We start from the raw sequence: 115,978 nt of genomic DNA, 5'->3' as shown, positions 1-115,978 counted from the left end.
ACAGAATTCCTGTAAGTTAGTTGATGTTAGTAACCCCATTTCAGGACATTGTCAATGTTAAAGCAAAATGCTGCCACTTACACCCCTTTGTTGCTAAAGAAGAGATACAACATTTGGCAGATATCTTTGGATTTTGGAAGCAACATAGTCCTCATTTAAGTGTATTGTTCTTACTCAATTGCCAAGTAGCCCATAAGGTGATTCGTTTTGAACCAGGCCCAGGGCAAGAGAAGGATCTGCAAGCTCAGATTGCTGCAAAAACTGCTCAACCACTGAAACAAGGGATACAGCAGATCTTGCGTTGTCCATGGTCAGATATTTGTGATCTCAAGTGACTACAGCCAATATTGGTGCTGTGTGGGTCCTCCAAGGAGCCAGGATGAGAGAATTAGGATATGGATCCTAGGGTTTTAGGGAAAGCTATACTCTTTTTTTTGAGAAAAAGCTTCCAATTCACCTCTGGGTCTTGGACATTTTATGCTCCATCATGGCACAAGCAGAGATGAGGCAGTCTGAGCTGCTGGTCATGAGCAAGTCTCCTGTGACCACAAGGCTGAGTGTGCACAGCAGTGTCCCTCCTCACTGGCTCACGCTGACATACGGGAAGTGTAGGAGCATGGAGCTTGACTTCTGCTGCCTGTCTTCTCCTGCAGTCCTCACCTATGGCCTCACGTAGATCTCCTTACAACCAGTTCACTAGAGATGAGGAACCAGGACTGGCTTCACAGGTGTTCTTGTACAATATGCTGGAAGGGGTCTGCTGTCACATGGCATCCCCAACCAGGATCATTCCTTAAAGCAGATGATGAAGGAAAACTTCTGGGGGCAGGACTTCAAGCGTTGCATGTGGTCATCTACTCCATCAGTGTGACTTGAAACAAATGAATTCTGATCAATCCATGGATACCGTCGAGGTTCACTGCATGTTCCTCCCTGGTTCTGGAAGTCCAGCCTTCCATGGGGAGCGAGAAACAGCCCAGGTATGCCAGAAAGTGATGTTTTCAGAGCAGAAATGTTCAGAGCATCAGTGAGAGCTAGCCTGAGTTCTCACCACCAGCATGGAGCACACAGTGGAGCAGCCCGTCCCTCTCCACAGAGGCTGTGAAGGAAGGCTGATGTCATACAACTGGACAGTTAAACAAAAAAGATGATTTTAGATGCTGGGACATTCTGTCAGAGAAACAAAATAGAAACTGATGTGTAGGCAGATAGAAGCAAAAGCAGACAGCAACAGAAACTGTTAGCATTTGAGTATTCCAGACATAGTTATAAGCCATTCACATGCATTAACTCATTTAATCCTCACAAGAGCTTACGAGCTGAACATTTGTTCTCATCTTAGGATAAGGAGATGGGGGCACAGAGAGGTTGAGTAGGACACCCATGGCAGGTGGAAGGGGCAGGTTCCTGCTAGCTTCTTATGGCATGCTGCCTTCTGATCCCAGTTTGTTCTTGACCTTCCTGATCAGTGTTCTAAAAGCCATTACCAATGGGAATAAATTCCCATTTCTACTTAAGGCCATATAACTAGGACCATGTTTCTGATTCCAAAAGAAACTTGTTGATATTTTATGAATAAAAGAGCAAGTCCTGCTTTCAGTATATTTAAGCTTGTGTGGAGAGCAAATGTCTTCTCTTTTCCAAACTAGTGCGGCAACCTTTCTAGTTCTACCAGGTACAGAGGGACAGAAGGAGTTTGTGCCAAGAAATACTCCAGACACCTAGTTAACCTGAAGCCGAAGCAAAGTGGCTGGGCTGGGTATTGAAAACAGAAACTGGTCACAGTGAGATCGCTTGATTTTGGCAGGAAGAAGGCACTTTTCAGTAAGACTCCCTTGGTGCATGTTTGTTTTCAGATCCATCTGACTGGATGGATCACTGTCAGCCGCTGAACTATGAGCAGATTTGTAGCTCAGACATTGTCTCATCGGTAGCCACCTGTAAAAGCTGCCCTTCTCTTTGGAGATCATATTTAATCCCTCATCGCCATTCCTCAGAAAACAGGATTCCCTGTAGGACAGGCCATGCTCACACAGAATGGCAGACAGGCAGGTGTGACTACACTTGTGGCCTTGGATGATGGGAGACCACACTCTTGTCATTGTTAAAAGGGGCTTAGGTAGACACATAGGAGCCTCTGGGCACTGACCAGGGAGCCAGACTTGCCTGGAGATCTTGAAGAGAGAACAGAAGAAGGGATAGATTTTTTTTTTCCATCTGCCTGGAATTGCCAAAAAGAAGAAACTAGAGACTTGCACAGAATTATTCATCTTCTCATCTTTGTGATTTATAGTCTTCTGAAAAGTCTCTCAGTAGACCACTAACCACTACTTCTTCCTTTTGTGTCTACTTCCCTCTGTTCCATTTTTACCCCACCCACCACATGTAAAGCAGCACTGACATTGCTCAGGGGTAGAAGAAATGCCAGTTGTGGAAAGAGAATCACATTGATCATCCACTGATAAGGAAGAGGGGAGAGATTGATTTCAGAGTGGCATGCATAGATAGATCCATTCACCTTCCTCCAATCCAAGGAAGGGAAAGAAGATTTACAGTTGTGAGGAGGAGACAGTTTATTAATATGATTTCATGTATAGAAAGGTTAGTCTCAAGAGGAAACAGATATCAAAGTGGTCTTTGAGAGGATACTGTGTTGAGTTATTACTCTTGACATACATGTCTCTTTATTCATCAATGAACACTGTTTTGGTTTGCATATTCAGAATAACACCATCAAGACATTTTGCTTTGGAGAACACAATTGGAGAAGTGGCTTCTCTCCCACATTCACACAAATATTTCCTCTCTTGAGGCTAAGTCTGGATTTCGTGTTTAGAGAAACTTAGAGAGGTCTCAGGAGATGTCCTATGACCCACAACCAACAGCTAGAAGAGACCATCTTAGTGAGAAATATGTCTTCATAATCTATGAGAGGACTTGGGCATATTAAAATACCATAAACAAAACTATAAGGCAAATAGCATATCATGAATCTGCATCACACATTATAAATAAAGAATTAGTATCCCTAGTTCATAAAGTACTCCTACAACTCATTAGAAAAAGTCTGTTCCATGTCTTCTGCCCATTTCTTGGCTGGATTTTTTGGTATTTTGGGGTTTGAGTTTGATAAGCTCTTTATAGATTTTGGATACCAGCCCTTTGTTTGATAAGTTATTTGCAAATATCTTCTCCCATTTCATAGGTTATCTTTTAGTTTTGTTAACTGTTTCCTTTGCTGTGCAAAAGCTTTTTATCTTGATGAAATCCCAATAGTTCATTTTTGCCTTTGTTTTCCTTGTCTTTGGAGACCTGCGTAGCAAAAAGTTGCTGCAGCTAAGGTTGAAGAAGTTGCTGTCTGTGTTGTCCTCTAGGGTTTTGATGTATTCCTGTCTCACATTTAGGTCTTTCATCCATTTTGAGTCTATTTTTGTGTGTGGTGTAAGAAAGTGGTTCAGTTTTATTCTTCAGACATTTCTCCATAGAAGACATACAAGAGGCTAACAGACACATGAAAAAATGCTCACATCACTCAGCATCAGGGAAATACAGATCAAAACTAAAATGAGATACCACCTCACACCAGTGAGAATGACTAAAATTAATAATTCAGGAAACCACAGATGTTGGTGAGGATGTGGAGAAGGAGGGACCCTCTTGCACTGTTGGTGAGAATAAAAACTGTTGCAGCCACTGTGGAAAAAAGTATGATGGTTCCTCAAAAAGTTGAAGATAGAGCTACCCTATGACCCAGCAATTGCACTACTAGGTACTTATCCAAAGGATGCAAACAGTGATTTGAAGGGGCACATGCACCCAAATGTTTATAGCAGCAATGTACTGTAGCCAGACTATGGGAAGAGCTCAAATGTCCCTTAACAGATGAATGGATAAAGAAGAAGTGGTGTTTACGTACACACACACACACACACACACACACCAGAGCCATCAAAAAGAATTAACTCTTGCCATTTTCAGTGATGTGGATGGAGCTGGAGGATATTATGCTAAAGGAAATAAGACAGTAAGAGAAAGACAAATACCATATGATTTCACTCATATGTAGAAATTAGGAAACAAAACAGATGGACACAGGGAAGAAAACATAAAATGAGATAAAAATAAAGAGGGAGGCAAGCCATAAGAGAGGCTGAACTCGAGGAAACCACCGGAAGATTCTGGGATGGGGAAGGAATAATTGGGGGATGGGCATTAAGGAGGACACTTCATGTCACGGGCACTGGTGGAATAGGCAGCTAATGAATCCCTGAATTCTACACCCGAATCGAATCATACAGTATATGCCAACTAAACTGAATGTCAATAAAGAGTTTTAAAAATTTAAAAAAAGAAAAAAAGGGAAAGGCACTATTCCTATTTCTAGAAAATGAGTAAAATTCCAATTCTAAAGTATTGATTAAAAGAAAAAACATTGCCCCAAACACACAAAATTACATTCAAATCCACTAATAACCAAATACATGAAACTTTAAGCAATAAAATATATTTTTTATCATTTTTGTAAAGAAAAAAAGTGAACTACCTGATGTTGAAACTCATGAACAATGTTTCTAGGATCACAAACTGTGGTCCTGTGAACTGATTCACAAACTGTGAATCTTTTCTGTATTAAGAGCTGGAAAGTTCTTTCTATCCCTTTTCCCAATAAGAATTGATTGTGAGAAAAAAAATCAGAGATGCATACAAAAATTTCATCTCAAAGTTTTTATAAAAATAGAAAAAAGGAATCGTCAAAACTGACGGAATGGCAAGGGAGAATACATCTATAAAGTGTAATATTATCAAGCTATTAAATTGAAATTTTAGAAGAACACTTAAGTATGAAAATGTACTAATAAAAAATCAGTACCAGTAAAATACTTGGGAAAATCCCAAATACCTGGAAATCAACAACATTCTTTTAAATAATTATTGAATCATGGAAAAATCATAATGGCTATTAGAGACTATTTAGGACTGAATAAAATATTTAAAAAATATACCAATAATCCATAAGAAGGTAGGAGGAGTGAGCAGAGAAACACAAATCAGAGGAAAACAAAAACCAAAAAGCAGACGGCTTAAATCTAACCATATCAATAGTAACCAAACTTTGGGATTCAGCTCCACAAGTTTTAGAATCAAACCCCATAACTTTTAATGCTGCTGTTAGACAAGAAGAAGGGTTGAAATCGAATGACTCAATGTACCATTTTAAGAAGCAAGAAACTGGGGGAGCACCTGGTGACTCAGTCAGTTCACGGACTCTTGATTTTGGCTCAGGTCATGATGTCATGGTCGTGAGATTGAGCCCCAGCTCGGGCTCTGTACTGGGTGTGGAGCCTGCGTTGGACTCTCTGTCCTTCTTCAGTCCTTCCCCCTCATTCCCAATCTCTCTTTAAAAAAAAAAAAAAAAGGCAGCAAGAAACAGAGGAGCAGAGCAGAAAACATATTCATTGTCTATTGTTGTGTTTCTATTACAACAAATAAAGCACCTTAAACCAGCAAACATATATTTCTTGCAGTCTGAGTGGGGGAGGGGCCTGGAACTTCCACTGGGTATTTCGCTCAAAGGGGTCACAAGTCTGAAATCCAATGTCAGTTGACTGCATTCTCATCAGGAGGCCTAACAAGAGCAAGATACTCTCTTGAGTTCCCTTCATTTCCTTTCCGCTGTGTGGGTGAGGTCCTCTTGTTCTTGCTCCAGTGGCCTGGGGACCAGCCTCAGCTCCTGCACATGGTCCCTTTCTTCATGCACCTTTTCCAGCATGTGGCTTGCTTCTTTGAGGCCTGTAAGAGAATCTCTCTGATGCTTTATTTCTTTTTCAAGACATACCTGATTAGATAGCTTGGGAAAATCTCCCTTTTGATTAACCAGAGATCAATGATTAGAAGCCTATATATTGAGTGTTAGCTCATCATATTGACAAGTCTTCATCACATTCAAGAAGAGAAGATAAGAAAAGGATGAGGGTTTTGGGGGACAGGAAACTTAGGATCCATCTAAGAGTTCTGCTTACTATATACAAAATAAGTCAGAGGAATAAAACCATAAAGATAACAGAAGAAATCAACATACTGAAAAACAAAAAACCAGAATCAATTTACAAAGACCAAAGTCAATTCTTTGATAAACTGAGAAACTTAGCTAAATGGATCAAAAAGTAAAGGAGGAAAACCATCAGCAATACTAGGAATGAAAGAAAGTCAGCACTAAATTAGAAATTATTATGTAAAATTTTATGTTAAAAAAACCGACAACTAAATGAAATGAGCAAATTTCTTGGAAAATACAACTTGCCAAAATTGATACAAAAAGAAAAAAAAAGTGAATAGTCCTCCATCAATTAAGAGCTTAAGTTCTTTATTGAAAAACTTTCCCATGAAGAGAAATCCAGGTCCAAACAGCCTGGCTGGTGTATTCTATCAAATATCCAAGGAGGAAACATTTCAATTCTATACCAACTCTTTCAGAAAATTGAGGAGTATTACCAAGGCATACTAGTAATAACTTTAAAAGGAAATGAAAGCTCCACTTGTATTGGCATACAGTATAAAACAATTAGGAATAAATTTAATTAAAAATGTGCAAAATAGAACTATAAAAATGGAAAGCTGTATGAAGTTCATGGATAGGAAGACAGAGTTTTTAAGATGGTGGCTTTCTTCAAATTCATCTATAGATTCAATGCAATCCTAATTGAAATTCTAAGAGGCTTCCTTGAATACATTGAAAAAATCCATGTAAAAGTTCATATGGAAAGGCAAAAAACCTGGGTTAGTTAAAACAATTTAGGAAAAAAAACCCAACATAGTTATGAGCTTATACCAACTGATCTCAAGACTTAACACAAGGCAACAGTAATCAGCAAAGTGCGGTTTTGGGCATAAGGACAGATGTGTAAGATCATCTATTGGTAACCCAGAGGTAGGCTAACATTGATATGGCCCATTGATTGCTGACAAGGTTATAAAGTAATTCTATGGGAAAGAGGTAGGGTTTTTGTTTTTGTTTTGTTTCTTAAGGAAATGGTGGCAAAATACCTGGATGTCTGTATGGGGAAAAATCAACATCAACTCTTACCTCATGCTGTATACAAAAATTAACTTTCTATGTACCACATATCTAAATATAAGATAAGTTAAACACTGTTACATTTCTAGAGGAAAATGTGAAAAAGATATTTATAATATTAAGTTAGGCAAATAGTTTTGAAACAGGCTATACAAAACATGAACTATAAGAGAAAAAATGGTAAATAATTTCTATTAAATTAAAAATCTTTTCTGTTTGAAAGACACAGTTAAAAGAATATAAACACAGGTCACAAATCAGGTGGAAATATTTGCCAAACATATATCTGACACAGGGATATATATCCTAAATACATAAATAACTCCAATAATTGGGTAAGAGATGAACAACTCAAATTAAAAAAGAAGCAAAAGGATGCTTATTCAGCAAATGGTGCTGGAACAAGTGGATATTCACAGGGAAAAAAAGAATACTTTCCCTATGCATATATCAAAAAAAGTCACTTTGAATGGTGCATAGACCTGAATGTACATGTGAAAACTGTAAAAATTCTAGCAAAAAGTAGAAGAGAATATTTTTGACCTCACTGTATACTTTCTTAGATAGGAAACACAAGTAGGCTCATAAAATTAAAAAGTTGATAAATTGTACTTTTTCAAAACTAAAATCTTGTGCTCTTCAAAAAATATCATTAAGAAAATGAACATCAAGCTACAGACATAGAGAAGATATTTACAATTTGTAAATCAGACCAGAATAAAAAACTAAAGATGCCAAACTCTTGCAGAAGTGGAAAGTGTGAACAGACCCTTCACAGAAGATATGCAGAGAGCCAATAAGGACATGAGAAGAGAATCAGCATCATGGATCAGCAGAGAAATTAAAGCCATAGTGAGATCACACTACACTACAATACATACTCTTTGCAGTGGCTAAAGTTCAAGACTGCCAATGCTAAGTGTTGACAAGGGTGTGGAACTACTGTAGCTATCAGTCAGTGCTCGTGGGCATGTGACATGGTGCAGATGTTTTGGAAAAGAGTATCAAGCCTCTTCAAACCTTAAACATAAATCTACATGTGAGTCAGCAATTCTACTCCCAGGTATTTACAAAGGAGCCATGGAAACATGTCCACACAAACACTTGTATGTGAATTTTCATAGTAATTTTATTTCAATTAATGATAAATGAAACAATGTAAATATCCATTTACAGATAGATGGATAATAAAAATATAGCACATCCAATGGAATATTATTTAGCAATAGAAAGGACTATGTTGTGGCTATTTGAAACAATGTGAATGAGTCTCAAATTCTTCTGCTTAGTGAGTGGCGCCAGGCACAAAAGAGTATATGCTGTATGGTGCTATTTACATAAAACTTTAGAAAATACACCCTAATCTATAGTGACAGAAAACATCTGGTGATGGCAGGAGATGGTGTGGAGGGAAAAATGTGTTCCTCAGGACAGGAGAACACTGGGGAATGAAGGAGATGTTTGGGATCTTGATTGTGGTGGTTTCTTATTTTCTTGGTTTCTTATCTGCCAAAACATGAAATGGTATACTTCAGATATATGTGATTTATTGTGTTTAAATTGTCCTTCCAGACATTTGTAAATATATAAATAAATATAATGTAAAGAAAGAAATTATAGTCATGTCTTAAATCTTGAGGTCTTAAATGTTACCTTCCTGACTAGCTGGAAACATGACGTCCTCTTGGATATTTTCCCAATTCTTCCTTAGCCTCTCCTTTGCTGCTGACGGGTGCTGTTTGCCCTGTTTGAGGACGTGGATACAGAGTTTTGGGAAGAGGGTCTGCACCCCATCAGAACTGTTCTGAGCACCAGAGAGCCCCTTTCTGTCCCCATCTTTCACTGGCATCATGGACCTTGCCCACGTGAGAGGCTGCCATCCTGGTGTCTGACATGCCCTCCTGCAGAATGACTCTTACTGGCCCTGGGATGCTGCCTTGATGCTGCTTCTCTCTCTTGGGGACTTTGCCTTTTGTCACCACTCTTTTAGATGGGTTTCCCACAGCTGGGACCTTGTGGCATGTCCCTCTCCCCCCTATAAGGCTCTATTCTTCCTGGAACCCAAAGTTGGGAGGCATTTGGGGCCAAATTTAAGCATAAACACAGATTACACCTGGATTTTTTGCTGTCTCTAAAGGCCAGGTGTACATTCTGGAGAACATTTTGTACCTGTTAATATGGAAACAAGACATAGAAGTCACTCTTTCATAACAAAAATAAATATTCCCTCTTTAGGAAGGACAACACTCCCCCACCCCCTCAGCCAATTAGCTTGCCAGCCAAGCTCATGAGGCTAAGATTAACACCTCAAATTGGATTAAGCTTTGCTGTATGTTGCACTTCCCCTTACCCAGGATTCTGACATCCACAGGGAAAGGAATAATCTTTGAAACACACTTTGTTCTTTTTATCTTGCTATTCCAAAGGTTTGCAAAGCCTTGCTGTGTTATTTACTTGAAGTCCTAAACAGGGCAGGTAGGTGTAAAATCAACGTTGTCCATCGCGTGTATCAGCCAAAGCACACCAGTCCTCAGTGAACGTACCAGCTGGCGACGGCCTATCGTTTTTACAGCGATCGAAAGTTCAGTCTCACACCAGGTGACAAATCCCTTATTCACGTAAATAAAAGCCACTCCAAGCAACTCTGCCGCTTTTCTGGAGACCTAGGAACAGATGGCCTGCTTTTTAAATGCTTTCTCCCGTGGTGGAAGCTTAGTTCTTGAATTATTTGGGAATCGGTGGGCAATGGGAGGGGTCTGTCCCGTAGGCCCACTGACTGCCTGCGTTGCTCCCTCCTCTGCTGGCTCAGGCCACGTGGGCTCCCAGAGACACGAGGCTTTGCCATCTGAGTCCTGAGAGTCACCGGCTCTCCTGGGCCTCCAGGGTTGGTGCTGATCCCTGGAGCCTCCAAATAGTGGGTGCTGAACAACCAAACCATGGAGCTTGACTGCACCAGGTATGGGAGAGTTTGATCTGGGGGAGAGGAAGACTGGTGATGGCCCCCAATTCTGAGCAGATTGGTGTGTGTCCTGTATCTGTAGTCATCCTCTTCATTAGTATCATCATCACCAGTCACTTACCACCTGTCCATCTAGAAGAGGAAACAAAGTGTTTCAATTGTTCATGCAGAAATGATGCGGTCAAAGCTTTCGGCACTCGGAGCACATGGTAGTGATAGCACTCTTGTGATCCTGGCTAGACCACTCGCCCTTCCTCCTTGTTCCATGGACATGAGAGGGGAAGGCCCACCTGCCCGCTTTCATGTGTCTCTACTGTGTAGAAATGCGGTGTTTACCAAAATGCTGCCCATTCTGTTCCCAGAGAACATGCAGACTCAGGTGCGGGGGGTGGGGGAGGGGGGGACAGGGACCTTCACCCAGTCTGCTGGATGGAAGGAGAAGCATGCTTGTGGAGAACAGGGGGAAGGTATCAGATGCTCCCAGGGTCTTCGAGGGCCCCTCTGGGTAGGGGGCTAGTGGTCCAGAGCTGATGGTGCACATGGGAGATTCTCATAGTTTTCTGCAGGATCTTCATGGGCCTGCCCTGCAGTGTCTTCTGGTTGTGACTTCTTCAGCTCCGAATAGATGACTGCAGGTTCCTGGTGGAAATCCCACAAACAGTGAGCACCTAAGCACAGGTGAGGGAGGAGAGCTCTGCGAGAGGGAGGCGGAAAGCGTGACCCACCTCATTCCTCCGATGTGTCCTTGGTGAACGTGCTGTTGGATGGGAAGAGGGAAGACAGCATCAGTCTGTGGGTGACATATTCCAACTTACAACCCACTCACAACGCATTTCGAAATCTCCCTTCCGCAACTGGGCTCTTGATGGTTTGCTCCGTGGGGTTCTTCCACCCCCACACACTGATAAAGCCTTTCCCCTGCCCACCAAATGCCCAGAGTGACTCTCCTGATGATTTCCTTGTCTTTCCCCTGCTCATTGCCCCAGCCAAGCGGTCCCCCTGCTTCCATCCCGCCCCCGTTCAGGACCTCTGTGTGTGCACTGATTGGGAGAAAGTGGAACACAGGCTTTGCTTCACACGGGGAAAGTGGTGGAGGCTGGAGAGGGGGTTGGCATTCTAAGACTACAGAACAAATTCCCAACGAAGATCTGCGGTGAAGCAGTGTGTGTGTTTCTTCTCTTTCCAAGGGTCCTCTGGATCTCTTTCATTCATTTATTAGTAAGTATTCAGTAAACAATGACCTTCTATTAAGCTACAAGGACAGAGGAACAACAAACAAACTCAGCCCGTGTACCCAAGGAGCCTATAATTTTTAAGAGGAACAATGGATGTGTAGATGTATGCAACAAGTAGGATGGGCGCCAGATGGAAATACGTAATGAGCTGTTGTTGCCAGAAGCTAACCCATCCTCCCAGGCTTGGACACAGGGACGGCTGGGGGGACGTTTCATGGAGGCACCTGAACTGTGTCTTAACATGTGAGCAGGGGTCACTGGGTAAACTAGGTGGGGGAAGGGCATTTCAGGCCGATGAGACACATGATCGCCAGAGCATGCAACAGCCCAGTGTGAGCAGGAAGATGGGGAGGGTCAGCTTGGCTGGAGTAAGGCCAGAGCTCTGGGAGGGCCTGAAGAGCAGGGGGAAGCGAGGGTCCAGCTTTGGAAGGAAGGGTCACCAAGGCCGTGAATCCAAGCCTGGGTGTGATAGGCAGGGCCTCTCAGAGGGATCGTGCTGGAAACCGTGTCTGGGGGCAGAGGGAGGATGAGATTAGAAATTAGACCATCTGGGAGAATTATGATCGTCTACACATTAGGTTATGCGAGGCTGACACTAGCAATTAGCAGTCATGCATTCTTTTAAAACGATATTTGAAGAGACCCATAGTTTCCTAAGTACCACACTGGGTGCTACTGGTAAGTTCGTGGAAACACTAGTGTCTGTCCTCAGAGAGTCTGTGGGGTCCAGTGGCAGTGCACAAGGGTCCAAGGGAAGGGACACAGACATAGGGTGGCAGTGTGGGAGCAGATGATGCCTTCCTTCCGTGGCCCACTCATACTTGAGAGGCCTGGTCAGAGGCCCCTCGTGGATCCCCTCACACATGGCTGCCTCATCTCCCCTGCCCTCATCTCCCCAATACATGCATCTATACATACATCTGGAAGGCCTCTCACCTGGATTCCCCTTTGTTTGCTGGCTGCTCCAGATCTGGGAATACACCAGGTTGTCATCTCCAGGATTCACTGTGGGAGAGGAGATGATAGCTCGCTCCAGCCAAGAGCCCACGTTCTAGACTCTTCTAAGCTACTAAGTTCATCTTCTGTCTCAGACATGGTGCCAGGAGTGTCATTTTCAAGTTGAGTGTGACTCAGTCTTGGGCAGTGCTCAATCTCCCCTCCCACCTTGGTTCATCCCTGGGGCCCTGGGCTACTTAGGAAGTCTCACCATTGCTGTACACTGGCTGCGGCTCCATCACGGCTGGTGGCTCAGAGTGGGGGGGCGTGTGGGGGTCTGTGGAGCAGGGTCCAGACCAGGAAGGCTCCTGATGCTCCTTGGGACTGTAACTGGGACATACAGGGGGAGACACAGGGCGAGAAGGATTTGTGGATCACACCGAGTCTCAGGAAGACCAGTGTCCATGAGGAGCCCAGAGTGGTCCCTGTAAACAGGCTGGTTCTGTTGGTTAAGAGTCAGACTCTTGATTTTGGTATCAGTCATAATCTTAGGGTCTTGAAATTGAGCCTTGTTTCAGGCTCCATGCTCAGTGTGGAACCTGCTTGGGATTCTCTCTCTGATCATTCCCTCCTTCTCCCTCTGCCCTCTCCCTGCTTGTGCTCACTCACGCTCTCTCTCAAATAATAAGTAAATAAAATATTCTTTAAAATATTATGACTGCCTACCCTGAGTCTGCATGACTCTCTCAAGAGAACTCAGAAGGTGTGTGCAACGCGACGTGCGGCCCAAGACAGCGTGACAGTGAGGGACGACTGACACAAAGTCAGTGGGTCAAAGTGCAGAGTCTCAAGGTCTTTTTGGTAAACAGTTAGATCTGCCCTACTTCTTATTGTTCTCAAACACTTAAATGTTTAAACACACTGATACACAAAGACTTTCGCACCCCCCCTGGAACATGACCTTCATCTTTTTTAAAAGGTCCCTTTCAATATTCCAGCTTTTATCACAATCATTTACCTTTCCTGTAAGATTCCTTGACAGATCTCTGGGAAAAGAGTGTTTTTTAACCCCCACTTCTGTTTCCTTCTGCAGTCAATACTGTGAATTGAACATTGCCAACATTTAATAATTATGTCCCGAATGAGTGTGTGGTGGAGGAATGAGGTCTGAGGTGGAGCCCTGTGACAGAGGACGCCACTAGGGTGGGCGTGGTCAGCTCTCCACCAGGCACATCTGAAGAAGTAGAGTGACAAGGAGAGCAAGTGACATGAGTCCTGGGTATGCCGAGGTCTGAGTGAGTATTATTCAAAGATATGGCTGGAAGTGGCTTTCTGAATCATATGTTTGGATTTTGTAAGAATTTAAAATGTTAATAGGAAATCCAGTCAAGTATTTTTTAATGTACATATAACCCTGTGGCCCTGTCTTGTGGGTATGAATAGATCATGACAATATTCTCAGCATACGAAATGAGACCTCACCTGGGTGTTCCAGTGGCAGGAAGTCTTCCTGAAAAACAGAAGATCAGTGATCATGAGTGAGCTGTGTAGGTAGTGGGCTCCACATCAGAATGCCCTTTCTGGGAAATCAGATTCATTTTAGGTCTCAGCCATGGCAGATCTTAGAGAACATCAGGCTCTACCCCGCCAATGGCATATTACTGATGAGGAGGGTGGGGTCTGGAAAGATGGTTGCCCAGAATCATACTTATTCAGTCAGTAAAAGCAGCATGCACTCTAAGGAGGTGTGGCTGAGTAGCACAAGAGGGACAACTTAGTACTTCACTCTGGGCCCAGTGCTTCCCCTCTTCCTCTTCTCTGCCCTGGCCACAGTCCCAGGAGATGGAGACCAGAGACAGAGTTCCTACACCATGTGAATAAATATGGCTCCCATAACCAGCTCGGATGTATCTGTACCTGTGGTCCTTGCGAACCCAATCAGCTGGGTACATACTGTTTTCTCGACACCCCTTCTCCTCTTCTCTTTCATCTGTCTGATTCCAACTGATCTTTCCTCCTCCAGGGCTTTCCCTGGGGCCAGCGAGCTCTAAAGTGACCTATCTACACATACATGGAAATCTGCAGTATTACAATCACCATACTGGATGGCAATTACCTATTTGTAGGTTTCCCTCCAACTCTCTCCATCATGAAAAAGGGTGTTACTTGAGGCTGCAACCTCGTCTCAATTATTTTTATTTGCCCAGTGGCTAGAATGTTGACAATATTCAGTAAAGTTTGGTTCAGCAACTGAACGGATTAAAGTATATACTTTGAGGACCAAAAAAAGGGGGGGGGCACGTTAACAATTGTATAATAGGTGATTACAGGTAAACCTAATCTGGAAGGCTCCTTCACCAGCCTTGAAAATATGGCAGTTTTCCATCATCAGTGAGACACTGAAATCCTTTTGGCCTGCCCCAATGCAGGACTCCTCCTAGATCCCACTACTGACCACTGCCTGTTTAACTGTGGCTCTGCATCTGTCTCACTGGGCTTAGACACCATGAAGTATTACCCCAAGTAAACATTCTCATCAAAAATTATTGATGTCTGCAAACCATGAATTAAACTAGAGTTGTGTGACAGCTCCTTAGAGAAATTGCGATTCGTATCAGTCAACAGCCACTGTCCTCCCTTGTGGGTGGGTGAGCTAAGTCCCAGGATGTGTCTGCAAGTCCGTTTATCTCTTCATTTGCAAAAGACAGAATAGACCCAGAAGGTGGCTATTTACAGGACATAGGTTAATATCACTGAAGAGGTATGGGTTGGTCTGGCACTGAGCAGTTTACATGGATACCACCAAATTGGTAAGTAGTATTGTTATGACCACAAAGAAACTTAGTACTTCACTCTGGGCTCAGTGCTTGGAGAGTTTAATTTGCCTGCCAGATATCAAGTATCTGGCAAATTACATTACTGGAATTTTCATCTTGGCAGTTCAGTCACAGAGTTAATACTGTGGTAATGGGTTGGATACACTCAGCCTTAAGGAGCAGACAGAATTCTCTTTTCAAAAAAAATGGAGTAAATACTTAGCAGTACAATTGATGGGTCACAGGGTAGCAACAAAACAGGGTTTTAGAGGGGAAGGTGGTGGGGTTGTTAGTCCCATGATGGGTATAAAGGAGGGCACGTGTTGCTTGCAGTATTGCGTGTTCTACAGAAACAGTGAATCATGGAACATTACATCAAAAACTAATGATGTACTATATGGTCACTAACATAACATAATTAAAAAAAAAAAAAAGAAGAAAGACAGAAATAGTGGAAAGGGCTGAGCTCCTCCCTGAGCAGGCTGATGGACAATGAGAAGGAAGTTGGGAAGATTGTGAGATGAGGAAGTCGATACCCTCTGACTGGTAGACTGTCGGAGTTTCTTACTGAGTTTGCTGTTTAAAACAAGACTTCCTCTAGATTGAGAGGTCAGAACCGCCTGGGTTTCTGTTCTCATGGATCACATAAAATGACTGTTGCTTATCTTGACTTCCCTGTGCCAGTTGCTGTATGGCTGAACAATCTATTTTTTGACCATTATTAACTTCATTGGCAAGGTCTTAATGTCTGCACTTCCAGTATGTTTTTAATTAGTAAGTGACTCAAATACAGGTGATAAAACAGAAAAGTAGTTTTGAAAGTAGGGGATGTGACCAGTCTTCCTTAAGTCACAAAGGTACAGTGGAGAGAGTATGGAGTCAAAGGTACAGTGGAGAGAGTATGGGCTGGAGAAAGAACAAGAAAGAAACCCTAAACCCAGCAGGAGAAGAGAAATCATAAAGATCAGAGCAGAAATCAATGATATAGAAACCAAAAAAAAAAAAAAAAAAAAAAAAAAAAAAAAAAAACCAATAGAGCAAATCAATGAAACTAGGAGCTGGTTCTTTGAAAGAATAAATAAGATTGATAAACCCCTGGCCAGACTTATCAAAAAGAAAAGACAAAGGACCAGGACCCAAATAAATAAAATCTTGAATGAAATAGGAGATATCACAACTAACACCAAAGAAATACAAACAATTATAAGAACATACTATGAGCAACTCTATGCAAACAAATTTGACAATCTGGAAGAAATGGATGCATTCCTATAAACTACCACAACTGAGCCAGGAAGAAATAGAAAACCTGAACAGACCTATAACCAGTAAGGAGATTGAAACAGTCATCGAAAATCTCCAAACAAACAAAAGCCCAGGGCCAGACGGCTTCCCAGGGGAACTCTACCAAACATTTAAAGAAGAACTAATTCCTATTATCCTGAAACTGTTCCAAAAAATAGAAATGGAAGGAAAACTTCCAAACTCATTTTATGAGGCCAGCATCACCTTGATCCCCAAACCAGACAAGGATCCCATCAAAAAAGAGAACTACAGACCAATATCCTTGATGAACACAGATGTGAAAATTCTCACCAAAATACTAGCCAATAGGATTCAACAGTATATTAAAAGGATTATTCACCACGAGCAAGTGGGATTTATTCCAGGGCTGCAAGGTTGGTTCAACATCTGCAAATCAATCAATGTGATTCAATACACTAATAAAAGAAAGAACAAGAACCATATGATACTCTCATTAGATGCTGAAAAAGCATTTGACAAAGTACAGCATCCCTTCCTGATCAAACTCTTCAAAGTGTAGGGATAAAGGGCGCATACCTCAATATTATCAAAGCCATCTATGAAAAACCCACCACAAATATCATCCTCAATGGAGAAAAACTGAAAGCTTTTCCACTAAGGTCAGGAACATGGCAGGGATGTCCATTATCACCACTGCTATTCAACATAGTACTAGAAGCCCTAGCCTCAGCAATCAGACAACAAAAGGAAATTAAAGGCATCCAAATCGGCAAAGAAGAAGCCAAACTATCATTCTTCACAGATATGATACTATATGTGGAAAACCCAAAAGACTCCACTCCAAAACTGCTAGGACTTGTACAGGAATTCAGTAAAGTGTCAGGATATAATATCAATGCACAGAAATCAGTTGCATTTCTCTACACCAAAAACAAGACAGAAGAAAGAGAAATTAAGGAGTCAATCTCATTTATAATTGAACCCAAAACTATAAGATACCTAGGAATAAACCTAACCAAAGAGGCTAAGAATCTATACTCAGAAAACTATAAAGTACTCATGAAAGAAATTGAGGAAGACACAAAGAAATGGAAAAATGTTCCATGCTCCTGGATTGGAAGAACAAATATTTTGAAAATGTCTATGCTACCTAAAGCAATCTACACATTTAATGCAATTCCTATCAAAATACCATCCACTTTTTTCAAAGAAATGGAACAAATAATCCTAAAATTTATATGGAACCACAAAAGAACTCAAATAGCCAAAGGAATGTTGGAAAAGAAAGTCAAAGTTGGTGGCATCACAATCCCGGACTTCAAGCTCTATTACAAAGCTGTCATCATCAAGACAGCATGGTACTGGCACAAAAACAGACACAGAGATCAATGGAACAGAATAGAGAGCACAGAAATAGACCCTCAACTCTATGGTCAACTAATCTTTGACAAAGCAGGAAAGAATGTCCAATGGAAAAAAGACAGCCTCTTCAATAAATGGTGTTGGGAAAATTGGACAGCCACATGCAGAAATATGAAACTGGATCATTTCCTTACACCACACATGAAAATAGACTCAAAATGGATGAAGGACCTCAACGTGAGAAAGGAATCCATCAAAATCCTTGAGGAGAACACAGGCAGCAACATCTTCAACCTCAGTCGCAGCAACATCTTTCTAGGAACATTGCCAAAGGTAAGGGAAGCAAGGGCCAAAATGAACTATTGGGATTTCATCAAGATCAAAATCTTTTGCACAGCAAAGGAAACAGTTAACAAAACCAAAAAACAACCAACAGAATGGGAGAAGATATTTGCAAACGACCTATCAGATAAAGGGCTAGTGTCCAAAATCTATAAAGAAGTTATCAAACTCAACACCCAAAGAACAAATAATCCAATCAAGAAATGGGCAGAGGACATGAACAGACATTTCTGCAAAGAAGACATCCAGGTAGGCAACAGACACATGAAAAAGTGCTCCATATCACTCGGCATCAGGGAAATACAAATCAAAACCACAATGAGGTATCACCTCACACCAGTCAGAATAGCTAAAATTAACAAGTCAGGAAATGACAGATGCTGGCGAGGATGCAGAGAAAGGGGAAATCTCCTACACTGTTGGTGGGAATGCAAGCTGGTGCGACCACTCTGGAAAACAGCATGGAAGTTCCTCAAGATGTTGAAGATAGAACTGCCCTATGATCCAGCAATTGCACTACTGCGTATTTACCATAAAGATAGAAACCATAGTGATCCGAAGGTACATGTGCACCCGAATGTTTATAGCAGCAATGTCTACAATAGCCAAACTATGGAAAGAACCTAGATGTACATCAACAGATGAATGGATAAAGAAGATGTGGTATATATACACAATGGAATACTATGCAGCCATCAAAAGAAATGAAATTTTGCCATTTGTGATGATGTGGATGGAACTAGAGGGTATCATGCTTAGTGAAATAAGTCAATCAGAGAAAGACAGCTATCATATGATCTCCCTGATATGAGGAAGTGGAGATGCAACATGGGGAGTTAAGGGGGTAGGAGAAGAATAAATGAAAACAAGATGGGATTGGGAGGGAGACAAACCATAAGTGAATCTTAATCTCACAAAACAAACTGAGGGTTGCTGGGGGGGAGGGGGTTTGGGAGAGGAGGTAGGGTTTTGGGCATTGGGGAGGGTATGTGCTATGGTGAGTGCTGTGAAGAGTGTGAACCTGGCGATTCACAGACCTGTACCCCTGGGGATAAAAATATATTATACGTTTATAAAAAATAAAAAAATTAAAAAAAAATTAATAAAACAATGAACTAATAAAAATAAATCAGTTATAAAACGTTGGTGCCATTTTTCATGCAAAGAAATAGGACAGAGGCTCATTGATTGACCTGAAGACAAAAGAGTAAGGAGAAAATGCTTGATCAGCATCACTAAGAAAAATATATGTAAGTTTTTTCATTACATTGAGATGCAAATATTCTTTTTATTTCTTTGTTTGCTTGCTTGATTTTCAGTATAAGCCCTAAGAAAGGGAGAACAAAAGCATTTGGCCTGACAGAAAAGGAAGTGTCATGTTATGCCAAGTGAGAGATAGACAGAAAGAAAAGCTTTAGTAATTCCAAAATATAAAGTAGTGAAACCTTACAGGCACCCAAGACACTGAATTAAAAAGTCCATTAGTTCAAGAATCCCTGATCCATGAAAAACATTTAGAGAGGAAAAAAAACGCAGTCACAGAAGAACAAAGGATGATAGTGTATTTCTTGTCAGAAACAATGCACACAAGAAGATAGTAAAGCAGTATCTTTAAAATATGTAAAGAAGAAAAAATTTCTACCTATAATCCTATAACAGCAAAGGCATCTTTCACAATGAATGCAAAACAGAGACTTTTACAGACTATATAAAACCTGAAATAATTCATCAGCAGCAGACCCATCTATTAGAAATGTTAAAAGAAATCTTTGGGGCAGAAAGAAGGTAATACCAGATGGAATTTGAAGATACAAAAAGAAATAAAGGAAATCAGAAGTGGTAACTACTTAAGTAAGTATGCAAAATTCTTAAATTATACGTAAGTCTCTTAAATTATACTTAATAACTAACAGGTAAGTGACTGTATACAAAAGTAATAGCACTGTAGCTAGGAGGGAAGAAATGGAGTGCAGAGTGGAATATCCTTTTTTTAAAAATTTCACTTATTTCTTTATTTATTTACTCATTTAGAGAGAAAGCGAGTGGGAGGAGAGTCAGAGGGAGAGGGAGAAAGAATCTAATGAAGACTCTGCAGCTCAGTGTGGAGCCCAATGGGAGGCTTGATCCCATGACACTGAGATCATGGCTTGAGCCAAAATCAAGAGCTGGATGCTTAACTGACCAAGCCACCCAGACGCCCTATAATAGTAATATTCTTTTTTTTAAAAAAGATTTTATTTATTTATTTGATATATATAGAGAGAGATATCACAAGTAGGCAGAGAGGCAGGCAGAGAGAGAGGGGGAAGCAGGCTCCCCGCTGAGCAAAGAGCCCAATGCAGGGCTCAATCCCAGGACCCTGAGACCATGACCTGAGCCGAAGGCAGAGTCTTTAATCCACTGAGCCACCCAGGTGCCCCAGTAGTATTCTTATACTATATATGAAGTAACTGAATGCACCTGAAGATAGACTGTGGTAATTTAACTATCTATATTAGAAATGTTAAAACAACCAGTGAAATAAACAAAACAAAGAATTATATACCTAGTATGCCAACAGAGAGAAAAATGGAATCATAAAAAATACTCAGTTGGTCTAAAAGAAGGTAGGAAAAAAGGAAAAGGTAAACAAAGAACAGATGGAACAAATAGAAAATAAATAGCAAAATAATAGACTTTAAATCTAATCTTATCATCACATTAATATAAACGATCTAAATACCTTAGTTAAAAGATAGAGACTGTCATATTGGATAAAAAGCAACAATTAATTATATGCTATGCATTTATAAAAAAAATGCCTTAAATATAAGGGCCTATATAGGTTACAAGTGAAAAGATGGATAAAGAAATACCATGTTAGGGGAACCTGGGTTGCTCCATCGGTTAAGTATCTGCCTTCAGCTCTGATCACAATCCTGGAGTCCCAGAATCGAGTCCTCATCAGTCTCCTCATCCAGTGGGGAGTCTGCTTCTCCCTCTGACCCTCCCGCCTCTCATGCTATCTCTCTCACCCTCTTTCTCAAATAAATAAATAAAATATTTTTTTAAAAAGAATACATGTTAACAGTACTTTATTAATACATTAATATCAAAGAATACTTCAGAGTAAATGACACTAACAGGGATAAAAATATCATTTCACGAGGATAAGCTGATCATTTTACCAAAAACACAAACCATTACAAACATTTATGCACCTAATAAAAGAGCTTCAAAATACCAAAGGCAAAACTTGATGGAATTGTAAGAAGAGATGGCTAAATCCATAGTTAGCATTGGCAATTTCGATACCCCTCTTTCAATAGTTGATAGATCAAGTAGAAAATCATTACAGATATAATAGACTTTAGCAACACGACCAGTCAAGCTCACCAGCAGACCCATATTCTGAGAAATGTGAAATGTACTTCAGGCAGAAAGAAAATGATACCATATGGAAATATGGAGACACAAGAAGGAATGACAAATACTAAAAGTGGTAATTAAATGGGTGTTACCTTGACATCAAGTCTGATAAAGATATAATAAGAAAATAAGTCTACCAAGCAGTATACCTCATGAATGTAGTTGTAAACATTCTTAACAAAATTTTACCACATCAAATTCAACAGTCATGACCAAGTGACGTTGACCTCAAAAATGCAAGGTTGTTTTGACATTCAATATTCAATATCCGTATCAATCGACTAGAAAAGAGAATCATATGATCATCTCAATCAATGTAGAAAAAACATTTGACAAAGATTTTCCTTATAAGAATCCTCAGCAAATTACAAATAGTAGGGACTTCCTTGGCCTAATAGAGAGCATCTACCAAAAAATCCAAAGCTAACATTACCATATTAAATGACGAGAGACAAATACTTTCCCTTAATATGAGCAACAAGACCTGCTATGCTGATATGCTATATGTGCTCTCACCACTTGTATTCAACATTGTACAGGAGGTTCTAGCCAGGGCAATAAGGCAAGAAAAAGAAATAAAAGTAACTCAGATGGGAAAGGAAGGAGCGGGGCTATCTTTTTTTTCAGATGACAGAATCACCTACGTAAAAAATCTGATGGAATGTATAAAAGGGAGACTGGAACTAATAAATATGTATATAGCAAGGTTGCAAGATATAAGATCAGCATAAAAAATAAATTGTATTTCTATGTACTTGAAATAATAAAAAACTGAAATTTTAATTTCTTTTTTTAAAATTTCTTTTCAGCGTAACAGAATTCATTGTTTATGCGCCACACCCAGTGCTCCATGTAATACGTGCCCTCCATAATGCCCACCACTTGGCTCCCCCAACCTCTCACCCCTCCCCTTCAAAATCCTCAGATTGCTTTTCAGAGTCCATTTCATTTCATTCTCAGCATCCATATTAATTTTCCAAATTTCACAATAATTGACTGGCACCCAAATATATTTCAGAATGTATGGTTTGCACCATGGCTATTACCCATCTTTTGTTGTTACAAATGAAAGACTTTTTAATATTATTCCTTTTGTTCTCAGTAAGCTTTGAACTGGGGGTGGATTGGCAAAGAAACACCTTTCTAATTTTTAATTAGAAGCAAAACTCTGCTACCTAGTTTAAATCTCAAATTAAACACATGGAGTGACAACTTCATTGAGAAATGTATTCTGCCTTTTTGTCACTGTTGCCTACAGGTGCCAGTGAGTAGAACTGAGGGTTTACTATTTGGAAGAGAATAATCATCTTAAGAGAATGCACTACACAAGTCCAAATTATGATAGCAATGGCAAAAGTCACAACATCAGAGGGTAACACATAGACACCCACCTGATTTCCTTTGGGTCCTGAAGTAACTCACCAAATAAGCAGTAGCAGCAAGGCCGGACACACTTAGCAGGCACCCAATGAAGCCCACAGTGATATGGATTACTTTGCTTGTGGAAAGCCCTAAATGGGAAGACCTGTATTTGAGTTCTGGTGGCAAGTCTTTTTGACCTAGACAACATGTAGGTGGGGAATAGAGATCTATCAGGACAGTTTTCTTCCAGGTTCTAATTCCTCCATTTGAATTATCTCCACTATAATTGGTAATTTTCAAAATAATGGCCCATGGTTGTTAGCATCTAAGATTGAAATCTATTCCCTTTCTTTCCCCCATGAAATCAACACAATCTCTGGAAGCCCCAAGCCTTTGTGTGCATGTTCAAAAACTCTTTGATGGTAGAATTTGCACAGTCTGTAGGAAAAATATTTTATTGATCTTAACTGTAATCTGAAACTCAGGTACCTCCAACATACCTGTGAAGTTGAGTGTCACCATGTAACTTCTCTGGACCCCCAGGCCATTGTCAGCCCCACAGGAGTAGTTTCCAGAATGTTCTGTGGTCAGAGAGAGATTAAAAGATGCTCCTCCTCCAGAGGGAGCCGATATGTTCCCCAGGATGACATCTTCATGATAAAACCAGTATAAGATTGGGGGAGAGCCTCTCTGGACCTCACAGCGAAGTTCTAACAAATCTCCCACCACAGCCTGGGGCCCGGCAGGGTTGAAGGTGAGGACAGGGCGAGACACTGGAACTGAAGGAGGAAACATAGTTCATTGGCAGTTTTAATTGAGAATGTATACCAGATAATAAAGGAAACATCCAGCATAATTTAGTAGTAGGAATATAGACCTGGGATCAAGACAAGCCCTACCTGTGACACTGAGCGTCACTGCCTCGCTGCGCTGGGCCCTCAGGCTGTTGTCAGCTTCACAGGCATAGTTTCCAGAATGTTCTGCTGTCAGAGAGAGGTTGAAGGAGGCTCCTCCTCCAGAGGGGGCCGAATTGGTCCCCAGGATGACGTCCTCATGGTAATACCGGTACAGGATCGGGGGAGAGCCCCTCTGGGCCTCACAGCGAAGCTCCACCACGTCCCCCACCACGGCCAGGGCTCTGGGTGTCTTGACAGTGAGGATGGGGTGGGACGCTGGAACTGAGTGAGACAGGAGCTGTCAGAGAGGGTCTCACCTTACCTTCCATCTTTGCCATTCCTTGGTTGGCATTTAAATCTTCACACCTCTTTTCCTTGCCTTCTTCAGAAGATCCTTCTGGCTGACAAAGAAACTAAACCTTGGCTTGGGAACAAGGTTGAGTGAAAAAGCAAGGAACTTACTTTTTGGTGTGACTCTGATCCGTTTACTGAGGATGGGGCCTTGAATATTGTCGGCTGAGCAGTAGTACCTCCCAGCGTCCTGCTCCCTCACTGCAGCTATCCGCAACTCTGCTGACAGGGCACGCACCATCTTCCTGCCCAAACTTCTCTTTGTGCCCTCCCGGTGCCAGGAAAATGCGATAGTCCCTGTACCCTTGGCTACTGAGCAGATAAGGACCATATCTCCTCCTTCAATCAGCTGGTCCCCAGGGGGCTGGATCTCTAGATTCACATCAGACACAGGGATCCCTAGGAGGACAGAGGAGAATTTGAGAAGGTCTCAAAGGCAGGTGCTACAGGGCCAAGGAGAAGGCTGGTGTTGCCATGTATAAGCCAATAGCAACAGGTACAGTAGGCAGGGGTCCAAAGTGGGAGATAGGGAATTGTACATTATTATGAAGGGAACATTACCTGTCCCCACACACAACAATTTCTGTCCTCGGGTAATGTCTATCTTCTTTTAAACCTAACGTTGACCACAGTCAAATTTTACGGACCTTTATCTCTAAGGCACCTCTGTTGCATCAATGGACCATAAAGAAAGAGAACAGGGAAGGTTCTTTGTATCCTGAAGTGATTTGATTCAGAACCCAAACCCCTCTCCATCCTCCAAGCCTCCTCCAGTCTCAGCACCACCTCCCCACCTTCTTCTTTATTTCAGTTTGTGTTTACCTTTCTCTTTTCTGATTATTTTGGAACAACTTTTGATTGACACATGGACACCCCAAAGGGCCTCTACAGACAGACTGCATGTGGTCTTTGGTGCTTCTTGTTAACTGTTCACCCACTATAGAATGTACCCTGTATGTCTTTGTGGCCCTCACAGGTTAGACACCCAGCAAGTGATCAATAATGATTATTACCTAACTTAGATGGAAGAGAATGTTATAGGGAAGTTAGGCCAATGTTGAACCTAAGAGAAAGGGATAGTGGGATGGCTGGTAGCTCCTCTCTGCCATGTTCACTATCTCAGGGAGCAAGAGAGGTAATTCTCTGCTCTCTGCCCCCTCCCCTCTGCCCCACAGACACTCACGCTGTACATGTATCTGGGATCGCAGGCTTTGTTTAATGATATGGGGAGTCGCTGTCTTTGCCTGGCACCAGTAGGACTCTGAGTCTTCACTCCACATGGTGGGGATCTGGAGCTCTGAGGAGTTGCTCCAACCAGGTTCCAGGACCTTATCTTCTCTGAAGAAACAGAATCGAAGCCAAATGTATGACCTTGGTGGAGGGAGCCAGGTCTCACATTTCAGGTTCACTGGGTTTCCCTCAGTGGGCTGGGAAGGTCTGGCTCTCAACACAGGTTGTGGAAACAGCTCTATAGAGAAGCACAAAAACAGTTCCCAGGGCAATGAGACTCCGAGCTCCTGGAGAGGGACACCTGTGTTCTCAGCACAATGTCAGAAGGTGGGGACCCATGGAGATGGAACCACCTCTCACCTCCTTCCCATAGATGCTCAGAAGAGGCCTCTCATGAAGGCCCCTCTTTGATCCCCACACAGTTTCTCTGTCAAGACCTATTACCCACAGGAGTATAGCCATTACCTTGAACTTGGATCTTTAAAGCTTTTGAAGTTTCTGTCCATGAGCCCAAAACAGATTCCCCAGAAGCAGTACAATGATATTCGTTATTGTCCATGGAGACTGAATGTATTGTGACCTCTGACTGAGAATGATGTCTCATTTCTTCTTTATTTTTGTAGAAAGTCTTTTCATAAGTTTTTTTTTCTTTCTTCCCCAGGCATCTCAGAGTTACATCATCTCCTTCAAAGACAGGGTGTGAGGCCTGGAGGATCAGCCAGTCTGCAAAGAGTGAACAAACATACTCCATCTGTTTCTTTCTTCAAACTCTCTCTTCTGCCCTTGAGGGAAGAGCTATGGCCCTGCACACATTGGTGAATGTTCTCCACCACCATTTCCATGTGGCCCCACTACTAAGGCTCTCTTGCCCTAGAGAGTGAACTGCTTTTCAGAAAATGTACCTAAGAGATCCTCATATGTATCATTAAAAGAGCAATTTTCTACCATATCTTCCTTTAGACCCGAGTCCCTTCTTGCCTGGTGGCTTCTGGGTTCCTGACATGTCTCTGGGTGGAGGAGATGGACAGTGTGCTGTCCTCCACAGCCCTATCTCCTCATTCTCCCAACTAGGATCAATTCATCAAATAGCCTCATGTCTGCTTACAACAGTCTGTGTTCCCTGGGTTCACCCAGCCTTCAGACATGTGCCCAGCAGCTTGATTTCGGAGAGACTCGCCCCTTTCTTTCCTCACCAGATAAAAATTCCACATGCACAGGGTCACTTAAGGAAGATCTTGGGGTCTTGCATGTGTAATATCCAGACTTGTCTATTTGGATTGTTCCAGGTCTACTTCCCAAGGAAATCCCATTGTTATACCAAGATACATATCCCTGGACCCAAGAATGGTCATCCTTGCAGGTGAGTTTCACTTTTTCTCCCTTGAAGGTTCTGGACCATGGAGGTTCAAGGAGAAGAAAAGCTTTTGGAAGTGTTCCTAAACAGAAAAGAGAAAGGTGCAGGCAGGTGAAGGTGAATGGGAGGTAGGCTGAACCCAGGGGAGGTCCCAAACTGCTGGTGGCCGATTCCCATGGGGGAAGGAGCAGATACAACTGGGGGACATGCCTGGGGCAGAACCTGCTCTTCCTCACCCTTTTCATAGGCCAGAAGTGGGCCGGTGGGTGCCATAAGGGAGAGGTCTCAGGTCCCTGAGGTGGGTTCTGAAAAGCTTGGGAGATGGGATGTGTAGCTGGGCACGCACTATGAGGGCCTCTGAAGGTGGCTGATTCTAAAATGTTCTTGTCCTGTGCATTCCTGTCAAGGTACAGGTGGGCCTGGGATGTAGTCTCTAGACTCTGAACAATCACTTCCTACTTGGTTGCTCATAGGCAATGGACAACATATTTTTTCCTGCTTTCATTATTTTTAAACTTTGTTTGACTTGAGATTCTATGGAAAAGGCAACTTTTGTCTACACTCTAAGTCAGACACAATAAAATATGAAGGGACATAAAGAATTTGAATGGAGAGGCATGGGCTGCTTGAGAAATCCCCTTTGTACACAAAATTGCAAATGACAAATGGGACCCGAAATGGAAGCAGGACAGCAGCATGAGCTCCCTTCGGAGTGTATGAAGATTCGGGTGCAGCACTTCCTCTGTGAATAGGAGCTGCTTTTCTGTCCTTTGATGGTGGCTCTAGCTTGAACATACAGGTGTGGAGGATGGTCCTCAGGGGAAAAAAGGAGACAGATGGAAGGTTCTGGACATTAGCCTCCTGCCTCTGCAAATGCTTCCTTGCCCTGCACTGATGGGGAAAGGACTGAAGGCTGCAGAGATCACAGGAGGCTCTGCTCACTGGCCATGGTGACAGGTGTGACCCCAGAGTGGCAGCACCACTCATTCTGGCACAACCTCAGCCCCCATTTACAGGGACAGGCATGCTGGCTGGAAGAACCAATGCCCAGAGAGCAGGAGGGAGAAGGAAAGGAAGACTGACCTGATTGCTCTCGTCCGGGAGCTGTGAGAGAGCCAAAGGTTAAAGGTTAGCATGGGGTGACACTGTTCCAACCCTTGGTTAGACTCTGAGAAACTCCCAGCAACCCAGCCACAGTCCCTTCTTGGGCTTTCCCTCCCATTTATTTCTGCACATTCCATACCTCCCATGGCCCCCAAACAAAAATGCAGCCTCTGATTTCTGTGATGAGCGTGAATGGCTCGTATCCACACCCCTGGCCTCCTTGCTCTGCACGCAGTAGCTCATGCTCTCTTCTCTGGCCTGAACTGGGCGGAGCAGAGGCTGCACGCAGTAGCTCATGCTCTCTTCTCTGGCCTGAACTGGGCGGAGCAGAGGCAGAGAAGGGCTTGGAGAAATGCTTTATCTCCCCCTTCCTCCTCACTTCTTGGGCACTGTTCCGCCTACTTTTCCTTTCTTTTATTTATTTATTTTTTTAAGATTTTATTTATTTGAGCATGAGAACAAGAGAGAGCACAAGCAGGGGGAAAGACAGAGGGGGAGAGAAGCAGATTCCCTGCTGAGCAGAAAGCCGGATGCGGGCTTGACCCCAGGACCTCCGGATCAAGACCTGAGCCAAAGGCAGAAGCTTAACGACTGAGCCACCTGGGCATCCCTCCCCCTACTTTTTCACTCTTTGGTTAAATATTGGCTTAAAATGTTAGGAAGGAGCCATGTTGCTCCGCAGACCTTCCTCCCCTCACCCGTGTGGGCAGTAACTGTTTCTCTGGGCGTTTAGAGGTGTGGTTTCGCAGAGAGAAAAATCCAAGCTTCCTATGAGGTGAGAAAGGAAACAGGGCAGGAAGCCAAGGTGCCACAAAGGATGGCCAGGTCTCCAGAGTCTTTCGGTTTCCTGGAAACCCAGCTCTGTTCATTTTCCACCTCTTGCTACGTGTCTGAAGCCCAAGGGGAAGCGGAGATAGAAGCCCCCTGGCTTTCCCTCCACCTGCTGACATTAAGAACTTGGGCCCCTGTCCCAGTCTGACCCCTACTCACCCAGGATCAGCAGCAGCAGCCACAGAAGCACAGGGACCTGGTCCGGCCGATGGCAGGGAAAGCCCATCTTATCAGAAGCCAGGCTTCTCTCCCGTCTGTGAAGGACGACCAGAGAGTAGTAATCAGATAAGGCTCACAGAATTAGCAAAAGGAAGTAAAATAATCAGGTCTTGCTGGTGTTCTCAAAACGTGAATGTGGCTACTTTCCTACATGGCCCTTGTCTTTCGGGCTGGTAGCTGTGCCATTTCCGATGTTGGTGGCCACCTTCTGGTGGTCCACGTCTGCCAGGAAGTGCCTGGGTCCTCAGAAAATGCCAAGCTGTGCATTTGCTAGTATGCAAATAACATTTTCTTCATTTCTCAAATGGAAACCGCTTCCTTACCTTAAATTCATACAAGCTTCGGTGTCACATGAGGTCCTAGGACAGACACACTTGGTTAGTCTGGTGTCAAAGTGTGTTTTATGATGGGAGCTCCACAAAGTCAAAGGGTTAAAGCAGATGTAAAACCTTTTGAGCTTTATATAAGCTGGGCTGAAGTTGCTGAAGAGGAAGGTAAGAGAAGTTTGCAGAATGACTCAGCTGGTAGAGCATGCGACTCTCAATCTCAGGGACATGAGTTGCAGCTCCACGTTTGGTGCTGAGGCTACTTAAAAAACAAAAACAAAAACAAAAACAAAAACACATCCCTCTGCAGTTTAGCAGAATAAGCTTCCCTAAGTGCCCCTGGGACCTGCACAGATTGGGGGTAAGTAAACAAGCAGACAAATGTGAACCTATGTTGTGAGGGTCTCAGCCTGTCAACAGCCACATTGTGCCTGGACCAGCCCCCGTGGTTCTCACCATTTCCCCCTGCAAAAACCATCAGGAAACACGGCAGCGGTGGGGCGGGGGAGATTGTTACTCACATGTCTTGGGAAGTACATGACACACCTGGGACCACACAGCGAGGCCACAAGACTGGGGTTCTTCTGCTTTTATTGGGATTAAGGTGGAGGGCACTTAGGGTTTCATGGGCTTACTCTTTATTGAAGAATTTAACACAAGAGCAGAAATTTAAGTTTGTGATGAAAAAACAACAACAAGAGATCCAAATGGTCAGTTAGTGAGATCAGCCAAGATCTCTGAAACAAAGGAGGGTAGGGTGGAGGAAGCTGGCTGGGTCCCAGAGGTGAGGAGCTGCCACCATGCAGTGGGTGCTCCGGGCACCACAAGCTTCAGGCAGGCCCTTGCCCTATAAAAGGAAACCCCCATCCTCTCACACAGAAACCCTGTGTCCAATGTGGACCGTCCCCAGAGGGGCCTTTTGCAGCCTCACAGTCCACGTGTCTTTCCTAATTATTTCCTGTTTCAGCCCCACAAACACTTCTCATAGTTTGTCAATTTCCCTCCCCAGTTCCGGAGGGTTCTTGGCCATTATCTCCTTATCTTTCTGGTCCTCCCTTCCTTCTTCTGAATCCTTAGAATGTGGATATTGATCTGCCTCATGGGCTTTTCTCCTTTTTGCTCCCCTAACTGAAGTATTTCTGGTGACCTGTTTTCAGCTCTCTGGTCCTTTCTTCTGTTAGGTCTCTATTGAGGAAAACAAAGGCAAGAGAAATCTAGTTTAAATTAAATCTCCTTACAGCCTGCATCCCACTGATAGATCCTTGAGACATGTAGAGAGTGACCTTCCTTGAGGAACTCATGGTGGCATTAATGTTGTTTTGCTAGAGAATAAGAGTAATCTTATCTTAATGGCAGCTAGACCCTCAACATCTCAAAAGGCTTGCTTCAAAATTCCTTTGAAACTTACTTTATCTCTACCCCACCTCTCTCCACAAACCTAAAAGTACAGAATGTCACCCCTCACAATGCCAGTGCAGCTCTTTCTGCCCACAGGTCTTGTCCCTGTGTTATAATAAAATCACTTTTTGCACCAGAAATATTTCAAGAATTCTTCCTTGGTCATTCACTCAGAAGCCCAAAACTTCAAATCATATCATTTACATCATTCGGTGTCCAATCTGGGGCTTTGAATCCACTCATCTGGACTCTGATCCTTAATGCAAATTTGGTATTTCCTCTCCTGTCCCTTTACTTTCACTCCAGGAGCTTTTCAAGGAGTAGGGTCTTATTGAATACTTTCCTGTCTATTGCTCAGGCTCTAATCCTATAGCCTGTGGCCACTCTAGGAAGAGGAGAAATCCTGTCTTTTGGCTAGAAGTTAGTACCCTGGCTAGAATGATAATAAGACCCAGAAACTTGAGGACCTCTCTTTATTTCTGTCCTTATACAAATTTGTCTGGTTTGGGCATAGGAAAGCTACCTAAGTGACTAGCAAAGCTGCTGATCGTAAGACTCCCATATGAGGTTTCCTCTTCTTTGGTCTAATGTGATCCCCTCCATACCCCTGGCCTAGCCCCTTCTAGCCAAGGAACCTCCACTAAGAACAGCCCCAAACCAGTTAGAATTAAAACCCAACCAAGGATGTTTCCTAGAGAAACTGGCTATAAAGTTTACATGTATTGGGATGTCACTTACATCATGATGGATTTTTATCTTTACTGTTTTTCATTAGTGTCCTCTACTGACAAAACTGGGTAATGTTCCCTAGTAAAGCTTTTCTGATGTTTTCCATGGTTTAGAAATGGCAGGTTTCTCATGGCACAGCACCACATTTCAGTCCCTTCTCTGGTACCCATTTGTAGTCTAGAATGCAATGGGGAATGAGGGGCTCTTGGCAGCCTTCCTGTGGGGCCCTTATGGGATCACCTTATGGTGATCAATACCAATTCCTCTGGAGGGTTCCTACAGTTGCTTTTGATACCTGGAACCTCTGACATCCTGGTGTGACACCATCCGGGAGTTGGTTGGGGGGATTTTTTGGTAATAGACTTTCTCTACTTTTCTAAGAACATGGGGTCTTCTTCTTCAGTCCCCAAGACTCCCCTTTGGAATAATTTTAACCCACTGGGATCAATTCAGATGGCAAGATCTAAAAAAGACAAAAGCTGGAGAGTTAAGATGGTGGAGGAGTAGGGGTACCCTAAGCTTGTCTCTCCCCAACATAGCTAGATAGTCATCAAATCATTCTGAATATCAGAGAAGTCAATCAGAGTTCTGAGAGAACAAACACTGCAAGTCTACAAGTAGAAAACTGACTTCCTTCTGGAAGGTAGGAGGTGTGGAGAGTTGACTTGGGGGGGATACAGCTGAGCTGTGGCAGCACGGAGTCATCCTGCTTTTGGAAGCTACTGCAAAGTGTTATAAGGAGCAGAGAGCACAATCTGAACTTGTAGACATCCGCTACTATGAGGGGCATGCCAGACTGACAGGTGCTCCGGGGGCAAAGTGGGGCAGAGTGTCAGGAGTCACAGTACAGTTGGGTGAAGATCTCCTGGGTTCCAAGAAGAATATGTGGTGTCAGCATGCACGCTGTTTCCAGGCATAGGTGTGGGGAAGCTCGCTCAGAGCAGCGAGTCTTGGTGTTGGATTTCTGATCCACCCTGCCGTAAACTGCAAACAACTGTGTTTGTACAACTGCTTTCCTCGGATGGCCAGCAAACAAAAGCACAGTAAGACCCTCCCCCAGAGGAACAATGTGGGTCTGCACCACAGGTATTCCTAAAATTTGGAGTTCTGAAACTTGATTGCATGCCTGAGATAAAGCAGCTCAGACACAGGCAGGGCGAAAGCAGGATTCACACGGAACCAGGGACACAAGAAGGGTGATTGATCGCACTTCTGTAAGGGTTCACTGAAGAGTGGGGGATGCAAACTTACAACTCCTGGACTAGAAAGCTGAGCACATCCCATCCATCAGCCCTGAAAAACATCAGGGAGCAAGGCAGGGCCACCTAGTGGAGTCCAGGGCCACTTACATTGAGTACTACCGCGTTGTGGTACACCTGTGCTCTAGAAATATATCTCCACTGAAAGAGGTCAGTATGAGAATCAACTCATCAGGAAAGGCCACTGACATCAAAATCCAAGAAGCACAGAGAACCCCCATTGAAGTCAACAAAAGCTGACCATTTTCAAGGCATGTCATAGTCAAATTTGCAAAATGCACAAAGAAAAAAGTCCTAAAAGCAGGAAGAAGAAAAAAGGCCCTTAACCTACAAGGAAAGACCAATGAGGTTCATAGCAGATCTGTCCACAGAAACTTAACAGGCCAGAATAGAAGGACAGGGTATATACAATTTGCTGAATGGGAAAAATATGCAGCCAAGAATATTTTGTCTAGTGAGGTTGTCATTCAGAATAGAAGGAGAGATTAAAAGATTCCCAGGAAGAAGAAAAACTAAAGGAGTTTGTGACCACTAAACGAGCCCTGCAAGAAATTTTAAGGGGAACTTTTTGAGTGGGGAAAAGAAAAATCAAAAGCAACAAAGATTAGAAAGGAACAGAGGATATCACCAGAAAACCAACTCTGCAGATAACACAATGACACTAAATTAATATCTTTCAATAATCACTGTGAATGTAAATGGACTAGATGTTCCAATCAAAAGACCTAGGGTGTCAGAATAGATGAAAAAACAAGATCCCTCTATCTGCAGCCTACAAGAGGCTCATTTGAGACATACAGACACCTACAGACTGAAAGTGAGGGGATGGAGAACCATCTATCATGCTAATGGATGTCAAAAGAAAGCTGGAGTAGCCATACTTATATCAGACTAACTAGATTATAAAACAAAGACTGTAATAAATGTGAAGGGCATTATGTCATAATTAAGGGGTCTATCCATCAAGAAGATCTAATAATTATAAATATTTATGCTCCCAACTTGGGAGCACCCAAATGTGTAAGTCAGTTAAAAATAAACAAACCCATTTATAATAATACAATAATAGGGGACTTTAATACCCCACTTACAGCAATGGACAGATCATCTAAGCAGAAAATCAACAAGGAACAATGGCTTTGAATGACACACCAGACCAAATGGACTTAACATATTATTCAGAACATTTCATTGTAAAGCAGCAAAATACATATTCTTTTTGAGTATTCATGGAGCATTTGCAAGGAACAAATAGGGGTCACAAATTAGCCCTCAACAAGTACAAAAAGATTGAGATCATGCCATGCATATTTTCAGACCACTCGTCTATGAAGATTTAGGTCAACCACAAAAAAGGGAAAAAAAATTGGAAAGACATCAAATACATGGAAATTAAAGAACATCCTATTAAAGAATGAATAGGGTAACCAGGAAATTAAAGAATAAATAATTTTAAAAAAGTCATGGAAGCAAATGCAAATGAAAACATGACAGTCCAAAACCTTTGCAATGCATCAAAGGCAGTCCTAAGAGGGAAATATGATGGAATACAGGCCTACCTCAAGAAGCAAGGAAAGTCTCAAATACACAAGTTAATCTTCCACCTAAAGGAGCTAGAAAAGGAACAGCAAATAAAGCCTAAAGCCAACAGAAGGGAAATAATAAAGATTAGAACAGAAATAAATGATATAGAAACAAAAAACCCCAGTAGAACAGATCAATGAAACTAAGAGTTGCTTCCTCAAAGGAATTCATAAAATTGATTACCTCCCTAGCCTGACTTATCAAAAAGAAAAAAGAAAGGACTCAAATAAATAGGTTGGGGTACCAGGTGGTGGGTATTATAGAGGGCACGGATTGCATGGAGCACTAGGTGTGGTGAAAAAATAATGAATACTGTTTTTCTGAAAATAAATTAATTAATTAAAAAAAAAAAAAGAAAGGATGAATACCCAACTTTTGTAGCAACATGGACGGGACTGGAAGAGATTATGCTGAGTGAAATAAGTCAAGCAGAGAGAGTCAATTATCATATGGTTTCACTTATTTGAGGAACATAACAAATAACTCGGAGGACATGGGTAGATGGAGAGCAGAAGGGAGTTGAGGGAAATTGGAAGGGGAGTTGAACCATGAGAGACTATGGACTCTGAAAAACAACCTGAGGGTTTTGAAGAGGCGGGGGATGGGAGGTTGGGGGAGCCAGGTGGTGGGTATTAGGGAGGGAACATATTGCATGGAGCACTGGGTGTGGTGCAAAAACAATGAATTCTGTTATGCTGAAAATAAATTTAAAAAAAAAAGAAAAAAAAAGAAAAAAGAGATATCACAACCAGCAATCATAAACAAAAGTCCTGGGCCAGATGGCTTCCCAGGGGAGTTCTGCCAAACATTTAAGGAAGAGTTAATACCCAGTCTTCTCAAACTCTTTCAAAAAATAGAAATGGGAATAAAATTTCCAAACTCATTCTACAAAATTATCTTGATTCCAAAAGCAGACAAAGACCCCACTAAAAAGGAGAATTATATGCCAATATCCATGATGAATATGGATGCAAAAATTCTCAATAAAATACTAGAAAATCAAATTGAACAGTACATGAAAAGAATTATTCACCACAATCAAATGGGGTTTGTTCTTGAACCCAAGGTGTAGTTCAATATTCATAAATCAACGTGATACACTACATGAAAGGATAAAAACCATAGATCATCTCAATAGATGCAGAAAAATCATTTAACAAAACACAGCATCAATTCTTCATAAAAACCCTCAACAAAGTAGGGCTATTTGGAACATACCTCAATGTCATAAAGGCCATATATGAAAGACTCACAGCTAATATCATCTTCAAAGATGAGAGCTTTTCCTCTGTGGTCAAGAATAAGACAGATGTCTTTTTTTTTGATGGCTGCATAGTATTCCATTGTGTATATATACCACATCTTCTTGATCCATTCATCTGTTGATGGACATCTAGGTTCTTTCCATAGTTTGGCTATTGTGGACATTGCTGCTATAAACATTCGAGTACACGTGCCCCTTTGGATCACTACGTTTGTATCTTTAGGGTAAATACCCAATAGTGCAATTGCTGGGTCATAGGGCAGTTCTATTTTCAACATTTTGAGGAACCTCCATGCTGTTTTCCAGAGAGGTTGCACCAGCTTGCATTCCCACCAACAGTGTAGGAGGGTTCCCCTTTCTCCGCATCCTCGCCAGCATCTGTCATTTCCTGACTTGTTGATTTTAGCCATTCTGACTGGTGTGAGGTGATATCGCATTGTGGTTTTGATTTGTATTTCCCTGATGCCGAGTGATATGGAACACTTTTTCATGTGTCTGTTGCCTACCTGGATGTCTTCTTTGCAGAAATGTCTGTTCATGTCCTCTTCCCATTTCTTGATTGGATTATTTGTTCTTTGGGTGTTGAGTTTGCTAAGTTCTTTATAGATTTTGGACACTAGTCCTTTATCTGATATGTCGTTTGCAAATATCTTCTCCTATTCTGTCAGTTGTCTTTTGATTTTGTTAACTGTTTCCTTTGCTGTGCAAAAGCTTTTGATCTTGATGAAATCCCAATAGTTCATTTTTGCCCTTGCTTCCCTTGCTTTTTGCGTTGTTCCTAGGAAGATGTTGCTGTGGCTGAGGTCGAAGAGGTTGCTGCCTGTGTTCTCCTCAAGGATTTTGATGGATTCCTTTCGCACATTGAGGTCCTTCATCCATTTTGAGTCTATTTTCGTGTGTGGTGTAAGGAAATGGTCCAATTTCATTTTTCTGCATGTGGCTGTCCAATTTTCCCAGCACCATTTATTGAAGAGGCTGTCTTTTTTCCATTGGACATTCTTTCCTGCTTTGTCGAAGATTAGTTGACCATAGAGTTGAGAGTCTATTTCTGGGCTCTCTATTCTGTTCCATTGATCTCTGTGTCTGTTTTTGTGCCAGTACCATGCTGTCTTGATGATGACAGCTTTGTAATAGAGCTTGAAGTCCGGGATTGTGATGCCACCAACGTTGGCTTTCTTTTTCAATATCCCTTTAGCTATTCGAGGTCTTTTCTGGTTCCATATAAATTTTAGAATTATTTGTTCCATTTCTTTGAAAAAGATGGATGGTACTTTGATAGGAATTGCATTAAATGTGTAGATTGCTTTAGGTAGCATAGACATTTTCACAATATTTATTCTTCCAATCCAGGAGCATGGAACATTTTTCCATTTCTTTGTGTCTTCCTCAATTTCTTTCATGAGTACTTTATAGTTTTCTGAGTATAGATTCTGTGTCTCTTTGGTTAGGTTTATTCCTAGGTATCTTATGGTTTTGAGTGCAATTGTAAATGGGATTGACTCCTTAATTTCCCTTTCTTCTGTCTTGCTGTTGGTGTAGAGAAATTCAACTGATTTCTGTGCATTGATTTTATATCCTGACACTTTACTGAATTCCTGTACAAGTCCTAGCAGTTTTGGAATGGAGTCTTTTGGGTTTTCCACATATAGTATCATATCATCTGCGAAGAGTGATAATTTGACTTCTTCTTTGCCGATTTGGATGCCTTTAATTTCCTTTTGTTGTCTGATTGCTGAGGCTAGGACCTCTAGTACTATGTTGAATAGCAGTGGTGATAATGGACATCCCTGCCGTGTTCCTGACCTTAGCGGAAAAGCTTTCAGTTTTTCTCCATTGAGAATGATATTTGTGGTGGGTTTTTCATAGATGGCTTTGATGATATTGAGGTATGTGCCCTCTATCCCTACACTTTGAAGAGTTTTGATCAGGAAGGGATGCTGTACTCAAAAGAAATGAAATCTTGCCATTTGCGACAACATGGATGGAACTAGAGTGTATCATGCTTAGCAAAATAAGTCAAGCAGAGAAAGACAACTATCATATGATCTCCCTGATATGAGGAAGTGGTGATGCAACATGGGGGCTTAAGTGGGTACGAGAAGAATAAATGAAAGAAGATGGGATTGGGAGGGAGACAAACCATAAGTGACTCTTAATCTCACAAAACAAACTGAGGGTTGCTGGGGGGAGGGGGTTTGGGAGAAGGGGGTGGTATTATGGACATTGGGGAGGGTATATGTTTTGGTGAGTGCTGTGAAGTGTGTAAACCTGGTGATTCACAGACCTGTACCCCTGGGGATAAAAATATATGTTTATAAAAAATAAAAAATTATATTAAAAAAAAGAATAAGACAGATGTTCACTCTCAACATTACTATTAAACATAGTACTGAAAGTATTAGCCTCAGCAATCACACAACAAAAATAAATAAAAGGCACTCAAATCAACAAGAAAGAAATCAAACCCACTATATGTAGATGGCATGGTACTCTATATAGAAAACCTAAAAGACTTCACCAAAAAATTACTAGAATATGTGAATTTAGCAAAGTTGCAGGATATAAAATCAATGTGCAGAAATATATTGCATTTCTATACACTAATAATGAAGCAGCAGCAAAAGAAATCAAGGACTCAATCCCATTTGCAGTTGCACCAGAAACAATAAGATACCTAGGAATTCTAATACCTAGGAATAAACCTAACTAAAGAGGTAAAATATCTGTAGTCTTCAAACTACAGAACATTTATGAAAGAAATTGAAGAGGACACAAAGAAATGGGAAAGCATTTCATGCTAATGAATTGGAGGAACAAACATTAGTAAAATTCTATATTACCCAAAGCAATCTACACATTTAATGTAATTCCTATCAAAATACCACCAGCATTTTTCACAGAGCTAGAACAAACAATCCTAAAATTTGTATGGAAACACAAATGACCCCAAATAGCCAAAGCAATCTTGACAAAGAAAAACAAGACTGGAGGCATCACAGTTCTGGATTTCAAGCTATATTACAAATCTGTAAGCATCATAGAGCTACCACAAGACCCTGCAATTGCACTACTGCATATTTATATCAAAGATACAGATGTAATGAAAAGAAGGGCACCTGTACCCCAATGTTCATAGCAGCAATGGCCACAGTTGCCAAACTGTGGAAAGAGCCAAGATGCCCTTCAAGAGACAAATGGATAAAGAAGATATGGTCCATATATACAATGGAATATTATGCCTCCATCAGAAAGGATGAATACCCAACTTAAGTATCAACATGGACAGGACTGGAGAAGATTATGCTGAGTGAAATAAGTCAAGCAGAAAGAGTCAATTATCATATGGTTTCACTTACTTGTGGAGCATAAGGAATAACATGGAGGAAATGGGGAGATGGAGAGGAGAAGGGAGTTGGGGGAAATCGGAGGAGGAGATGAACCACGAGAGACTGTGGGCTCTGAGAAATAAAGGGTTTTGGAGGGGAGTGGGGTGAGGGATTGAGTGATCCTGGTGGTGGTTATCATGGAGGGCACGGATTGCATGGAGCACTGGGTGTGGTGCATAACCATTGAGTCTTGGAACGGTGAAAAATAAAATAAAATTTAAACAATTTGAAAAGCTAAAAAAACAAAAGACAGTATGGTATTGGCACAAAAATAGACACATAGATCAATGTAACAGAGTCGAGAGCCCAGATATGGATTCTCAACTCTAGGTCAACTAATCTTTGACAAAGCAGGAAAGGCATTCCAATGGAAAAAAGGAAGTCTCTTCAACAAATGATGTTGGGAAAATTGGACAGCCACATGTAGGAGAATGAAACTCGATCATTTTCTTACATCATACACAAAAACAAATTCAAAATGGATGAAAGGCCTTAATGTGAGAAAGGAAACCATCAAAATCCTAGAGGAGAGCACAGGCAGAAATCTCTTTGACCTCATCCATAGACACATTGCCTGAGGCAAGGGAAACAAAAGCAAAAGTGAACTATTGGGACTTCATCAAGATAAAAGGCTTCTGAACAGCAAAGGTAACCATCGCAAAACTAAAAGGCAGTCTGTGGAATGAGAGAAGATATTGGCAAATGACATATCTGAAAAAGGGCTAGTATCCAAGATCTATAAAGAACTAATCCAACTCAACACCCAAAAGACATATTATCCATTTAAGACTTGGGCAGAAGACATGAATAGACACTTTTCCAAAGAAAATATCCAGATGGCCAAAAGACACATGAAAATATGCTCAATATCCCTTATCATCAAGGAAATACAAATCAAAACCATAATTAGATACCACCTCACACATGCCAGAATGGCTAAAATTAACGACACAGGGGATGGGAAGGATGTAGAGGAAGGGGAACTCCTATGCACTGTTGGTAGAAATGGGAACTGGTGCAACAACTCTAGAAAACAGTTTGGAGGTTCCTCAAAATGTTAAAAATAGAACTACCCCATGACCCAGCAATTGCGATGCTAGGTATTTACCCAAACAATAAAAAATACAGACTTGAAGGGGAACATGTACCCCAATGCTTACGGCAGCATTACCATCAATAGGCAAACTACGGAGAAAGCTCAAATGTCCATTGACTGATGAGGGGATAAAGAAGTTTGGCGTATATATAATGGAAAAGTACCCCGTCATCAAAAAGAATAAAGTTTTGTCATTTGCAACGATGTAGATGCAGCTAGAGTGTATTATGCTCTGTGAAATACATCAGTCAGAGAAAGGCAAATACCATATGATCTCATTCGTATGTGGAATTTAAGAACAAGACAGATGAGCTCAGGGGAAGGGAGAAGAAAAAGGAGAGAGTAAGAAACTATAAGAGACTCTTGATGATAGACAACAAACTGTTGTTTGATGGAAGGAGGTAGGTGGAGGGTGAGCTAAAGGGGTAATGGACATTAAGGAGGGCACTTATTGTGATGAGCACTGGGTGTTGCATGTAAGATGAATCGCTGGGTTCTACTTTAGAAACCAATATTGCACCGTATGTTCAACAAACTGATCTTCTTATGCAACACTGCCTGGCCTCAGTACTCCTTAGGAGATGAGAAAAATGGCCCATTAATGGGACATTATACTTTATATGATCTATAAATTAGATCACTTATGTAAGAAACAGGGCAAATGGGCTGAGGTACCCTGTGTCCAGGCCTTCGTGGCCCTAAATCAGGACCCAGAACCAAAAGCCTCGTGCAGAATGTTTCTAACCAGCAGCCGGGTTAACAACCCCCCCTCTGGACATATAGGATGATGATTGTATAAAGAGACCCATTTCTCCTAACAAACCTGGGCCATTGGAGGGATCACCAGCCAGTCCAGACAGAGAGGACACTGGCTCTGTTGCCATCCCTCCTTGTTATAAATCCCAAGATCTGTCTGTTCCCAGCCCAAATGGACATACCAGGAGAGGAACTCCCTATCTTCCAGGAGCCCCACCTAAATTTGGGATGCATCCTTTTAGGGAAGTTACTAGTGGAAAAGTGGGTAGAGTTAGAGACCACGCCCTATTCTCTATGAAAGAGCTGGTTCAGATAAAACAACAATTAGGATGATATTCCAAAAAAAAAAAAAAACCTCCTCTCAGTATATTGAGGACTTTCAACAGTTATCTATTATGTTTTGTTTGACCTGGGAAGATATAGACATCATATTAACTCGTACTTGCACCCCTGAGGAAAGGAACTATTTCTGGGCAGGAGCTCCTGGGCAGGAGTTTACTGATGAGCTATCAGGGATAGATAGGGAACATTATCTGGTAAGGAGACCTGCTGTCCTAAATACTGAGCCACATTGGAGTTACCAAGAGGATAGACAAGGCAGGGAAAGACAATCCTATTTCATCCCTTGTTCAATAGAAGAAATGAAAACAGGATTCTCCAAACCTGTACATTTTGATAAAAATCAAGAAGTTACTCAAGGAGCTGCTGAAAATCTAGCTCGACTTCAGGGTCATTTAGTAGGAACCATACAAACCTGGACCCAGCTTCACCTGAGAGAATGACAATACTAAACCTTTATACGTCAGTTGGCACCTGACACCCACCTGATACTGACTAAAATGGCTTCGGTTCTCCAACTCCCACCCAGCGCCTATTAGAGGTAGCTACTGGGGACTTTAATAACAGGGATGTGACTTGAGAGCAAGAAAGGCACCAGAGAGCTAACAGGCTCAAGTATTAGCCACCCCTATGTGGACTCCCCCAACACCAGACTAACCAGGGGTCCAAGATAGAGCCAGTATCCTACAAAGGATCGGGTAAGACACCATGCTATGGGTGTAGCCAGACCAGACATTGGAGCAAAGAGTGTCCAAACCAAGACTCTCCCCCAGGGCTATGTCCTATCTGTCAAAAAGAAAAAAAAATTAAAAAAAAGACGTCATTGGGAGAGAGACTGAACTCATCTCCAACAAGAACTGGAGGGTGAGCATTTGAGCATTATGAGGCTCTGAGGTTGGTCTCTCTCCCTGAGACAGCAAGATGATGGAGCCCTGGGTTACCCTGGATGTAGGACATAATTTTATTAATTTTCTTACTAATACAGGAGCCCCTTACTCTGTTTTTATTCAGCCCTACTTGTCTTTCGAGGCATAGAATGGTTGGCATAGGGAAACTAAAATGTGTCTCCAGACAATGCCTTTAACTGTAAATGTAGAAACCAGTTGGTTCCTCATTCCTTCCTAGTCTTTCCGTGTTGTCCCACTGCAGTAGTTGGATGAGATTTAATGTATAAACTAGGTAGCAGATTTGCTCATACTGAAGAAGAGAATGGCTTGTTCTCTTTAGCATCTAGGGAATTAAAACCTTACCCCAGTATCCCTTCTGACATCTGGAAGGAAGTAAACCCACAGGTCTGGGATTGCGATGTCCCAGGACGGTCTTTTAAGCCCAGCCAGTTAAAATAACCTTAAAGGACCAGCCACTATACCTCATAAAAGACAATACCCCTTAAAATTTGAGGCAAAACCTGGGTTACAGCCACTATTCATAAGTTTCTCAAACATGGTATTTTATTTTACTTTATTTTAAAGATTTTATTTATTTATTTGAGGGAGAGAGAGAGCACATATGGTGGGGAGGGGCAGAGTGAGAGGGAGAAGCGGACTCCCTTCAGACTCACCTGCAGGGAGCCCCATGCGGGGCTCGATCCCAGGACCCTGAGATCATGACCTGAGCCGAAGGCAGACTGAGCCACCCAGGCGCCCCAAACACAGTATTTTAAAGCCTTGTCCATCCCCTCATGGCAGTTTGACCAGTAAAGAAGCCAAATGGGGACTACCAGAGAGTGCAAGGTTAAAGAGCTCTAGACGAGGCGATGGTGCCTCTTCATCCCGTAGTGCCAAGTCCATAGACTATTCTGACCCAGGTCCCTGCGGGTGCCACCTGGTTTATAGCACTTGATTCAAAGGACGCCTTCTCTTGCATCCCTCTAAGTGCGGAAACACAGCTACTACTCGGTTTTGGATGAGCCTCGTCTTCAAGCCCATAGGCTGCTCGATGAACTTGGACAGTCTTGCTGCAGGGAGTGAGAGACGGTCCTCACTTGTTGGGGGCTGCACGTTGCAGAGATCTCTGTGATATCTCCTTGTCTCAAGGCGTTATAACTCAGTATATGATGGACTGCAATTTGTCAGTATACGACGACATTTTAATCTGTAGACCCACAGAGGAGACGTCAGATAGTAATTCTATAACTTCAATTTCTTGGCAGACAAACGGTATTGTGTCTCCCCTAAAAAGGCACAGATATCTGGATAAAAAGAACAATATCTGAACAAACACCATGCCCTCTCTACCAACAGAAAAATGGCTATATAAGATCTTGGACCCTCAGCTACAAAGAAACAACTCTGTGCTTTCCTAGGCATGGCCAGCTTTTGCCATGAGTGGACTCCTGGATTTGCGCTCTTAGCCAGACCCTTATATGATGCAATTAAAGGCCCTGATGAAGAAGAATCTTTGCTCTGGACTAAAGCCCAGGAGATGGCCTTTCAAACATTAAAAACTAAGCTTTCGTCAACCCGAGCTTTGGCTTTACTGTATTTAGAAAAACCTTTTACTTCATATGTAACAGAAAAACAGGGACAAGCTTTGGGAATTCTTACTTAAAAGTTAGGGAAAGAAACAAGTCTGGCGGGTTATTTTTCAAAGTCACCTGATTATGCAATGCGGGGTGGCCGGCTTGTCCTTGAGCTGGAGCTGCCACAACCCTTCAGGTAGAAGCAGCTTTAAAGCTCATCTTGGGACAGTCCTTACCAGTAATATCATGTTCAGAGGGTCTTAGAGACCAAAGGCCACCAAAGGAGGATAGGAGGCTGACCTTCTAGATGCTGGCTATACTTTCAGACACACCTGAAATAATACTTAAAGCCCAACCGACTTAAAACCCAGCTGTCTGTACGCCTGGACCTGACCACCGTCCCTCTGTTGTAGAACATGACTGCCCAGAAATTACAGACCTTGTTTATTCCAGCAAAAGGGATTTGAAAGACGCCCCTATTGAAAATGCAGGTGACGGTTGATTTCCTGATGGCAGCAGTTTCCCGGATAACAGAGTAAGAAAAGCTGGATACCCTGTAGTTAGTTTAATTAGGACCACTGAGGCACAAGCCCTTCCAGCAAATACGTCTGCTCAAAGGCTGAATTAATAGCACCTACCCTTGCTGTTCAGTTGGCAACAGGCCTAAGGGTTAATACTTACACTGACTCCAAACATGCTTTCCTGGTACTACATGCTCATGGAGCAATTTGGAAAGAAAGGGGATTATTATCAGGCCAGAACTGCCCAATCAAATACGGGCCTGAAATACTTCTCGAGACTGTAGACCTGCCCAGGGAGGCGAGAGAGGGCGGGAGGAGGGAGCTGTAATTCACCTAAGAGGACATCAAAAGGACGTAGCTTCACAATAGAAAGAAAATAATTTGGCAGACCGTGTAGCCCAGCAAACAGCAAAAAATAAATAAATATTCAATTTTATACCAGTCCTAACTCGAATAAAGACCATAACTCCAGTGTATTTAGACCAAAAAGTTCACATAGCTCAGGAATGGGGATTAAAAAAAAAAAAAAAGCAAAGGACTGGCTTGTTAATGATGAAGGAAAATCTTTATACCCAAAAATAACCAATGGAGGGTAATACAGGGTTTACACCAGACCACTCATGTGGGCAAAAATACTTTAGACTATTTAATTTAAAATATCTTTGGGTGCCTGAGTGGCTCAGTGGGTTAAGCCTCTGCCTTCAGCTCAGGTCACGATCTCAGGGTCCTGGGATCAAGCCCCGCATCGGGCTCTCTGCTCAGCAGGGAGCCTGCTTCCTCCTCTCTCTCTGCCTGTCTCTCTGCCTACTTGTGATCTCCCTCCATCAAATAAATAAATAAAATCTTTAAAATAATCTTTGATGGAGTAAATTTAACAACTACAATAAAACAAGTCTGTCAATGCTGTATCGTTTGCGCACGAGTAATTGAGAAGGCACAGTCCGCCCCTCCCCCACTTTTAAAACGAGTCCAAAGGCAGGGAACATATCCAGGAGAGGCCCGGCAGCTTGATTTCACAAAGATGTCTCCTTTCAAAGACTAAAAACTCCTACTGGTGTTTGTGGACAATTCCACTGGATGGATCAAGGTCTTTTCCTTGTAAAATCGAGAGAACCATGGAAGTAAGCCAAGCTGCCCTTTTAAAAAAAAAATATTTTTATTTGACAGAGAGTGAGAAAGAGAGCAAGAGAGCACAGAAAGGGGGATCTGCAGGCTCAATCCCAAGACCCTGGGATCATGACCTGAGCCGAAGGCAGACCTGTAACCCACTGAGGACACCCAGGTGTCCCTGTAGCAACAAAAGTTTTGTTGGGAGAAGTTGTTTCTCGATTTGGCCTTCCACAGTCCCTGCAAGTGATCATGGTTTTCTTTTTTCTCCACAAATAACAAATAGTGCAGCTTTAAAAATTAAACATTTCCTACAATCCTGTGGAAACGTAGAAAAAGCTAATAATGCTTTAATACGACCCTTTCCTAAGCTTAGCCTAGAGACCCAGAAAACTGGGTTACTGTCTTCCCAATAGGAATTCTCAGGAGGAGAACTACTCCAAAACAACCTGTAGGACTCAGCCGTTTTGAGTTCTTATATAGAAAGCCATTTCCTACAGTGGACCTGTTACTGGAAGGACATTATCCTACTCTATTAAACTACTCACTGAAGGCTTGTTTAACCCATACACCACGTAGTGATTACACTGATCATCTGCTTCCTGAAACCGACTCAGTATAACTGAAAGTCCACCCGAGGTCAGCCCGGGAGACAGGGTTTGTTTAAAAGACTGGAAATCAAGTTCAGTGGGGGACTTAAATCCAAAATGGAAAGGTCTATACTGGGTCATATTATGTACTCCCCCTGCAGTAAAGTTAGAGGGACATTCTTCCTGGAATAAAACATATATCTGGAATAAAACCTGTCCCTCCTTCATAGAAAACCCATGAGCAAGCTAGTGTGCCTTCTTACTCCTGTAAACCTGCAGAAGACCTCCAAGTCTTCTTCAGATGACAATGAAGGTTGCATAGTTTCTCTTTGTTCTCTGTTCACCCGTCTCAACAGAGAGTTCCTTTCCACAATGGATGCAACATTATGCTGAACTTCCAAGTCAGACAGTTTGTTGGATATGTGGAACTTTGTCCAAATGAAGGATCTCTGGGTTACTCTGGTGGGTTTCCCCTTTACAAGGCACTGATTGGCATTTGCTATATACTTACATTTCAAGGAATAACATATAATGATACCCTGTTTCATGATAAATCTATCACTAACCAGAATGTTTCTTCTTGGCCCATGATCAAGAGGACATGGAATTTACCAGGACATAACCAGACTCTTTTATACCCTCAAATTATTAATACATGAACTAGCTTTACAACTCCACAAATTGATGCCCATCAAGTGGCTAAGTTACAAAATCCTACTTATTATTATACTGAGAAGGGTATATATATCAAATTTGGGATACATGAGTATGGCCCACACCCATCATTGGGCAGCTCAGTCAAAATGCAATTTTATGTTGGGAACAAAGGAGTCATACTTATGATACACAGCCAAATAGCAACAACATCTAGGGTAACTATCATTAGAGACATGTCCCCAAACCATCCTGCTCCAGGCTGCTGACTGGCTTGCAGCTGATTAGACGAGGTGGCCTGGAATCAGACAGCTAGCTCCAAATTGAACCCTCTGGTTATGTGGAACTCATCAATAGCCCCCAGCTTCCTTCAGGGTGGATAGGTCACTACACCTTAGGTTTTGCCTGGATTCGTGGGTGCATTACTAAAACCATCACCACCCTGGCTAATCGTCCCAACTTCAAAGAAAGAAAGATGGACTTGATCTATCTTTCTTTGGTATGACCATCTGACACCCATCTTTGTTACATCTGTACGGTTAGAAAGCATAAATTGGCATGGGGAAGCCCTTAATAAATATACCATAAAGCACTCAATGATTCACAAACAAGCCTCTCCTTACTCAATATTGAAGTTGCACAGATGTGCAAAGTAGTTCTACAAAATGGAATGACTTTAGACGTTCTAACAGAAACACAGGAGGTGCTTGTGCCATTATTAAAAACAGAATGCAGTGTATACGTCCCAGGTTACCATAAAACTGTCACAGGACAGCTAAAAAATATAAATACTCAAGTTGAGGGTCTACGAGATCCTTCCCTTTGTTTTTAACAATTTGTTAGGTGCCTGGTTTGGGGGAGAATTATGGTCAAATATTAAAGGTTTCTTTGTTGGACTTCTCATTCTTATAGCCACATTAATTCTTGCCTGTACCCTCCAAGAATGTGACTGACAAATTTAGGAAATTAAAAGTGGGGAGAAGTTCAGTTTCTTGGGGTGCACCTGGGGGAAGAGTCGCGTCTTCCTGGACTGACTGCGTGAGGTGTAAGTTTCAGATTGGCACAGAGCCGTTCCATTTCCACAATCTGCTGAGATACCTCTTCTGCCGGCAGTAAGGGTGGGGACTTGGTGAATCTGGCAGGCTTGTCAGGCCAGAGCCGTTCTCAGGAAGCAGCAGCAGCCTGCCTGCTTGCTGTAGACGCCGTGTCACACAGGCCCCCGCTCCGCCGGGAACCACAGCGCCACGTGCCTCAAGCAAGGGGAAGTGAAAGCTGAGAGAAGGTACAAAATAGGTGGTTTCCACCCATCCCCAAGATAGCAAATGTTGGGTGCCAGCATTTACCGTTGCTGGAAGGGTGTCTCACAGCTGAGTGTATGTGAACTGACGCCAACTAACTTACACCCTACTGAGGCCAACAGAGGACTCACTTCCCGTCCTTTCCTCATATGTGATTGGGGCTCTGTTAGGGCCTTTGGAGACCTTACCCACGGGCTCCGGGGGGTAGGGGGCGTGAGTCTGCTCGGTGTATGTGCTCCAGGCTGGGGCTGGCCTCTTAAAATCCAGAGGGCGCAGGGCCGGGGGCTTGTGCTGGGGTCATCTCTGAATCCTGTTAATTCTTCAAAATCATTAAAACCAGGTGTGGCTCTCAAGAACCTTGGCACTGCGTTAATCCAATTTCTGCAGTCCTGGAAGGAAGTGCTTGGTTCTCCGGGAACAGCCCTGCTGCACTGGCCTCAGCTCCACCAGACCCTGAGAACCGCTTCTGAGCGGAGATCGAGTCAGAAGAGAAATCAGGGTAAAGGGTGATTTTCATTTCTTGAGAATTTTGACTCACAAAAGAGAATATAATGTCAGGGTTTGGTTTATTTTGATTTTTAACGTGTCTGGAATTTTTCTGACCTGGCAATTGAATCTTTGAACCTCACTTTCTTCCAGGGGACATTGACAAGAGAAGGAGTTTGGAGTGTAATTGATGGCACCTGGAGGTTGTAATTTTACTATTAGAGGATCTTAGGATACTCTTCAATCTCATCGTAGAATGTCTGAACAGCCTATTGGACTGGATGTCGGATGGAAATCGTAATTAGAAGCAAATTTTCACCCTGGGATGCCAAGTGACATTGGTGTTATTTAATTAGCACTTTTCCCCTGCATCTTGGGGGCAACTGCCCAGCACTGCCCAGAGTGCCTGGGACCTGCCCGGTAGTGCTAGGAGGATACACACGGGAGCAGGGCTGGTTCTGGTAAACCGTCTGTGAGCATGGCCGCCAACCTCCAGGGACATCGCAGAGCTGCTCTTGGAGACACAAAGAGAAATGAGACAGGATCCCTAAACCCTGCAAAGCATTACATGAGTTTTTACAACAAAAGGGCAACAAGTGTGATAAAAAACTGCGCTTGCTTCATAAAATCACTCACAAAATACATTACCTTTTTCAAATATTTGCGGGCGTTTGGGTCCATTGGCATCATGTCTTTCAGAATACTTGGTAGAATTGCCAGGAATGCTCTCTGGGCCTGGAGTTTTCTTTGTTGCAAGTTTTAAACCGTTGGTTCAATTTATTTCATCACTGCAGCGCTGGTCGGGTGTTGTTTCTCTCCTGGTGTCTCCTTCAGTGTATTTTTCACTATTTCTTCCTGGAAAAAAGTATGAATTTTCCTGGGAACTCTCTGTTTCATCGAATTTTCATTTTTCATAAAATGAAAGTTTCATAAAATGAAACTTTCATAAAATGAAGTGTTATCGTCTTGTTTTAATTTTTAATAAGTTCAGAATATATGGCCATGGCATGTTCTTCATTGCAGACATTGGTTATTGGTGCTTTCTCTCTTCTTTTGTCTTGATCAGCCAACTGCGGGTGTGACCTGTCTCTCTACTTCTTCTGATGGTGACTCATGGTGATTCGTTTCCTTGTGGGACTGTTTTTATGTGCTCATTGCATTTGGAAATTAACTTATACAATTAATTTGAAGCCCAAGTTGAATTATTTTTTTCCCAAGAATATATATTCCCAAGAATATTTAATTCATTTTGGAAAAGTCGGGGATCTGGAAGCACTAGCAGTACAAGATCATCTTTCTTTCTTTCTTTCTTTCTTTCTTTCTTTCTTTCTTTCTTTCTTTCTTTCTTTCTTTCTTTCTTTTCCTAGATCTTATGTTTTATTTTGAGAGAGAGAGAGAGAGTGAGCATGAGCAGGGAAAAGGAGGCAGGGGCAAAGGGAGCTGGGAGCCCAATTTGGGGGCTCAATCCCAGGATCCCAGGATCACCACCTGAGCCGAAGGCAGAGGCTTAACCCACTGAGCCACCCAGGTGTCCCAGGACAAGATCATCTTAACCCACATCCAAGCATGGTGGTCTTCCAGCCACCAAATGAGCTGAAGCCAGGCACCCATTTGTAGGAGGGCTAGCTTACTTCCAATTCACCATTACATGGGCAGTGGAGCCCTTTGAGGTCCCAACCCTAAAAGGAGGGTTGTTCCCAGAGCTTCACAGACATCAGATTTGGGTTTTTGTTGACAGCTTTACAAGGCTACCTCAGTCTCAGCTCAGTCCCTTCCCAACATTTTCACATGGGCTTTCCACCCCCTCCGCATATGGCCACAGAACATAACAGCCTCCAGAGCTGTTTGCATTCTGATCTTTATCCTAGATCCCCATAGCTAGTTGAAAGGACTTTCATTTATTTTATTTTTTTGAATAGGAATTTTAGAATTGTACCTCTGAAAGGATGACAACACTGAGATGAAACATCTTTAACCCGGAGACCAACATTTCTGTTCACCTTCTGGTAAGGAAGCCGAACTCTGCCCCACTTTCACTTCTGTGTGAAGCTGGCCTTGACGAGTCTTGAAGCCAACAGGTTCTCTGGGTTACTCTGGATTTTGTAATTTCAGAATTCATTTGTCAGCCACCCCACCAGCCCTGCTTAACTCAGCACCGAGCCCCCTGGAACCCAGCAAAGCCAGGATTCTCATCACAACCCCGGGCTGACGTGCTCCTGCTGGTTCCCTGACTTGAGTCTAGCTGTCCACACCGCCTCAGCGCGAGCCAAGAAGCTTGAATCAGAAGTCGTCTTCCATGTACATGCCGGCTCGCCTTCCCCGACAGGCTCTGTGCCCAGAGTGCTGCGGTGTCCGCTTCTCCCCAAATGTCAGAGTGCACCTGCTCGCGTGGTGCTTGCTTCCAAGCAGGCTTCCCTTCTCTGCAGCCATCTCAGTGTTGGCCGAGGCCAGGCTGGTAAATTTCAGTCCATTCTAAGATTTTGTTTCCAAACCAAATTTTATGAATAGCCCTTTTACTTACAGCCTTTGGTGAAGACATCCTGGTGGCTTTGTCCAGTCCAGCACATATGGGGGGGCACAGCCATGCTCCCTGCAGTGGCCGTGGCCCGGGGACGGGCTGCTCTGAAAGTCACACACTCTATTTCCTGGGGCCCGTGACTACTAAGATGAGTAACAACACTCATTTATATTTTTTGAAACAATTCCTCCCCACCCTTCCATGGTGCTATCAGAGTCTAGGGTTTAAGTAATAGAAATTAAAAATTTATTTTATTTTTCTTTCCAACATTTAACAGCTGCTTATTTAAGCAACAAAATTTCAGCCAGAACCACCATCTTCTAGTAATTCACCGAAATGACCAACACAAAGGGAAAAAGGAGAGGCACCAGCAAAAGCCTCCATAAGCCTCTCAGAACATGTGGAGTGGTCCCTTTGGCCACGTACGTATGAATCCATGAGAAAGGTGACACTGGGACAGTTCTGGGAGACTCTGCATGTCACCCAGAAGGCTGTGAGCATTGCTATGAACACACAAGGGCCAGATTCCTGCCAAGAGAATTAATGTGCACAGTGAGTGTAGTAAGCACTGGAAGCCAAGCTGGCTTCCTGAAGCACATGAAGGAAAGTGATCAGAAAGAGAAAGAAGCCAAAGAGAGAGGTACTCAGGTCCCACTGCTTGTCCCACCCAGAGACGCACGCTGTGAGAACCACGGAAAGGAGCCTGAGCCATGGGAACCCATTCCCTGCGGATTCATGGCAAGATGAGTAAAAAAACAAAAACAAAAACAAAAACCCCAAGAAACCTCAAGATTATAAAACTGTTCCTCTTAGTTGACTAGAAGTGTGGTGTCCCCTCCCCCAAAGAAATAGTTAAAACAAACTTTGGTTGTGTCCTAACTCATTGGGTGATGTCTTTATTCAAATTTAGTGGGATTTTCTTTTTTTCTTGCTGAAAGATGAGAAGTGGTTTATTTTGCAACAAAATATACTCAATTGGTTAGGAGACTGCCAGATATTACTTATAAAATATTTAAAGAAGTTTGAAAATAGTCCTCTAGATCACCAAGAAAAAAATAATTTAAAAAATAAACAATAGGTTATCTGCTGTATTAGGCTCAGAGAAAGCTGGGTACTCATAATTGGGTTCTGTCTTAAACAGCTGTGTTTTAAGGGTAAGGACCTTGCCTTTGAAGCCTGCTACTTAAAAACAGATCCTTCACACCCCTTGGTTCCTCCTGCTCTTGTACATAGCTCTCTAGTGATGGGGAAAAATGTTTGTACTGGAAGGGCTCTTTCTGGCCCCAGTCCCTTTGCACTTGTCTTTGCCTAAAATACCTGCGTTTTCTTTGTTCTGTTGGCAAATCCCCAACTGTCCTGTGTCCATCCTCCATGTCACAGGTGAAACTTCCCTGACACAAGTGTTTTTAGGAGAGGAATGAAAGTGCTTAGAATCAGAGGAGAGAGCTTATTCCTGGTTTGGGATGCAGTATAAAATCTCTTCTATCTGTTTCCCTGTCATAGGGACAAACACACGAGAGGCGTGTTTGTTTCTCCTATGGGTTTTATTTTAAAAACTTCTGTCTTCCACTCCCCTGAGGCTAGAGACTGTTTTAGTAACCTTTACACTCCTAGGGCCTGGCACACAGTAAGCATTTAATAAATGCACTTTAATAAATAATCAACAAAATTTTACTATTTAATTGCTCAAACTTACTTTCCATATCTCCTGTCATACCTCTGAGTATATTTTTTGGCTCCATAGAGCACTTCCTCTAAGGATGTCTTCAGGTGTGCGTGTGTTTGTGTGCATCTCTGTGTTTGTGTGTGTGTGGTGAGTGTCTAGTGTGTGGAGCGTCTGTGGGGTGTGTGCTGCGTGGTGTGTGTGTGTGTGTGTGTGTGTGTGTGTGGCATGTGTGTATGGTGTATGCTGTGTATAAAATACTGAGGCCTTTTATACCCCAGAAGATCATATTCATTCTCAGAGGTAAAGGAAAGGGCTGCTAGGTATGAAATTTTATAATTTCCACTTTGAAAATGCTATTTTCCATTGATGTCTCATGTTGTTTGTTATTGTAGGAAGCTGGAAATCCATCTAATTGCTGTGACTTACAGTGTTTTACTCTCTTGATATTTCGGAATTGTCCCTTGGTCTCGGACACTCACCTGCTGAACTGTGATGTTTGGCTCTCACGATCTACTCAGCTCAGCAAATTAGGACACTTCCAACATGAGATCTTTCTTTTCTCTGCTCATGTAAGATCCTGGGTGATTTCCCCCTAGACTCTCCTTCTCTTTTTCTTGTGCCGATAGCACGGACATAACACACAGGGATGCCTGCACAGCCAGCGCACAGACTGCCTTCCTTTGACTTTCTGTTTCTCTACCCCATTTTGGTATTTCCGGGGGAGATTTTCTGACCTTCCAGGTTACTCCCTGGTTCCTCAGTATTAATCCACGTGTGAACACGTCCACCTGCCAGTTACTTATTCTGACTTTTGTAATTTCCATGTTTAAGGTCTTGACTTGGCTATTAAGCTGTGCGCGGTTGGGTGTGTTCAGGTGGCGTGGAGGGGAGGTCGTCCACCGTTTCCTTCCCTGCTCACCCACCCCCGGCTCATGTCTCTGTGCTCCTGCCGTGGTCACTGTTCTGTCCCAAGCACGTCTCTGTCCCTCTCAGTGATGGCCACAGCCCTTGCGCTGTGGGTGGAAGTGGGAGACGGGAATTTTCAGGGGCCCAGAAGCTCACCTCAACGTGCTGTTAAATTTGGGGCCCACAATAGCTGGGGTCCTGTGGATCCCAGACGCTGCTGGTGGGATAAGGGCCCTGGAGGGTCCAGCAGGGAACCCCTTTCGAACAATGTTGGGGAGCAAAGGTCTCATCCAGAGAGCACTCCATCCTCCACCTGCCTCTTCCTCTCTGAGCATCTCCTGCTTCCTTGCATCTGTGTGTCCCATGCTTGGGACAGTTCGTGTAAGGTTTTGATAGACACCCAATTTCCTGTTGTTCATGGATTTCCAAGGTGCAGAATATGTGGAACAGCCTGAAGCCATCTTGTCCACAAATGGAAAGTTTTTAATGGGGGAAAAAAACCCCAAATGCTAGTGAAACAAAGAGATGTGTGAGCTAGAGCCAGGCCAGAGAGCACCAGTGATAAGTCCCTAAGAGAAGGGGTCAGTAATCAGAGAGCTTCAGATAGCCGATTGGCATCTGTCCACTTCACAGAGGCCATAAGCCAGCAGCGGCCTGGGGCCTGCACGGGGAGCAGGCCTCAACCTCCGGTGTCTGGGGCGGAGTCCGTGTGTTTCCTGAACTGGCCAGAAGGACAGCATTTCTGAGCACCCACGAGATGCAGCAGCGGGGAAACCACCCGGGAGCTCATGGCCCAGAGCAGCAGGTGCGCGGCCCAGGGGCCCGGGGCCCGGGCTCGGCTCCTGTGTGACGCCCAGGCCTCTGCCCCATCCGCTCTGCCTCTCTTCCCCCTCCCTGTCCTCTCTGACCTCCTACTCTCCGCGTCTCCCCACAGACTGCACCTTCCTCACTGCTCGGCATCTCCTTCTCCACACTCACAAAGGAAGAAAGGAGGGTCTAGTACTGGAAAAAAATCCCAATTACATCACATACAAAGTTTCCCGAATAAACAGAACAGAAATGTATGACAAAGAGGGACTATCATTTTCCCTGATAGAAATGGAGAGGTACCATGTCTACGCACGCTTGGAAACTAGGCTCTTCCCGATGATCTCCGGATACTGGACTGGCTGTGAGCTCAGACGGCTTCTAGGCATTGGCCAGAGGTTTGGACCCCACGAGAGCCCCAGGGATGCCCTCCTGCTGGGTCTCCATCCTCTTGCTTCCCTGTCTCATTCGTCTTGTCCCGCTCCCCACATGCCTGCAGCACCCAGCCCCCTACATCCCCACGAAGTCCTCTTCACTCTGCCTTTGGAGAAGAGACTCCCAGCGGCTGGCCCAGGGGATTCCTGCAAGAGTCACAGGAGGCAGGAGCTGGAAGCTGCTCTCCAGGATGTTTTGTATGAAAAGAAAGCCAGGAAGCAAGAGATCCCTCCAGGGTTTGGTCTGTTTGCTCACGCAGAAGGCGGGAGCGATGGAAACTGTTGCTCTCTCCTTCACCTCGGAGTTGTGCCAGTAACGGTAAACTGAGGGATTCCCCACAACTACCCAGGTGCCTCGGGAGAAATCCTGCCAAGTTATTGTCTGACTCTGAATAAAGTAATATGTTTAATCTCTCCAAACTGTAATACTACCCAAAATATTGACTCAGAAGCAAAGATATTCACTCCAACACTGCTCATCATGGTGAGTAATTGTCAATATGATAATGGTCCCCCAATAAGTAATTTACAAAACAAGTTACTATGTATCCAAACATACCAAGCAAACTACAAAGATCTTTGAACATTTAAAGGCATGAAAACATCAAAATTTTTTAAGAAATAAAAACAGGTTACAGTCATTATTCCTTTAAAATCACATATTTATGAGCACGAGAGCACATTCATGGAAAATACTACTCTGGCTGATGGCTACTGAAATAATAACAATTATCAGAGTGATGAAAGTATGAGTGAGTTAATAGTCTCTTTCACTGTCTGTATTTCTAAATTTTCTACAGTGAAGATACAGTATTTTATAGATTAAAACCCATGGGTTTTGTGACTTCAGTCACGTCCAGGTGGTAGCCCTCAGACTGCAGAGTACTGGGGTCATACTTGTGCATGTGAAGTGTGTGGACAGGAGGAGCGTTCCGTGGCAGCTCTTAGACGGTCCGCCTCTATGGATGAGAGGGGCCACTGGCTACTTAGCCATCAGAATTATAACCATTTTAAATTATTTTTTTCTGATAAACATCAAATTTGTTGTGCATAGTTTCTAAAATATTCCAGATTATCTCTCTGTAGATTAACGACCAAACCCAAGCCCCAGTCACTCTGTCCTTCCCATTGGGGACCTATCTTTAGCAAGGGAGTGGATTATAGAAGATATTAATCAAAGCGTTAAAAATCTGATAGTTGCATTTGCATTTGATAGCCACTTTGTTTGAGATTCTCGTTACCCAACTTTTTAAACATTTTTGTACTAAGTTTGAGGTTAAGTGATAATTATGCATATTTTATTTAATGAAAACTTATTTGGTGCTACTTAATGCCAGACATTGTTCTATGTGAATTACGAATATTTACAAATGGTTTGCCCCCATTTAAAGGTGAAGAAACTGAGGCACCTGGAGGTTAAGTAGTTTGTTGAAGACTACACAATTAGTGGGGGATGGGATTGGGACCCCACCCTAGACGGGGTTCCCAGAGGTTATGATCTTACTCTTTGCATGATTGTACCAATGGATGTAAAATATTCAGCATTTCAAGAAGACATAAATACAGTTGTTACTTTTAAATCAATGTGAGTCAATGTACAAAACAAGCATTCAAAAATGGACAAATATGGCAAGCCAGCTCAAGCTGCTGTTCCTTCACACAAACTCAACCCTAAAGTTCTCACAAGAGCAAGAGAGGATTTATTGAAAACTTGAGATGCCTGTGGAGACAAAAGGCAATGAATTCCCAGCTTGGAAGATGAAGAGAAGCTCCAGAAATGGATTCTGTTCACATCACCTCAGAGCAGATGTAGATGAAGGCTTGTCTCTTGTGCTCCTTGTTCTTCCTCAACTCTTCGAACTTTGAAGCAAATACCATATGATTTCACTCATACGTGGAATTTAAGAAACAAAATAGATGAACATGGGGAAGGGAAGGAAAAATAAAATAAGATAAAAACAGAAAGGGAGACAAACCATAGAGACTCTTAACTCTAGGAACAAATGGAGGGCTGCTGGAAGGAAGGGTGGGGGGGGGAGGGCGTGACTGGGGGATGGGCATTAGGGAGGCCACTTGATGTAATGAGCGCCGGGTGTTCTATGCAGCTGATGAATCACTATACTTCTGAAACTAGTAAGACTCTATATGTTAACTAAATTGAATTTAAATTAAAAATTTTAAAAAGAGAGAACGTAACAAAGATAATCATCCCACACAGCTTCTGGGACTCAGGAGCGGTTCGGTAAATATTGACTAAATGGAAGAGGACATTGGGAGAGAATGTGATGAGAACCAAAACGATGACCCAGCTGGCCTTCTCAGCACTTGCCGCACATTCTGTCTGTGAGACGTCATGAAGTTTGGCTTTTTTATAAACTTTTTTTCAGCCCTTAGTGCTGTTCCATCTTTGTTGGGGTTCTGCCCCCCAGTGTCTCCGAGTGTTATGTCTCCTTCACATCAGAGTAGATGATATGAGAGTCCTAGAAGAGATGCGCAGGTGAAGGAAGAAAAGGACTATGGCTGGTGGGGGACTAGATGAGGAAGGAACTCTCCAGAAGTCCAGCTCACCTTGTTCTCCAGAATCATCCTTCTGGTGTTTGCTGTGGAGAAAAAAAATATTACTTAGACTTCATTCTCAGACAGTGCTCCAGGGTACAGGATGGCAATGCTTATTGTGTGGTTTCCAGCTTCTCTTGTTCTTCTGTAAAACCCATGCCTTAATATTGTCCACTCTGCAGTCCTTTGAAGACCACCCAAGCTCTAAGCCTTCTGTCAACCCTTGTTAAACAAAACCTTTCCTCTCTTTGATACAATTTCTGTAGATCATTGACAATATTCTGTCAGAGCTCATTCTCCTGTTATCTCTTTATGTCCTTCAGATAAAACCACAGGTGTTCATGCACTACACAGAGGGAAATGGGACACAGAGATGAAGGATGGGAGGCCTGAATCACACTTCCACTTGAGGGTGTGGGGCCTGCTTTCTTCTCCCTTCATCTCAGGTGGGCAGAATAGAAACCAATCCCCCTCCTGCCCTTGGCAACACATCAGCCCCGGGAGGGCCTGCAGGATAAGCATGCAGTGGGCAAGACTGTGCCTTTTCAGGTTTGCTGGGCTGGTCCCAGGCAGGGAAGGAGAATGACAGGGTCATGGGCTCTCTGTAGGCTGCTGTGGTACAACTGTAAGCAAGGCTGGCCAAGGACCTGTGGTTCAGAGGAGTACAGCTGGCTGACCCTTTCCTGGGACACCTGCCAGGCTGCCAGCAGCCTCTGGCTTCAACAGAAGCAGCCAGGAGTACAGAGCAAAGGACACGGCTGAAGGTTGCAGCTTTAAGGGCAGTGGAGCAGTAGCTTGAAGGACATGACTCTGCAGTTCTAAAGAACTACTGACTCAACTCTTGGAAGACTACACATCAAAGCGCAAGTCTCCAGATTAGGCTGATGTGTTCAGTGACCCTTTCCATGGCGTCTTCAGACTGGACTTCACATACCATACTTCAGATATTCTCATTCTTTCCTGATTTGTTTTATTCCTTTGCCTTGTATCCCAGATTCTCACTAATTGTCGGTTCTCAACTGACCATCTGTTTTGTTTTGTTTTGTTTTGTAATTCAGCTCCTCCCTGAGAACCTGCCTGCAAATACCTCTTGCTCCTTCTTGGATTCACAGATTGCATATATGAAGGTCAAATGATGTGAGCAAGCCTCACTTGTGCACGTGGTGCCCCTTACTGGGAAGACGCATCTAACAAGAACCATTTTGTAGTTTCTCACCTGAGTTTTCTGGTGGCTGAATGCTCCAGACCTGGGAATAAACCACATCTATAGGGCCCACTGCAAGGAAAAGACATTGGTTCAAAGACATCCATGGACATGAGGTTCAAATTTTATATGTGCTGTCCCAGACTCCTGCTTTGTGACTGTCCTCCCAACCTCAACCTGAGGGTCATTTATTGATTGAGGGTCATTTATTGATTGAGATTGGGACTCAGGGTACCAGGGCGTGCAGACCTCGTCATGTTTTCTTACCTGCTTTCCTCTTCCCTCTATGCTGCAGCCCTGGAGCCCCTTCCAGTCGGGGAGACTCACCATTGACATAGTCTGGCTGCAGCTCCTCTATGTCGGGGAGTGAGCTGGCATGGGTGGACTCTTGAGGGTTTGCACTGGAAGCGTCTCTGAGAAAAAGCAAACTAACTACATGATAGTCTCCAGGGCAAGAGCGAGAACACAGAGAAGGCAGGCTGGGGAGAATGTGGGAGAAGCCTGGCAGACGTGGCACTTGGCTCATGTGATTTGATGGCTCTTAGTCTAGCCTCTCAGGGTGTGGTCTTTTAGGTGGGCAGCCAGAGACAGGCCACAGAATCACAGAGTACTTTTTTATAGGATGGCCCCTCTGATCTGGCAAAAATGTTCGATTCCTCATCTTTAGCTTTTTCAAAAGTTATAAACAAGAGAACAATATTGCCTCAGCTTTAATCTCTTCTCTCACAAGGTCTCCTAGAACTTCATCTGCTTCTTTTTCATCAGTTTATCTCTCTCCTTTGTATACTGTATGTAGCATATATTCTTCATAAGACAATATGTCCCCTGTGGAAATAAACTCCATTTTATGCATGTTTTCACACCTTTCAAAGTCTGACAAGAACTTACTCATACATTGTAAGTCTCCATAAATAATCTTGAGAATGTGAATTAGTAAACTAATTTAGAAATCTTGACTCCTACACAAGATAGCACCTTATCACATGGGCCACCACGAGATAGCACCCTGATCCACAAATGTAATGAACACAGACATGGCTGAGTGTCACAGAAAGATACTGTGTGACCTGTGCAAGTAGTAAGAGCATGATTCACAATGGAAAATCATGAAGGGAGACGTTCTCTAGAGTTCCCATTTTGAATAGGAAAGTTCTCACCTGGGTGCATGTGGGGCAGAGCGTCCTCCTGAAAAGCAGATGAAGGAACATTCGTTTTAGGGGAGACACCTTTATCTCTTGAAACTTTGCCCCGACTTAACCACATGTGGTCTTGGTGGGTATAAGATTCAGAGTAGGGATCCAGTTGCATTGCATCCTGAGGACTCCTTATTTTCTCCAGCACCGTTGGCTGGATAATCCTACTGGTGTAACATGCCACTCCCAATGGCAAACCTCTCAGGCATAGGTCACTCTTTCTGGAATTTTTATTGCTCTTTCAATTATTGCAAAATATATGTTGACTGCTGATGACTTTACTGGCCTCCTTATTCAGGCGGAACCCTCTCACTTTCTAAACGTTTTGGTACTGCAACCCCCACTCTAAAGCGTTGTCTTGGGGTAGGGCTTGATGTTGACCTTCGTAAGACCCATTGGGATCTCCTTCATACCACCTAGCTTTACAGAGAGATGCAGAACAAGAAACACAGCAGAGCAGCTTGGACGTGTCAGCTGTGTCACCAGTGGCCAAGGAACTCTTTCCTGGTCCTTCAACTAACAGCTCAGGGGACAAGTGCACATGGCTGGAGCGGAGGCCACTACAAGGGACATAATCGGTCTCAAGAGTCCTGCTGCATTTGGGGGTGTGCTCGTTTGTGCTTCTCACCCAGCATCACCCTACTCGGAGCCCTTCTAGTTTAGAGGTGGCTCAGCAATCATGGAAAACGTTGCCTAGTGATATAGCCAGCTCTCCAGCTTGATCAGAGTTTTTGGATACAGTGTTAGAGAAGGAAGAACTAACTTATTTTCTTCAAGGAAAGGAAGAAAGATCTCAGGATTTTCTACCAAGCCAAAAGTCATTCCACCATAAGGCGAGGAATGGCATCTTCAAACAGTATGAAATCGGTATATGTGTGTGATTCTAACACCTCCTTCCTGAGTAAATTATTTTTGAAGTGGACTCGGTGATATCTTGGCTCCCAAAGGAAACTTCAAAAATGTTCTAAAAAATGAATATGGTATAAAACGATCTTCTCTGATCTTAGTGTAACTGGAAATTCTTAATAGAACTGTGAAGAAATCTGGATATATCTGTAACATATACATTTTAGGGAATTAAGTCTTAAGCTACTAAATACATATATAAATATATAAGACAAGGGAAAGCAAATCTTTTAAATGTCTCATTTGTTCCAAAGAATGAGACTAACAAGAACAGAATGCAGCCACTTAACAAAGATAAAAGCAGCAATTTCAGAATTAGAAAGCAAATGGACAAATCAAATAAATCATTCTAGCAGCTTCATTTTTTAATCAAAAGGGGTGGATATTCCTTTTTCTACGCCAGTCGAGAATGTGAAAGGAGAAGGCACAGAGGGCAAGTGCAGCCGTGGGGGACCTAGAAGAACCCTAGGACAGCACTTCACTCAATGCTAAGGAAACAAATTGGCGACCCTCGATAAGACAGACAATGTTCTAGGGAAATTCCCCAGAAGATAAAGAAAACGTGAGCAGAGGGTGGTGGTCGGTCAGGATGGAGTGCGCTCTGCTACCTGAACAAACCAACCTCGGTTTGCAGGGTTTAGAGCAGCGAAGGTTTGTAAATTTCCCACTCGTGTTGCAGACCTTCAGAAATCTGCTGGGGGTTCTGTCACTCAGGGACGGAGTCCTTCAGGGACCTAGGCTGCTGGAGGCCAGACCATCTAGAGACACTGTTAACCTTGCATGCGTTTGCATGAGCACCAGCGCATGGGAAGGACAACGGGACATTAGCACCTCGCTGGTAAATGCTTCTGACAGGAAACAGTGCAAGCGGCTTCTGCCCGCAATCCTCTGGCCACATCTTGCTTCGAGAAAACAGAGAAATGCAGCTGTCCATGCGCCCGGAGGTACGGGAGGGCTGGGTGTCAGTAAGCACTAGCAGCACCTCTCACAAGATTAGTTACCAGAGCAGAGACGGCAATAGCTGTCAAAGACCTGCTCCCCCAAACCCACCAGGCACAGCTTCCACAAGGAAGCCCCACAAAATCTTGAGAAAACAGATCATTATATTACCATGTAAACTACTCCAGAACACGTAAGACACACAAAAAGAAGGAAAATGTTGAGCTTCCTTTATGACGGTGAGACAAAACCCAGAAAAGATCACAATAACAACAAATCTGGCAAGTGTCAACATTACTATTAATGGGAAAAAAAAACCTTTCAAAAGATTGCTAATTTATATTAAAACTGCATCACTATAATTGGATTTTTATGAAGAACGCAAAGATCAGTCAATATTAGGTATTCTGGTATAATATAATTAGTTGATTTAATACCTGAAAAAGAGAAATATATGATGATAATCACAGATACCAATGAAGTATTAGCAAAAATTTATAGTAGTTTCTGAGAAATTGTCTTAATAAAATAAGAATGCTGGAACTTAATTAAAAGAGGCATTTTAATTAAAAAAACTGGAACTTAATTAAAAGAGGTATTTACACTACATAGCAGCGAAATACTAGATAATTTCCCTCAAAAACAGGAACCTGACAAGCTTATCCACATAAGATACCAGAGGTCCTTGGTCCTTGAGCATATAATTAGACATGAAAATTTAATTTGCATAAAAATTGAAAAGGAGAAGATAAATTTTTTTTGTTTTGTAGATTGTTTCTATATTTGAAAGAATCAATAGTATATTGGTATGTAGATGAAAAGTGAGAGAATTCATCAGTATGGATGAATGAGAAATCATTTTATGTTAACAAACAACCTCTCCATAGCCTCATATTTTTATGAATTCAAAACTATAATGAAAGAAAAAAAAAACAGTATCACAGTTCCTGAGTCTTGAATGGTCTGCTTAAAAAAATATAGTTTCTGTTGGACTTGAAAAAACTGAATTACATTTGCACTATCTGATGAGTTTCCAAAATTTATTTCATCCTGTGGTAGCTGATAGGTCTAAGGAAGCATTTTGCAAGTTTAAAAGTTTATCTTGCATTTCTGTTGTGCCCCATGCTTGTCCTGTATCTTAGAGATTAATAAATGACACTCACTGAAGAGAGGGAGCTGGGGGAAATCAGGGAAACATGCAAGAGGAGGATCGTTAAGTTCATGAGGCTCTATGGCAGGGTTGAGGTTTTGTGCCCAGGCCAGCGTGGACCCAGTCTTAGCTCTGCCTTCTAGTGGCTGTGTGAACAAGGCTGCCCCCTTAACTTCCACAAGATTATTAAACCTGGACCATAAAACACACTTAAAAATTATTTCCTATAGTTATAGATAATATGTGTAAGCTTGCCATACACAACAAAGGCAATAATTGGTCATAGGTAACATGTCTTGGCTAGCAGAATATTAGTAGGGGTCAGAAGGGGATGTCACTTAGAGGAGTCCTCAAAATTCCTGATCCTACAAATAAAGCAGAGAAAAAGTCATGAGGAAAACACAGCAGCTTTGTGGGAGTGTTGGTTAGTGAAGCTGGTGCTTTGATGCTTCCAATGATGACAGAAGAAGAAATTGAACAGACCTTTCTTCTGAGAACTGGAAATATTTGACAAAATACTGGTGGAAGTCTATTTATAGGGTTGAAGAGGCGATAGGATAGAGAAGAACTATGAGGCTCTGGGAAAGAGGGCTAGCTCTGGAACCGCTGGTCCTGTGGGGGATTTATCAAGGCCAGACAGGGTGGCCCAGGGGCTGGAGCTTCAGGATGTCTGGTGGGGTGGGGAGGCATGGACTGGAATGTGCAGAGGTTTGTTTGGAAATTTAAAAAATATGGCTGCAAATTCTTTGACACTGAGATATCCATTTGGAGGTGGAAGCTGTGATCCCTCTCCTTGCATCCCAGCAAGTTTATTAGGGACCCAGTGAAACCAAGTCATCTGAAATTAGGTGGAAAAACACATTGCAGATTCGCTATCACACTTGCTTTTGAAAGGGAAGCCAGCATGTAACATGTTTGACTGCCCTGCAGCATCATGCTGCGAAGGGTCCAGGCCACACTAAGAGGTTGTGCCTCTGTTCTAGCTGAGAGTCTCAGTCGAGGCCCCACCCTCCAGCCATCACCAGTCACAGCATGCATGTGCATGAAGATGTCTCATGTGACTCATATGAGACATCCAAGAATTGAAAGAGGAGTCACTGCTCTTGCCATGAGTAACTAACAAGAAATTGATAAATATCCAAGATCTATCCAAGACCTATAAAGAACTTCTCAAACTCAAATAATCAAGTCAAGAAATGGGCAGAAGACATGAACAGACACTTCTCCAAAGAAGACATACAAATGGCTAACAAACATATGAAAAAATGTTCATCATCATTAGCCATTAGGGAAATTCAAATCAAAACCACATTGTGGTATCTCCTTACACCAGATAGAATGGCAAAAATTGACAAGGCAAGAAACAGCAAATGTTGGAGAAGTTGTGTAGAAAGGGGAACCCTCTTACACTATAGGTAGGAATGCAGGTTGGTAAAACCACTTTGGAAAACAGTAGGGAGGTTCCTCAAAAAAATAAAAATAGAGCTACCCTACAACCCATCAATTTCACTACTGGGTATTTATCCCAAAGATACAGATATAGTGAAAAGAAAGTCCATCTGTACCCCAGTGTTCATAGCAGCAATGGCCATAATAACCAAACTGTGGGAAGAGTTTGTGGAAAGAGTTGTCGAAGATGCCCTTTGACAAATGAATGGATAAGGAAGATGTGGTCCATATACTCAATAGAGCATTAATCAGCCGTCAGAAAGGATAAATACCCAACATTTGCATCAACATGGATGGGACTGGAGGAGATTATGCTGAGTGAAATAAGTCAAGCAGAGAGAGTCAATTATCATATGGTCTCACTAACTTGTGGAGCATAAGGAATAACACAGAGGACAGTAGGAGAAGGAAAGGAAAAGTGAATTGGGGGAAGTTGGAGGGAGAGACGAACCATGAGAGACTGTGGACTCTGAGAAACGAACTGAGAGTTTTAGAGGGGTGATGGTGGGGGATGGGTGAGCCCGGTGGTGGGTATTAAGGAGGGCACATATGGCACGGAGCACTGTATGTTATATGCAAACAATGAATCATGGAACACTACATCAAAAGCTAATGATGTACTATATGGTGACATAACATAAGAAAATCAATAAATAAAGGAGAAAAGTGTACTAAATTGTTTTCCTTTCTTTAAATCCAGTTACTTATGTTTTACTCCCCTGCATATAAACTGAATATGTCTATTGAAGATTATTAAATAATTAATTATTAAATAATTTAACAATTGGACATTTTTATTTAAAAGGCAAGCATGAAGGACTGTGTTAACGGTTTTAATCTCCACGCAGGGGAACATGACATATTCTAAAATGAGTAATATGGCAGCATTACCCACTGCATGAAACCTTAGAAAATCATGAAGTGTAAAATAATTCATCAGATTTGGGGAGATTTTCTTTCTTCCTTTTTTCAAATCCAATCTGTCTCAGTAATAGAAAAGTTCACAACAATGAAAGGCAATCAAAACAAATGGTAAATAACCAACCTGCTATCTTGTGGGACCCGTAATAACAGAGCAGAGCAGCAGCTATAAAACCGAGGCCACCACACAGCGTCCCGAGAACTCTGGCTGTGACATGGTCTCTTCTGCAGCCAATGGTCCCTACAGGAAGACACAGTACATCAGGCTTAGAGGGTCAAGTCTTGCATCCTGGAATCCTTGTGCAGTACTCTGTAGGAATGGTTAATATAATTTCACACGTTATCTGAGTATGATGTGTACTTTCCAGGTTGCTGTGGAGAGAAGAGAAGCAGCCAGGCACTGAGATCACCTACTCCAAACTCCCACACAGAGTATACATCACTTGGACCTCTGCCTATCTTCCAAAAGCCCGATATGGTCCCAGTGCCGACTACTGGAGCAGAACCATTATTCATAACACTCCTGTATCCAGGGACCATCAACCCACCTGTTACGTTGAGTGGTACCACCTCACTGCGCTGGGCCCCCAGGCCATTGTCGGCCTCACAGGAGTAGTTTCCAGAATGTTCTGCGGTCAGAGAGAGGTTGAAGGACGCTCCTCCTCCAGAGGGGACCGAAATGTTCACCAGGGTGACATTCTCATGGTAAAACCGGTACAGGATTGGGGGAGAGCCTCTCTGGGCCTCACAGTGAAGCTCCACCACGTTCCCCACCATGGCCTGGGGCCCCAGCTCCCTGAGGGTGAGGACGGGGTGGGACACTGGACCTGAGGGAGACAAGGGGCCGGTGGAGAGGATTCGTGAGGCCATAGCAGACACACAGACCCCCCAGACTAGGACGTCAGTGAAGGGCCTGGCCCCTTGGTCATTGTGTGTCTCCAAGATTCTTAACAATGTCTTTAGTATTGGGGGGGCTATCGAGTCTGGGCTATTGTCTAAAGACACGGTCCCTTGTCATTATCAGCCTTTTTCTAAGCCGGTCCAGCCCCTTCATGTTTTCTCGCACGGAAAGAAGGATGCTGCTGTCTAACTTGCAGGGGTGAACCAGCCTCCGGTTGCCGCTGACCCCTGGCATGTGACTCCTGGTACCGCGGCCTTGGTCTGGGGTTTCTGTCTGGGCTGACTCAGAGTGCAACTCACTTCTCACACGGACGCTCAGCAGCCGGCTCTGGACGGGGTCATGGCCGTTGTCAGCTCTGCAGTAATAGCGGCCAGCATCGCCCTCCTGCACAGCCGGGACCTCCAGCTCCGCTGACAGGGAACGCTGGGTCTTCCTTCCCACACTGGCTCTTGTGGCCTCTCTGTGCCAGGAGAACGTGATGTTTCCCGTGCCTTTGGCCACAGAGCAGAGGAGGACCAGGCTCCCTCCTTCGATCACCGGGCCCCTGGGGGCCCAGATCTCTAAGCTTACATTAGAGACGGGCACTCCTAGACAGACGAAGATGGCAGGTGAGGAGCTGGACTAGGGAGGACTCTGCAACCAGGCCGTGAATTTCTTCACGCTGACGCTTGAAGTGGGAATAAGGGCAGGGCTCATGCAATCCATTAGAAGTGCCCACAGGAAGGGAATCCACAGTGATGACTCTTGAAGAATATGGGTGTTTATACTGCATGTCCCACCCCCCATCCTGCCTAATACCATGGGATCACTAACGAATGTGCGATGGGTCACCTGCTCCAAGGACAGGAGAGCATTTCTGCAGGGAGGAGTTGCTGTGCCGAGTGGGGCCTTCTGCACAGAGTGAAGGGGTCTCTGGTAGCATCAGTCCTACCTCAGGAAAGGCACTGTTCCCACTAACAACATCAGTGACCATTCCTGCATTATCCTCAGTTTCAAGGGGTCCACACGAATTAAAATGCCTCCTCTGGCTTTTCTGCTTTTCTCCGAGGCCTCATGTGTCCTCCGACTCTGGAGCACTGTGGTGCCTTCTAACAAACCAACTTGTGTTGCAAGCCGTGGGGGGGGGGGAGGGGAATGTGCAGAGCCCCTGGGGAGCCTGTGCCTTGCTGGGTGAAGTCCCAGCTCACTCCGAAACACCGGCCTGGCAGGAAGGGTAGCTATGGCTGGTGCACATCACTTCAATAAAGAAGAGGAAGGTTATAAGGAGTGTTTATAACAGAAGGAAAAAAAGCTGCAAATGCAGTACCGGTGCTCATAGACAGCACACCAAGACTTAATCAGTTTCAGCCCATCCTGGGAACGCGACCTCCTAAAAGTCAGTCTGAAATTTCCTGTTCTGCACTAAAGAGGTTATCTGTGTGATACACAAAAAACAAAAAACCAAAAAAAAGGAAAAAAACCAACAAAAACCGGGCAGTTTCCTCATCCCGCAAAGCTGTCCTGGCCTGGGGAAATCCTCTTTTATTTTGCTAAGAACCCCTTCCCCCACCTCGTGCCTATAAACACTCGCATTTCCTACAACTCCCCTGAGCATCTCTCTGCCTGCTAGCTGGGATCCTGCTGACTCACGAATGCCTGATACAGTCAATCCCATCTTCACTTTCACTCCACTGGGTTCGGTTTTTTAACAGGAGCTTGCCCATTTGTTATTTTTACGAAACGCCCATTCTCTAGCTCACATCCCACTTTCCACAAGGACAGGAATTGCAAGAGAACCCAAAAGACGAGGGTCCAGGAGTGAAGCTGCCTGACTCCCCACGCTGAGACCCACGGGGGTACTTACTCTGCACGTGAATCTGGGATTGGAGGCTCTGTTTTCTGACCGTGAGAGCTGCTGTCTCTGCCTGGCACCAGTAGGACCCTGAGTCCTCCGTCCACATGGCGGGGACCCGGAGCTCTGGGGAGCTGCTCCAGCCAGACCCCAGGGCTTTGCCGTCTCTGAAGAAGCAAAATTGGAGCTGAACGTTTGACCTCTGTGGAGAAGGCCGGGTCTCACAGGTCAGGGTCACGGGGCTCCCCTCGGTGGGCCGGTAGGAGCTGACAGTGAGCACAGGGCGTGGAAACAGTTCTGGAGGGAAGGATCACAAGCATCCTGAGCAGGAAGTCGGTGGTTCTTGCTCAAAAGCAACCCCAGCCAATGTGACCTTCAGACCAGACAATGACCTTCAGACCAGACAGGTTGCCTCACCGGCTCCCACCTGCGGTCTCACCGCGGGACTCTGGTTCACATCTGCCGTGGGGCCAGGCGTCCCCTCCAGGGACCTGCCTGCCCTGCCCTGGTCTCATCCAGCCCAGCTCCCGCAGGAGGGAAGCATTTACCTAGTACTTCAATCCCGACGCTTCTCGAAGATTTTGACCTCGGAAGGAAGTATTTTCTGGCGGTAGCCGAACAGGAGTACTGGCCACTGTCCCTCGGAGCTGCACGAGGGATAGAAACGCTGGAGACTTTGTCTGGAAACTGTAGCTGTTTTCCATCCCTGTAATACACCACGGTCTGAATTTTCCACCAGTCCTTTTTCTTCTGGCACATCAGATCTATGCTGTCTCCTTCAAAGACAACGGAGGGAGCCTCGAGGGTCAGCCAGTCTGCAAAAGAGGGCGTGAGGGGGCTGGATTTGCCGTTTCTCCTGCAAGCCAGATGCCTGACCCCTTCCTGTGCTCTTGGATAACGCAGTTCCTTCCCCTTCAGGCAGGACGGACCTTCCAACCCCCCCCCCCCGCTTTACCTACTTGGGGCCACCACGTCCTCTTTTTTTCTGTGGGGTATCTGAGTCAGCATGGGCTGCTGTAACAAAACACCGTATGCCGGGTGTCTCATTTACAACAGACATTTATTTCTCAGGGTTCTGGAGGCTGAAAGTCTCAGATCGAGGTGCGGGCAGAGTCAGGTTCTGGTGAGGCCGCTCTTCCGGGCTGAAGACGGCAGACGTCTTGTGTATTTTCACTTTCTAGTTCTCCGGCCTCTTTTCTCACGACACTAATCCCATCCTGAGGACGTCACCTCCATGACCTTATAGTTCCCAAGGGCCCCACCCCCAGCTACCATCCTCCTGGGATTACGGTTTCAACACAGGAGTCTGGGGGTGAGGACACAAACATTCGGTCAATGGCAGGAATGTCAAAGTAAACCTAATTTGTCACAGGGATATGAGAGTGAAGTTCCTCCTGGTTAGCTCTCTCTACTGGTGATGTCACACGGGGGACCTCGGTCCTCAGGGGACATGCTGCTGTCCCACCTCCCCAGCTCTGATCCAGCCTTGGAAGGCAGTACGCTGTGCTCTAAGTTCATGGTCTCTGTCTTCTTCTTGTCTGCTCAGAGGAAACCGCCTAGGGGGCCTGGGTATCTGGTTACTGGAATAAGACCCCATACCTCAAACCTCAGGACTTCCCACCTGACTAGTTTCCAAACACGTCCCCACCCAGTCCATGAGTAATTAGTGGGGAAGCTTTCGTTCATAGTTCAGGTCTTAGGGGACTGATCGTAGTGAAAAGAGTCATTGCTGAAAGTAAGCATCCTCCCCTGGGACTGCCAGCCTCCGACTGCCTTGTGACTACGTATTTACGGTAGCAGGGCACCTTCTGTGTCTGGGACATTTGCATTACCTTTCAGGGCTGCAGTTGAGGATTTTGACCTTGAGGTGAAGAACTAAGTTGTACCCCGAACAAAAACCTCTGCCCCTGTTCCCTGGCGGCATGGCAGCCAGAAGTTGGATGTGTAGTGTAGGGAACCGGAGATCAGCCGTAGAAAGGAGGGAGTGCCTCATAAAATACCCCGGCAGAACCGGAGCCACCATGCCACAGGACGCTCGTGAAATTTAGAATCATAATTTTTGGAAAACATGCTACTGACTGTTCCAGGAGGAGAACCAGATTTGCCTGTTGGACATAAGGAAAACCATCTGGTTTAACAAAAATGAAACCGGAAGGGCAGAAAAGGGGGGTTGCAGAAACAATTAGCTTATTTGAGATTTTCGCTCTCCTTTACTGGTGGAGACTGGATCCCCTGTGGACTCGGCTGTGGAACTTACAATCAAGCTGATTTTTAAACCACCAGTACAGACGTCATCTAGACCCTGGGAAAATGTCCAGGGAGAAAGCTATCAGGGAAGGGGGTAGACATTCTGTGTCATGGTTAGAGAAGCCACTGAAAAGGTTCATGATGGACAAGCTCAAGGGCCCGGGCCGCAGCTGACTACGTGAGCCTGTGGTCGGTTGCTAAGGACCTTTTATAGCCCAGCGTGTGTGCAACAGAGTCCTGCTCCTGAACGGGCTCCGGGCCAGAGCTGCTGCAGCGGCCCCTGGCACCCCGTCCCATTCCTCTCTTGCCATGAAAGGTGAGGTGAGGGTCTGCTCTTCCAAGACAGTGTCTTGGAGCCCTAAGAACACTTTGCCCTTGGTGGCTGGTGTTGGTGAGGCCTGGGAACAAACCTCCATCACTCTAGCTTCAGGCCAGGCTCTCTACATATAGAATAAAATCTTGTTTTTATACTTCCTTTGGTGAGCATAGCTTGAAGTCAAGAAGAGCAAGGTGAGATTAGCTGTAGGCACACAACGTTAGGAGGGTAGCAGAGGTATGATGGCACGCAGAGTTCAGCGATGCCGTGGAGCCAGGGCCACCGGACAACGGCCTAGGAGACCCTTGCCTGCCTGTTAGGGGCAGAAATTGTGCCTGCCCTGCAGCGTGGCCCCAGCAGCTCTCCCACAGCAAGGGCAGCCCAGCACTTACAGCAGATGCTGCAGAGATGCTCTCTGACTCTCGCAGGGCAATGCATTGACTTCCCCACCCGGGACCAGAGCAACCATGACCCACCACCATTCCCACCATGCACACGCTCTCGGCCGTGTGTCTTAGAGAACAGCTGTTCTCAAAGCTGTGAGGACATTCAGCCCGACCTCATGGAGGAGATGTGTTCCCAGGGCCTGGAGAACCATCCTCCCCCAGGGGCCCAGGGGCCGGCTGTCTGGCCTACAATCCCTCTTCCAGATGCCACAGTCCCTATAGCTGGGGTGGTGACCAGGCGGTGGACTCTACCTGGGCAGGCCAGGCAGGCTGTCCTCACCCAGCCAAGGGGGCCCGTCTTGAGGCGGGTTGGGCCAGGGGAGCTGCAACACTGGGACATCTCCACAGCCTGTACTTGTCCCTCTCTGAAGGACCTCATGGGAGCCAGGCGACGGAGACACCAGACCCCGGAACAACAAGACGTAGATGACTCACCTGCCTCTTCACTGAGAGGAGCTGTGAGGGAATCAAAAATCTGAAGTTAGCCCAGAGCATTTGCCCTTACAATTTAGACATTTCTATTACTCTTCTCAACTGCCCCCCAACTCCCCTTCACCCCCTGTTCTGTTCCTCGACTCCATTATCACCAACAACACCATCTCCCTCAAGCACCAGCCGGCCTCCACTCTTGTTACGGTCACAAAGCAGGTGATTCCAAAGGGAGAACCTGGGCTGTGCCCATGGACGGAGCCAGATGTTGAGTGATTCTCTCATCTCCTCATCCTTTCCCTCTCCCCACCAACCTCCTGCGCACCCGGGTGTCCACCACCGTATCCCACGTTACCAAGGGGTCATCAGGAAACACCCAGCCAGTGTTCGTAGTGCAAACTTGACAGCTGGTGTTGTTTCTTGGCCCGATTTTGTGCATGACTTAAGCTTTGACGCCGAGGCACCCGCAGAAGCCTGTGACCCCAGCACACTGAAGCTATCAGACCAGACAGAGAGCAGGGCCCCCTCCCCGCTCCCCCCTGCTCTGAGATCTTGGTGGATTTCCATAACTGACCATGTGGGCCACTTGGTTTATTCTCTTCTCAAACTTTCAGTTCCCACTCATTTGTTTTAATTCACTAGCAGAGAGGGAGCCCATGAAGCTGTGGGACCCAGCCTCCACCCCAGTAAGACCAGAACCCCAGACCCCTGTGTTTATCTCCCCATGACCTTGCTGTTTGATCCTGGAGGTGCTGTGTAGTTTCAAGGCTCTGTAAGTAATAAACCTTTAGCTCTCTGAAGTTTCCTGACAGTTAATACTGATGGACGTCTTGCAGTCCTGATAAGACCCATGAGGGCATGTCTTGCCACAACCTTGCTTATTGATAGCCTGAGACCAGCACATGCAGTTTTGAAAGCCAAACCCGCCTCAAACGGATTCCTTTTCTCTGGCTATATTTTATGTGAGAATCCTTTTACTAATTAACAAATGTTGGTTGGTCTCCTGAATGTAGAGAAAGGAACTTTGTTTCCCTATAGCACTTTCCCTGTCCTGGTAGCCCAAGGTTCAACAGAGGAGCCTGAGCGAAGGATGTCCATGCATCTCTGAACCCCATCTTGGAGATAACTGTTTAAATAGTTTCACAGAGAAGTAGTAAATGTTGAAATTATTAAAACTGTATTTATGAGAACATATTACTCTATGAATTATCTAAGATACCAAAGCAGGAGCTTATAACCCAGGGACAACGGAGGTAGTTGACCTTGACCATTAAGGACAAGGATGCACTGCAGTCTGACTTGCCCAGAGCCCACTCCTGTGCCTCAGACTCTGCTCCCTGAGCTCGAAGCAGACACCCGAGCATTCCTACTGGTCCTGGGCTCTGATAAACCCTCAGGACTTTCAGAAGCTGGAGACCTCCATCTGCTGCCACCTCGGTCCTAATTCAATTATCGGACTCACCAAAGATGACCAACAGTGACCACAGCAGCATGAAGACTTGGTTCGGCTCTCCAAGAAGAGATGTTCCTTCAGCCACAGGCTGGGGTCTGTATGCAGGGAATGGAAACTGCTGTTCAAAGTAAGTATTGCACAATTAAAGAGAGAGAGAGAGAGAAAAAAAAAAAAAAGGAAGTGGAAGGGCTTGTCAATGTCCGGCCACAATCTTCTTTCCTATAGGTGCTATGAGAATGATGATGGTCCTCTAGGTGCCAGAGAACCGCCTTCTCTCAACACTGATGATGGTTAACACACACAGCTGTGCATGAGTTGGACACAGTTCTAGGTGCCTCACACTCACGGGGTTATTTGATGTCCAGAGCAAGCTTCTGGAGTCTGCACAGTCCCCTTTACACAGCTGGGGAAACAGGCAGCAGGGAAGGCAAGCAATGGACCAAGGTCATCACGGTCCGTTTCCAGTGGGGACAGCCAAGAGTCAAACTCAGGCAACCCCGTTCCACAGTCTGGCCCTCAAACGCTGTCGGATCCTACTGTGACGTATAATGCTTCTCAGTGTCCGTCAGGAGAGTAAGGCCAGAGGTGCAACCCCTCAGGCTTCCTGGGTGATCTTTTCTTCAGTCCATAGCTTGCCTTCTAGAACACGATGTCGCCAAGATTCATAACAAATGCTCTGTATCACTGGGAACATTGTCCTCTCCCGTACTTCTAATCCATGCTGCTTTCGACGGCCGTCTGCCCCCAGCGCAGCCACGCCCTCCAGAGCACACATCCCCAGATCCTGTTATCTCTCCCGTTCCGATGAGTTGTGGTCCCTGTAAGTGTTCTGTGCCCCAGTCCGCTCAGGGGCGGGCTGAACAGGCAGATACATGTTTCTTTGTGGACCTGACAGAGCACGAAACTGTAAATCATAAAATCATTGGTATTTGTAACCTGGGGACTGACTGGCGGTGAACTGAATCGATGTCTTCTGTTCAGGTGAAGACTTAGCATCGTCAGTCCCCACAGACAGAGCTTTCCTTCGGGAAATGCTGACGTATACGTGATGTCATACCTCGTATCATCAACGCCTCGCTTAAAGTGGTGTAAAAGGAATGCGAAAAATACCCCACAAACCAGGTTAAAAAATAAATTATGTATCAGACCATATACTGTCAAGCAGCCATTAAAATGATTCTGTAGAATATTTAAATAGCAATGGAAGTTGTTCACGATATACTGTAAGGAAAGGGGCTGTTCAAAGCAATCTATCTGCCACACACCATCCTCCCCAAAATGGACCAATTAAAAAAAAATGTATGGGACAATAAACAGCAATGAGTTAGTGTGATTATATCTGACTAATGTAATTTTTAAAAAGATTTTATTTATTTATTTGAGAGAGAGCGAGAGAGTGGGAGAGGGAGAAGCAGACTCGCTGCTGAGCAGGGATCCCAAAATGGGGCTCGATCCCAGGACCCTGGGATCATAACCTGAGCCGAAGGCAGACATTTAACCCATTGAGCCACCCAGGTACCCCCTGATTAGTGTAATTAAAGTTGGTTTTTATTTTCCTCATTGTGCTTATCATTGTGTTCTTGTATTCTTACAATAAACACATGCTATTTATATATTTCTAAAGGATTCATAAAAAACAAGACCTGGCGTTTTTTAAGCCTCACTCACCTCTAAGTGTACCAAGCAATGCTACTCTACCTTTCTGCACAGGCAAGTGATCTCTTTGTGTTTGGAAGAGGGTGAGTATTTCTCTCCCTGGCACCAGAGCTGCCCACTGAGCTTCTCTCCAAGCCCTTCCTCTGGGAGGGCTTCTAGGTGGCCCGTGGCTCCTCCTCGTCCTGCCCAGTCACGAAAGCACAGGATTCTGATGGAGGACAGTGAGTTAAGGGAGAAAATACAGAAAAAGGCATAAGCAAAATGTGGAGGAAGAACTGGTAGTAGGTGTTGGTTTTTCATAGATATCTGAGCCGATTTTTCAAAGTACTTGTGGTTTCATCCTGTTCTGTACGGACATGTGGCTCTTGAGTTGAGAATTAGCTTTTTCCCATGGCGTTACCAAATGGTGGGAGGTGTGATTTGTGTGAAAGTGAGTGCTGCAGGGGAAGAGAAATGAGTGGCCACAGGGTGGGTAGGTGGGCCACTGGGGTGGCAGTGAGTCCTTGAGGTGACCAGCACACTCCATCCGGATTCTGGTCACACCTGACTGATGGCAGACATTCACATGTGGACGGACACAACTAGCAGGCCCACAAACTCGGATGCAAAGTAGGGGCCACGGCCAGAGACCAGAAGCTCAGCAGTTCATTGGAGGACAAAGTAACTTATGTTCAAGGTTACAGTGGTGGAAGTGAAACTGTAGGGCGGGGTGCACTGGCCAAAGCGAGAGACGTGTGCTGGGATATTTGGCCACCAGCAGGAGGAAGTCGCAGGTTCCAGAAAGAAGCAGAGTTACCTGTAGACACAACAGCTTCTGGGACAGACCGAGTAGACCCTTGACTCGAAGACTCTGCAGGTGGCAGCATACACAAGGCTACCTGTCAGACACAGGGGCAGCAGTGTCCTGCCAACTCCATTCAGTATCTTGGAAGGGACACAAGATGCAAGGCTAGGGGTGTGTGTGTTAGGATTGAGAGAGACAGAGTCTTCATGAACTACAACTCACAAAAAAATAAATACCATCTTCCACTTGAGGAAGTTGATTACCAGGAAAGTCACAATAAGAAAATGAAGCTGGTTCACTTCAGAGATGGGTGTATTTGGTTGAATTTGGGGCTGCAAGGCTGCAATGACAGAATTAAATGTCATAATGTGTGAAGTCCCTTCCCACAGGAATTGGTGCATACGTGCTGTGGATATGGTCCTGTCACCGCCACCACCCTGGTGTGTGTGGGAGCAGCTATGGTAGTAACTTCAGTTGTTACTGTAATTGTCTTGAACAACATGGTAGGTCTTTGTTGAATGAGGTTTGACCTAGATATTCAACAAATGACATTTTATGTCTATGGTGAGAAATACATTCTTCTGGAGATGCTAATGTTTGTTGGAGCAGAGCTGGGTGGCAGGAATCTTGATGTGGTGTCAATAGACACTCTCTAAGTATTATTTAAGCAGAGCCAGACCTTCTGCCCAGAAGACTCTACATAGCATTTCATTAATTCCAAAAATTCTGATGGGCTCTCCATAGTCCAGACAGCATGGCAGGGAATTCGGACCAAGAATATCCAGAAACTTCTGTCCGCTTCCTTCTGGTAGTTGTGAAGATGAAGATGGTTGAGAGACCCAATTCCTCTGAGAATTATCCACATATCTACTCCAGGCAATCTGAGAAAGATAGGAATAAGATTCGACTCAGGTAGTGATGGCTTTAGGAGCCTGGAGTTTTACAGGTCTCAAATTTTTCTTCTTCTTCTTCTTTTTATTTTTTAAGGGATTTTTTTAAAAGACTTATTTATTTATTTATTTGCCAGGCAGAAATAACCAGTAGGCAGAGAGGCAGGCAGAGAGAGAGAGAGGAGGAAGCAGGCTCCCTGCTGAGCAGAGAGCCCAATGCAGGGCTCGATCCCAGGACCCTGAGATCATGACCTGAGCCGAAGGCAGAGGCCTTAACCCACTGAGCCACCCAGGCGGCCCTCAAATTTTTCTTCTTCATGAGGAGGATCACTTTCTTCAGTGTCACTAGGAGTTATTGCTAATCCCTCTTGAAGAAGGCATTGCCATTCCCATGGTGGGAGGTAGAGGAGATCCTAGTCTTGAAGTCTGAGGTGGGGAGGGGTGCAGGAAGACTTAGTGAGGCTTTGGGTAGATATCTGAGCAGAATCTGCAACAGGAAGCAGACCTCCCACGGTCGGTGAGAACCTCCTGACTAGAGGCCGGGCTCCCTGGGGATGGCAGTCATGGTTGGGGCCCCAAGGGATCAAACACAATTCAATCTGAAGCTTTCTATTTTCCATTCTAATTGTATATGTGTGAACTGGGTGGAGGGGACCCTTGGGGAGTTGAGAACACTGACCCTTAGTAGAGCCACCCAAGGCAGCTTCCTTGGGCATCTTCCCAGCAGTAGTATATTGGCTATTGGTGGTAGAAGACCAAGAACTGAGATCCAGACTGTGCTTCTGGCTTTCGGTTTTGATTTCCCTTCAAGGGATTTGCGCATTCTTCTAGCCTGCTCTGCTAACGACTCCTTCCTAGTTCAGGAGGTGGTAATTCACTAGCCGGAGGAAGCGTGCATTCATTCACTCAGTGATGGGTAAATATTACATAACTTTTTAAATGCACAATTAAACAGGTAAAAAAGAAGGGAAATTTCCACCATTACATATAAAGAAAAAAAAAAAAAAGGAAGTGAAAACAGAGTGTTAACACGTACAAATTGATATTACCGGTGCCCTGAGGAGAAAATACTACACTAGATGATTTTTATGAGTACAGTATTTAGTTTATTTGGAACTCAGAAGCAAAACCCTGTATCTGCAAGTGATCGAAGGTTGAAACCAAGACACATAAAATCTGGACCATCAGAAGACATTCTTTTTAAGAAAAGAGTGACCTGGTAGGGAAAAACATTCACCCACCAGCACAGAGATGACAAGTAACCTTGTCTTTCTATGAACTCTGGGGGATATAGAGAGTTTCTCCTGAGATATCAGAACCCCAGGACTGTGCCGCTCCCGTGGGTGGGCCATGGGAAGCCCCAGATAAGGAATTGTAAAAAGTGGTCCCAGGCCAGTGACATCCCCAGGACTTAGAACAGCACATACAGAGCGGCTTTTGAGGGACACAGACAGAAGCATAGGTCATGAAACTCACCATGGACAGGACTTGTCTCCATCAACAGTTACAAACCCCAGCAAATGGTGATGAACAAGATTCAAAATATGTAAGAAATGCAGGCTTAAACACCTAAAACTTCTGGCAGAAGAACTATCTAAGAAATACAATAAATTAAATGTATTTGAACTATTTTAAAGTTGTAAAAATAATAAAATGAAGTGTTACACCCATCACTGTAAAGTGCTATAAAAACAAAAAGGGAAATTTGAAATGGAATCATAATAATTTTTTGAGCATTTGATGTGTGCCATGTACACCTTGAAGCATTTTACGTTTTTTTGGATGTTCTAAGCCTTTTTAAAAATTTTATTTACATTCAATTAATTAGCATATAGTGTATTATTAGTTCCAGAGATAGAGTTTAGTGATTCATCAGCTGATCTTGAAGCACTTTAAACAAATGATTTTACCTGATGAACAAGACTGCATGATATATTAGATACAATTGTTATCCAGTTTTAAACATGAAGAAATACACAGAAATTAACCAATTCGCTCAAAACTGCAGATTTAGTAAATGGCAGAACACACGTGTAAATCCAGAAAAAAGTTCAAGCTTCTGGTCCCCTGGGGCTCCCACTTCATTCCTGGAGTCCTGCCTGAGGTCCAAACACTTCACAGTGGCAGATTAAACATGAAATTTAAAAATCTACATTTGTCCTAAGAAAGAAAAAGGTAAACATTTCCATGGGCCAGAAACAGAAACGTAAGGGAGAAAGGCAGCTGAGGAGGCGAGAGCCAGTGAGGGTTGCAGAGGAAGAGCATCCCAGGACCGGCGAGAGTGGGTGCAGAGCTCCTGAAGCGGGATGGCCCCAGGGCATGCAGGAGGAACACTGGGAGGATGTGGTTGGAGCCAATCCAGGGATGGGAAAAGTCATCCTGCACAGATGTTCAAATGGTGCTAGTGTCAAGCAGAAGTATTAAACAGGAAGTTTTTATTAGAATGAGATAAGGCAGCACGGAATTACAAAAAAGAACAGACTACTTGGTAAACAGCAGTCGATAATTGATATCGGTCTGAAAAAAATACTTCAATCTCTATCTCACATAAATTTTTTTATTCCAAAAAGTAAAGTCATAATATAAATATAAAATTCCAAAACAGGAGAAGTCAGATTCTTACCTCACACCAAACGTACATATGATATCCTGTGTGAATATACACCCAGATCATGAGGGCATTGTAAGAACGTGCAAGAACATTTTTAGAACAGAATCACAGGGAGGGAATGTGAGGGAAGTTTCTGGAATGAGGGAGAAATTTTACATCCGAACAAGAGTTTGGGTTACGTGGGTGTGTATTTGTCGGACCAGTGGAACTGAACACCTAAACTATGCACACCTCACTGGGTATAAGTTATAAGTAGGTCCTCCAAAAGCTGTAAGAAGGAGTTGAATGAACACTGAGAAAATGCACAAAGGGCCAGCACAGGAAACGGGGAAGAGCTACAAATGAACAGTCAATTTGCGGGAAAAATGCTCAGTTGCACGAGTCATTGTAACATTTTTAATTGAAATAGCAATGACACCTTTTTCTCACAGACGGTGTTCTACGTGTCGTTGGTTCTGTGTTCCCTGGTTCAAGAGTATTCAGCACAAACACAGAGTGTGCGTGACCTAAAATGTCCGAGTCCCTGTTTTACAGATTATTCCTTCAGATGGATTAGTGGGAATGCAGAAATACATTTGTGTGAGGACATTTATTTTAGTATTTTTTTAATAATGGAAAACTTTTGGAATCTACCTAACCTGCATCAGTGATTGAAAAGGATTCTGAGGGCTTACTTATGGTTTTTACTACAGCTTTATTAAAAATAAAAGACTCCTTAATAATAGTAAAAAAAAAGAAAAGATTAAAATATATTATGATAGTGTTTAATTAACAATGCTGGTTTTTGTTTATTTGTTAATATTTTATTTATTTATTTGACAGAGAAAGACACAGCGAGAAAGAACACAAGCAGGGGGAGTGAGAGAGGGAGAAACAGGCTTTCCACCAAGCAGGGAGACCCAGGCAGGTCTCAATCCCAGGCCCCTGGGATCACAACCCAAGTTGAAGGCAGACGCTTAACAACTGAGCCACCCAGGCGCCCCATCAATGCTCAGTTATTAAACACAGGGGTACCACTTGTGGTGTTAGATATAGGGAAGGCTCCAACATTTTATATTATATACATCTAAATTGTTTTAATTTATAAGAGTTAGTGTATAATTAATTGTTTTAAAATGAAAACATGGACTCCAAATTGTATTGTCATATTTTTTTTGAAGTTCGTGAATAAAAGAAGAAAAACTATATTCGTAAGCTTCTAGAGGTGCAGCAAATACAGAACTTTGTGTGTGGTGACACAAAGATTGTATGTCATGATAAATATGGGGGCATCTAGATGAGTCTGTGCATACAAAACATGTCACTGAAATTGAATGTACCCATAGTCACTCTGGATAATGATATAGTGATTCCAAGTGCACCGAGTCACATATTTCATGCAGAAACAGGAAGAGTCACGTATGTGTCAGGGTTGTTCTGGAGTCCATCACAGAGGGCATCTGCACTTGGACAAGAGGATGGGCGCTCACCTCTGCACAGCTGCCTGCAGAATCGTTAACCCCATGTCCATGCACTCCGAGCAAGCTTCACTGTCCCTCCACCCCAAGGTCACCCACCCTGTTTCCTCTTATAGAATGAAGTTAGAGCACAATTTGACCTGTGCCTAAAAGAACCAGCAGGAGTATGGCCACCCCTGCATTCATGTTGGGTCTTTTGGATGGTTTCTTCAGGGCTTTTAGCAGGAATAGTCTCTGGGGGTGGGGGGGAAGCACCTAGATGAGAAGTCCTGGAAAGCTGACTACCCCAGGATCTCTGAAGAACATATCAGTCCTGAGGCTTGGGCTCATGGATGGTTTCCAAAGAGCAGAATCTTCCAGGACTTTACATGGCGTCTTCATAGTCCACATCTGCAGGGCTTGCCTTCTTCAGCTTAAAATAGATGGCTGAGGCATTCTAAAAGCAAAAGCATATGGATAGGACCAGAGCAGGGAAGACACGTGTTTCTCTTCCCCAGCCACCCTGGATGCGTCCTATCATTGCACGCCACACAGCCCAGAAAGTAGAGCCTCTTGGAAGACTGACCATAGGTGAGCATTTTCAAAGGCCTGTGTCCCACGAGTGGGCTGCAGAGGTGTTTCTGATGAGCCATAAGTTCACCCAAACATGCAAACTCCCATTCTAATGGGCCACCATTAGGCATTTCCACAGGCTATCACTTTTTCTTAAGGATGTCAGAGTTTCGTACTCATAAACTACATTAAACTAAACACAAATTCTGTCCTGAGACCTCTGGCTACTCCCCCTCTCCATACTAGACAAATGTACAAATCACGTACTATCCTTGCACCCATGTAGAGCTGGAATTCCTGTAATTTTCTGAAAGTATTTTTGTATTACCAGAGATTGCCTGGATTGTTCAAGGTTTACAATTTACTGAGTTGACACAAATCACTATTAGTTTAGCTTTGTTCAATATTAATTTAGTTTTCCACAGATTCTGTGGTTAACCTCACAGCACAAAGTGGTATGTGTGTGTGGTTCAACAATATTTCAGGATAAAGATTTTAAAGGTAAGAATTTTTAGACTTGCCGTAGCTACACTGTACCTACAGATCATCCATGTGTTGTTGCTAAAGGAAACATCTGTGCAAGGCTCTCACATTCACTTGCATGGTGAGGCTTTATTGTTATGACCAAATGTTTTCCCCGCTGTGTGGGGAGATAAGGGAGGAGATAGACCCTGAGAACCTTTGGTTTTTCCTAAGTGGCCATAGTTGTAAGAGTTTGAGAACCAGTCACAGGAAGAAAGAAAGAAGAGCAGGAAAGAAATTCTGTACGTCTTCTAACTCACCTGGCCTGAGGTAGGTGTCCTTTGGGGGTCTACTGTGGAACATAAGATGTGTGCTGTAAGATTTCACTTCTATTTGAAGTCCTTCCCTAAAGTCATGCTAATAAAGGCTTCTTCTCCTCCTATCAACTTCCCATGTATTGATTTCTGTCAGCAATTTCATTCTTGCTTTTTCATCTCTTACAAACATGATTTCCTTGCTGTACGGAGGACCAGGGGCAGCCTAGAGGTGGACGTGTAAGAAGTCCCTCCGGGCATTTACACTCTTCACATTTCTGGACCCTCGAGGTATGGATGGGACGATAGCAACAAGTGAGTCCACACAAGGAGGCCAGGCAGACACCACCACCCCAGTGTTCCTCTGACCAGGCTGTGCTGAGCTAGCGCCAGAACTGGACTCTCCTGGGGGTGGCTCCCAGACCCAAGGCCAGTGCTCAGGAAGATAGAGCAAACCCCACAGCCAACTGCAAGGCAGAGCCGCAGAGCTGAAGAACACTTCCATATGCCATTTGCAGGCACTGATTATCCACTTGGTCCCAGAAAAGACAAAAGTCAGAGACACACTCAGTCCCTTACGTCTCACCTGCTGCTTGCCGCTCTTGCTGCCTGTGGTACACCAAAGAGTAGACCTCGTCTCCGCTTACGACATTCACTGAAGAGAAGAAAGGAGGCATAGTGACACAGTCCTTTCTTCCTACCACTTACCTCATTCCATGCCTACCACCTGTCACCATGAAGACGGATGTGCCGTCTGTTGTTGGGGGTGGCTGGGGCACAGCAGGCACTGGTGGGATAGCAGACTCCACCCCTTCCCTGGCCCCCTCTAGCTGCTTGGGCCAGAACCTTTGGGAAACCTCACCATTCTCGTATACAAACTGTTCCTGCAGTGGGACCGCTGAGTTGATGTAGTTGGGCACCTGTGGCACGGGGCTGGGAGGGATCCTGCAGACACAGAAACACAAGATAACTCTGTGGGAAAGCATCCCAGATACCCCAGACATTACTGTCCAGGGTTGTGAGCGAGACATTGAAGGAGACAAGCCTGTTAGCAAGGGTCCTCAGCCGAATACTGACTTCTGGGAAGATCCACAGTGAGCTCCACTGTGTGTTATAAACTCTGTACCTGGGCTGAGCAAGGCACCGCAGAGCAGCCATGGAGTGCACAGCCCATGAACGCAGGTCCTTACATAATGGGTTCAGTGCAGTGTTGCCCAGACCTAAAATAGGGCCCCTCCCATCACAAGCGCTCAGTGACTACGAAGTGAGAATATTGATTCCCCCCACCCCAGTGGAGAACAGGTTGTTAGGCAGAACAAGCAGCTTGAGGAAGGGAGAGAAGAAAGTGAACTTGCATGTACAGGGCTCTGTACCCCTGGAAGACCGCTACTCTGATTTGGGAAAATAATCTGATTTTTGTTAGCATAAACAACGTGGTACAAAAATATGTCAACGAAACGTTGATGTTTTAAAAATATTTTCCTCCTCTAAACTAAAGAACTTTGCCAGCAAGTTTTCGGGATGGTTATCACTCTCTGGCCTGAATGACGGACATGTGCTTGTATCTTAATGCCTTTGAGATACTTTCAGGATCTCGGGATCCTGTTTTCCTCGGGATCCTGTCATCAGAATGACTCACAGATGCTCAGGTATCGGTTAATCGATTGGATAAATCAATTCACTGGTGAATGTGTGAAATGGGTTCGTTTAGTGGGGGAGGTGAATCAGGACGAATGACGGAAAAAGGATTTGGATTAATTCGTCCATGTACAAATGAGGAGGAGCAGCAAACAGACCCCGTCAGCAGTGGGAGAACTTCAGATAATAAAATACACAACAAGCACATGAGAGTGGACAAGTCGGAGTGGGGAACATGGGCTTTCCTGCATCATCGGCGCGCGCAGAGGGAGCAGAGCCTCACCTGCCCGGGTCCTCAGCCTCTCGTCTCCCTAGAAGTCAAGCAGATGGGCAAACACGTCAAAAGGGAATCAGATGGCCCTTGTGCGGGGGCTGCTCCCCAGGCCTGTCACCGCGTGCCAGAGGGCGTCCTGGCCGTCGTCGACTCGGATTCTTCACTCGCAGGGGAAGACACTCCGTGCGGAGCAGTGGGCTTCCAGACGTTCATCCCACGGCAAGGACCTGAGCCCGAGCCTCTGAACCTGAACACCTATTGTCTTTTCTGCTTTGAGTTTTGATTTCGACAACAACACACCACCTACTCTTGTCACGACAAGAGCCCTCAGAAGCACCACAGGCACAGCCACGTTACAGGTGAGGTGACGGACCCCACGCGGCAGGACGAGTTTAGAATTTCAGTGAGACTCTCGCATGGTCTCCATCTTGCTCAGGGGAGAACAGGAGTCCGGGATTAAACACCTGAATAAATATGCAATTACCAGCTGCGAGCGGGGGCGAAGCTGAACAACTTAGGGCTCTGAGGAAAGAGTAAAAGGAGAGAATTGTAGGCCGTGTGGCTGGCTGAAGCCTCTGGGGGAAAAAGACAGTTAGGCTGAGGAGCAGCAGAGATCCTGCCGTGAGCAGACGAGCGGGTGCATAGGTAGGCGTTCCAGAAAGTGGGAAGAGCTCGTGACGGTGCTCGGGGGGATGAGAACAGAGGCATGGAGTTTAACTGGGGGGTGGTCGGCAGAGCTGGAGTTGCTAACTGCGTTTCTCTTCTAGTAGCTGACCTGTTGTTTTCAATAGAGTCAGAATTTGGGGTGAAAATTAGATCCTGGAAGCAGCGGACATCAGTTGAGCCCCGACTGATCACACACAGGGGTTGGGGGACTCGGCCACAGACACAGGCACCGCTCCTGGGCTGGGGACTGGCAGCACGTATCCCCCCCACCCCCACCGTGTTCCTGTCTGTCCCCAGTCCCGCCTATTTCTATGAAAACAAAGTTCACAGTAACGAAATACCAGAATCGATAAATACTAACCCAATCTTTTCTTGAGCCAACAGCAGAGTGATAAGGCCATAACAGTGGGACCAAGGGTGCCAAGCAGCCCCTCCAGGACTCCTGAGGCGAGAAGTTCCTTTCTGTCCTCCACAGGCACTGAGGGGAGAGGTCTGCCCGTGAGCCAGCCTGCAGCAGGGCTGGCCTTTGGAGAGCAGACGTCTCGGGTGAGCTGAAGCCAAGGTCTGCTCTTCCCGGGCGAGGGGCGGGGGTGGCGGGACTGACTTATGTGATTTGCAGCTCATCACCCTCATGGCAGGAGGGAGGCACAGCCTTCATGGCCTCTGTGCCCCTCAGACACACCTCCCGGGGCAGCACCACCCTCAGATGCTGTGGGGTCCATACAACTCTCTGGGATACCAGAGAGGGACATTGGCCAAGACAGTTCAATGGCCTGAGCCGTACCTGTGACGCTGAGCATCACCGCCTCGCTGCGCTGGGCCCCCAGGCCGTTGTCGGCCTCACAGGAGTAGTTTCCAGAATGTTCTGTGGTCAGAGAGAGGTTGAAGGAGGCTCCTCCTCCAGACAGGGTCGAGTTGCTCCCCAGGATGATGTCCTCATGGTAAAACCGGTACCGAATCGGTGGAGAGCCGCTCTGGGCCTCACAGCGAAGCTCCATCATGTCCCCAGGGAAGGCCTGGGCCCCGGGTGCCCCGAGGGTGAGGACGGGGCGGGACACTGGACCTGAGGGAGACAGGGGCTGTTGGATGGGGTCTCCACACCGTGACAAACTCGTAATCCCTGCCCACAGAGGCTCAGCCCCGTTGGTCATTTGCACGGAGCCCCGAGGGACGTGGAGCCCAGCGAGTGGGGGTGCTGGCGGGACAGAAGCTCCGAAACTTACTTCTGACAGTGACGCTGACCAGCTCGCTGATGCTGGGGTGGTAGCCGTTGTCGGCCGTGCAGAAGTAGTTCTCTGCGTCACTGTCGGTCACCGCCGGGATCTCGAACTTGGCGGTGAGTGAGCGCTGGGTCTTTGTTTCCAGAATCAAACCCAGGACCCCTTTGTACCAGGAGAAGGTGATGTCTCCTGTGCCCTGGGTGGCCAAGCAGATGAGAACCAGCTTCTTTCCCTTCTGCACTTGTCCCCCTGGAGGCTGTGTCTCCAAGCTCACATTCCAGACGGGGACTCCTACACAAACACAAGGAGACACCTGGGATGTGACAGTCCCGAAAGCACGGGCCTTGGGTCAAGTCAATAACTGGTGTTGTTCTGTGGTGGTGGGTGGCATTCTGGGGTGGGGGGTGGTGTTTGCTGCTGGCTGGGGGCGGCCTCGGTCAGCTGGACAGTGCGGGGGGTGAGAAGGCCACACTGTTACATGGTGGCTGCGGCTCCCCTCCCTTCCTGGGGCAGTGGGGCTCCCAGGGCCTGGGCCTCTCCAGCCCACGCTCTGCAGGGCACAGGACGACGGCGGCCACAGGACAGACAGCCGATCGAGCTGTCTGGTCTCAAATGTTGGCCCCACGTCTTACTGTGGGTGCTTGATGCAACCGCTTCACTTGTCAGACTCAGTCTCCCGTCTGTACAAGGCAGGGGCGGGATACTAGCTATCTCCTGCAGTTGGGGCGGTCCCATGACCTAGCGCACGTGGGGCCTGGAGCCGAGCTGGCTGACCAGTGGCTCTTTGCTCCTGTCCGGCCTCACCAGTGTTGAGTTTTGAACAAGGGTGGGGAAGCCGACCTTCCGGAGGTGCTCCACATCTTCTTCCTGGCACCGTGGACACATTGTTGTCGAGAATGGGGGAGGACGTTAGCGCCCTCCGGAACATGGAGTGACAGAGGTCAGTCACCAAACGCCCCCTTCTCCTTTCTTTCAAAACCAAGCCCCAGCTTCGCCTCCCATAGCCTCGGGCCCAAAGCGGGCCCTTACCGTGCAGGTCTGAGTTCTCCCTTCTCTGTAGCTCCCGTGACTCCCCACCACGGCCACACGTGTCCCCCCTGGGGAGGATGTCGCCAGGGGTCGGGATTTTGCAGTGATTTGCTCCCACTCTCCAGCACAGGGAGGATGCCGTGAGGGGCTTCTAAGTACTCTCCTGGGCACTTGAGCGGGATTAGGGTGAATAGGAGCAGATCCCTTCAAGACTCTGAGAAGGAGAGAAGCTCCAGCATGTCTCCACCAGCTCCTACGCCCCAGGGGAGAGCAGCCTCGGGCCCCCGACCCTGTGTAAGTTCCCCGTGCAGACCCCGGGCTCACCTTGCACTTGTATCTGGATCCTGGGGCTCCAAGTGACTCTGATCGCCAAGGTCTTTGCTTTACACCAGTAGGAGCCCGAGTCTTTCCTCCACACGGTGGGGAGCTGGAGCTCTGGGGAGTGACTGCAGCCCTGCCCCAGGGCCTGACTCTCTCTGAAGAAGCAGAACTGGACTGGAGCACCCAGCTTCTGAGAAGTGGCCTGCATCTCACAGGTCAGGGTCATCGAGCCCCCCTCTTTGGGCCGAGAGGGCCTGGCTGTCAGAAGCAATGCTAGAGAGAGGGACGAAAGACAAATCCCCGGGCAATGGGTTCCAGAGCTCCCGTCAGAGGCACACGGGGCTCTCAGTGTTTGGAACAAGGCGAACTGGGTGCAGAGACGGCCCCCCACTCCAGCCCGGCCTGACCCTGTGCCATGTCTCTGCCCCCCACAAGGCAACCTCTACCTCCCGCTTGGTTTCCACTCTTTGACATCTCTGTCCACAAACTAAAAACACCTTTTCTGGACACAGGGCCGGGCGCCGACCACTGTTACCAGAGAGGGTGAAGCCTGACGTTTCAGGAAAAGCGAGAGTGTTTCATTCATTCCTGTCATAAACCATGTCGGTTATCTTCTTCCGCTCACTCCCCCGGCATCCCAGAGCCACACACTGTCTTTCAAGGACAGAATGTGACATGGGACAATCGGCCAGTTGGGGAAAGATTAGAGGAATTTAATGCTTTCTTTACTGAACCTCTCCTGCCCGTTACTGCTGCTCCCAACGGAAGGAACAGGTGTACGCTTGCCTGAAAATGCCACTCGCACACGCGCAGCTCCCCTGCTCTGCGACTCTGTGCAAATCTCGTGTGAACCACGGCTGTCAGGGGCAGTTTCATTCCATACCCTGAGCCCCAGGGATGTCTCCCTTTTCAGCCAGGGGGGGCTCTTCTATGAATGCACTACAGATGGGCAAAGCTGGGTCCTGCCTCCCCTCCTCTCCGTCTGCCTGGCAGCAGCCCCCAACAAGACATCAGATCCTGGAGGACAGCAGCTCTCGAAGTATTTGTTTACCCAGCATCAGAGCCTCTGCTCCGATAAAAATGCCGCATGTTCTGGATCCCGAGAGGGGGCTGCTGCCGCCACACCTGTCAGCCTCAAGCCTTGCTCCTGGGATGCTTTACCCTGGGACTTTGTAAACTCTAGTCCAGGGTTAGTACCAGAAGGTTTGCTCCGGGGCCTGGAATTCCTGGCAGGGGTGGTCTTTTCTCCTGGGAATCCTGCAATCCCCAGAGGACTGAGGACAGAGAAAGGAATAAAAAAGGTGTCCAAGCCCCCATTCCCCACTCTTCCGAATGGGGCTGATGGCGTGGAGGGGACACCAGACAGGGCAGTTTGCAAGGCCTGGAGCTCGGTCTTGTAGCTCCGAGCTTGTTTCAGAGAGTTCTCAGACTCCCAGGCAGACCTGGCAAGTCCCTGGTAGTGGAAGCTTTGTTTCTGCTGGATGTGGATTTGGATCGGTGCTTGGGCTCAGACTGGGCGCTCAAGGGGTAGAAGCAGGATCAGGCACAGAGTGTGTCAGTATTAACCCACAGCCTGAGTTCCACTTGGACAAACTTTGGGAGAGCATCCCAGAAGCCTGGGCTGGTCCCCAGTATTTGTGCAAAGCCGTGCTCCCCGGCTGTGTGCATGGCCTGTGTTCTTGGCGGGGCAGGAAGCTTCTTCGAGTCCTGCAGGTAGTATTTTCTATGTAAGGCAGCGATTCTGATGTATCCTGGGTTGAAATGCGCTTCAGTGGAAGATTCCTTCTGGGAGAAAGCTTCCTCCACTCTTCATCTGGTGGAAGCAAGACCTCGAATGAGCGTCGGAGTGATGGGTTTGTGCCAACCAGAGTGAGAGAGAAGCCGCATGGGCAACAGCTGTGGCCACAGAGCAGGGCTGGAAATGGGAGGGGGACAGAGAGCTAGCTACTTGGCTTTCCCGTGGTCCCGGGGACCGACTGTCACGTTCTCCATGGATGTGTGATGGCGGCGTCTCCTCCATCGCTCCTGGGGGAGCACCTCATGGGGAAGACACGAGGGCTTTGCCGCCCCCGAGTCTGGGAGGACGACGAGTCTTCTAACGTCCGTCTCCCACACTCTGTGGCTTCCGGTGGAACAGCCTCTCCCTTCCCGAGCTGCCACTCCCCACAGAAAGGGCTATGGTTTCAAGAAGACCCGCTCCCCCAAACTGAGCGGCCACGTGTCAGGTGCAGAAACTGACCTGAACACAAGCAGCCTGGTCCCCAGGGAGCCGCTGCCGTGGTAGACCTCAGCGGCTGTCACCGGAGGGCAGCCAGCACCCCCGTGGGCCTGCCGCACGGATTGGGCCACGAAGAGGAAAGGGAGGCCCGACTCACCTTCACTGGCTGGTTCGCAGGGGGCAGCTAGGAGAGAAGTCAGGAGAGGTCAGTGCAGGTGCGAATTCCAAACGGGCAGCCCCTGCAGCCTGGCTGACCGTCCCCAGGGCGGTTCTCCGCGTGCCCTCCTGCAGCCGTCCCCCTCCCCCTCCCCGCTCCTCCCCCTCCCCCACTCCCTCCCCCTCCACGCCCCCCCTCCTGCCCACTACTCTCCTCCCCCCATCCTTCCTGACCCCGCTCCCTCGCCTACATCCCCAACACCACACGGTTCCTTTTGTGCTCAGGAGCTCCTTCCCGATCACCGCTCCTATCCGTGCTGAGGGTGGTGCCTTCGTTCCGTGGCCCCTTCAAGCCCTGGACTCTCATCCCTCCTCTCAAATGTCCAGGTGACCCCAGCCCGGGCCGGCCCACCGCAGTCACAGCAGCCAGCCTCCTGCTCCCGACGCCCTTTATTCACCAACGCCCCGGTGGACGAGGTCCGCAGAAAGAATCCGGATTTCTCCCAAGATTCTCCCACACCTCAAGGGTCTGACTGTAGGTAGTATGGCAGCATCACGCTCAAGAACAGAACATTCTGGGGAGATGCAGGCTCTGCAGCCAGAAGACAGAGCCCTGAAGCGTGCCTCTTCCCCTTACAAGCTGTGCTACCCCAGGGACAACGCTTCACCTCTCTGGGCTCCGCTTTCCTTTTCTGTGAAATGCAGGTAATCATAGACTCCCTCAGAGTTTCTGCAGGGATTAAATAAGTTCATGTCCATAAAATGCTTAGAATAGGGCTTGGGATTTATTTACCATCCAGCAAACATTACTCATTATTAGTACCTATTTGAGCCCATGTTTAGTCTGACTTGTGTAGCCTGTTGGAGCTGAAGCGCTGGTCTGACTAATGTCTGCCTCAGGTAGGAGAATGGAATCGATGGGGCTAGCGTGAAAATCACATTTTTTATCCGTCCGTTCTACACACGGTTTCAAGCACTTATGATGGCGTGCCAGGGCCTGTGCACGGGCTGGCGTTGCGGGAGCGAGTGCAAACAGCAGGCTCTGCTGTCCAGGACTTTCGGGAGAGAGAGCCAATTGAAAAATCACCAAAGAGCCTGACTTGAGAGAGTGATCAGTGTTACAGGAGGGATGAGACCGAGACACAAGTCCGAGGGTCTTAGGACAGTTTGGACACTTTGGACGGCTGTCAGCTGAGTAGAAAACAGAATGAAAGTCGACAGCTGCCTTTGGGGTGTTTGGGGATGAGCACCCCAACACAGAACTAGCCAATGCAAAGGACGTGAGAAGGAATGAGCTTGTGGTGGGGTGGGGAAGAGAAGGTGGTGCCCTTGGAGCTGACAGAGGGGCGGCGGTGGGTGCTGGTGTGGTAGAGAGGGTCAGTGAGTCACGGAGGGCTCCCTGGACTTGGCACCTGGTCTGGATTTCATTCCAGGTATGATGGGGAGCTGGGGACAGTTCTGACTCCACTTACGTTTGTAAAATCACTCTTATCCTGGGAGAAGGGCCGCCCCCCATCCTGCAGGAGAAGCAGGGAGGCCACTAGTGGCCATTTAGTCGGGAAAATGTAGTCTGGAAGAGCTCGGGCGAGGCAGGGCCACCGTGAAGGGCCAGAGTCCAGTATAAATTTGAAAGTAGAATCAAGACTTACTTATGGATGGGAGGTCAAGTGTCGAGGAGAGAGAGGGATGAGTGTAAGTCCTAGAGTCTTGGTCGCAGCCGCTGGAAGAGTGGAGCACGGCACGGTCACCTGGGTAAGTTGGGGGAACTCACGGGAGATCAGGACATGCGTTTGGCCACGTGGAGTGTAACAGCTGACTGGCTGCGGAGCGCATGCACGGCGCTCGGAGGAGAGGCCAGAGCTGGGGACATGAGCTTGAGCTGAAGGTCAAAGTGGCGCAGGAAGTGTCTGAACCGGGCGGGGACGTGCACATGGGTGGAGTGTGAGGTCTGGCACCAGCCTTGGACAACTCCAACCTCTGGTGGTCAGGAAGCAACAGGTGTTGAGTTAGAAAGAAACCCAGAAGCCTGTGGTGCTCCAGAAGCTGAGGAAGAAGTGCTTCCAGAAGACGGGGTGAAGGACCACTTGGGAGAGTCCAAGTTAAAGGAAGCCGAAAACAGAGCCCTGGCTGGGGTGATGGGGAAGGGGTTGGTGGTCCCAGCAGGGGCAGGGGTGGGGACGAAAGGTGGACAGCCACGGCCAAGGGGGAGAAGGACCTGATAGCACCGAGAACCAACAACAGTCGCCAGGGCTTGAAGGGGTGGCGGCCAGGAGGGAGGGTTTGAGGAGACGGAAATGCTCTGCGTCGTGCCGGCGCGGGAGCTCACCGGACGGCAGATCCTTCCGGAAAATCGGAGCTGCTGTATCGTAAAAGTGAAAGTTAATGTGAGGTAAGTTAAAAATGAGTTTAAAACAGGAAGGGCGGGTGGCGAGGAGGCAAGCCCCGCAGCTCTCTGGAAATTTTGTGAAAGGGAGCGGAACACGGTCACGGCACATTCCCTTCGTCTTAGGGGCAAAGACGCGGTGGCGTGATTGTGCATTCACCGGACTAACCCGGGATGAAGCAATGTGGTGACGGGACAGGGACGGTTCTGAGAAAGCAAGAGCGTTAGGGAACCCAGTGCATACGGGGCAGTGGGGGGGTCCCGTCCTGCACGGGAGGTGGGACGGGTTGTCCTGCCCGGGGACAGACAGCGGGGGTCGGCAGGTCCACAGACACGGCCGCACAAAGGTGAGGACATTGTCTTCTGATGGCTTTCACTTCCTCAGTGACATGCAGCAGGATTACAACCCGAGAGTAGGACGGAGATTGAGGAGACAGAGAAGGCGGGAGATGGTGGGCTGAGGGCCTGAGTGGGAGGCACCGAGTGGGAAGGTGTGGGAGGGTCTCCGGCCCTACAGGGGCCACCCGAGATGTGTGCCCCGCATTTAAAGGGATGTGAGTCAACAGGATGGTGCCCTCCGTGGGAAGTCACGCGCAGCTGCTTGGGCCCTGGTGTGAAGCCCACGGAGAAGCTGACGGAGCGTGTAGACAGGGCGGGGCTGGGCCAGCCCCCGCATCGAGCTGAGAGGCGGGGGGTGCGGAGGCCAGGAACAGGCAGTGAAAAACCCCGGTCCATGGGGCTGAGAGGGAAAGTTGCAAATGCCCCGTGGTCATAGGGTGGGGTAGGGGTGGGGGGGCCAGGAGCGGGGATTTGGAAGCAGGCGTCGGTGGTGGCAGTGGGGACGGTCCACTCTAGCTAGGCAGGCGGGGCCAGGGACAGAAGACAAAGGAAGGGAGGAGGACCGTGAGGACAAAGAGCCCCGTTTGTGGGGCGAACCACCCCCGCAGCCACCCACAACATGGAGAACAGACACAGAGTTCACCTCGGAAGGAAGAACAGACACTCAGCACTTCCTATGAGATCAAAAGTGAACTGGTAGTTTTCTTCAAACGCCTGGCTCTCCCGGCTTCCCCACCCGCTGCCTGACTCCGAGCCACAGGTCGGAGGCCGAGGTCCTGGCCTCCGTGGGTGCAGGCGGAGACCTTGGGAGGCCGGGCCTGGACGTCCTACTCACCGCACATCAGCAGCACAAGCGCCAGCAGCATGAGGACCGGGTTGGGGACTGTCCCTGGAGAGGCTTTCTCCGCGAAGGAGGAATCCAGTTTGACAGAGGGTGGAGGCATCCGGGTTGGGAACTAGAAGCGTGAGCGCCCTCCCAGGCCCCTCTGTCTGCTCTCCGCAGGGGCCTGAGGCAGCTACGGACGCTCCTTCTTGTGGCTTTGGTCTATGTCCACAGCTCGATGAGAGTGCACGTTAGCACATCAGGGCCTCCTCACGAGCTCAGGGCTGTCTCCAAGGACGGTTTCTGACGTGGATGAGCGCTCCCCGACTGCAGTCCTGCAGAGGGCAGTGGGTGCTTTCCCCGTGGGGAGGTCCGTCCCCCCACCGCGCCCGCTCCCCACGTGCTCCGGCTTCTCCACAGCTGCACGCTGTCTCTCTGGGCACGCACGGCCGAGCCGGGGCCTGATGGCTCTCACCGGGGTTACGGACAGGACCTGACGGACTGTGATGGGCTCAGGGTCAAGCTGTTTGTAAGGTACTGGCTCCCGCCCATATTTAGACTTTCATGGCATAGCCTTCAGTGAAGCAGAAACAGAAGAAAAACAGAATCACAGGAACTTATAGCCTGGGGGAGGGGGAAGTTTTTAAGTGAAATACAGGAAATAAGCTTATGCAAATTATCTCCTGGGCGCTGGGGACAGTTTGCCATGCTCACCTGGCATGTGTGACGGCGGTCCTCCCCTCCCCCACATCAGGTGGGTGTCTTCTACTCCATCACCCCCGGAGCACACTGGGGCTCCTGGTGCTTGGCATGGGGAGCCTGGGTGTGATTCAGACCGTGCTCAGAAAGAATAAACCGTCTCAGGTTCCAGCACCTCTTTGAGGATCTAGGATTAAGAACCAGATAACGTGCGGAAGCAAAGCGTGTGAGCAAAAAACAGGGGACACGGCAAGACGCCATTCGGTAGTGACGCCCAAGTGTGGGTGTGGAGTTCGAAGAGAAGGCACCAGAAGAGACGGTGGGGTGGGGGGTGCGCATGGGGCCAGCGCTGGGCCAGCTGCAGGAGGAGACCACACAGCTAAGCCACTTCCTCCAAACTGATTTTTACTGGTACGAAATCTGACGTTTGCCTCCTTCTGCATGACCACCCTTTACCTTCCCCTCGTCCTGTGCGGGGGCGAGAAAGAGAGGGGTGTTACCTGTCCCCGGAAGACGGCAGCGTCTGTCCCGCACCGTCTGCCCCGCACCGTGTTAACAGTCTGAGGATCTGGAGGTGAGAAGTGCATGTTCCCTAAGTGCTGAGAAGTCACAGTGCGGCAGGCGAGAAAGATCGATGAGCAAACCGAACCCTGGGAAGTGCGAAAATCGTGATGACTGAGCCAGCCCTGGTCGAGGGGCAAGAGCGGGGCGTCGGGAAAGGGGAGGGTCTGCAGAGGGTGTGCTTTCCGGGGATGACTGGGATCTCCGCCAGCCGTGCAGGCGGGGAAGGACGCCCTGTGCAGAGCCAAGAGGGCGTGCGGCGTGAAGTCATGAAACAGCGAGGTGTTCTGCTGGGGTCGTTGGAGCTTGATTGTTGGAACAAAGCGTGAAGTACCGACAGCAGGAGGCCAACGAGACAGGGAGGAGGAGAACCCACAGCAGGTCTGTGCGCAGCACAGAGCGCGGGCTCTCCAGGGAGGGGGAGGGGCCAGCGGGGCCCCGGGGCCGGAGAAGGCACCTCCCATCAGAGGCAGCGCTGGGCCATTGCTGTGAGGTTCGAAGGACACGCTGTTTGACCATCTGATCGTTCCCCGAAGCCAGAATTTTGGGATTTTATGTACAACCTACTAACTTCTACATGCTGGAGAGTAACATTTAAAAATTGTTTTAAAACAAAGCATTTATGATGAATACCCAACTTTTGTAGCCACATGGACGGGACGGGAAGAGATTCTGCTGAGTGAAATAAGTCAAGCAGAGAGAGTCAGTTATCATATGGTTTCACTTACTTGTGGAGCATAACAAATAGCATGGAGGACAAGGGGAGATGGAGAGGAGAAGGGAGTTGGGGAAAATTGGAAGGGGGAGGTGAACCATGAGAGACTGTGGACTCTGAGAAACAACCTGAGGGGTTTGAAGGGGTAGGGGGGGGTGGGAGGTTGGGGATCCAGGTGGTGGTTATTGGAGAGGGCACGGATTGCACGGAGCACTGGGTGTGGTGCAAAAATAATGAATACTGTTATGCTGAAAATAAATGAAAAATAAATTAAAAAAAAAACAACAAAATAAAGCAAAGCATTTCTGTACAGCAGCACAGCTGTGCGACCTCCGCCCCAGCTGGCGCGCAGGACGGTAAGGGAGGGGACAGCACTAGCCCCGCAGAAGATGACAAATCCGGGGACATACTGAGTCTGCTCATTTTGAGGGAGAAAGTTTACTGATTTTACAGATTAGGAATCTGCAACTCAAAGATGTTGGGCAATTTTCAAAGCTTTAGGTGAGAACTCTGGTAGGTGAGAACTACAGCGGGTGTGACCCCCTGACCTCACCTTACCCTTGGTTGTGTCCGCTGGCTGAGACAGCAGTCACTGACCCCACGTGGCCCCTGAGCACTTGAAGCTGAGCTAGTCCAAGCTGAGAGGCCCTGTGAGCACAGTTCACACGCTACGTTTTAAAAACTTGAGAAAAAAAAAAAAACAAAAGAACTTGAAGTGTCTCATTAATGATTTTACATCAATTCTATGTTCAATGATAATACTTTACATGTAATAAGTTTAAAAATGTTAAAATTAAAGTATTAATTCCACCTGTTTCCTTTTCTTTTTACTCTTTTCCAGTATGGCTACTAGCAAATTCTACATTCTGTGCGCGGCCCCTCTTACGTGTCTGCTGGACGGAGTGGCGCAGCGCTGGTGCCCAGCAGGAAGAGGCTTCCTCACTCAGCCCTCAGCCAGAAGGCAGGCAACACCGGCCTGGGCCATTGCCTGTGTCCAGCTCCCACAAGATGTGATGCCCCACGTCAGAGTAGAAGAAAAACACTGAGAGGGAAACTCTGAGGTCCGGGAAGAGCAGAAATGGCAGCTTCTCCACCGAACGTGCTGGGTCTGGGGTCGCACATCAGGAGCAGATCAGAGATGAGGATATTCTTGCAATTTTCAGAGCGTTGCCATGACTTCAGACCACACTGTGGGCCCATCCTGTAGAAAACTCATGGTGGAGGTCGTCTTCCCCCAGAGCAGGCTACTGACTGGTCCTGCTGAACAAGTGGTGGGAGAACGCCCAGCGCAGTGAGTCGGAATCAGACCGCTGGGACCCTGGGAGTTTGCTCTTCTGGGGAAGAGAGCGTTGCGCTGTGGGCAACAACATCCCACTTTCCATACATCTCCGTCTTGCCAAATGCAGTTCTCAAGTGTGAACCCTCCCTCAGTGCTAAAACGGACACAGAATTTTATCATCCAAACCAGGACACTTTTGGGAGGGGAAATGTCTACTAAAAATTGTTAACAGATTAGCTCGCCCTCAGCAGACATCAACTCTCCTGTCCTAAGAAAACAGGGACCAACGCTTTTTCTGACTTCACCAGAAACCCTTCCTCTACACTCGTGCTTTCAGGCTTTCCCTCCCTCCTCAGACAACCAAGGATCACCCTCAGTGTCTCCGCTCCTGCTTTTCTGACAGGACAGGGCTCCCCTCCTGTGTCTCTGGGATAACCGCTGTGGATAAGTCTTGTCACTGCTACCGATGAAATGCATCAGGTCGCCGTTCCTGTGGAGTTTCCCACAGCGAGGGAGTCCAACAGAAGGGTCACCCAGAGACCGATGTTTGCCTCTCTCTTCCCAGAGTTAGCAAGACCGAGCCGCGTTCCAGGCTGTCACAGTGCATTGTCTGCACCGACTGTCCACCCACTCACCCGGGACGTTGGTGTGGCTTGGGTACACCAAGTCAGTCAAGAGCAGATCAACTTCAGACGTCCCTGGAAAGAGCGCAGCCTGGACAGGACGTGGCCGGAGGGCCATCAGCTTCTGAGGATTTAAGAGAGGCCACGACCTCGAGCCGGGCTAAGGACGAGAACTCAGGGATGTGCGGCCAACGGCGTGTCGTAGCGGGGACTCTCCTTCAGGGATGTGCGGCCAACGGCGTGTCGTAGCGGGGACTCTCCTTCAGGGATGTGCGGCCAACGGCGTGTCGTAGCGGGGACTCTCCTGCAGGGATGTGCGGCCAACGGCGTGTCGTAGCGGGGACTCTCCTGTAGGCCCTGGCCCCCGCCTTTTCAGAACCATATCCTGATGCTGTAAGTGCCGTGAGAACTGGTTCATAACCAATCAACGGGCTTATCTAACCTCACACAAGATGAATAGATTGTCGCTCTCTTAATTTTAAACCAGAAATTTGGGGTGCCTGGGTGGCTCAGTGGGTTAAAGCCTCTGCCTTCGGCTCAGGTCATGATCCCAGGGTCCTGGGATCGAGCCCTGCATCGGGCTCTCTGCTCAGCAGGGAGCCTGCTTCCTCCTCTCTCTCTGCCTGCCTCTCTGCCTACCTGTGATCTCTGCCTGTCAAATAAATAAATAAAATCTTTAAAAAAAAAAAAATAAATAAACCAGAAATTTGGTTAGGGTTATTTTGGTTAGCAGTACCAAGACCAGGGAGCTAATGTAATCCACATTTTAAACATATAATACACATAGAAAACCACAAGAGAGTCCTAATGACAGAGAACAAACTGACGGATGATGGAGGGAGGTGGTGGGGGCTGGGCTAGATGGGGGAGGGGCATTAAGGAGGGACTTAGTGATGAGCATCGGGTCCTGTATGTAAGTGATGGATCACTGGGTTCTACTCCTGAAACCAACGTTGTCCTGTATGTCAGCTAACCAGAATTTAAATAACAATTTGGAAGAAAAAACTGGCATATATATTTGTATATGTGTATTTACATATATCTATACATAAAATGTATATTAAAAGTATGCAGTCGTGTGTCCCAGAACCGAAAACTAAGAACGCAGTTGGACACAAAAGAGAAAGAGACAAGAACTAGAACCCGAAGATGCTGTCTGGATTCTCCCCGTCTCTCATCTCTGTTCCTCTGGGTTTCCGACGTCCAGTGTCTCTGTGGAAGGGCTGCTTCTCATTCTCTGGTCCTCCTGGTGTGCGGAAAACGGCCACCCACAGCTCCCGGGCTGACTTGCTGCAGGTCCAGCTCCTCTCCGCCGCAGCTCCCGTCTCCTGGGAAGGGCTGGCCCACCCGGCTTGGGACAGATACCTGCTCGCGGTACCAGCTAACTGTGGCCAGGAGGGCAGGACGGTGTTGTTTAAAAACGCTTCTTAGTTTTTACCCAAAGGAGTTGCGAACACGTCCACACAAAAGTCTGCCCGTGGATATTCACAGCAAGTTCACTCATGGTTTTCAAAACTGGGAAGCAGCCGAGATGTTCTTCCGGAGGTTGGTGAGCAAAAAAACTGTGGCCCATCCGGGCAATGGGATACCGCTTGGTGCTGAACAGAAATGAGCTTCAAGCCATGAAAAGACACGGAGGAAACGTACACGCGCGCCACTGAGCCAAAGGAGCCCGTCCGTGAAGGCGACGTACGGCTGACTCCGATTCCTGACGCTCCGGAAGACGAGAAAGGGGGAGAGACCATAGAAGGACTTTGGGGACAAGAGGAAGGAACAGGCCAGCACAGAGGACTTTAGACGAGTTCTAGGGAAATAAACTTACTGTGCGCAACATTATGATGCTGGATACATGTTTATACATTTGCCCAAACCCATAGAACGACCCTGAGAGTGAACTCCAGTGTAAACTACGGAATTGGGGTGATGATGCGTCAAAGCAGTTTGTAACATACGCACTCCCCAGTGAGGAATGTGGACAATCGGGGGGTTAGCAGGTGTGTGGGAACTCTGTATCTTCTTCTCTATTTTGCTGGGAACCTTAAACTGCTCTTCAAAAAAAAAAAAAGCCCAACCCCTGATCAGCACCAAATAATGAGATGGCAGAGGCGCCCATGGAAGCAGACAGTGCATCCGGGCGCTGGTCGGAGAGCTCTGAAGAAATGGGACTGGTTTTGAAAAAACCGTTTATGTCTATGTGAGTTGGGGTAAGCTGTGTGCTTTTGATAAGCCCTCCAAACACCTCTCTGGCTTGACACAGGTCTCCCTGTCTCACAGTCAGCGGAGACGGGGTGAGGGCCCGCCAGCCGGTCACTCAGAGGGCCCCGCCTGCCCCCGTGTCGCTGGGGTCTTCCCTGACAAGCCAGCAGACAGGGGAAGAGAGCATGAGGGAGCCAAGCTCTGTCAGTGGCCTTGATGGGAAGGTGTCACGTCCATTCTGAGAATGGGCCTCATGACTCTGTCTACATGGGAGAAACCTCTGGGAGCCCTGGACGCTTGGAGGAGCCGGGCACCGTGAGGCAGCAGGTGGCACCGTGAGGCAGCAGGTGGCACCGTGAGGCAGCAGGTGCCAATGGGGGCTGAGGAGACGACTCTAGCTCCTCACGGTGACTTCAGGGGCTGGCCGCCTTCTACTGGGGACGGCGCCCCGGCTGTCCCAGACTGCGGGATGACGTGTGTGCTGGCGGGACAGGCAGGGTCACAAGGCCCATGCGGCTTGCAAGCCCTACCTGCCTACCAGGGGACAGTATTCCACCGATGACAGAGTGAGGGGCTGCCCACAGCGTCTTCTACCACCACAGATCTGGGAGCCCTTGTGCTGGCAAGGCCCCGGACCCTGCCAAAGAGCAAGTGCAGGTGGGCACTGACTGTGGCCAGCGTGTCACTGCTCCTCGGGGGTTTTCAGGGTGGGGGCTCTCTGTGTACTGGGGAATCTGCGGGAGGCCGTGGCTAGTCCTCAGCCCCACAGGCCTACAAGGGCCCCATCGGCCCCAGGCCAGAGGAACAGGTGCACACTGCACAGGTGTGGGCCCAGGAGTGTGGGGTGCCTAAGGACCTGGACCCTCACAAGGGTGTCAGGAGGGTCTCTTGTGGGAGAAGGCGTAAACCAGCTCACAGTCCCCGACCTACCCAGGCTCTATCCCCCCAAATGCAGAGCTCCAGGTGAGCGCCCCACTGGCCCGGGCCTGGCTGGTGTGCGGGCTGGCACAGCTCCGGGTAACTGGAGGAGACGAGGGGCATGTTGGGGGGACGCGGCAGTGTCGGAGCGCTGGCAGCCAGGGCCACAGGCTGGCCTGCCCGGGTTCCTCCAAGCCCGCCGCGCACGTGCCCTCGGCCCTGACAACAGGCCGGGGTCGGCTTCTCGGCTTGCTGTCCTTCAGGGACATTATTCAAACAACTGTCAGCTCTTGCTTCTGGGACAGATTCCCCCCATCTCTCCCAGGGGTTCTTCCTTTTGTCTGATTGGTTTTCAGGGGACTTATTGGAATGGAAGCAAATGAAACTTTAATACGGAAATTGAGGGAGATTTGAAGTCCCTTTTGTGACACTCCAACCCTGTCCACTCTACTGAGGATAAACAGATTTTCAGGCACTCGGTTCTGGCCGCCCAGTGGCCCTCCAGTTTCCAGCTACAATGGGGTGAAGGGGACAGGACCCTCATCTGTAGGGAAAACCAGGAGGAGCTCATCAGATAAAGAGAGCTGATCAGATAAAGGCGGAATCTCTTCATGTATCTAGGGTAGATCCCAAAATGTTTTCCAAGGCCTTGTCCTCTCTCCTGGGGAGCCCGATGGCTCTAGTTCCCACGCCAGGGAAGAGCCAGGAGGGGAGGGCTCTGTAACACGCCTGGTCCTGTCGACAGGCAGGATCTCTTCTGCCCAGCGGAGCCCCCGAGGCCGTCGCGGAGGAGCGGACACACCTGCTTCCCGGCGGCAGGGAAAGCACCCAGCACGGGAGCCGCGGCAGAGACCGAGTCTGCTTCATTAGGGAGCGGAAACGTAGGCCTGCCCCGGGGGCTCAGCTTAGCCTGAGTCCCAGGCTGCCGCGCCGTAGCCTCGGGTCCTGAGCCGGCACCACTGCGCCTCACACGTGCAAGTGCCGGTGTCCGAGGGGTGCAGTGAAAATGGTGCCATCTGGTCGGCAGAGGCCCGACTCCCACCCCCAGCCTCCTTCCGTCTCGGCCTCCCCTCCTTCCAGAGGCAGCCCCGTTGCCAACACTCGTTTCCCTGGATCCGTTAGAAAACACTTGTGCGATTCTCCTTGGTAAAGAGCAACCCCGCTGGCTGGCTGTGGCAGACGGTCCCCAGAGGGGCTTTATTGCCGATACTGGGAGGGGGGCGTGCCGTGGCTTCCAGGTACCATGGAAGCATCCGGAATTACAGGACACTGCCCTGCTCCCGGAAGAATGTGCTGTCACCAAGAAGCAGAAGGGCAGTGAGGTGCCAGCCGTGGTTGCGATCACCTGAAGCATGAGAAACAGGGCGAAATGCTTCTAAGCTTTCCCCCAAGTTCCATGTAGTGGTCTGCTTCCTTTCATGCTCTCTACAGACAAAGAGGACGCCCAGCGATGGCCCATACTGGTCAGAGCACAGGGCTGGGGATCCCAGGCGGGGTGAGAAGAGGCAGCACAGGCCAGAGCCAGTGTGGAGGGTCCACGGCTAGGAGAGGGGGACTGTGAGCTTGTCTTCCCGGCAGAGAGCATTCAACAGCTCCTGTCTCCAGGCGGTGATGGGAGTGCTTGGCTCTAGAGCAAGGCAGGGCACAGGGTGCAGGTGCATGCTGGGGGCAAAGCGGGAGCAGGCACAGCCTGCAGCCCGGGGCTCAGGCCAGACCAATCAGGGTCCCTGAGGAGTAGGGGACACTTGGGACTGGGGGCTTCTGGTCGACCATCAGGTAGGCCGGGCTACTGTTCTGCAAAGAGAAAAGGATGTACAGTAAGGATGGACACGTCAGAAAGGGTGATCTCATTCAAGCTCAATGAGGCTAGGAAAGAATATTGGGCCCAGAACAGGAAAGAGAAGCCCTCCCAGACCCTAATCACACACACGTCCCGCACGGAAGTGAACCAAGGTGGAGTCGGGTGCAGCCTCCCCAGGGCTCGCTCAGCCAGCGGCCACAGTGTTCCCGCATGTGAACACGTCTCGCCCTCACTTGATCACGGAACTCTTCACGGTCAATGGCACCAGGGTCTTCCCATTTTACAGATGAAAATAATGAGGTCCTGAGTAGTTAAGTGACTGTCTAAGTTAAGAGAGCCTCAGGATGGCAGCATCAGCACTCAACCTGCAGCCTTCCAGGACTCAACCCCTCCTCTCCTGGGCACTAGCTGTTCATCCGGCCCTTGGTCAGCCTCCGCCCTCACCGGACTCCACAGCAGGGTGCTTAAACCAAGCAGCCCTGCATTCCCACCCGGCTCGCCGCTTGCCGAGCTGGGCTTCAGCCCCCAGGGACTGAGCTTGCATGGTTCAAGTTGGGGCAGGACTTCCTCCTCCTGTCCCCTGAAGAGGCCTACAGTCCCCCCACTGTCTGGAAAGACTGTCTCCTGGGCATTTCCAAAAAGCCTCTCCACCCCAGCCCCATTCCCACAGGTTCACGTAAAATCGGTGGAGAGACGTCAGATAGAATGAGGCGGGACCGTCTCCCGTGGTTTAAACTCTGGGTGAGAGGGTTGGGGTCTTTTTCAGTGTCAGGACTGGTCACTTTAGTTATGTTCTATCATTTCAAAGCAACTTTCTATGGTTTTGGAAAATTGTTTATTTTCTCTAATTCTCACTTTTGTTCCTGTTTTCATATAAGGGTGTGGTTTCTAAAACCTCTCTTGCCCTCCCATCAGTAAGTCTGTGGTATGGGACTCATTATTCGTTTCATCCTTACTTCTGTTTATTGCTGAAATGCCTCACTAGTATCCCCTGAAGTACGCGGAGAGCAGGTGAGCACCGTGGCGGGGGCCGCCCTCCCACCTCTCCCCCCCATGACGTCCCCGTGAACTCTGCTCCAGGACTTACCTGCACAGACCACAGCCACGTCCTCGGCATGGTTGCAATTGTGTCGGCCCCAAAACCTGTGTGGACACTCCTCCAGGGACCTCTCCTTCCCTGAGCAAGCCACGTCGTCCAGCCAGATGCGGCCGGTCCCTGGGCCAAATCTTCTCCGGGATTTAGCAGGTGGAGAGAGGGACGGCCCACAGCCCAGCTGCCTGCATACCACCCGGTCCGCTGCTTCTCCCCAGCCGTCGTCACAGACGGTGCCCCACTGGCTCTTGTGCAGCACCTGCAGCCGCCCGGCACAGCGGCCGTCTCCTCCCACCAGCCGCAGCTCAAAGGGATCTGCAGGTACAGGAGGGAGCAACGGTGGAGGCGAGCAGGGGACAGACAGAGGACCTGCTCTAGATTCAGATCCCACCAGCCTGTGAGACCCTCCGCCCAGCTCCCCTGCTTACATCCACTTCTCCCGGCCTGACCGAGTGTCCCAAGTCCCTTCCTTAACCAGGATTTTCCACTTCTCTAATTCCTAAAACTCTAATATTAATAATGACTTTCTGATCGCTTTTGAAAATCAAAGAGCTCAACAATGGAGGGTGTGTGCTCTGTGCCCGGTACGCAGAGTTCAGTGTGCTAATAGTTCACAGTCCTCTGGGGCTTCCTGCTGCCGAAACCACGTTCCTGCACGGAGGGAGGCATTCGTGTCAGTGTCTGTAGAGGCACCAGCAGGCGCCTGGGTGGCTCAGTCGGTCACGTGCCCGACTCTTGATTTCATCGGACTCCACGCTCGGAGAGGAGCCTCCTCGGGACTCTCTCTCCCCCTCCTCCCATGGGCGCACTCTCTCTCTCTCTCTCTCTCAAATAAATAAATTAAAATCTTAAAAATAAATAAATAGATGAGAATTGGCGAGCAGCACAACTAAGCGAGTCTGTCCCTGTGCCTTGACGCGTGGCTAGCTCTCTGGGGATGCCGGCTGGCCGGAACCCAGTGCGGCCAGACCCGGGAATGACTCTAGCGTCCGACCTCGTGGGTTTTACCTTCACATTCCACCCACATGTCGTCATCGTGGGTGCAGTTGCTCCTCTCCCAGGCCCCGGCAGGGCACTCCTCGAGGCTGCTTTCTTTTCCTGAGCATGATGCCTTTCTCAGCCAGATGGGCCCTTGGCCCTGAGTGGCTTTGTTGCAGCATTTCCGGGTCAGCAGGGCCCGTCCACATCCCAGTTGCCGGCACACGACCTTGGTGGCGGCAAAGCTCCAGCTTGCTTTGCACACGGTGCCCCACTGCCCTTGGTGCTTCACCTCTACCCGGCCCTGGCAGCGCTGGGGACCATCGACCAGCCGCACGTTCTCTGGGACTGTGGGAAAGGGAAGAGGAGGTGTCTGTTCAGCAAGAACATGGTCTTCCCAGAATAGAGCCCCATGGGCACATCCCTCTGCTCTTGGTGTCTAGTCCAACGTGCTAGAGCGCTTGGCATTGTCCAGCAGATGCTTGTTGAAAGGGCTGGATGAGTGAATCGACAGAATGAATGTCATTTTTCAGTTCCAAGTGAATTAATTATTTCTGTAACATTTTTAGTTTTTCAAATTATTTTCACATTTGTATTCTCATTTGTTCCTCATATGAGGCAAGTAGATGGATCGCATAGATTTTTAAAAAATAAAATGCAATAGTGACATACACAATGTGTCCGAGCCCCAAACTTCCTGGTTCATTTTTAGCATTATCACCCGGGTACCATGGATTAGTGTCTCCCGACTTTCAATCTCTCTAACAAGTAGGAATGAGATCTCAGCATCAGGCCCAAAGATCTGTTGGCTGTCTCCCTGGTAACAGTCTGCTTGGTGACAAAGAGAAGACAGGGACCAGCTCCTCGGGCAAATCACAGTCTAATGGAAGTGCAGGCAGAGAAGGGATTATTAATGCCCAGAAGGCGAAGTGTCGTGTTGGTTTCCTAAAAGCATCTCTTGCCCGCTCTTTCGTTGGTGGAATCTTTGGGAGCTGGAAAAGCGTGCATGGTTCTTGGTTTCCTGAGGAGTGAAGCCCAGGAAACATATATCATACATTGCCAGCTCTTTTCTTCCCCACACATGCCCCTGAGCTCCCGACACAGGCTACGCTTTTCAACGAACACTTAGTGGGGGATGGGTCTGGATGTGCCTGTGTGTGTATGTATGTATGTTTGTGTGTGTGGCCTGTGTGTGTGTATGTGTGTTTGTGTGTGTGTGAAGGAGAGAAGCAGGCTCTCATGTAGCTGAGACTAAGCTGAATTCATTACCTCAATCAAAGAGCAGGAAAAATACCGACTCTGCAGGGCCCGCAGTTGAAAAGGGTGAGGAGCTAGTTAGCCACCTGTGAAGTGCACAGGGTGTTAAGACAGGTGAGCGTGGCCCACAGGTTGGGTGGAACAGGGTGCAGGGCTACGGTACTCACACCCACATACAGCTCCCGCGTCCTCCTTGTGGCTGCAGTCGAAAAAATCTTCCCTTTCACACTGAGACAGGCTCTCTTCCAGGCCATTGCATCGGAATTCTTGGACGAAGATTTTTTGATCTTCTTGTGTCAGTGGCCCAAATGCAGTACCACTGATCGCCTTCTTGACCGCTCCACAACCCAGCTCCCGGCACACCACAGCCGCGTCGCTCTCGTCCCAGCCGTCATCACACACCGTGCCCCACTCGTTGGCCCGCTGCACCTCCACCCGCCCTTCACAGCGGTGGTCACCTCCCACAAGCCGCACTCTGGACAAAGGCCCTCCAAAGCGATGAGAGCTTGGCTGGGCATCTGGAGGATGAGAGAGGACTCAGGCATCTCAGAACACGCCCACCCTTCCTAGAGGGTGTGGGATGCTGGGGGCTGAGAAAGGAGGGCTTGAGCGGGAAGTGGAAGGAGGGGCTCTTCAGGACCCCATCCCTAAGTTCTGGTTCTGCTCCACTCCTAACTTACCCTGCTAAGAAACTCCGCTTCAAGACACCTAGGTCTATATGCTCACACCGCTAAGCAGTGGGAGCCCTGGGTCAGAACACAAGTGTAGAGATGTGGTCTGTTGTGTTGTCTTGACTCTGTCTCTCCCCATGGCAGCCAGACTGAGGCAGGCTCTCTAGATATAATTTGGGCTGAACAACCTCACTCTCTTTCTCTCCCAATATCCATGATCCCCCGTTACCCATCCTTGCTGCTTCTCATGACATCTTCCCATGCCCAAGAACCCAGCTCAGACGAATGCAGAGAGCAGTGGGTGAAGGAAAGGTCAGAGCCTTGACTAGTCAGATTCTTAGTCTAGAGGGTTCTAGGGCTTAGGGTAGAAGACGACCTCCCCAGAGCCTCCAGATAAGTTCTGAGGAATCCAGGACATGATTCGGCTTCCCAACCATAACTCTGAGGGTGGAAAGGCTAATGGAAATTTTTTTTCCTTCTTCCACCAAGAGACGGACATAGAGCGGAGATGGCTGTGGGAGAGCAGAAAAGAGCCCAGCAGGCAACACACTTTTATATTGTTGGCGTATATATACTATATTCCAGGTATGGTTCATGAACTCAGAGCAGTGCTGCCCTCCAGCACATTATATTTAAGAGGTCTGGGAGCAAACCCACGAGGACTCCAGTAGCCCCTGGGTGACAGCATGTTACAGAGAAACTGAATGGTCCATGTCTCCATGCAGTGGAGTAGTTGACATAGACAGGTCTGGGGTACATGTTGGGGCCACATCCGACTGCTGGTCTGTGGCCTACCTTATTTCAAGCAGTGTCACCTATGACCACATAGGACATGTGGGTGACTCAGGAACATGCACAAATGGAACATGAATTTGGAGGACCAGATCTTCCACCATCTATCCTGCCTCAGCTCTGCACAAACACCCTAGAACTTGGAATCCACCCCAGAAGAAGCTTCTGAGTGAGAAGGCCCTGAGCTGGTTGATTTTAGAGTGCATTGGAAGTTGACATTTGGGTTGTTCATCTGTTTTTGTGTCTCCTTTTCTTCCGTGTGTTTTCTGAGGGAAGCAATGAGTAGAATGGAGACTAGAAATAGATTTTAAAATTTAACTACAGAAAACCAAGAAAAGTTTTCATTTTTGCACACTTACATTTATAAGGTACAAATATAACTCAAGAAGAATCATTCAGAAATAGCATTTGGGTCATTGCAAGATTTGAGTTTAGACAGGCATTATTGTGTACCCCAGGAAACTCTAGCTATCATGATGATGCACATGTTATCTGGTTTTGAATTGTAAAATTCTGGTTTTAAATGAGTCTTTTTTTCCAGGGAAAGTAGGATTAGAAGACCCCCTTAGAAAGAAGAAGCACATAAGAAAGAAACAGCCCAAGTGTCAAAGAAACCCAGCTGAGAAGAGATTTGAAAGCCAGAGAGAAGGGCAGAGGGGTCATTGGGACAGCTGCCTCCCGGGCAGTGTCTTCAGCCTACTTTGTTGGCTGACAGCTCGAAAGCAGGGCTGGGGTTGGAGAAGCAGTGACCTGGGCCGTGGGAAAGCTGTAGAGCTGTGGTCCCTGTACCGACAGCTAGGACAGCCCTGGACGCCACGGGAAAAAGACCATGAAATCTGATTGATGCACTGAGAACCCAAGACAGCAATTTTGAAAGAATTGAATTACATTCTGCTGGTGTGGGGTCCCCCATGTCCACTGCAGAGTCTATGGCTGTCCCTCTCTGGTAAAGTCTCTACCATCAAGAGAGAAAGACCAATGGAATAATGTATAAGAAGCTGATGGTCCAGGACCAACCACCTTGAGTCTGGAGATCACAGTCTTCCTCTTGACAGACCCATTCTCTGTGCAGCTTATGCATGGTCCAAGGACCCCTTACTCAGGTGGCCAGTGGAGACTGAAATCTAGCCTGCCTGCTGCTGGCCAAACCACATGCTGCACACAAGTAGATGCATTTCTAGTTCAAAGGAGCCATGCAGGTTGGCATAGGGACCTGGAAATGGTAGAGCCAAGCAGGGCAAAAGGAAGTTCCTCTCCCAGATACACCAGCGAGAGAGAGGTACCTTCTGAGCCCCCAAACAAAACCATCTATTACTTGGAGGTGGCCAAGAGTTTTAGGCCACAGAGTCCAAGTGGGAGGGAATCCCCTGCAGGAAACACCACCCAAATCCCTTCCAGGTTCTGGAGGTGGAAACCCATCCACAGAGAGGATGGATTGAGATACCAGAGAGGAAATCTACTGAGGTTCTATTGAACTAGAGCCTCTACCCACGTCCTGAGTAAGCATCAAGATTTCCATCTCAAGAACTTGGAGGCCTCCCTCTCAGGAACCCAAAAAGTCTTACCTAAGAGACCAGGTCCGGTGCAAATGGCTGAAGAGAGAAGAAGCAAACGAGTGAGATCATATCGTCAATCCCAAGGCTTTGTTCAAATAACACAACTCTCTAGAAAGTCTTCGGTAGACTTTGTGGGGCAGCTAGAGTGCTGGGTACAGAGCTTCCAAAGTCAGTCCTAGAGAAATCTCCTGCAATGACGAGCCCCAGAGGACACAGGGACACTGACTGGGAACCACAGAGACCAATTCTACCACAACCCAACCTATTTTCTGTACATGTGATGTAGCTCTGCCCCAGGCACGGATAGATTCACTTTCTATTCTAGTCAATTATGTTAACTGATTATTGCCTGGAGTGGACAGTGTGCAGCCTCTGGGCTCCCCAGCAAGTCATGCTGGAGGCCACTGAGAAGGCTCTCATGAAGAAGACAGCGACACCATGGGGGCAGCGGAAAGCAGGAAAACCGAAGGATTTGTCTGTGTCACTGGCACTGTGCTCAGGCCGCTGCCAGCGCACTTTTCCTGGAAGGGGCCGGATCACAAACAATTTGGGCTTTGTGGCTACCTGGTCTATTACTACCCTATGGCCCTGTCACCGCAACATGAGAGCACAACAACGTGTGTATATGTGTGTGAATGAGCATGGCCATGTTACAATAAACCTTAGTTTATACACACTGAAATTTCAATTTCCCTTTCACAAAATAGTATTCTTCTTTTGATTTTCCCCATTATTTAAAAACGCGAAAATCATTGTTAGCTTGTGGGTTCAACAGGTCAGAAAACAGCTCTAAATTTGGTTCCAAACTCAGCACATCGTAAGGACATCATAATTTCTCCCTATAGGACCCCTGGGTGATCAGGCTCCTCTATGCATTAGGCTACCGTCTCATGCCACCCAGAGTCCTGTGCTCTGTGCCCATCAGTGGTCCCCAAGGTCCTAGGCATTCTGAACTACAGAACAGTCATGCTCCTCGCCCCCCAGCACCTTATGAAATATTTCTGAAGGAGCTAATATCTTTGGTCTAGAGCCTTTAAGGCAGATACAAAAATTTCAGTTTCTTATTCTGGAATATTTTCTTCATTTCCCAATAATTTCTAAGTAACTCTAAGCCCTTAATCTTCAGGACGTGACTTCTCTCAGACTCAGTATGACCTTGTCTGTAACTGTCTAAAACTCAAGATTATATTGCACCCCACACATCTAGTAAGGAGCACAAAGCCTGCGTATACACAATGGAAACCACATGTGCCATGCCTGGTATGCGGGTCTGAAAGTGATAGAGCCCAAGAGGAAGTTGAACGTTCTGGAGTAGGGTGATGATGGGTAGCCAGACCAGAGAGGCTTCGTGAAGGAGATGGGGCTGAAGGAAAGTGGGGAGAGGTGATAGGATGCTCCTGAGAGGGTAGAGCTGGCTGTCAGGTGATACAGGGAATGTACTGGTGTTTGGGAACTTGGCAGCACCCTACCGAGAGCACCTAAATGCCAGTGTGAGCCTTGGTGATGCATGGGATCATCAAGACAATAAAATGGATGTGACTGATTAGGGAAGAGACCGTGTAGGATTGTAAGATGCCCCAAGTTCATTATCTCATGAAAAGTCTCCTAACAGACCTCCAAAGAACATACTATTATCTTCACTTCACAGACGAAGGTAGGATACCAGAGAGAGAGGGCAATTTAACAATTCAGACAGCTAAGAAATTTAAGAACAAGGATTGAAACCCGGGTCCTTTGACTCCGAAATCCCCATTTACAGTACCTTAATCTGGGTGATAAGAAACTGGGGGGACACTAGAGCAACGTTATATGGAACACCTTTGAGGGGAAGCTGGACAGTATAACCTGTGAAAGTGTCTGTCGGGCAGTGCTCTTCCTCTTCTTGTCTACCCGCTGTTACCCATGGTTCAGTTGTCTTCTTATAAAGAAAAGATTAATGGAAATTTTTGTAAAAAGGGAAATGGGATGAGCTATTATAAATTTGTTGGTGCAAATAAAGGGAAACAGAAAAAGCTTTGGTGATCAAAGTGGATTATAAATTAGGTATGGATTAAGTGGCTTGAGTTTGGAACTTAACTAGACACAGAGAAGGCAGGAAAGCAGGTGAAGCCTCTCCTGGAAAGGTAGCAGGATCTGCACCTACTGGGCAGGAAGAGCACACTCCTGATCAGAGCTCCGGGGAGACTCTGAGTCTCAGCCAGCAGGGACAGAGGTACTCACCGAGGATCAAGGAGAAGAGCAGGGCCATGAGCCGGGTTGCTGGAGATGCTGAGCTGAAGTCTGAGGCTGGGAGGAGGTCCTGGAACAGCAATAGTCAGCTTTGGCCACCAAGTGTGCCAGCAGGACAGAGCAGAGCAGGTCCTGTCTGCAGCAGAAGCATTATCAGAAGCCTTATCAGATGACCAGATGACCGGAAGCCAATGGGCACAGGGGGCAGAGCTGGTGGAGCTGGACTTGCTGAGTTCAGCATATCCCCAGAGGAAGGGAGGTGACCAGAAATGGCAGAAAAACACAGAAAAAGAAAGGAAACTATAAAAAACCCCAAGCTGTTCTGCCTGGGTTCTGCTATATCCCAGCTCCATCCACCTCTGGACAAGAGAAAAGCCAGAGACTGTAGAAAACATCTAGCTTGCCCTTGGAGGCACCATAATCTAGAGACAAGGTGTCAATCTCTGCATCTAGGGCTGGCTTTCCCTTCAAACCAGCTTTTCTAGCACAAAGCAGAGGGCTTAGCCCATGGATCTGCTCTTCTCCTGTCCTGTCCTGGTTTATGCCCATCTTTGGAAGCTGAGTGGAAAAAGGTCCCTGTGGTAATGAAATCAAGTCATTCTTAGGACCAGTATATGATGGACAATGGTTTAGCAGTAAGACCCCCAGTTTTCCCAGCCCCCAAGCCTCTCCCACCTAGTTATTAAGCACCACTGTGTTTCAAGAGCTATTCAGCACTGGACTCTGGGAATACTCAACTATATCCACTGACAATGCTCCTGCTGCTCCCCCCAAGGTAGTTTTCCTTCCACAACTACACATTTTCACTTCTCTGTAATATTCAGGCCATTCTGCATAAAGATTGGTTCATTACAGACCTCTCTGTTTAGTCTTGTTTTTCTTCACCTACTTATTATTGTTTTCAGGAGAGAGTTCGGAGCAGCCTGAGTGCTAGGGGAATATGAGGGGTGCAGGGAACACCCCCATGAATGGAGGAGTTGGCACTCCATGGGACATGGTCCCATGGCTGTGTCAGCGTGTGGAGGCAGCTGTGAGAGAGGAAAGTACATGACACTTTGGGAACACAGTGGAGGAAATAGTTACTTCTACTTGGGGTTAATCAGGGACTTTACAGAAGTGATGACATTTGAGCGGGAAGTGAAGGGTGAGTGGCCTGGGGATTTGGAGCAGGAAAGGCTTGGCTCTGAGGATGGAGATGAATAAAATGGCGTCATCCGTCTCAGAGATGAAGGCTGGTCTGGAAGGGCTGGTCTCAGCCTGCTTGGTGGTCAGGTGTCAGGGATACCAGTGTCTTCAAGTACACATACCTAGTAGTGCAATTTCTGGGTCATAGGGTAGCTCTATTTTTAACATCTTGAGGAACCACTGTTTTCAAGGGTTACTGTGCTAGCTTGCATTCCCACCGACAGGGTAAGAGGGGTTCCCTTTCTCCACATCCTCACTATCATTTGTTGTTTTCTGTCTTGTTAATTTTAGCCATTCTAACAGGTGTAAGGTGGTATCTCATTGTAGTTTTGATTTGTATTTCCCTGATGGCTAATGATTTGAACACTTTTTCATGTGTCCATTAGCCATTTGTAGGTCTTCTTTGGAGAAGTGTCTGTTCATGTCTTCTGTTCATTTTTTGACGGGGGTTATTTGTTTTTTGGGTGTTGAGTTTGAGAAGTTCTTTATAGTTCTTTGATATCAGCCCTTTATCTGAAGTGTCATTTGTAAATATCTTTTCCCATTCTATGGGTTGCCTCTTTGTCTTGTTGACTATTTCCTTTGTTGTGCAGAAGATTTTTATCTTGATGAAGTCCCAAAAGTTCAGTTTCACTTTTGTTTCCCTTGCCTTTAGAGACGCATCTTGAAAGAAGTTGCTCTGGTGGATGTTGAAGAGGTTAGTGCCTATGTTCTCCTCTGGGATTTTGATGGATTCCTTATTACATTGAGGTCTTTCATCCATTTTGAGTTTATCTTTGTGTATGGTGTAAGGGAATGGTCCAGTATCATTCTTCTATATGTGGCTGTTTAATTTTCCCAGCACCACTTATTGAAGAGACTTGTCTTTTTTCCATCGGATATTTTTTCCTGATTTGTTAAAGATTAGTTGACCAAAGAGTTGAGGGTTCATTTCTGGAGTCTTTATTCTGTTCCATTGGTCTATGTGTCTGTTTTTGTGCCAATACCATGCTGTCTTGGTGATCATAGCTTTGTAATATAACTTGAAGTCAGGCAACATATTTATTCCAAGGATACAGATGTAGTGAAAAAAAAGGGGGGGGACACACCCCTCAATGTTCATAGCAGCAATGTCTACAATAGCCGAAGTGTGGAAGGAGCTGAGATGCCCTTCAGCAGATAAATGGATAAAGAAGATGTGGTCCATGTAGACAATGGAATATTACTGAACCATCAGAAAGGATGAATAGCCACCATTTCCATTGACATGGATGGAACTGGAGGGGATTATGTGAAGTGACATAAGTCAAGCAAAGAAAGTCAATTTTCATATAGTTTCACTCATATGTGGGACATAAGCAATAACACAGAGGACCATATGGGAAGGGAGGGAAATCTGAAGGGGGAGAAATCAGAGAGGTAGACAGACCATGAGGGACTATGGGCCCTGGGAAACAAACTGAGGGTTTCAGAGGGGAGGAGGGTGGGGGGGAGTAACAGGGCGATGGGTATTAAGGATGTCATGATGTTTTGAGGTGTTATGGTGAACACTGGGTGTTTTACCTAATTAATGAATCATTGAACACTACATCAAAAACCAATGATGTACTGTATGGTGGCTAACTTTAACTAACTAACTAAATACATAAATGAAGGTACACATAGAAAGGGTCTATTACAAATAGGTTTTAAAGACTAATTCCTTACACCTTTACTCTCCGTATTCTGAAATGATGCAGTAACAGACTCAGAATGCAGAAGAGACTCAAAACACCAGCTTTCCTGTTGATGGGTCTTGGTTAGATTGTGACTAGGATCCCAGATCCTGTGCATTTACGTTCAGCTACAGGAGTCAGACTCACCCTACTGAGTTTGCACTTGGAGGAGAAAGGACTCCCTGTGGCCCTTGGCCCACCCAGCAGCAGGGAGATCCAGCCTCCAGGTTCAGATTTATGTCTCCCACCCCTGGGAAAACTGGATGAAAGAAAAGGAAGAAAAAATAAAGACAAAAGCTTTCTCACCAATATGATATTTTACCACCAAAGTCAGGAGTGTGAAGCGAGGAAGAGAGAGAGCATTACCCCAAAGGCATAGGGAGCCACAGCGGGATGTGACCACAGGGAGCTCGAGTTCCGACTGCAGCTTCAAGGGGAGCTTGAGGTCTGGCCCCAGGGAGGCTGGAGAAGAAACCATGTCTGGAGAAGCCGGTGAGGACTGTTGGGGTAGGGGTGAGGGCTGCCAGACCTAGTTAATGGTAGAATCCATAAGAAGACTTTGCTCTTTGGATATGAACATGAGGGTAATTAGTGGTTTCAGGTCATTCTCAGATTTCTAGAAGAGAAAAATGTGACAGAATACAGGTAAAGGACAGCAACCACAGGTGGCAAGTAGGGGACTGGATGTCATGGGCACAGTGTCTAGGGGTGTCATGGGGGATACAGTCTGCTGGGGAGCCAGAGAGGCCAGATTGGACAGGGGTCTCTGAAGAGTGGTGAAAGGTGAAACTATCATGGAGAAGAAGGGGACATAGGTAAGGACGATCAGTGTGACTGTTTTCAGCAGGGGGCTGGAAACCCACCTGTGTGAGGGGCACCGTAAACCTGGCCACGATGCCCTCTCCAGCTCCAGTCACAGGGTCGGGATGAGATGTGGGCCTCACAGATCTGGATTTGGAGGCTCTTAAGGAAAGCTGGGTGGTGATCAAGCTAGGGTGCAGGCCTGGAAAGCAAACTAAGGGGCCTGTGAGACATGAGGAGGCCAGGAAATGGGCTGAGGAAAAGTGAGAAGAGAAATGAGCCACGGGAAAAGGGATGTCACTAAGGAAGGACAGAGATGGGAAAGTTTGGGAGATTTGGAGATTAAGGTTTTAGAGGAGAAGCACTTCTGGACAGTAACAAGGCCCAGGTCAGGGGACTGGGAGGAAGCACAGGTGAGAGTTTCAGGAGGGGGAGTTTGGGGGATTGAGAAAAGGCTATCAGTAAGAGGCTTGTCCAGACAGGGAGATGCGTTGGGGTGTGAGGAGTGGGGAAGCCCAAGGCTGTGTGAGAATGGATCGCTGTCTGGAGGACAGTGATCCATGACGTACATCAGAGCACAGAAGATGCTCTCTGGGGAACTCTGTTGAGGGATGAGCTACCTGTTTCGCTGTTTTAGTGCCAAGGTGAAGCCCGTCCATAAGTAATGAGTATGCCAATTATGAGTGATCTCCATGAGAGCAGGAAACTACCTGCATTGTCCCCTCCTCATATTTCCAGAGCTTGGGAGGCAATAAATGATTGTTGACTCTGTGAATGAGTGAATGACTACTGGCAGCCAGAGAACATCACTGAGTCTTTAGAACCATGAGAAACATCATGTCTTTCCCACTATGCTCACATTGCCTTGTATGGCCTGGGGGATAAAGGTCATGGGGTCTCCAGGAGGAAAAACTGACAGGAAATAAATAATTTGCCCATGTGGGGTTTGCATAATCAAAGGAAAATCTGAAACTCTAACTGGATACCAAGTCTACAGGAGTCTACCACCATAATGATGGCTACGTTATTTCTCCAGGAGACTCATTGCAGTCACTCTTTGGGAGACAAGGCTTTAATGTGCACCTATCTTACATAGGTCTGGCATTGGGACAGGTGTCACAGAGCCCACAGGGAGAGTCACTGGGGTGTACTTTCTGGGTGGAGAAAGCAAGAACTAGTATTCTGAGGTGGTTGCCAGAATGACTAGGTTGCTCTTGGGTTGGTTTTCCAAAAGTAATTGATCTAGGACACAGGTTTCTGGTGGGTTTGGCCACTCCTCCGTGTATAACTGTCAACACCTGTTAACTAGTGCTGCTGATCCCCTTCTGCTCTTCTCGTATGTTCCTCTGCCCCCCTCGCCCTATAGTGTCCAGGACTGAGAAGGAACTCAAAACGAGGAATACATCTGAGACTTGGGGCTGAGGGGGTGTAAGCACAGTCTTCAGTCATTTAGAGTAAAATCGTTCTGTGAGATTCCTGAAGAGATAAGAAGACCTATATGTGGAAAGTATAGGAAAAGATTTGTTTGCAATTCATCATGGAAAAAAATCTAAAGACAGAATAGGTCATCCCAGAGAACATGAGCTGTCCATAATCATAGGTATTTAGTCACATGGCCTATCAATATTAATGTTTGTTGATCATTACTAATGATTTGTTTTTTGTCCCCAAGTCTCAGGACTACAAAAACATTCTCATCAGTGTCAGGAAAAAGTTCCTAAAAACTTCTTTGAAAACAAACAACAACCTGTGAGTCTGGGGGCCAGTGTGCGTGCTGAGGGGCAGGCAGGACACTGGCGCTGTAGCCCCCCACAGGAGAACAGAGAAGCCATAGAGTCCTCTCATTCTTCAGGCACCTGAAATGAGAAATCCCAGAGAGAGGAGGACAGGGGGTGGTGGTCAGAAGACTGTGGCCCACAGAGAGGAAGCCTTGTAAACCTAGCTGCCACCCTCCTCCTCTGTATCCTGCCTGGCTGTCCATGTCCTGCAGGCAAGACAACAGCCCCAGGCTGTCCTGATGTCTCTGGTGTGCTCTGCCTAGAATGTGGGCCCATGCTCTTCTCCACTTGCCCCGAACCATCCTTACAAAGAGGCATCACAGTGCAGAGGCTCAGAACATGTGCTTGGGGGGCACGTGGACCTCAGTATGCTGTTAGCGCTTCAGATCTTCCTTTGATCATGCAAACCCCACATGGACAGAATACTTATTTCCCACCAGTTTTTCCTCCTGGAAACCCCATGGCCCCTATCCCCCAGCCTGTACAAGGTAATGTGGATGTAACAGGCAAGAGACAGTACTCCTGAGTGTGCTAATGTACTTGGTCAATAACTCTGCGACCTCCGGCAAGATACTTTGGACCGTTGCAAGTAGCTTTCTTTCTTTTTTTTTCTTTTTTAAAGATTTTATTATTTATTTGACAGACAGAGATCACAAGTAGGCAGAGAGGCAGGCAAGAGAGAAGGGGAAGCAGGCTCCCTGCGGAGCAGAGAGCCTGATGCGGTGCTCGATTCCAGGACTCTAGGATCATGACCTGAGCCGAAGGCAGAGGCTTTAACCCACTGAACCACCCAGGCACCCCTGCAAGTAGCTTTCTTGATAAGGATTTAGACCTTCTTTTCTTTCTTTCTTTCTTTCTTTCTTTCTTTCTTTCTTTCTTTCTTTCTTTCTTCCTTTCTTTCTTTCTTTGCTAGAATGATTCATTTTCGTTTCTGCCTTTTATTGAATAAATATTTAATTTAATCTTACTTAATCCACTTTCGAGTTCCTCTTATAAATGGGAAATTAAAAATGACAGCAAAGCAAGTAGAAACCCCATCAGGGAAGGCCAGTTTGCCTCCTCGTGCTAAGTAGCCCTCATTAGCCTC

The 115,978-nt window shown here is 46.5% G+C and overlaps 4 protein-coding genes across 32 annotated transcripts; all 4 read right to left on the bottom strand.

The window, feature by feature from the left end:
• Positions 1 to 8,186: 8,186 nt before the first annotated feature.
• On the bottom strand, positions 8,187 to 29,235 carry FCRL3 (Fc receptor like 3). 11 transcript variants are annotated; one of them, XR_006608548.1, is made up of 18 exons: positions 29,070 to 29,232; positions 28,687 to 28,781; positions 27,676 to 27,696; positions 26,432 to 26,674; positions 25,704 to 25,961; positions 25,192 to 25,476; positions 24,120 to 24,407; positions 23,661 to 23,939; positions 23,262 to 23,540; positions 22,791 to 22,958; positions 13,688 to 13,715; positions 13,224 to 13,304; positions 12,477 to 12,595; positions 12,206 to 12,274; positions 10,760 to 10,791; positions 9,426 to 10,673; positions 8,729 to 8,819; positions 8,187 to 8,581 (listed from the first exon to the last, which is right to left on the bottom strand). XR_006608548.1 is itself a non-coding variant. In XM_045086646.1 (16 exons), exons 1-16 carry the CDS (start codon positions 29,078 to 29,080, stop codon positions 10,548 to 10,550), a joined length of 2,382 nt encoding a protein of 793 aa, XP_044942581.1. In that variant the 5' UTR covers positions 29,081 to 29,232; the 3' UTR covers positions 8,187 to 10,547. The 11 variants fall into 11 exon arrangements, 6 of the variants coding, with proteins under 6 accessions (XP_044942581.1, XP_044942585.1, XP_044942584.1 ...); XR_006608545.1 differs by having other exon boundaries at positions 8,729 to 10,673; XR_006608547.1 differs by having other exon boundaries at positions 8,187 to 8,819.
• Positions 29,236 to 54,810: 25,575 nt separating this feature from the next.
• FCRL2 (Fc receptor like 2) lies at positions 54,811 to 72,437 on the bottom strand. 5 transcript variants are annotated; one of them, XM_045086652.1, is made up of 12 exons: positions 72,282 to 72,437; positions 70,826 to 70,846; positions 67,930 to 68,196; positions 67,394 to 67,678; positions 65,850 to 66,137; positions 65,198 to 65,476; positions 64,774 to 64,890; positions 59,249 to 59,276; positions 58,419 to 58,519; positions 58,104 to 58,163; positions 56,900 to 56,931; positions 54,811 to 56,811 (listed from the first exon to the last, which is right to left on the bottom strand). In XM_045086652.1, the coding sequence occupies exons 1-12, from the start codon at positions 72,310 to 72,312 to the stop codon at positions 56,773 to 56,775; spliced, it is 1,548 nt and encodes a 515-aa protein (XP_044942587.1). In that variant the 5' UTR covers positions 72,313 to 72,437; the 3' UTR covers positions 54,811 to 56,772. The 5 variants fall into 5 exon arrangements, with proteins under 5 accessions (XP_044942587.1, XP_004775831.1, XP_044942586.1 ...); XM_004775774.3 differs by having other exon boundaries at positions 58,419 to 58,504; XM_045086651.1 differs by lacking the exons at positions 70,826 to 70,846; positions 72,282 to 72,437 and adding an exon at positions 68,341 to 70,816.
• A 5,702-nt stretch (positions 72,438 to 78,139) lies between these two features.
• FCRL1 (Fc receptor like 1) lies at positions 78,140 to 92,189 on the bottom strand. Of its 15 annotated transcripts, none has more exons than XM_004775783.3 (11): positions 92,078 to 92,189; positions 88,386 to 88,548; positions 86,150 to 86,419; positions 84,800 to 85,087; positions 84,361 to 84,639; positions 83,938 to 84,054; positions 82,920 to 82,947; positions 81,861 to 81,943; positions 81,585 to 81,653; positions 81,005 to 81,036; positions 78,140 to 80,106 (listed from the first exon to the last, which is right to left on the bottom strand). In XM_004775783.3, exons 3-11 carry the CDS (start codon positions 86,370 to 86,372, stop codon positions 80,035 to 80,037), a joined length of 1,191 nt encoding a protein of 396 aa, XP_004775840.1. In that variant the 5' UTR covers positions 86,373 to 86,419; positions 88,386 to 88,548; positions 92,078 to 92,189; the 3' UTR covers positions 78,140 to 80,034. The 15 variants fall into 15 exon arrangements, 10 of the variants coding, with proteins under 10 accessions (XP_004775840.1, XP_004775833.1, XP_044942592.1 ...); XM_004775776.3 differs by having other exon boundaries at positions 88,522 to 88,548; positions 92,078 to 92,186; XM_045086657.1 differs by lacking the exon at positions 92,078 to 92,189 and adding an exon at positions 90,170 to 91,661 and having other exon boundaries at positions 88,522 to 88,548.
• A 7,231-nt stretch (positions 92,190 to 99,420) lies between these two features.
• Positions 99,421 to 109,603, bottom strand: CD5L (CD5 molecule like). The gene is made up of 6 exons (XM_004775786.3): positions 109,425 to 109,603; positions 107,214 to 107,240; positions 104,353 to 104,703; positions 102,959 to 103,276; positions 101,945 to 102,265; positions 99,421 to 100,850 (listed from the first exon to the last, which is right to left on the bottom strand). The coding sequence occupies exons 1-6, from the start codon at positions 109,450 to 109,452 to the stop codon at positions 100,843 to 100,845; spliced, it is 1,053 nt and encodes a 350-aa protein (XP_004775843.1). The 5' UTR covers positions 109,453 to 109,603; the 3' UTR covers positions 99,421 to 100,842.
• Positions 109,604 to 115,978: the final 6,375 nt, after the last annotated feature.

This window comes from Mustela putorius, unplaced genomic scaffold (assembly GCF_011764305.1).
Source record: "Mustela putorius furo isolate JIRA1106 unplaced genomic scaffold, ASM1176430v1.1 tig00000997_pilon_pilon_pilon, whole genome shotgun sequence".
NCBI lineage: Eukaryota > Metazoa > Chordata > Mammalia > Carnivora > Mustelidae > Mustela > Mustela putorius.
This window is presented reverse-complemented; position numbering and strand designations above follow the sequence as displayed.

Coding starts and splice junctions, on each gene's coding strand:
- FCRL3 (XM_045086646.1), bottom strand. Junction 26,675..27,675: donor TCCCGGACGAGAGCAATCAG/GTCAGTCTTCCT, acceptor TTTTCTGTTTAG/GAACACTTCCAAAAGCTTTT. Junction 10,674..10,759: donor GGACACATCGGAGGAATGAG/GTGGGTCACGCT, acceptor GATTTCCACCAG/GAACCTGCAGTCATCTATTC.
- FCRL2 (XM_045086651.1), bottom strand. CDS start 68,428: ATGAGACACCCGGCATACGGTGTTTTGTTACAGCAGCCCATGCTGACT. Junction 67,679..67,929: donor CGTCGGGATTGAAGTACTAG/GTAAATGCTTCC, acceptor CCTTCCCTCCAG/AACTGTTTCCACGCCCTGTG. Junction 64,891..65,197: donor GGTACCACTCAACGTAACAG/GTGGGTTGATGG, acceptor GTCTTCCTGTAG/GGACCATTGGCTGCAGAAGA.
- FCRL1 (XM_004775776.3), bottom strand. CDS start 92,186: ATGCCTCCACCCTCTGTCAAACTGGATTCCTCCTTCGCGGAGAAAGCC. Junction 84,640..84,799: donor GGTCAGCGTCACTGTCAGAA/GTAAGTTTCGGA, acceptor TGTCTCCCTCAG/GTCCAGTGTCCCGCCCCGTC. Junction 81,037..81,584: donor GCAAGAGCGGCAAGCAGCAG/GTGAGACGTAAG, acceptor TATGTTCCACAG/TAGACCCCCAAAGGACACCT.
- CD5L (XM_004775786.3), bottom strand. CDS start 109,452: ATGGCCCTGCTCTTCTCCTTGATCCTCG. Junction 104,704..107,213: donor CACCGGACCTGGTCTCTTAG/GTAAGACTTTTT, acceptor CTCATCCTCCAG/ATGCCCAGCCAAGCTCTCAT. Junction 102,266..102,958: donor CATGTGGGTGGAATGTGAAG/GTAAAACCCACG, acceptor CTGTACCTGCAG/ATCCCTTTGAGCTGCGGCTG.